Source organism: Hyperoodon ampullatus, assembly GCF_949752795.1.
Source record: "Hyperoodon ampullatus genome assembly, chromosome: 13".
NCBI lineage: Eukaryota > Metazoa > Chordata > Mammalia > Artiodactyla > Ziphiidae > Hyperoodon > Hyperoodon ampullatus.
This window is the reverse complement of record NC_136926.1, coordinates 19,735,443-19,879,621: the sequence shown is the minus strand read 5'-3', so window position 1 is coordinate 19,879,621 and position 144,179 is coordinate 19,735,443. Positions and strand designations below refer to the sequence as shown.

At 46.9% G+C, this 144,179-nt stretch overlaps 2 protein-coding genes across 3 annotated transcripts; one reads left to right on the top strand and one right to left on the bottom strand.

Annotated features, from left to right (window-relative positions):
* Positions 1–13,415: 13,415 nt before the first annotated feature.
* LHFPL7 (LHFPL tetraspan subfamily member 7) lies at positions 13,416–16,842 on the top strand (the record flags this gene model as incomplete). The annotated part of the gene is given in 6 exon segments (XM_079717991.1): positions 13,416–13,472; positions 13,474–13,620; positions 14,413–14,439; positions 14,443–14,551; positions 16,580–16,692; positions 16,696–16,842. Coding segments are annotated over 6 exon segments (600 nt in total).
* A 7,735-nt stretch (positions 16,843–24,577) lies between these two features.
* SGSM1 (small G protein signaling modulator 1) lies at positions 24,578–109,390 on the bottom strand (the record flags this gene model as incomplete). 2 transcript variants are annotated; one of them, XM_079717733.1, is made up of 26 exons in its annotated part: positions 109,336–109,390; positions 109,194–109,237; positions 80,652–80,727; positions 77,285–77,447; positions 74,667–74,819; positions 71,716–71,783; positions 71,294–71,439; positions 71,030–71,161; positions 67,828–67,952; positions 63,152–63,219; positions 61,873–62,036; positions 61,552–61,684; positions 56,763–56,927; positions 54,752–54,890; positions 52,192–52,256; positions 50,196–50,341; positions 46,621–46,749; positions 41,511–41,693; positions 40,192–40,260; positions 37,932–38,522; positions 36,246–36,370; positions 33,701–33,783; positions 30,282–30,391; positions 28,887–28,983; positions 27,624–27,791; positions 24,578–24,666 (listed from the first exon to the last, which is right to left on the bottom strand). In XM_079717733.1, the coding sequence occupies exons 1-26, from the start codon at positions 109,352–109,354 to the stop codon at positions 24,578–24,580; spliced, it is 3,450 nt and encodes a 1,149-aa protein (XP_079573859.1). In that variant the 5' UTR covers positions 109,355–109,390. The 2 variants fall into 2 exon arrangements, with proteins under 2 accessions (XP_079573859.1, XP_079573860.1); XM_079717734.1 differs by lacking the exon at positions 56,763–56,927.
* Positions 109,391–144,179: the final 34,789 nt, after the last annotated feature.

The window sequence follows — 144,179 nt, the reverse complement described above, 5'->3', positions numbered from 1 at the left end:
CTCCAAACATCCGCAATTTGCAAGCTGGAAGCAAGTTCAAATCCCTGTTCTGCCACTGGCAGCTGACAAAGACCTCACCACCACAACACTAAGTCCTGAATCTGTAAAATGGGAATGACGAGCCCCACCCCCTCACACAGGAAGGTGGTGAGGGTTCCAAGGTAAAGTCCCCTCAGATGTTTATGACCCTCTCAGGGCAGGTGACAACAGATGCTCAGGAAGGTTTGCTGACTTGAATGAAATACTGACACTTAAAATATTCAAGCCACCTCCACTGGGGGTTTCCTTCTCCAGATTGACTGCCATGCCTCCAGGAAGGGGTCTTCAACTGCGTGGCTGTTGAAACACAACACTGACCACTGTCGCTATGCAAGTTCAGTTCCGTCATCACCTCTCACCTGGATTTTTCGAGCAGTCTCCAGCCTCCTGGCACACCATCTCCCATCCAGCCTCCCCAAGAGATGGGCAAGCTTCCCAAAACACACATCTGACTCCATCCCTCTCCCCCAGAGAAACTCCCACAGTGCCCCAGTGCCCCGGTATAAAGTCCAAACCCCTGGGAATGGTTGCCCTGGCCCCTGCCAGGATCTCCAGCCAACACGCTATGCTCCCTCCTCCGTCCAGGCGCCAAGGCCTTTCTGTTCCCTCTTTCCAGCACATAACGCCATCCTCTACCCACGGGCACGCTCTCCAAGAAACAAACCCCCTGCCCACCATCCCCCACTCCAGGTCAGAAGCCATCAGCCCCTCTTCCCATTACCACAGCTCTCTCCTTCTGGACAACTGCCTCTTTTCACAAAGAATTTACCCCTTAAGGGTGTGCCTCCTCTTTGACATGGTGTCTTGAAATATTTGTTGAATGAATTAATTAATGAATGCACATTTAAACATTCCTCTGGGGCTCTTTTTCTGAGATGGTCAGAGATGTATTCTGGTGATGCTGAGAGGGGAGAAAGGCTCATGGCCAGATAGTGGGCTGTTCCATTCTCCTGCCAAGGTCAGCCCTGAATAAAAGCCAGGCCCCAGGATCTCCAGGGTGGGGGGGCACCTCCAGACTCAGAATCTGGGGTGAGGGTTATACCCCCAACATCAAGAATCAGTACAGCTGCCTCACTGGACTGCAGGGCAAGCTGATGGCTCACAGCTAGATCGCAAGCCAGGAGGACAGATCCTATATTGCCCTGGGTCCACCATTTCTAGTGTCTGCCCCATAGTAGGTGCTCAATGCACACACTGGTTGACCGAATGAGCTTCTCACATGTCCAGACACTGTACTGAATGAAACCCTGTACTTCTCTAGGATAATTGCACCCTTGTCAAGCATGCAAATCCTTTGGAAAGGATTCCCCATAAAACCACCAGGACCGTGGCTAGTGGATGCACAACTCCCTCTGGAACTGTCCCAAGGATGAGACACCGGTGTCTGGGGGTGAATGCATGTTTGTCCAGGAGCTTCGATGGATTAGCAAAGGGAAAGCTGGGCCAAGGGAGAAGTCTTGTCCAAATGCCCTGGTTACTGATTAGCCAAACCCTAGAGCTTCTCTCTGCAAGGGGGATCAGAGAGGCAATTAAGCCCCTTTGGAAGAAAGACTAAGTTAAATATCTGCCTAATCCTGCAATTAAAAAAGACAGCGAGTTGGGTTTCTGGAGCCTTCCTTCAGATACCCGAGGGGAAGTGGCGGGGGATGAGACAAGGGAGAGACCACAGAATGAGGGCCCACTAATATTTACAGAGCCTGTACCTGTTTCATACCTTTTATACCTATTAATCCTGCCAGTCACCCAGACGAGGGAGGACTGTGACCCCCACCCCCACTCCATTTTGCCCGAAAGGGAGACCTGGGCTCAGAGAGGTTAAGTGTTTTGTCCAAGGTCACAAAGAAGCTGCAAAGAAAAAGCACTTTCTTTGTGCAACAGGTATAGCCCTTTCCTTTCCAAAAGGTAATGGCAGCTCCTGTCTGGAGAAAGTTCAGTCCCGCGGGCAGGAAGCCTTGGCCACCTAGGCGGCGCGCGGAGGTCACACTGCAGCCCCACTACCGACCGGCTACCGACCAGCGGAGAAGCAGGGCTCCAGGGCGCGGCGCCGCGGCTCCGTGCCGAGTGTGTGCTAGGAGGGTGTGGAAAGGTCGGGCCCGGCTCGGGGGTCAACGGGCCGCTTCCCTTCCCCTGGGTCCCGCCTGTAGCCCTAGGCAGCGCCGCCAGCGGGGTGGGGGCCACCCGAGCCTACCGGGAGCAGGGGGATTGAGCCTTAATCCCATCAGGGCGCCTCTGCCCTGAGAAGGCGCGCGGAGGGGTGCGCAGGCCCTGCGGGGAGGGCGCGTCCGGAGCCCCGGAGCCCGTGGGGCCCCACGCGCTGTTCTCTCCACCGCCCCAGGTGCCCGCAGGATCCCTTAGCCCCGGGCTCCGCCTCGATCAGCACCCCTGCTTCCCAGTGTCCACCTCCTGGGCCTCCAACCTGCACGGATGTCCGGATCCTAGCAGTTCCAGGCTGGGTACGGATCTCCAGCGATACCCCAGCTCCCGGCCACCAGATCTCGTCTCGGAATCACTCCCAAGGCTCGGACCAGTGGGGGTCAGAGGAGAGGGATCAACTAGCTCCCAGTTTCCAATCGCCGTCCACAGTCACCCCCAGGCTGGGGATCGAATGGGACCCCAGGCCACCAGCGCCCGATCCACTCCTGGGATCGACTTCCAAGTCTTCAACCGGGTGGCGTGGGATCCATTGGCTGCCCAGTGAGGGATCTTCCCGCGGGATCCACTCCCAAGTCTCGAGAGACAGACCTCCCAGATCCCAAATCGAGATGCCCCCTCCCCGCAGACTCAAAGCCCCGGGAGATCCACCGGGTCCCCACCTCTTCCCCGGCCAACTTTGCCAACTTTTCTCCCGGGGCCTCAGCCGAGCAGAAACTTGGCGGCCATCGCCGGCCGCCGCCTCCCCGGCCCCCTCGCAGGCCGGGGACAGAGGGCGGATGGCCTGCCCCCATCTACCGCGGCCGCCACTCAACCTACCCTAGAGCCGCCGCCGCCGGCCCGCCGCGCCTCCACCTGCCCGCAGCCTGTGGCACCTGCCCGCGCCGCCCGCGGCCCGGCGCAGCCTAGCCTGCTGGGGGCGGGGCCTCGGGCGTGGAAGCGCCCCCGTCGCCGTGGGAACCGTGGCCGAGGGCGCCTGCGCGGAGGGCCCCGGGGCGGAGCGCTGCCGGCGGACCCGTGCTCTCGGCTGGCGCCGGGGCCGGGGGACGGTGAGACAGGTCAGAGGTCGCGAGTTTGCCCCGACACTGCTCCCGGAAGCGGTCCCGGCCCTCGAGCCCTCACCCCGCCGCGCCGGACTCAGAACGTTGTTCATGATCCCCGCCCGCATTCCCGGGGTCAGCCCGCGGCGCTGGCTGGGATCCCCCGCAATGGACACCGACCGGCCGCCGGGTCTGCGCCCCCAAGAGCCTAATGCAGCCCGGGAACTCAGGAGGCGCACGGTAGAGCCTCGCCCATTGCATCTCTTGGGCTGCGGGCGCCGGCTTGGGGGGCGGTCTGCGCGAGGCGCTCGCGTCGCCTCGCGGCAATCAGGGGAATTGCACCCGGGACCGCACGACCCGGGGCCTGGCAGGAGGTTGTTCACTCCCGCTGGGGCGCCTACTGTATGCCACGCCTGCTGCCATTGTGTTGAGGTGGGGGTCGAGGTGTGAGGCATATAGAGACTTTTTGGACAAGTTGAGAGAATCGAAGGAAGTTGCTCCTGAGTGGGAAAATGCCTGTTTTGCTATCCTTTACTCATTTCATTCCATAGGTCTTTATTAAGCACCTGCAGTATGCTGGATGTCAGGGACCCAGTGGTGAAGCATCTGGCAATATACAGGCTCTCGGGGAGCTTACAGACATTGTAAACAATATTTGCACTAATAAATTGAATTGTATTTGTGACTCGTGCTTCCTTCCTTAGGAAGGAAATGTACGGAGAGTTAACTGAAGGACCTAAAATCATACATGAATTTATTGTACGTCAGTTAGACCTCAATAAAGTCAAAGAGAGGAAAAAGAACATCACGCTGTGTGGCTTCAGAATTGGCAGGGATCTCTCTTACCTGTCTTTCTCTCAATTTGTGTGTGTGTGTAAGAAGGCACCCCTGTTACAGGAGATACACACATCATATCTCTTGTTTCTTTTAATCTGCACTTTTGGAGTAAGTATCAGCATTTTATCAAGCAGCAGCCTGAGACTTGCCCACAGTGATGGAACCCAGAAGTGGTGAGGCAGTGGCCCATGACGCCCATGGCTGCGTTGGCTCTTCGTTGCTGCGCGCGGGCTTCTCATTGTGGTGGCTTCTCTTGTTGCAGAGCACGGGCTCTAGTGGGCAGGCTTCAGTAGTTGTGGCACGTGGGCTCAGTAGTTGTGGCTTGCGGGCTCTAGAGCGCAGGCTCAGTAGTAGTGGCACACAGACTTAGTTGCTCTGCGGTATGTGGGATCTTCCCGGACCAGGGATCGAACCCGTGTCCCTTGCATTGGCAGGCGGACTCGTAACCACTGTGCCACCAGGGAAGTCCCAACGTCTTACATCTTAGAATAATCTCCTGTATCTGGATGTCTTGAGAACAGCCATCAGTAGGACCCAACTGAGTGGCTTTTAAATACGACTACCACTCCCAGGGCGGAGTCTTTGCGGTGGGGGACAGAGAATGGTTGGATTGAAAGTTAAAATGCCTCAAAATCAGGACTTTAAGCAGGACTTTTGCATTACATGTATATTGTATGAGCAAAGGCAAATCACTGTTTATCGTCTGCTGCCCTCTCTAGAACTTCTGGAGGCAGGGGCTTTTATCTCTTTAGTTCACTCCTTATTCTTAGTGCCTAGAGCAGAGCTTGGTAAGTAGTAAGTGCTCAATAAATACTGTGCTTAATAAATATTGGGTTAAATGCATGAATGACCAACAGCTGATAGGGTACCCTCTGCTATCTCTCCTCCCTAACCTTATCAGAACTTCCTGTCTCTCCCAGGCACATCTCAATGAACCAGAACGTGTGGGCTGAGGATTCTGTTGAACTGGATGTCTCTCAGCTCTCCATCCAGCTTAGTCCTCCATCTTGGCCTCTCCTCTCTATCCCAGAACTTAAGTGGGGGGAGGGAGAAGACAGTCCTTTTTCTGCCACCTGTCACAAACCCCAAACCCAGATGTGTCCCCAGCCCTAGCCAGACCACCCCTAACTCTACACCCCAAGAAATGCCCAGTGTCAGTTCTTCTACCCACATCAAGCTTTGAGGGGAAATCCCAGATGTGCCAAACTACAACTCCCAGAGCCCTCCTGGCCCCAGAAGGGGCGGGACTTCCGGGCTCAGCCCCACCTTAGCTGATTCTCTCTGCGTTCCTGTGTCTTCCCTCCCAGGTGAGAGGCTGCCAGCCAGCACACACCCAGAGATTACACCCTGACCAAAGAGGTGTCAGGTTGTACATTGTTTTCAGAGCCAATACCCCACCCACCACTCCCAGCCCTGGCTTTTCTCTTCCTGAGGAGAGAGGACAGTGCCACCCAGGGACTTTCCCAGAACCCCTTCTCTGCCATTGTTTGCCCCCTCCTCCAGAAAGTTTGTCCTGAACTGGCAGCTCTGTTCTCAGACTCTCTGGCAGCTCTGTCCAATAGAACTTTCTGCAATGACAGAGATGTTCTATATCTGCACTGTCCAACATCAGCCGCAGATGACTACTGAGCACTTGAAATTTGGCCATTGTGTCCGAGGAGCTGAATTTTTTATTTCATTTAAATTAACTTAAGTAACCACACGTGGCTACAGCTACTGTATTGAACAGGACAGCGCTAGAACTCACACACTCCTTGGCAAAGACCATATTCACACATTTTCATTGATGTATATTTATTCATTTTGTTTCTCCTGTAATTTACCTGCTCCTTGAAGGGGAGAGCCAGTACGTTCTTTGAAATGTTTTCTCTCAACACCAGGCCTTTGCCCATGCCATGGCCTCTGTCTGGAATACTTTGCCCTCCATCATCTGTAACAACTATGTGTCCTTCAGATCTTAGTTTTAAAGTCAATTCCTCCAAGAAGCCATCCCTGACGACCATCCCTGACCCCCATGCCGAAGCTTCTGAGTCTTCTAGCCCCAACTAGACACTGATGACACTGTAGTGTAATTGCCCAATTACTTCTCTGTCTCACTTTCTAGACTGTGAGCTCCTTGGGAGCAGAGACTAGCATAATACCTGAATCAGAGCTGACCCCCAATAAATATTCATGGAGTTCAACGCTGAATAAATGTTTTCACATGATACAATCCAATGCCTCATTCACAGTAGTGATACTAATGAAAGCTGTAATTTATTGAGCTGTCTCATTAAACGCCACAACAATCCTATAAGAGATGCTATATTATCTCCTTTTCACAGGTAAGTGATCTGAAGCTCAGAGAGGTTAAGTAAATCATTCAAGGTCACACAGCCTGGGTTCCCTATAAAACAGAGCCTGAGGCAAGATTTATAAGCTAATGCCTTATTAGGGATGAAATCCCAGCTTAACAAGAGTGAAGGAAAAGGGACTGTGAGACTGAGAAGGAGGGAGAGCAAATACAAGACGTGTCTTACTAAGTTGGCCACAGCTTTCCAAGAAAATACGGCCGGGAGTTCCACCGCTCAGGGCATCTCTGGAGAAGCCACGTGAAACATACAGGGATGAAGGGCAAGAATTTCGTCTGCTGGCCCGTCCCCTTTCCTGTCTGCCATTAGTGACCATTGGGCCCAACTGCTCCTCATGTCTGAGCTGTGTTACCTACACCTCCAGGCAGCCATGAGGGAAGCCAGTTCTACACCCAGAGCTTCACCTGAGTCTAGAAGAGGAGGCAGCAGAACCCTATTCCCAACCCCCAGCCAAGGATCCAGTCAGGTCGGACTGGACCACAGCTGGGGTCGTTGGGAGACCAAGCCACGACTCAGGCCTCATCACCGCAGGCTGAGCTGGCCAAGTGGCTGCAGCAACTGACCCAGGCCACCTGCAGGGGCAGGTGAGCGGAGGCTGATGGCATCCAGTGCCGCTGGGTGGCCAGGAAGGACACAGCTAAGCACACCTGAGAAGGTGCATCCATCAAGCCTGAGAGATATCACACTGGGATTCAGATCCAGTTCAGACTAACTCCAAAGCCCTTCCACAAATACTGATTGAAAGAAGAAAAAGAAAAAGAATAAATACATGACTGAATGAGTGGGAAAAAAAAACCCTGGCAATCATCTCTTCAAAACCCTGGTGTATTCCAGAGGCTCTCATTTTACAGTGGAAAGACTGAGGCCCAGTAAAGCAGAGATCCCCTGACCAAGGCCACACTGAGTGTGGGTGGCAGAGCTGGGACTTGAGCCTCGGTCTCAGGCATCACTGAACCTTCCTGCTTCTGACAGCACCAACTGATGTGTCTCATTTGTCATGTCAGCATTTATAGCAACAGAGTGACGCCTCTTGTTCTCACCTTCCCAGCATCCACGGCCCATCCTCTGCTGACAGCACCTTGGTTTTCCTCCTAGAAACCAACCCATCCCCCACCTTTAGTCCATGTAGTTCTAGTGCGGTGAGCCTCATGACATGCTTACTCTAATTCCCATTCTCCAACCCTCAATCCCTAATCCTTGAGCCCAGATCCTAGGTCTGGCCAATCAGAGCATCCCATTTCCCTGGCCACAATGATGGGACCCAAGCTTGTCCAGTGAGCATTAATCACAGCAATTGCGGCAATTATGTGCAAAGAGGAGCTTTCTTTTCTCTGGGGCTGCTAATCCTGGAGGCACCAGAAGCCAACACTGTTAGAATCTGCCTGAGAGCGAACCCAACTCAGCAGAAAATGGAGCTGAGAGATGGAGAGAGAAAGAGAGATCCATTGCTTGTTCACCTGGAGCCAGCTGTGCCTGAAGCTGTCCCACAGAATTTTCAGTTATGTAAGCCAATGCATTTCTCGTTTCTAGTTGAGCCAGTTGGAGCTGCACTTCCATCACTTACCGCAAAGACAAGACAAGCGCCTATGCTGTGCCAAGTTTTTTTGTTTTAAATTAATTAATTAATTAATTTTTTGCGGTACGCGGGCCTCTCACTGTTGTGGCCTCTCCCGTTGCGGAGCACAGGCTCCGGACGTGCAGGCTCAGCGGCTGTGGCTCACAGGCCCAGCCGCTCTGCGGCATGTGGGATCTTCCCGGACTGGGGCACGAACCCATGTCCCCTGCATCGGCAGGCGGACTCTCAACCACTGCGCCACCAGGGAAGCCCCTGTGCCAAGTTTTATGCTGAATGTGGGGGACAAAGATTTTTCAGATCCAGTGCTTACTCTCCGCAAGTTTACAGCCTGCAGGGTAGATATCCAGATCCCAGAGAAATATCCCTCAACTAGAATTACCAAGGCAGAAAGGTAGAGAGCACAGTGGCAAGAATTTCAACACCTGGTGTTTAATCGTAGATCGGTTAATCCCTATTCATGCCTTCTCCTACCCAGGAAACCCCATACCCTCACCCCATCCTGATTTGGGGCTGGCTTTTCCCTCTTTGCCCAACCCACCCAGCAGCCCAGTGAAAGCCTGTCGATTTAAGGAACTGGGAAGGAAAATACACACACACACACACACACGCGCGCACACACACACCCCTCAGGCCAGCTTATCACACACTTGGGCTTTGTTCAGCAGCCTGAATGTTTCCTTCAAACGGAAGGACACCTGTTATGAGGTCGCAGACGTATGTTCAAAGCTGGAGCCTGAGAAGAAGTGGCCACGTTGGAGGGTCTTGACCTGAAGTGTGGTGAGTCTGGAGGGAAGAGGGATGTGAGGTCAGGATGGGGAGAGAGGAAAGTATTGTCCAGGAGCCCTAATGGGCTTTAAGGGTCCATGAGCCCCTGAAATTACAATACTGTGTGTGTGTGTGTGTGTGTGTGTGTGTGTACAAGTAAGTCTGCATGAAGAATGCATCCATGCTTTTAAATCTTATTTTCAAAGGAATTCATCACTTCCAAAAGTTAAGTCCCACTGGTCTAGGATATGGCCATTCTTCTTCAGGTGGGTGTTTTAGTCCACTCAGGCTGCTATAACAAAGTGCCACAGACTAAGTGGCTTATAACCAACAGAAATTTATTTCTCTCAGTTCTGGAGGCTAGGAATTCCAAGATCAGGTAGATTTAGTGTCTAGTGAGAGCACGCTTCCTGGTATATAGATGGCTGTCTTCTTGCTACGTCTTCACATGGCAGAAGGGGCAAGGGTGCTCCCTGGGGTCTCTTTATAAGGGCACGAATGCCATTCATAAGTCCACCCTCATGACCTCATCACTTCCCAAATGCCCATCTCTCAATACCATCACCACTGGGGTTAGAATTTCAACATGTGATTTTGGGGGGCACACAAACACTTAGTCCACTGCAATGGGGAAACAGAGCCATTACATTACATCATAATTTGACCAGCTCACACAGCCAACTTGTAATGGAGCTGGAAAAGCACCAGAAGTCGGGCTGAGCTGGCTGTGCAGCTAGGAAAATGAGACAAGGGATGCGGGTCAAAGTCCTCCCCTAAACCCGACTTGCCCATCTTCAGATCTCAGCCTGGATGTCACCTGGCACCCAGGCTGGATCAGGTGCCCCTCCTCTGTGCCTGCCCCAAAATCGCCCTGGGCTTTCTCTTGGTGTGACGCTGTGTCTGTTTGCATCTGTTGATCAATGGGTTGGCGAAATACACATCTCAGACTTCATTTAGGCTACACCACACTCATATATCTCCACCTCTCCTAACAAACTGGACCCTCCTGCAGCTTCCCTATCTCAAGTAAGGGCAGCTCCTCCATTCCAGGTGCCAAGGTCAAAAGCCCTGGCAGCATCCTTGCCTCCTCTTGGTCCCTCACACTCCAAGTCCAATCCATAAGCAAAGCCGGTTGGCCGAACCTACCTTTTTCCTTCCACAAAGATCCAGAATCCGCCCCCACCCTCCCTCTCTCTTCTCTCTCGGGTCCACTGATGTCTCTCACCTGACCGACTGAAGTTGCCTCTGGTTGCTTCTTCCTCGCCCTTCCTTCTGCCTCTCCTCCATGCAGAAGCCAGAGTGATCTTTTTAAAACACTGGGACAGGTGACGTCACATCTCAGCTCGAGACCACCCACAGACTCCCCGTCTCACTCAGAAAGTAAAAGCCAAAGATCTGTCATTGCCTAGAAGGCCCACCACTCTCCCCCTTTCCTCATTCCTTCCAGTTACCGGGTCCTCTTTGCTTCCGCCAACATGCCAAGTACACGCTTACCACAGGGCCTTTGCACCTGCTCCTCCCTCTGCCTGGAATTTCCTCCCCCGTAAATCCACATGGCTTCCTCCCTCAGCTCTTACTCAAAGGCCACCTTCTGGGCTTCCCTGGTGGTGCAGTAGTTGAGAGTCCGCCTGCCGATGCAGGGGACACGGGTTCGTGCCCCGGTCCGGGAGGATTGCACATGTCACGGAGCAGCTGGGCCCGTGAGCCATGGCTGCTGAGCCTGCATGTCCGGAGTCTGTGCTCCGCAACGGGAGAGGCCACAACAGTGAGAGAGGCCCGCATGCCACAAACAAAAAAAAAAAAGGTCACCTTCTCATGGGGCTTTCCTGACCATCCCCCAGTCACTCACCATCACCCTTCCCAGCTTCATTTTCCTCTGTGGCACTTATTTACATCAGGCATCTTATATATTATTTCCTTATTGTCTCTCTCTCCCACTAGAGTGTAAGCTCCATGAGGACAGTGGTTTTGTCAGTTTTCCTCACTACTAAACCCCCACCACCTAGAACAGTTCTCAGAACATAGTAGATACTCAATAAATATTTGTTGACTGGATGGATGGATGGATGATGGACCATATTCTTCCACCCTGTTTGTCTGCCTTGCCCATGAAACCCTAAGCTTCTTGAGGGCAGGCACTATGTTCTGTTCACCACTGTATCTGTGAAGGTCACCTAGGGCTGGGCACATAAAAGTTGAATGAATGAATGATCAATTCCTTCCAGTTCACAGATGAGGACATGGACACCAGGAGGAGGAAGGGACTTGGCTGTGGGGACATACCACGGCTCTAGCAGCCACCTCTAAATACCCAAATCCCAGTTCCCCTCCTGCCATGGCTGACTATGGCTACCCTGGCCATCCATGCTCACTGGCTGGAGCAGGTGGGAGGGTTGACCAAATTCTAACCCCGGCTAGCTCCTAAAAAACGCTGGGGTATTTGACTTTTAAACTAATTCCTTAATATCACTTTGGGTTTAGGTCCCAGAGTCAGGAGCCTGATTCCCTGAGTCTGAGTCCCTGGTCCACCACTCGTTTCCTGAGTCTTCGTTTTGTCATCTGTAAAATGGGAACTCAGATAACAGTACTACCCATCCTATCATAGAGGGGCCACAGTCTTGAATTGAATGAGGCACTGAAAGAGTTTAGAATGGGGCTTGATGAGTGCTCAGGAATTGTCAACTGCCATTAACAGTTAAGCACTGAGCTGGAGGAGAAAATATTCAAACCCTTTCATGTTTCCCTTAGGTGGATTCCAGGTAATTGAAGCCTGGCCGGATGTGGTTTCGGGTTATAATGCCTCATTTAAGTTTCTGGGCACCTGGACGGTTGGTGTGATTTTCCCAGGTGACACTGAGCACATTATCTGGAGAACAAAACTTCTTTCAAGGTCAGAAACGCCCGGAGAGGCACTGGGGCAGCCAGAGAGAGGCAAAATCACGGGCCTCAGTCAGCTCTGGGCTCCCCAGCTTCCTGGCTGGAATTACACCCCTCGGGATCCTGCCAGCCCCAAAGTTGAGGCTGATTTTGGCGTAGGACAAAAATCCATCCTCCCCTCCTCAAGGGGCTGTGTCTCATTTGCTGGCTAGATGCCATGAGGTTTTTCTAATCCTGGGAATAAAATGTCTGTGTCACCTTACCCTGACCTACCTTCCCAGGCTTAGCTCAGCCCCTCTCCCTGCAACACACCTGCATCTGACCCCCTAGAACCTTCACAACACCCCTACCCCCATTTCCAGAGAGACGAGGTGACCTCCTCAAGGTCATGTGGGGGAAACATGGTTTGTGTGCTTCTTTCTACCACATCATCCTGCTCAGTGATTGAACCCAACACGACATGCCCCCTGGGATTTAGAATCTGCTTTTACAGATGGAGAAACTGAGGCCCAGAGCAATGGGGCAACTTGCTCCAGGTCACACAGCTGGGAAGTGGTAGAGGGACTGGCTGGCCTCCAAGCCCAGGATTCTGGCTACGTTTAAAGTGCTGGCTGGGCTTAGAGTCCCCAAAGTGAAACCCAAGGTTGAAGTCCTGGAAAGTCTGTGTAGGTGCCCTTGGCTGGCTCAGCTGCTTTTGACCCTGGGTGCCCTTAGCCTGCCTCAGCCCTTCTGGGCCTCACTTCTGACCATCAATGACAATGTTGGCTATCAGCAAACCATCCTGCCTCAGCCTCCTCATCCAACCTCTATTATTATTTTGGTAAGACTGGACTTGAAATCAACTCTCTTTCTCCTTAAAATAGATTTTAACTTAAAATGGATAACCAGTATCATGCCAAAAAATAGAACAAAAACACCACAACAAATACAAGGAAAATCCAACTACATCCCCCAAATCTCACTAGACCCCATTGCTTGCTCAAGGCTCCCTGTCTTTTAAAAAGAGGAGATTGACAGATGCTTGAGAGATGATTAAGACACTTTAGCTCCAACAGAAATTTTCTCCTTGGTGTATAGAGAAGGATTGAAGGAGAATTGAAAACTAAATAACTCTTGGCATTTAAGGCTGGGTTCAAGTGCCACCTGACTATCCCTCAAGGGACATATGTGGCACCATGTGAAACAGCAATATATAAAACAATGCCATTTACATACATGAAAAATACACATATACTGAACAATATTGATTTTGCAAAAATACCTCCATACAAAAAGATACACATTAAATAATGGTCAGGGATTGAGAGGAGATAGCTGATGGGCAGGGTGGTTGCTAGAAACACAGCATCTGTGTGTGATTTCGGAAAAGGTGCTCCCTCTGGGTAGAAGCAGACCTTCTGGAAAGCGCAAGCCTTGATGGGCAGAGCGAATGAATGAAGGAATAAATGAATGAATTAATGAAACATGAGAGGGGGCTTGCATGGACCAGCGATGATCATTTCCCGAGGACCGGTTGTGCTCCAAGGTCTGTTTAAGCACTAACATTCATTCTAAAATTTGGAGTTTTGACTTCCAGAACTTGTTAGGGAAAAGACCCACCCTCACCCCAGTTATTAACACCTCCAAGTGCATCCCAGGCCGAAGGGAGGCTAATGACCTGTGATCTGAAGACAGGACCAGATCCCTGGCTGGCCGGGGAGGGGGGACACCTTTGCCAGCCCCTGTTTCTCTCCTTCCACTAATCTTGTCCCTTGACCTCTAGATCACTGACATTCCCTGATGGTGGGCAGCGTGTGGGCAACTCTGGGGCTTTCCCTAACCTGCATCTCAGCCCTCAGTCAGCCTCATCTCTCCTGCCTGGTTCCAGACCACCACTTTCTCCTGTGGTGTCCTCACCTGCTGCTCCTGGCCTCAGGGTAACAGCTGGAACCAGAGCTGTGGGACCTTCAGGTCCCTGGATGATATTCCTGACTTTGCCTGGAAGGTGAGGCATGGTCTCATCGATTCACTGGGACCTGGCGGTGGGGCACTCTTAAACCCATCGGAGCAAAAAAAAAAAAAAGCCAATTTCTGCCCACCTTCCTTCTAACCTCTGACTCGTTAGGTGCAGAGTGGGGTCTGGCTATCCGCATTTTAGCAAACACCCAGGATGATCCTGAAGGCAGCTGCCAGCGTGCAGTGCCTTTGTACAAATTAGGAAAAGGGTGCCCCTTCTTCAGGACACTATACTGCCATCTGCTGGAAAAGTACTGTAGTCAATATGCATTTCTGTGATGACTCCCAAACGCATCTCCTGGAGTTGTGCAGTGCACAACCTGTACACACCTACCTGGTCATCCTCTGTCTAAGCGCTGCTAGGTTTGAAAACCACAGCTAAGGTGTTGAAAGTCACTGCAAATTGCCAAATTCAACAATGGGCACAATGGGTTGGGACTCCCAGTTCAGCACCTCTAAGGAAGATTACACAGCCTTCAAAACCGATGATTACAAAGGTGCCTCTCTTGGTGACTCTGCTGTATAGCAGGTACTCAATAAAGGGAGGGTATGGTGGTTGTAGATCTAGATCTTAATTCTGACTCTACCTCTTAAGTAGCTGTGTGCTCTGAGGGAAATGACTCCAATTCCTTATACCTCTGTTTGTTTATATGTAAAACAGGGATAATAACAGCACTGACCTTGTGGGATTTTGAGGACTCAGTAGCTGATCAGTTAAGCAGAGAGAGCTGAGACTGCCCCCACCCCAGACAACACCCTCCCTCCTTTCTCTTCCTAGCAGGTCTCAGCTGTGATGCTCCTTGGAGGCTGACTCCTATTGGCCTTCAATGCAATTCTCTTCCTGTTCTGGGCCTTAGCCCCCAAAGGGCTGTGCCCAAGGAGGGGCAGTGGCCCAATGCCAGGGGTGCAGGCAACAGCAGGTAAATCTTCTATCACATATGTGTTCCAGACATGTTTGTGGAATGAATGAATGAATGGATGGATGGATGAATGAGCCTGTAAGCAGAGTCTTGCCTCCTAGTTGAATCTCAGAGATAAACCCTAGGATTGTAGACTATTCCAGGTCCTTTAACAAGCCAGAAATTGGAGGTAGGGAATGGTATCCTTAACATCACCCTCTCTTGCCCTTATCCAAACCCAGTCTTAATAATCTGTCCTCCTTTGTTTCTCTCCCATCCATCCACTTAGCATCATTTTTACCAGGACCATCATATACAGTTGGGCAGGTTGTACACTGCACAAGGGCATCCAGCTGAGGGTTGAGAGCTGCTGAAATCTAACCGTGCTCCAATTCCTAAGCTGTGAAACTGCAGGGCTGCGTCTGCCCAGCTGCATCTGCTTTTCTCTAATTCACACACCGGCTTGGGATGATCTAGCTCAGGTCTTAACTGAACCTTCATCCAATTAATTCTCCACCATCTCTCACCTGGTTTAGAGGTGACCACCTCACACGTATCCCTGCTGCCACCCTTGCCCCCTAGAATCTGTTTGCCACACTCTGGCCAAGTGGGTCCTGTTAAAGCTGAAATCAGACCATGCCACTCGGACTGGCTTATCCGCGCCAATGACTTCCTGTTACCGATGAGCCTCCACTGATGAAGCCCTCATTCGCTCACTGACCTCATCTCTTACCTGCTCCGCCAGGCTCAGCATGCTCCAGCCAAACTGGCTTGCTTTCTGTTGCTCATGAAACCCAAGCTTGTTCCCTCTGCCTGGAATTCTCTCTTCTCAGATCTTCACATCTTGCTCCTCCCACTTCATTAAGGGCTTTGCTCAAATATCACTGCCTCAGTGGGGGTCTTCCATGTCCTCAAGGTAAGGGAGCTTCCCTCTCCTTAGAGTCTCCTTCCTTTTACCTTGCTTTCCATTTTTCATAGCACTTATCTGCCTGCTTTATAATATCTTATCTGCCTGCTTGATTACTGTGCATCTTTCTCCACTAAAACATCAGCTCCATGAGGGCAAGAACATGTCTGCCTTGATATCACCAGCATCTAACACGGTACTTTGCACATAATAGTTGCTCATTAAATATTTGTTGAATCAATGGATGGAGATACAGTCCTTGTCCTCCAGTGTCTACTAGGGGTGGGGTGTATTAGGCAGTTATAACTCAGTGGATATTTGGCACAAGAGGATGAGCACAGGATGCAAAGAAAAACTCCAAGAGGTACCTGACCCAGTGTGTGGAAGGTGTTAAGGAAGGCTTCCTTGAGGAGGCATCACTGAGATGAATCTGGAAGGATGAGTGGGAGTTAACCAAATGTAGAAGGGTGTTTCAGGTAATGGGAACATCATGGGCAAAGGCATAGAGACAAGAGCAAGGCATGTGCAGGGAACTTCAAGTGGACGAGAGTGGCTGAAGGGTGGCTGCAGGTCACGTGACTCTCCTGCACGGGGAGTGCTTTCTAGGTGCAGAGGTGTCCGGCTCATTTTCTTAGTATCATTAGTACCTTTGACAGAGTGCCTAACAGTTTTGATGAATGAGTGCATGGATGGATGGATGGGTTGGTGAATGGATGAAGTAGGGTGGGTAAGTAGGTGGATGAGCTGATGGATGTATCAATAGACATATTACTGGAAGAATGGATGAATAGATAAGATGGATGGAAGGATGGGGAAAATGGGTAGATTGGAATATGGATAGATGGATGGATGGATGAATTGGTGGAAGGCAGGTGGCTAAGTGGGTGGTTGGTTGGATGGATGGATGGATGAGTGAATGGAGAGGTAGGTGTAGGAATGGAGAGAATGAGCGGATGGGTGAGTAGATGGACAGATGGGTGGAAGGCTAAGCTGAGTGATAGGTGGATAAAAGGATAGATGAGCCAATAAATAAGTGAGTGGATGGGTGGGGGGATAGGAGGGTGGATGAGTAAGTCCTGGGATGGAAAGGCAGCCCAGAGCCCCTTGACCGACACACTGGTTTTCCTTGCTGCTGTTTCTAGCCATCACCACCATTGTGGGCCTGCTGGTTTTCCCGATCAGCTTGGCCTCCCCATTTGCCAAGGAAGCCTGCTTAGCCTCCTCTGTGTACCACAGTGGTCAGTGCCAGCTGGGCTGAGGCTATGTGACTGCCATCTTCCACACAGTCCTGGCCAGCCTCCTGCCCATGTTCAGGTGGCTCCACGTGACCGAGGTCCAGCGGAGGACCATCCTCTTCTCCAGTGACACTGAGAGCATCATCCTCGTGCCAGAAATGAGCAAATAAAAATATCTCAGGAGGAGCCAAAAGAGCCCATGCAACAGTTGTATGAAATCACCACGCACCCAGCTTCAAATCCCACCTCTGCTGCTTCCTTGCTGTGTGACCTCAGACAAGACACTTCACTTCTCTGGGCCTCGGTGTATACTTCTGTAAGATGGGTGTGTGTGTGAAATAATGCTTACCTCATAGGGTTGTTATGAGAATTAACTTAAGATGCTGTGTATAAATAAAGGCCTTAGCACAATGTTAGGCACTAGTATTCAATAAACTTTAGCTATAATTATTATAATCCCTATTTCACAGGACTGTGGTGAGGATAAATCTATTCATGAAAAGTGCCTGGGGCAATTCTGAATCCGTGGTCACCACTCAAATACTACATCTTTTAATAAGTATGTGCATATTCTCTATGAGAGAATAAAATAAAAATATCCTTCCCTTTTTATAACTCCTCCTCTTGGAGAATTTGAAAATTTTTCATTTTCCCATCAAACATCTAGTGAGTGCCCCTTATAGATGAGAGTTGGTCCAGTGCTGGGGTGGGGATTGAGGGGGGTGTCAGGTGGTAAGGACCTATCTCACCCCTCCATGGATAATCCCACTGATGTGGAAACTTCACTGTTTTTTGGGGCACATGAGGCCCCTCACGATCCAGTCCAAACCTCTCTCTTCAGCTTCTTTCTTGTCATTCACCCAACCCTGCGCCTCTCCCTCCAGCCACACTGAATTCTGAGCCCACAGTAGGTCTCTTCACAGCTCCACCCCTTTGTACACGTTGCTCTCTCTGCCAGGGATGGAGTCAGTCTGTTGCCTTTGCTTATCAAGACCCATTGCCCTTCTTTGGGAAGAGCGCCCTAATCTTCCCTTGGGGAATGACCCTCAGCAACTCTCTGACCACCCCAGGCTTTAGGATGGACAAATGAGTCCTTCTGGCCAGTCAAGCCTAGTCAGAATGATTGGTTCAGAGATGGGCATGGGACCTGTATAAGCCAACATGGACAAGAGTTGAACCACCAGACAGACAAAGATGGAGCTCTAAAGACTTCACTTGAGTAGCTGGATGCAGCCATGCCTGCTCCGCTACCTGCAAGAGACATAGTCACAGGCAGCTCCAGGCTGGTACCCCTCTAGTTAGACTGCCCAGAAGAAAAAGTGAACTGCTCTCTTCCCAGGGAAGGAATCTGATTGGCCAGAACTGAGTCATGTGCCCACCTTGCGGGGAGGGGCATGTCAGCAATCTCAATAGACTATAACTATAGTTATAACGTAAGAGATACATTTCCCCAGAAGATGGGAGAAGTTGCTGGTCCTAGAATGGGGCAAGGATGCCAGGCAAGCAAAAACATTTGATACCAAACTCTCTCTTTAAGGGAAGCTTTACTATCTGCATTTCACAAAAGTGAAAACGGAAGCTCAGAGAGACAAAGTCACTTGCCCAAAGTCACACAGCTGATCAGTGGCAGAGCTGGGATTTGAATCCAGGTCTGTCAGACTCTGTGATGGAGGCAAAATAACACCTGAATTTGTGATCTCTGCCCCGACCCAGCTCACCAAACTCTTTTGATTTTAAATGTTCAACTAAGAACATCTGTAAATAACAATATTATATTATTAGAGCGAATCTATTATTTTGAAAACACACAAACCACAGAGAATGCAGCTTGCATTCGTCTTTCAGAAAAAAAACAATAAGGACAATAATTACTTTAAAAAGTAATAGAATAATGGAATAAAGTAATAGAAAACCTAGGAAGCCACCACATGGTATCCAAATGGACTCGAAGACCAGTGGTATGTTTCAAGTGTCATCAGAAGCACTTTGATGTGAGTCAGGCTTCTGTGGGAAGATTCCAGGAGGCCCAGGCAGCATCCCAGTGCAAAAAGCAGCAAGTAGGTGCCACCAAGAAGAAGCCCAAACTCAGCTTCAGGTCACCCACCTGCGCTAGGGATGAGCCGCCTCCTCTATTTAATAACCTTACAGTAGCTCCCAAGTTCCTTAATTTTCTCCTTCAACAATTTCAGCAATGCCAAAGGGAGCAAATCTGAAGCCTAGGAAGCAGAAGCATTTACACAGACACTGTCTTTATTTGACAAGAGACAGAGGGATCTGTCTTATTTTCTGTTCATCACAATAAGAGGTATTCTTTGTTTGCAGGAGCCCTTTACCTGCCTAGGCTGGAAATCACTGTGCCCACAAGACTGAATAAAGCAAGCCAGGAAGATACTGGAGGATTCCTGCCCAGCACCCCAATGTAATGGAAAGTCCCTAGGGAACGGCATCATTCTGTAGGTCATTTGAATTCTACTAGGTTAACTTAGCAACGGATTGGCAAGCTGGCACTTCAACAAGGATCAAACTGTGCTCCTTCTAGAGTCTATAACTGTCCTGGGCTCAAGCTCTCAATGTGTCCAGCAGCTTAAAAGCCAGCAGCACAGAGACCCGAGAGCCCTTCCCTGACTCAGCGGAACCCGATGCAAAGTGCAGAGTCAGAGCAGGTTTTGCTCCTGCCAAGAACTGGTGGCCTCACCACACCTAACTCCAGTTGCTCTGTCATAGCCCCAGAGGGCTCAGAGCTCATTCCTTCCCCAGTTCTCCTCCAGGAGCTGTGTCAAAGATTCACCTGAGAACCTGAGCAAGACAGATGATGGGAACTCAGGGAAACTGAGGTCCCAACCAGGAAATCATCCCCAGTGATGCTAGGGGCAGAGGGTCACAGTGGACAGAGTGGGGCCAGGACTGAATCCAGACCCAAGGGAGGCATTATTACCCCCAGTTCACAGAAATGAAAACCAAGGCTCAGAGAGGCAAGGTCACTTGCCCAAAGCCACACAGCCAGGAAGTGGCAGAGTTGGGATCCTAAGTCATCCCTCCCCAAGCATGTGGACAAAGATATAGGACATGATTTTAGTTGGTGTGGTGAGAAAGTCACTCCCACTTCAATCCTCCTTGAAGTCCTCCAAGAAGAAAGGCTCGTCTGGTGCTAGCATGTCTTTAACCTCTCAAACCCTTAGTGCATCTCTTCTTAATGGCAAGACAGCAAGCTTCAGAAAGCCTTTGGTGGGAAATAGTATTTTGGCAAAATAATAATATTTATTTTTACAACCATCTTCTGTTTATGCAAATGATCCTGGCTTGCCATAGTTTGAAGTTTTACAAAATGAGTTGATTTAAAGAAAACTAGTAAAGGGACTTTCCCTGGTGGTCCAGTGGTTAAGATTCCGCGCTTCCACTGCAGGGAGTGCAGGTTTGCTCCCTGATTGGGGAACTAAGACCCCACATGCAACATGGTGTGGCCGAAAAGTAAAAAGAAAAAAGAAGACTAGTAAAGATATAATAGTACAGATGGTACACAGATATGGTCCAAATTATAAAGGTGGACTGCAGGTGACTTGAGTTTGATGCTGTCATAAAACTTGGGGAGAAGACTCATTGATTGATGTATCTAATGTCTCTCAAACTTGAGTATCTGTTGAAAAGGAAAGAAATCTAAACCACTTCCTCCCACTGCCTTTGACTGTACCCTCACCTCCTTACCCCGATGGGCTGCTGGGACCTCAGGCCTGGGAGAGAAGGAGGAAGGGATAAGAAGAAAGATGAAACAGGATGGCATAAATGGTTGCAGCTGTTCTGAAATGGGATGGTCGGGGCCTTCCACACTCTTCATAAGTGCTTCTCAGTTGCCCCATGGCCTCTGCCACAAGCCAAATGGAAAGCTTGAGGTGAAAAGAAACTGGAACGTGATTTAGAAGAGAGATGACAGAGCAGCCAGAGGGTCTAAACCCAGCAGTGTTGTTCTGAATGAGAACAGCAACATTCAGGCAGAAGACATGGTGACGGACAGTCTCCACATGCTCATGGCTACAAGGAAAGGAGGCAGAAGGAGAAGAGGAGAGGAATCGGAGGGATGGGGGAAGGAGAAGATAAAGAAATGGAGGAAAAGATGGAGGAGGAGGCGGAGGAAGAAGAAAAGGGGGGGAGGAGGAGTCCACAGTGACATCTGTGTGTGCCCTTCTCCATCCCTGCTTTGAGTCACGAAAACGTGCCTAGTGGCCCAAGACTCATTTTCTCACATCTATGCAAGGTGCAAATGCATGTCTTTAGGAAAACCTTTAAAAAAGCAAAAAACCATTCTCTTAGGACTTTTTCCCCACAAAATATATCGTCCTTTACCATAAGTCAATAGTGCATGTAACTGCACATTTGTACACACATAAAAGGTATGCTGGTGGTACCCAGGTCTGGTGGTGCCAGGCAGCTGCAAGAATAGTGGGGTCCTCCAGGAGGAGGGCCATGTGTACCAAGCTATGGCTGGAGTTGGGGAAATGAGACCAGTGGCTTCAAAGGATGGTCAGAACATCAGGACCAGTCTTTGCTCTCAGAAGCTTCTCCCAGGAAGAAGCAGACCTTCCCACTAAGAGAGCCACATGTGGGCCAGCAAAAGACAAGTCCCCACCTGCCCGCTGCTGTGTGGCTTCAGACTTACCTCTGCTGGCAATCTTCCAAGAAAGTGGTGACTTGGGCTCAGCCAGGCCACCAATGCCACCTGAAACTCCTTTACTTTGCTGGCTTATTTGGAAACTAACTTTTTCTATAGAAAACCTGAAGTTTTGATGGGTGCTCATTAGATTAAATCAAGCTTTGCTTCTGCAGAGGAAAGCCAGAAGTTTCCCTTGGTGCGTGGTTAGAGGCTGCTGGGGGTGGAGATCCATGCGAGGTCTCCATTGCCCAAAGACTGTGGTTCAGAATGGCAGCCGCGAGTGGGAATCATAGATATTGAGGAGATAAGTTGATGGTCTATGGGAACACTGGGGGTGAGAGAGGAGCTAGCTCAGCAGTGGGGATACAGTGAGGCATCAACTTAGAGGTATACTCTTGAGTCCAATGGCTGACCATCTTGGGACCCCTCCTGTTCATGGACCTTGGGATACATGGTAGACTGTTTGCAAAAATACTCAATTATTTCCCTGCCTGTATTTACAGCCCTTTTCATTGTCACTTTTCAAAACCTCCCATAAACTGGTGGAATCTATTTCTCCATCCTTTCAATCTGAGCTCAGCCACATAACTTCTTTGACCAAAAGAATATAGTAGAAATAACTTTATGCCAATTCCAATCCTAGGTCTCAAGAGGCATTGCACACTTCTGTTTGCTGTCTTAGAAACTGCCATCATGGCCATGTAAACAAGCCTGAGCTAGCCTAATGGAGGATGAGAGATACATGGCCCAGTTTTTCCAACTATCCTAGCCAACAGCCAGCCAATTGTCAAAAGCAGAGTTGCCTGGCTGGCCATCAGCTGACCAGAGACACACAAAGAAGTCGAGCTGAGACCAGAAGAACTGCCCAGCTGAACCCAGCTCATATTGTTGACCTACAGAATCATCACAAGCTAAATAAATGGCTGTTTGAAGCCACTAAGATTTAGGGTGGTTTGTTACACAGCATTACTTGTGGTAACAGCTAACTGATACAAAGGATGAGATGAGATTCACCAGCCTTGAACTTTCAGGGGAAAGACCAGGGAGCTATCATAAGACTATGTCCCTCTCTGTGTCCAGGTCACTGAGGTGGGGTGGAGGGTGGGGTATGAGGACACAGTCTTCAGAAGCAAGCATTTCTTTCTTTCAAATTAAAAAGAAAATCCCCAAACACAGAAACAAAAAATAACCCAGGTTCACGTTTCTGTTTATATATATTTTCTCTCTCTATAGACACAACTCTGTAGTAAACTGTAACAAGATATGTTGGCAACACTGAGAAAAGGAGGGCACTCCATAGATAAAACAACTCGCACGCATACCATTCAGGGACACAAGGACGCACACAAAGTACAAAGATCCGAATAAGCACAGTAAGCCGAATAAATAGGAGTTATTCCAAATCAGAACCACGACGCTCTCTGGAACACCACGAGAGAAGGCAGAGAAGAGATCTTGTGCTGTACTTTCAGACTAGTCTGTCAAAAAATAAATAAGAATTGGAAGGTCTAGGACCTGGGTCTTGCTAAAATAACATCCTCTGTAGTGAACAGTTGAATGGCAATATAAACTCTTATCTGGAGGGGACTTTCATACATTTTCTCCCATCTTGGGAAGGTGGGGGACTAGGGCGAGGAGATGCATTTCTCACGGAGCGTTCTTTGGAAGCAAGGGCCATCTAGTCTCATCCATCCTGCCCAGGAGACCCTACGCAGGCGGAAGTTCAGTGCAACCTAAAGTGCTGGGTCCAAGGGAAGCGCCTTCACAAGCACGCCAGGCAGGGATTGCTCCCCCTTCTGGTTTGCTCAGGACGGAAGGACTAATGCACTCTCTCTGCGAATGCTTCAAAGTCCTTGACGAGTCTCCTACCCTCTCCAAAATCCTACCTGCCATTCTTGGGAAGAGCATCCCTCCCCAGCTCTCACCGTTTCTCCCAACTCTGGTGCACTCTCGGAAGTGAAGGGCTGGCAGGACCACTCTCCTGGGAGGACAGGTAGGCAGGGTAAACTAGCTCGCTTAGGGTCTGTTTGGGGATTGGTGACCCTCTGTGTGAAGACATGGAGGGGACCATTTCCAGTCTGGTCTGTAACCCTGGCACCAGTTCATCAGCTGATGTTTCTTTCCCGAGGAAAACACCCGCCATACCCTACCTGGGCCAACCTCCTTTCCCTCCTTTGTCCTGAGTGAGCAAGGGCACTTAGAGAAAAGCCAGCCTCCCTAAACAAGTGGCTTGCACCAACACACATCTTCCAAGCTTCTGGAACATCAGACCCGATGTATGGAAGGGGAGGCGAGGTCGTCCCTAGGAAGAGAGGAAGGGGATGTGGACTCTGCCCTGCCCAGGGGCTCCTGAGCAGGACCCGGAAGAGGCCTATCTCATGCTTACAGATACTTCTCACAGGCAGACGTCTTTCTTTAAAAGAAGAAAAAAGTCTCTCCTGGGCCAGGTGGAGGAGAAAAAATGAGAAATATACAACGGTTGAAATCCCGGACCCCAAGAGAGATGTGCAAAGGACCCCATGTGCCTTTTCTAAATGGAAGAAAGTCTCAGGATATAGGCGGCTCAGGTACAAAGAAAGTGGAGAGGGAGGTACACTTGTAGGCCCTCCTCCAAGCCAGTGGTTCTCAAATGGGGCTATTTGGCAATGTCGGGAGGTGCTCCGGGATGTCACAAGGGGGTGGGGAGGAGGGTGCTACTGGCATGTAGTAGGCAGAGGCCAGGGATGCTGCTCAAACTCCAACAGTGCACAGGTCCGCATCCCTCAGAAAAGCACTAGATGTCAACAGTGCTCCGCTCCAGGCCAACCTTCCAGCCACGTTCTGGAGCATCTCCAAAGGCCCCTTTCAGAGTACAGAGGTAGCCCCACAGACCTCTCCTATACCAGTTTCCAAAAAGTTCCCTCCCCAAGTCTCATCTGACAAGACAGTTGGAGGGATGGGAGAGAAGAGGGAGGAGACCATTCTGGGGACCATGAACTAAGATGTGCCCCCTGCACACCAACAACTCCCAACTCCCACAAGGGAGAAATCCCAGACTTGGGCGATCTTTGGTCAAACAGGAAAACGTAAGGCTGAACTGAAGGGGCAACCCCTCGATACCACCTGCCTGGTGGCCAAAGTTGGGGTACTTTCTCTTTGCACAGAGGTCCATGCTCGGGAACAGATGCCAGGACCTTGCTCCCTAGGTGGCCAGGAGGAGAAGCAGGCAGGACAGGCAGGTGGGCGGAGGCTTGGCTGACACTGCCTGGGTGACGTGGTCCTCACTTGTTCTCAATCAGGGTCTGCACCTTGTACACGAGGTCCCGGGCCAGCTTCAGCACCTGTTTGGTGTTGTGTCGCTCGGCCATTTCTGAAAGAGTGGAAGTAAAATCTCATGAGCCTCCTTCTGTGTCCACCCTCGGGATGCACTTTCAGTGCCTGGAGAGGTCTCTGGGGCATCCCCATCATCATCATCATCTGGCATCACCCCCAGAGCAGTTCTGGAAGCAGAGACTTTGGGGAGGGTCTGCATCTCCAGACCTCGGTTTCCTCATCTGTAAAATGGGAACCATAACAGTACCTACTTCACAAGGTTACTGTGAGATCAAACGAGATGAAGCTGGCTCTCAGTGTGTGTGTTTAAAAAAATATTAGGTCCTCCCACCACCCTGCTACAAACATGACTGGACACCTTTTAAGAAAGCAACGCCAGGCACGTGGTAGATGCTTAAAAGTAGAGAAGGAAGGAAGCAACAGAAGGAGAGGGGGAGGGGAGGGGAGAAAGCACCAATAATCACTTTGTCGAGAGTGACACAAAATGATCAGCTCTTCAAAGCAGAATAATCCTAAACTTAGACATTTATCATAAAGAAATCATTTGGGGACTTCTCTGGTGGTCCAGTGGTAGACCCCGCCTTCCAGTGCAGGGGACGTGGTTTCGAATCCTGGTCAGGGAACTAAGATCCCACATGCCACGGGGCAACTAAGCCCGCATGCCACAACTACTGAGCCCATGTGTCGCAAACTACAGAGCCCACGCACTCTGGAGCCCGCACACCACAACTAGAGAGAGACAACCCGCATGCCACAGCTAGAGAGAAGCCCGCATGCTGCAATGAAAGATCCTGCATGCCGCAAGGAAGATCCTGCGTTCTGCAACTAAGACCCGACACAGGCGAGTAAATAAATAAAAATTGAAATAAAAAAAATAAAAATAGGGATAAGTAACATTAAAAAAAACCCTCAAAAAAAACCAAGAAAGAAAGAAATGATTTGGTAGAAGAAAAACAAACAAACAAACAAAAAACACTAACACAGTGGTTCCCAAACTGGGTGCTGAGGAACCCCAGGGTGCCACAGTGAACACATGGAAACGTTGAGGGAAATACAGCTATCTTCCACATCTGCTGAACACCACATAAACTGCTAATGCGAGTGAGTTTGCAAATTTCATGACATTCCTATCAACGGCTTTATAGCTTTGCAAAAACTAGGTTTTCAGCAAGCAGTTGCCATGATAAAAGCAAGTATCATGCGAAAATCACTGTGGAATAGGAAATGAAGGTGGTGGGGTTCAAAATAATTCCAAGGTTTGAGAAGTTGTGCAAAGCCCAACAGGTGAACACACCCATTAGTAACTGCACTTATTTATTTATTTATTTATTTATTTATTTATTTATTCATTTATTCATTTATTTATTCAGGCCACGCCGTGTGGCGTGTGGGATCTTAGTTCCCTGACCAGGGATTGAACCCATGTCCCTTGCATCGGGAGCACGGAGTCTTAACCACTGGACTGCCAGGAAAGTCCCAGTAACTGTACTTATTTAAATATAAAATAAAAATACTATTTTCTTTTGACTTACACGTATTATTTTTTCAAATGGCTACTAAGTTGTTAGGATAGATATAATTATTAGGTGGTTTGGACCTAACTAGTCAGTGAATGGAACTTTTGGTCCGGGTGCCACGAAAACTTTACAGAGACATCAGGGGTGCCATGAACTGAGAAAGTTTGAGTACCTCCACGCTAAGACAGGAATTGTTTTGCGTTCTCAATCACACCCTCAAACCGAAAACAACCTAGATGCCCAATCAGAATGGACGGTTCAGTAAGTTATGAACAGTCACTTGAGGTATATTCTGGTGTCTTAAAAAATGATTATATGGAAGATGGTTTTTAAAACATTAAGCGGAAAAAAACCTAGATACAACTGGATTCTGAAATGGTAACAACATAAAAATATACATTACTTTGGGAAAGACTAGATGGAAAAAACATTTAAAAAAAAATGAACCCACTAAGTACAGCGTGGTTTCCTGGATTGGATCCTGGAGCAGAAAAAGGACATTAGTTAAAAACCAAGTGGAATCAAGTCAGTCTGTAGTTTAGTTGATAACAATATATCAACGTTAATTGCTTTGTTCTACAAATGTACGAGGATCAGGTAACATATTAACATTAGGGGCAGCTGGGTGAAGGGTATTGGGAACTCTCTGTACTATCTTTGCAACTTTTCTCTAAATCTAAAATTATTCCAAAATAAGAAAGCTTCTTTAAAGAAAACTAATAATGTTTCCAGTGTAAGGTCATCACAGGTGGCTTTTTTCTTCTTTTGCTTTTTCCAAAACCTTCTTTAGTTTAAGAAAATGTTTTAATAGTGATAATATTGATAGTAGCAACAGCTTCTATTCATAGTAACAGCTATGAGCCAAGCACCACCTGACTGATGGGCTTTATATCCTTGTGGTCTCATTTAATCCTCCTGACATCTCCGCGAGGGAGGTGTTAGTACCATTTTATCCCCAAGGACTCTGAAGCCCAGAGACATAAAGTCACTTGCCCAAGTCACACAGCTCCCAGGTGGCAAGGCTGGGATCAGAATCCATCTCTGTTTGATTTCAAAGAGTGTGCCTTTTTCATGCCATTTCAACTGCTTTCCTGTATCTGCTTTCCCTACACATGTCAACCCTCTGAAGAAGACACTGTTACTCCATTTCCCAGATGAAGAAGCAGATGTTTAGAGAGAGGGGAAGCAACGTGTCCATGGCACAGTTGGTTAATGGCAGAGCCAGGGATGCTCCCTGAGCCTGATTTCAACACCTAGGCCCCTTCTGCCAGATCCCTGAGAAAAACACACAGGGATCACTCAGCATTACAAGTTGTTAACTCATCCATTTGGAAATAGCTGCAAGAAGTGGGGAGAACCCTCCTCCATCCCCTTCATGGTGCATCAGTCTCAGTGACCCTCCATACCTCTCCAGGCCCCAGGAAGGGGCCCTCCAGAAGCCTGCACCCCTCAGATAAGACCCTGGTCACGTGGATACCATTAAAAAATTTGATGATGTCTGTGAAATCCATGTTGTTCTCCAAGATGATGTCACGGTAGACCTCCACCAGCGCCAGCGCGATGAACAGGACATAGTGGGCGGACGACACGTGTTTGGCTGCCCAGATGGTCTCCCAAACAGAGAAGACGTCATCATAGATGAGTTCTGCCGGGACACCAACACACACGCGCAGGGGGAGGGTCAGTCACTGAGCTCACGGCGCTGCCCTCCCTCCGGAAAGATCCCATGTCAGCCATGGTCCGCTCTTCTGTCCTGGAGCAGTGGCCAGAGCTCAGGCCAGGAGACAGGAGACCTGGACACTGTCATTTGACAGAAGCCTCAGCTTTCCCCTCTGTAGAATAGGCTATGCAAACCAGGTGGGTTGTAAGTTTCCAACTCTGACATCCTGTAAGTGGAGGAACCGGGCACATGCAAATTTGATTTACATTGACCTGTCCTTGCCCTGTCCCTTGGTCAGTGTCCCCCTCTCTCCCTGCTCCCTCCATCTCTTTTAGATACCAATGGGGGTATCTCCTTTTCCCCCTGCACCCAGGCAGAGCTGGCTGCTGCCTCTGTGTCTGGTAAAGAGACAGAATAGAGCAATGATGAAAAGTAAGGCTTCCTATGTCCAATAAACTCAGTCTGAATCCTGGCCCCATCACTTACTAGTAAGGTGACCTTAGGCTAGTTATTCCCCTCTATGAGCCCTTCTCTTTCCTCATCTGTAAGTGGGGTGATACTAACAGTAATAAAGGACTGAAGAAATAATACATAGAAATGGCTCAGCACAGTGCCTGGACCTTAATAAACACCTCCATACAGGTTAGATATTATTAGCATCACCCCAAATTGGCAAGACAGCAATGCACTGTCAGACATCATTTCTAAGTCACATGTGAAAGATGCTCTATGGGCTTCAGAGTTCTTGGACTCTGATAAGCAGCTTAATAGAATGGAAGGGAACTGGGCTTAGGTAGACAGAGTGGGGCTCAGATCCTGGCTTTATTATTCCTAGCTCTGAATTTAGTTCTTCTCAGTCTTAGTTTCCTCATCTGTAAAATGGGGATTGTGACAACACCTACTGCATAGTGTCTCTGCAAGATAAGTTGGGTGAACTGATAGTCAGAACTCAACAAATCGGCATTACTCTCTTCCACTGGCTTTGTTACAACACCTCCCAGCCTCACCTCCCTGGTACCTTTTCCCCTGAGATTCTGCTACAAAGAGTCTGAGAACAAGTTTCCAGTTTGAAGTCTGTACCTCGCTTGAAATCCAGCAGGAACCAGCGGTAGCAGAAGTAGAAGTGAGTGTAGTCCCCATTCTGATGCATCAACTCGAAGAGCTCTGAGTCCAGGATCTGTCAGAGAAAGGAAAGATAGGCATCAGTCTCCTGGGCAAAGGCTAGACTAGAGGGGACAGCTGAATAAATGATGCTACATCCCCACACCAGATACCAGACAGTCCTTAACAACCAGGTGGAGTTTAAAAATGGGCAAAGGATTTGAGGTGGAAGTCAACCTAGCTCAACCTAACCCCGTCATTTCTCTAAAGAAGATGTGCAAATAGCCAATAAGCACGAGAGATGCAACAAATGGGCGTCTTTAGCAATTAGGAAAATGCAAATCAAAACCACAATGAGATACCACTTCACGTGCACTAGGATGGCTATAATAAAAATGACAGACCACAAAGTGTTGGTGAGGATGAAGAGATACTGGAACCCTTATATGTTGCTGGTGGGAATGCAAACTGGTGCAGCTGTAAGTCCACTCCTAGGTATATCCCCAAGAGAAATGAAAACCTATGTCCATATAAAAACTTGTACATAAATGTACACAACAGCATTATTCATAATAGCAAAAAAAGTGGAAACCACTCGTGTTTATCAGTGGATGAATGGATAAACAAAATGTGGTCTATCCATGCCATGGAATATTCAGCAATAAAAAGGAATGATGTACAGATATATGCTATAACATGGATGGACCTTGAAAGCATGATGCTAAGTGAAAGAAGTCAGACACAAGAGGCCACATATTGTGTGACTCCATTTATGTGAAGTGTCCAGAATAGGTAAATCTATAGAGACAGAAAGTAGATTAGTAGTTGCCAAGAGCTGGGGAGAGGGATTGATGTTAATGGGTATGGGGATTCTTTTTGGGGTGATGAAAGTGTTCTGAAATTAGATAGTGATGATGATTTCACACCTGTGAATATTCTAAAAATCACTGAATTGAACATTTTAAAAGGGTGAATTTTATGGTATATGAATTGATCTCAATAAAGGGGTGTGTGTGTGTGTGTGTGTGTATGAGAGAGAGAGAAAGCGAGCGAGAGAGAAATATACTCAAATATTTCTTTGCAGAAAAGGACCAATACAATCAAACATCCTGTTAAGGGCAAGGGACATGTCTTGTTCATCATTGTAGCCACAGTGCCTGAACCAAATAAATGCTCAGTGAGAATGAATGTAGTGGAGCTGAGCTGTTGAGTGAAGGTTGAGTTGAATTGAGTTTTTTAGTTTAACTCAACTGGGCTGAGTTAAGTAGAATGAGAGACTGAGTCAAGTTAAACAAGGCGTGGCTATTAAGTTGGCTTGTGGTCCATTGGGCTGAGCTGGAATAAGTTATATTATTGAAAAGCACAAGGTCCTACCTGGATTAGTGACCTCATGTTGGCAAAGTGCGTGTCCATGGCACCTCCGTGGGGGAAATTCTGGTTCATCCTCTTCATGAGCTCGGTGAAGCAGCTGAAGGCAAGGGCCTCTGCGGGAAGAGCACAGGAGGAACAGTCAACTGTGCCACTGCCCAAGGAACCTGAGGTCCCAAAGTGATGGTCCGAGGCCCTGAGGTGGTTCACAAAGTCCACAGCCAAATGACAAACATAAGGACAATGGAGTACAAATGTATACCATTTCAAGGAACGTTCTCCAATTAATTACATACTTCCCACCTTTAGAGGTACTGAAATGTTTTATTTTAGGAAACAATGGTGACAGCAAAGCGCTCTGTTTTAAAGATCCCTATTTGCTATAATGAAAAGTCGACAATGTTTGGTCCCAAACTTTTTGAAAAAAACATTCTACAGGGTTCATGAAATTCTCATGTCTGGGAACCACTGTATTAAACGAGCAATTGTCAATATTGGAAGGGTGTTTGCAGGCGTTATGCAAAGAAAGGGTCAAATAACATTGGGAAATGCTGCTTAGAGAGCCACTACCTATATTAAGAATGAAAAGGCTCTGAGAAGTCATGTAATTTAAAAAATCTTTTATATTGTTCAACCCAGTGTTTAAAAAATTTATTTGAAAATAGTACCTTTTTTCTCTCTTAACACCTAGTAACTTTGGGGAAAGTTATGAGAAGGTTTCCAGAGGCACAGTAAGATCTCATTTATTTTTTAAAAGACTTTATTTTTCAGAACAATTTACAGAAAAATTGGGAAGAGTGTACAGAGTTTCCATATACCCCACACCTCGTTCCCCCTATTATTAACATCTCCCATTAGTATGGTACGTTTGTTACAATTAATGACCCACTGATGATACATAATTGACTCAAGTCCATAGTTTTTTATCTTATGTCCTTTTTCTGTGCCAAGAACTCATCCAAGGACTACATTACATACAACTGTCATCTCTCCTTAGGCTCCTCTTGGCTATGGCAGTGCCTCAGGCCTTCCTTGTTTTTGATGACCTTGATAGTTATGAAGAATACTTGTCAGGTATTCTACGGGATGCCTCCCTATTGGAATTTATCTGATGTTTTCCTCATGATAAGACTGGAATTATGGGTTATTGGGAGAAAGACGTAGGTAAGGTGCCATTTTAATCACATCATATCAAGGGTATACTGTATCAATGTGATTTAGGATGGTTGATGACCTTGGCCACCTGACAGAGGCAGTGTTTTCAGGTTTCCCCACTGCATAGTTTCTCTCTCACCTCCCACCCCCTTCTACACTGAACTTTCTGGAAGCAAGTCACTATGCTCAGCTCTGAAGAGTTGGGAGTTATACTTCCCATTTTAAAACAGCCTTACTGAGGTTTACGTACCATAAAATCCACTCTTTTAAATGTATAATTCACTGGTTTTAGTATATTCACATCTGTGAACCAAAATCTCTAATTTCAGAACATTTTCATCACCCCCAAAAGACTCTCTCTATATCAGAGGTCATCACCTATATCCCTCTCCCTGCAGTCCCTGTCAACAACTAGTCTATTTTCTGTCTCTACAGATTTGTCCCTTCTGGCAGCAATCTTATTTTAATGTTGCTAAAATGCCCAGCTTCTCACATGCTCTTGGAGGCAGTTTTCATATCTTACTGGTTTCCTCATTAATAAGTTGGATGAAATCTTTGTCATGTGTTTATTCTATTTGTATGAGAGAGACACATTAACTTTTTGAAAATTATATTTTATCAGTTCTGAAGGTCATCCACTGAGATGTTTGAGGGGATTAATCCAATGGAGACAAATTAAATCAAATTTACCTGTACATCCTCGGTGACAACAGAACTTTTTCTGACCCTCTAGCTCTTTTTTTCTTTTTCTACGATATTATGTATTTGTTTTTATTTCTGGCTTGTATACCTTCAATAAGTTAATCTGAATTGGTGGCAGCAATGACTGGGGATTTGCTATTATGGTCTATTTGGTGATCTCTGTTGGGTGTATAATGAAAGCCTATTCTCTGTTGGGTGAGAGATGACAGAGAATCCAATTTTGTAGTCTTTTTTTCTTCGTTGTTCTTTTTTTTTTTTTTTTTTACCTGTTTGTCTATTTGCAAACTCAAATCAATTAACAATTACATGCTCACTGGAAGAAAAATAACCAAGTTTTTGTGTTTCTGGTTCAGTTTTCAGCAATATTTTATAGTTTTTGGTGTACAAATCTTGCACTTCTTCTGTTAAATTTATTCATAAGCATTTTATTCTTTTAGATGCTATTGAAAATGGAATTGCTTTCCTAATTTCATTTTTAGATTATTCATTGCAATTGTATAGAAATATAATTGACTTTTATATAGGTCCTATATCCTGCAACCCTGCTGAACTTGTTTATTAGTTTTAATGTGCTCTGGATTCCTTAGGATTTTCTATAGGCAAGATCATGTCATCTGCAAATATAGATGGTTTTACTTCCTTTCCAATCTGGATGCCTTTTATTTCTTTTTCTTCCCTAGTTGTAAAGGCTAGGGCCTTTTGTGGCAAAAGTGGACATCTTTGTCTTACTCTTGATCTTAGGTGAGAAGTGTTCAATATTTCACCATTGAGTATGACATTAGTTGTGGGTTTTTCATAGATGCCTTTTATCACATTGAGGAAGTTCTCTTTTATTCCAAGTTTGCTGAATTTTTTATCAAGAAAGGCTGCTGAATTTTGTCAGATGGCATCTCTTTGTCAACTGAGATGATCATGTGATTTTTGTCCTTTATTCTATGAATGTAGTGAATTACACTGATTGATTTTCATACATTGAACCAGCCTGGCATTCCTGTGATAAATCCCATTTGGTCTTGAAATATAATCCTTTTTATACCTTGATGGATTCAGTTTGCTCGTGTTTTGTTGAGGATTTTTGCTTTTGATTTCATAAAGGATATTGGCCTGCAGTTTTCTTTTCTTGTGATGTCTTTGTCTGGTATTGGTATTAGGGTACCAGTGGGCCCTCATGTAAGGACCTGCCTTATAGGATGAGTTGAGAAGTGTTCCCTCTTCTTCTCTGTTTTAGAAGAGTTTATGAAGTATTGGTATTCATTCTTTGTTAAGTGTTCGGTAGAATTCAGTAGTGAAGCTGTCTGGGTCTGAGTTTTCCTTTGTTCTCACTCATGTTTATACAGCCAGTGGCTAGCAAAAGCTTGGATGGGTGTTGGACACCTGGAAATAAGTGTTGGTCAACATGGAATAAGAGAACTTTTTATTTCACTAGGACCTTGATGTGTTCACTGGACAGGTCTTCTGAGCACCTGTACTGACCCATTCCATGGAGTCACAGAGTCAGGTTAACGTCTCTTCTATGTAGTGGGAAGGAAACTGCATCCCCAGTTCTGGGGCAGGGAGGATACACTCACCGTCATCCAGAATGACCAACAGTGGAGCCAGGAGGTCACACATACCCTGGACATAGCCGATATCAATGTGCTGCCAGATGTAGCTACGAGAGAGACACAAGATGCCCAGTGATGGCCCCCACAATATGCCTCGCCAACCCCCTCCTCCTTTACCTCCACCCTGGGTTGGTCCCCATCCCTCACCTGGACCACTCCCTCAACCTCCAGCCTGCATCCCCATCCCCAGTCTCACTCTCTTCAAACAGCCTATGCTCGGTCACCAGGATGTCCTTCTTAAAGCTCAGCTCAAGGAGACCACTGCATGCTCAAAAACCCCACTGCATGACAGGACAGTGTCCAAACTCCTTAACTGGGGGTGCAAGGAGTTCATAGTTTCCTCCCAATCCCTCTTTACAGTCTCACACATCACTTCCCAGTGCTTCTTCCCCTCCAGCTGCAGAGGTATTTACCTTTGTACAAATAAAGCATACATTCATGCCCCTGTGCTTTTGTCCCAGCAGTTTCCTCTGCCTGGAATTTCCATCTGTCCCTTAATAATAATAACTAATATTTACTAAGCATTTACTGTATGCTCTGTCCACTATACATGTACTGTATCATTTAATTCTCAAAATAATCATATGAAAAAGTTACTATTATTATCCTATTTCACACATAAGGGGAATGAGGCACAGAGAACCAAGTGACATGTACCAGGTCATACACCTAACAATAAATGGTAGAGACAGGACTTGAACCCAGGTGGCCTCACCCCAGAGTATGTGCTCTTAACTTCAGTGCTAAATGATTTATTTCTTCAGTGTCTTCTCTTTTTGCCAAAATTCATCTTGAAGGTCACACCACTGTGAGGCCTTCCGTGATTTCTCCTGGTGCCGTAACTAGGTAAAAGTCAGTCTATGCTTCCTTCTCCCCCAGCACTATTTAATTTTAAGGAAGCATGCTATATTAAAGTTAATTATGTTTGTATCTCATCAACTAAATTTTGAGTGGCAGTAATTGCTTGGGAGACCATAAGACAGAATAGTTAAGAGGTGGTGTTTATTAATAAGAAGGCTTTGAACAGGGTTTGGCAATCCTTTTCTGAGAGGTCCAGATAAGAAGTATTTTCAGCTGTGTAGGCCATATGTTCTCTTTCTCAACTACATAACTCTGCAGAGGCAATCACAGATAATATGCAACCAAATGGGCATAGGTAAATTCTAAAAAAAATTTTATTTACAAAAGCAAGTGGTAGGCAGGATTTGGCCCATGGGCTGTAGTGGTAGTTTGCAAACCCCTGAGTTACAGTAGCATGTAAAGAAGTCCAGGATGCACTGTTGAGTGTAAAAAGCAAGTTGTAGAAAAATAGTTTATAGTATAACCCAACACAGATAAACATTAAAAAAAAATTAGGGCCTCCCTGGTGGCGCAGTGGTTGAGAGTCCGCCTGCCGATGCAGGGGATACGGGTTTGTGCCCCGGTCTGGGAGGATCCCATATGCCGCGGAGCGGCTGGGCCCGTGAGCCATGGCTGCTGAGCCTGTGCGTCCGGAGCCTGTGCTCCGCAACGGGAGAGGCCACAACAGTGAGAGGCCCGCGTACCACAAAAAAAAAAAAAAAAAAAAAAAAAAAAAATTAAAACGTGTGCATTCATATTATATTATCCTATATATTACATAGTATAACTATATATTATATAGTATAATTACATTCTATATATTTATATAGTTATATAGCATTATATTACATTAAATATTAATTACTATCTAAATATCAATATATTAACATGTGTATATTCATATTATACTATATATTTATATAATTATATACACATATGAATCATAATTATGTATGTTATATAGTATAACATTGTATATTATATAATATACTATCTATTATATATGTGTATATATAGATATCTCATATATATGGCTTGGGAGGATATTCACTAAACCATTAGCAGTAGTTTCTTCTTCTTGGTGAGTGGCATTAATGACTGGATATAAAAGGAGAAGTTTCTCTTTATGCTTTATGAACTTCTGATTTCTTTGGTTGATTCAGGTTTTTAATAAGCATGGGTTACTTTCATATATCAAGAAATAAAATATTTACTATTTAATGAAAAGTAACAAGTAGCCCCAAATCCTGGCTTAAAGAAATAAAGCAGAGATTCTACAGTCTGAGAGAAATGGGTGAGTTCCTGTACAGCCACTGCCCACCTGGAGGGACCCTGAGCAATGCGGTACCCCTCTGAGCCTCCATTTCCTCACCTATAAAAGGGGATAAGACTTACCTCATAGGCTTGTTGTGAGGACCAAGCGAAATGATGTTAGTAAAGGGCTCAGGACAGTGCCTGGTATACAGTAGGTGCTTAATAAATGTTCCCTATTATTATTATTATTACTATAATTGTTATATAATTGTCAGGATGGGCTGGAATGAGATTCAAGGTGGGCATGGTGCCAGCTGCAGAGAGTGCGATTCTAAATGGGCTCCCCGTAGCACACACCTGTGCCATCCCCTCCCGATCCCCTACTGATCCATCCCCCCCACCCCGCCCCGGCCACCTGCACATGATGTTCCGTAGCTTCTCCAGGTTGGCGGGTGTGAAGTACCAGTAGTTGCGGTCACACCTCTGCACGTCCTTCTCGATGCGGTGCAGGTTCACCGTGTACAGATCCAGCAGCTCTGGCTGCGGGCCCCCAGGAGGGGAGGAAAAGAACAATTACACCCCAACTCCTCACAGAGGCTGTCTTCCAGAGATTCTCTTTCCTCCTCCTAGCCCTCTCCTGTCATCACTGAAAAAAACTTCCTCTACCTGGACCAGTCAGATGTTCGACTTTATTCTTGTTGCTATTGTTTCCTGAGAAAGCCTCTTTCACTTTGTATGATGAAAATTCTCTTTAGTTTTTTCCTTTATAAAACAACACAACCCTGGGACTTCCCTGGTGGGCCAGCAGTTAAGACTCCACACTCCCAATGCAGGGGGCCCGTGTTTGATCCCTGGTCAGGGAACTAGATCCCACATGCTGCAACTAAGAGAGCCCGCAGGCTGCAACTAAAGATTCTGCACACCACAACGAAGATCCCGCAAACAGCAATGAAAATCCCGCATGCCACAACTAAGACCCGGCGCAGCCAAATAAATAAATATATTTAAAAAAATAAACCAAAAAAAATAAAACAACACAATCCTATGAGATGTATAGAATTACTATCCCCATTTTATAGATGAAAAAAGTAAGATTGATATATATATGTTTATATAGGCTACAATATATATGTAGCAAACTAATAAAAAGCAAACAAATAAATGAAAATACTTCTAGGAAAAACAAAATTTTTTGCAGGAAAGAAAAAACATATACAGGTTACTACATGGATTATGCATTAAATTCTTATAATAATATAACCACCAAACAGTCATTTAACTAAAATTACTATAACCATAGTGAATGGATGGGGATTGGGACGGTTTCACTCGTGTGGTGAGGGGGCGGGGCGGGGGAAGGAAGAAGACTGAATCCTCTTCCTCCACAGTGGGGAGTCAATAGATGTCAAAAACTGAAGAAAAACAAGAAAAGATCAGTAAGTAGCAATACAAGTGTATTATTTACAGACATGAGGGTAAACATCGGATAATTTGGGCAGAATAAGTAACTACCACTGCCTCTGGGGAGGGCCTAATGGGCAGATGTGGGGCAGACAGCTTCCAGTTCTTGGATCCAGCCTTGTCTGACTGTTTGACTCTTTGTGATAGAGATAAAAAGTCCTTTAAAAGAAAATGGATACACAACACCTGGCCCAGAAAACCTCCCTTTCAGTTGATGTCCTTTGCTTTGGGCTTTTTGGCAAGAAAGTAAAATATTTAAAAGATATTGGACCTGAGTGTAAATCAGGATGCTCACCATCAAGGTTGCTATTGATCGCTATGGGCTGAGCACAGAGGACTTGACTCACTAATTCTGAAAACAACTCAGGGAGGAAGGTACGAGATAGATAGGGAAACTGAGGCTCAGAAAGATAAAGTGATGTACCTAAGCTGGGATCTGAACCCAGCACTGTTTGTCTGCAAAGCCTGTGTTCTTTAAGTATTATATTATCTTCTCTCCCAAATGGGTTTCTACAGTGAACCCTCCATGATGGGAAAAGGCAATGAACCAGAGGTCGTTCTGGATAACTGCGGTTTGTGGGACACTCCCACCCTCCTGAGGCTGCAGAAAATTGAGTGGAGGAGAATCCTGCTGACTTACAGAGTAGGTGACGCCACTAGAAGACACAGGGGATGCCTCGTTGTTGGCAGAAGTGGTCACGGCCAGAGAAGCAAGCACGGGGAAGAGACTTTCCATCTCGGGCTCCTCTGAGAGGTTGTCCTCACTGTCCACCTGGCTCTGCTTCCCCACCTCGATGCCCCTCCAGCCCTCCATCGCAGGGCCCTCCCTTTCGGGCAGAGCTACATCCATACTGCCAGTGATGGACACGAACTCGTCCATGCTCCCGTTGGCCAGGAGGTCACTCTCCAGGCTGTCCTGCACAGCCAGCTCCTCACGGGGGACCTCATCCCGGGAAGTGGTGGCCTCGCTGCTCTGCCCGTCATCCACACCGTTGTCCCTGGATCGAATCACCAGTGGGGCAGGGCGCTGGGCGTCCATGACGCTGTCCTCCGTGCTCAGGCTGGGTTCTGAGTGCTCCGAGAGGCCCGAGGAGAAGTTGTGGGAGGAAGGGTGGCCGGAGTCTGGGGAACAGGTGCCATTCACCAGGTTCCCGTTGGGGATCTTGGGCTGCTTCTCCTCCAACCTGCATTCTGCCTCCACCTGCTCCACCTCGTCCACAGACTCGAAGACCTGCAGACCAGGTGCACAAAGACAGAGGGACTAGGATGTCTATTGTGGTGCTACTTCCAGCAGCGACCTGAATATCCATCCACAGGGGACTGGTTCAAATACGGAACATGCCTGCAGGGGAACACTACACAGTCAGTAAAAAGACTGAGGCAGAACAAGGTGTAATATATGCTCCCATGTGTAGGAAATAAAAAATTGCTCCATATGCACGCATAAGCATAGAATAATCCAGAAAGAAACAAGGAAGCACGGCAGTTGACTCTGAGGAAGAGTATCTTTTATCATACAAAATTATGTGCACTTAATTTTTTTTTTTGTGGTACGCGGGCCTCTCACTGTTGTGGCCTCTCCCGCTGCGGAGCACAGGCTCCAGACGCGCAGGCTCAGTGGCCATGGCTCACAGGCCCAGCCGCTCCGCGGCATGTGGGATCTTCCCGGACCGGGGCACGAACCTGTGTCCCCTGCATCGGCAGGCGGACTCTCAACCACTGCGCCACCAGGGAAGCCCATGTGCACTTAATTTTTTAAAGTAAAAAAATTAGTTAACCACATATGGAACAGGCTAAAAAAACATCCATGTGGTGGACTATTATGGATCAATTTTCAAAATTAGTTAGATGTATATGAAATATTATGGAAAAGTCTCCAGGATACATATCTAAGATTTATTTGTGGTTCTTTGTGTCTTTAGGCCATATCCCATCAAGGCAGACTGTATAAGATCATATCCCAAGATCACCTGAAATATTTCTTCTGTGTGGTTATGTCACCAACTTGATTTACTGTTAATTTCATGTGCTTCTGGTTTTAGAAAGATTTCTTTTCGATTAAATTGCTTTTGGAGTTAACTTACCTAACTCCAAAATCAAAACTAGAAAACAAAGTACATTCAGGGAAATGTAGCTTCTTTCCTTGTACCCCTCACCCCACTTAAGTAACCATTTGATCAGTTTCTGGTTTATCCTTCCATCGTTTTAGAAATTAGATATATATAGATATATATAAATATAAATAGATATATATAATACATATATATAAATATACACTTATATACATATATATAAATATAAAGATATATATATTATATATATACATATATATAAATATAAAGATATATATAAATAGATATAAAATACATATATTAATATTTCCTCTGTTTATGCAAAAGGTGACATACTTGGCACATTTTTTCACTTTGTTTTTTTCTTTAATATTGAGTGAGAATGTGTTAACATTTCTTTGCAGTGAATGAAATGAAAAGCTGTTGAACAATACATCTGATGGTATTTATTTAGAAATTTTAAAAGATTACTAAACATCGCAATATATTACATACTGTCTATATATTTCTGTGTATGTAAAGGCATACAGAAGGGTCTGGAAGGATACACAGCAAACTGAAGATAGCAATGTTATTCCTAGGGAGGGCATGTGGGGATTAGGGGTGGTCAAAGCCAAATTTAGTTTTCTCTGTAATATTTTAATTTTTTTAACAGGCAAAAGAGCTTCATGTATTACTCATGTAGGTAAAACTTCAATTTTTAATGCTAGCATAAAAGCTAAAACAGATCAACCATGAGTGACCTGTATATGAGGGACCTCCAGTCCCATTATTCCAGGTTGGAGGGAGGGGGATGGGTGGGGAGGGGCGGGGCCTCCGGGAGGTCACCTGTGTGCTGCTGCTGGAGTCGCTCTGCAGGCGGATGTTCTGGCGGCCCGAACTGCAGCTCTGGGAGGACTGAGAGAAAAAGGGGTAGGACGGAGTGTGGGTGAGGCTGCAGCCGGGCTCAGGGTCCCCACATTGAGCTTAGGAGGGGCTGCTGGGCTGGAAGTGAGTAAGTGTGGTCTTATCTCTACGCCTGACTCGGGCAAGTCCCTTCTCAGGGCCTCAGCTTCCTACCTATCAAATAGAAGTGGGGCGGGGGCTCGCTCCCTGGAGCCTCCTCGGAGGCCACAGCAGCCACTGGACCTCCACCTCCCACCCACAACCAGAGAACCCCACCTTTAACTGCTCTGCACTTGAGACTTCCAACTAACATTTTAGTTCAACTCAAAGGACTGGTTGTATGCATGTCTATTGTCTACTCCTTCCCTGTATACGTGCTTTTTGCCCTATAACTTTTACTTTCTGTCAACCCTGATGCTAAGCTTGGCCAAGTGACCTGCTTTGGCCAGTGGGGTGTTAGCAAACTCGACAGGGCAAACACATAAAAAATGCTTGCGCATTTTCTGCTTTCTCTCTTTAAGATCTGCTTTCACTGCGAGAACATGGCCAGGCTAGCCTGCTGGAGGATGAGACGTGAGGAGCAGGGCCGAGTCACCCCAGATATGTGAGAGCCCAACGAAGATCAACAAACCTTTTAGCTGAGCAGAACTGCCCAGCTGACCCACAGACTCATGAGTAAAAAATATATGTTTACTGTTGGACATCATTGGCTTTTGGGGGTTGTTTGTTACACAGTATTAGTGTGGCAATTGATGACGGATTTATCACTGGTGAAGGGAATTGACTTTCTTTCCATCCCCTGCTTTGGGATGCTAAACTGGAGATTCTATCAGGACAGATATGTCTGACCTGGTCACTGGAGCATTCTTGACATTCCAGGACATTCCTGACAGTACCTGGCACATAGTAGGTACTCAGCAGCATTTGCTGAACAAATGAAAGTCTAACACTGTGCTGGGCACTTTATATATGCTAGCATGTTTGAGTTGTACACAAATCTCCCCTATACAAATGATCATTCCCATTTCATAGATGAGGAGACTGAGGCCCAGAAGTAAAGGTGCTTGTCTGAGCCCCAGAGCTAAGAAATGAAGGGGCTGGAGTTTGAAGTGAGGTCTGTCTGACTCCAAAGTCACCTTCCACCTAAAAGCCAGGGGTGAGACTCTGTCCCAAGGCCCCAAACACCCAGCCCTCACCCTTCCTACAACAGCCTGATGGAGCAGAGCCCCGCCCCCGGCTCCCTGAGGGGAGCCACCCATCACCTCATTGCTGATGGTAGAGTCCCGGTGCATCATCCGGTGCAGGTGGCTGTCCAGGCTGGCCCCCGAAGAGCATTTGGCCAGGGCGGCCGCGTGGGATTCCCGCTCCCTCTGCCGCACAATCGCCTCACAGCCCAGCCACTCGGACATGGTCTGTGCATAGCAGGCATGCATCTGCTCGTCCACCTGCCAGGGCAGATGCACGGTCACCTGGAATGCTGGGATCCCAGGGGACAACCAACCCAACCCAGAAGATGGTGGCTCTGACCTGGGACCCTGAGCCCTAGAAACACCCATCCAACATTCATGGAGTTAACATCCATCAGATGTTAACTGAACACCTGCTATGTGCCAGGCACTGGCTAGGCCCTGGGGATACACAAAAGTGAGCAAGGCAACTTCTTTCTTTCCATTTTTCCCTCCTTCCTTCCTATCTTCCTTCTTTTATTCATTCATTCATTCATTCATTCATACACTTATTCAAATATTTGTTGACAACCTACTCTGTGCCAGGCAGTATACTAAGCCTTGGGGATACTAAAGTGAGCAGACTGTTTATTTCTTTATTACCTTCTTTTCCTTTTTCCTACTTCATTCATTCATTCATTCACTTGTTCATTTAAGTTGATAAGTACCTACTATGTGCTAGGCATCAACCTAGGCATATGAAACATAAGATGAACAAGATGCCTCATTTATCCATTCCTCCAGTCACTCAACACACTTACCAGGGGCCTCCCAGGTGCCCAGCATGGGGGGTAGGTGCTGAGAACACAAAGATGAATAAAAGTGACCCTTTCCTTTACTTACAGCAATGGCTTTAGAGAAGGGCCACAGGTTTCTAGTGTTTCCCTGTGAGATTTCAGCAGAGAAGATCGGAGCTTACTTCATTTCTGTGTTGCACAGCCCAGGTAACTGAGGTTCTGAATCTGCCAGACCTCTGGGCACAAGTGGGGCAGACAAGCTGACGAAAGGGTGTGAGGGGGCAGGAAGGAGAAGAGGGAGGGCAGGGAGCCTGCCGCATGCCAGGGTTGGGAGGGGCGGGCTGCCTTTAGCTAGTCAGGGCTTCCAGAGAGAGGCTCCGGGTCCACCCTGCCCAAGCCTGTCATGGGCAGCTCCCTCCTGCTGACCTCCCGAAGACTCATCCAAGCCCACCTCCCTGTTCCCACTGCCATCCTAGGCTAGGCTTCCAGGACCCCTCACCCAGATGACCTTCCTTCCTGGTGCCTGCTTGTCCCAGCCTGGCCCCTCCTGTCCCTCTCCCACTCGGCAGTCTTCCTCTTGTTTCCTCTCCAGCCCTGCTTCTCACTGTTACCCCCACCCTCCTCGTCCTTTACATCCCAGCTACCCACGTCCCCAGCTACCCACGTCCACACGCCCTTCCGCCCCTTCCCACACAAATGCACACAGACACACACATCGCATCATGCAGGCGTCTCTCTTCCCAGAAGCCCTTCCTCAGTCTCCTCGCCTGGAAAGCAACCTCTTCAAAGAATGCAGGTAGGCTTCTGCCCGGTGGAGGTGCCTCCTCTGTGCTCTTAAAGCCCCTGAGTTTGCCTCCATCTGAGTTTGCATGAACCCCCCTAAACTGGCAAAGACCTTATCTAATGCACCTCTGGGTTCCCAGTCCCGAACACGGGGCCTGGCACACTGGAATCCTCATGCTGGTCCTGAGATCATTTTAGACAGTTCGTGGCACAGCCTCAGCATATGGAACCACAGTGTGAGAAAGTCTCCATATTCAACTTTTCTGATTATGAGGAAGGCCAGTCTGGCACTACTGTGTCTTTAATCCATCCTTAACACTTTATAATCTCCCTTCTAAACAAAGAGAGAGAGGCCTCAGGCAGCCTGTGACATCTAGGTAGAACTGAATTATATCATTTTGTCACATTCTATTTATTTTTGAAGTTTCCTTCTCTTTTGGCAAGTCATATTGGTTTTCCATTGATGGCAGGGGCATAAAATGCCTTTTTAAGTAAGTTATATAAATTTTTAAGTGAATCAATTCAAAGACAAATACTTAGTAAATCGTAGCACAGATGGTACACAGACATGGAGTGTAAAATATCAGTGGGTTTTGAAAACTCAGTATGAATAAAAGAATGTAAAATATCTCACTAATAATTTTTATATTGAGTACATGCTGAAATGGTAATATATTGGATATACTGGGTTAAATAAAATGTTATTAAAATTAATTTCACCCTGATAAAATGACATAGAACCACACACACACACACACACACACACACACACAGAGGAGCGGATGCAAAAACTAATGAAATCCTAGGTTGTACTGTACCAATGTTAATGTGCTGTTTTTTTGTTTTTTTGTTTTTTTGGGTTCTTTTGGCTGCGAGGCCTTTGGGATCTCGGTTCCCTGACCAGGGATCGAACCCAGGGCCCCAGCAGTGAGAGTGCCAAGTCCTTACCACTGGACCGCCAGGGAATTTCCTTAATATGCTGGTTTTGACAATACACTATATATAATAGTTCTATAAGATGTTTCCATTGGGGGAAGCAGGGTGATGGGTACCTAGGACCTCTGCATCACAACTTTTGCAACTTGGCATGAACTTAAAATTGTTAAAATTAAAACTTTAAAAATATTAATTGTGTCTGTTTCTTTTTACTTTTTAAAATGTAACTACTAAAACATTTAAAATTCCATATGTGCTACAGTAATGAAAATAGTATGGTATTACCTGAAGATTACTAATTATAGTGTGGCATTAGATCAAAGGCACAGAATAGAGAATCCAGAAATAGATGCCACTCTAAAAAGCCCCACTGATTTTTTTCTCCTTCATTTTTTTTTAAATTGAGGTATAGTTGATTCACAATATTATGTAAGTTTCAGGTGTACAACACAGTGATTCACAGTTTTTAAAGGTTATACTCCATTCATAGTTATTATAAAATATTGGCTATATTCCCTGTGCTGTACAATATATCCTTGTAGCTTATTTATTTTATACATAGTAGTTTGTACCTCTTAATCCCTACCTCTATCTTGCCCCTCCCCTCTTCCCACTGGTAACAACTAGTTTGTTCCCTATATCTGTGAGTCTCTTTCTTTTTTGTTACATTCACTAGTTTGTTTTATGTTTTAGATTCCAAGTATAAGTGATATCATACAGTATTGGTCTTTCTCTGCCTGACATTTCCCTAAGCATAATACCTTCCAAGTTCATCCATGTTGTTGCAAATGTAGGCCCAAGTGATTTTTCACAAAGGTGCAGAAGCAGGTCAATGGAGGAAGGATAACCTTTTCAACAAATGGTGCTGAAGCAACTGGACATCCAGAGGCAAAAACCAAAACAAACCAAACAAACAAACAAAAACTCCTGACTTAAATGACACACCATATCCAAAAATGAACTCAAAATGGATCATGGACTTTTTAGGAAAAAATAGGAGAAAAAGTCTTCAGGATTTGGGGCTAAGCAAAAAATTATTAGACTTGACACCAGAAGCACAATCCATCAGAGGGAAAATTGATACACTGAACCTCCTCAAAAATCTAAAAATTTGTTCTGCAAAAGACCCTGTTAAGAAGACAAAAAGACAAGGTACAGACTGGGAGAAAATATTTGCAAATGACATATATGACAAAGAATTAATATCTAGAGCATAAAAAGAACTCCCAAACTCAACCGTAAAAAAATGAAACAATTCAATAAGAAAATGAACAGAAGCCATGATCTGACATTTCACTGAAGATTCACAGATGGCAAGTGAGCATGTGAAAAGATGTTCAATATCACTAGTCAATTGGGAAACGCAAGTTAAAACCACAACGAAATACCACGTACACATTCCTGTAAGTGGCTAACATAAAAAATAGTGATAACACTAAGCCCTGGTGAGGATGCAGGTGTGGATCACTCCTACGGTGCTAGCAGGAAGATAAAATGGTACAGCCACTGCAGAAGTTTGGCGGTTTCTTATAAAACAAAAAGTGTGAACTACCATCGGGCCCAGCAACTGCATTCGAGCATTTATTCCACCTTATGCTCACATGGAAACCTGTATATGAAGGTTCACTGCAGCTTTATTTGTAATCACCGAAAAACTGGAAACAACCTGCCTATCCATCAACAGGTGGAGTTAAACTGTGGTGCATCCATACTGTGGAACACTACTCAGCCGTATAAAGGAATCAAGAACTGATACGCACAGCAACTTAGATGAATCACTACAGATTTACACTGAGTCGAAAAAGTCAATTCCCAAAGGTTATACACTGTATGATTCCATTTCTACAACATTCTTGAAATGACAAAGTTATAGAAATAGAGAATAGATCAGTGGTTGTCAGGGGTTAGGGATGGGAGTGAGTGGGAGGGAGGTAGGTTTGGCTATAAAAGGACATGAGGACCCTGGTAGCACTGGAAATGTTCAGTATGTTGACTGTGGTGGTGATACACAAACCCACACGTGTGATAAAATTGTAGAGAACTAAATAGACACACACACGAGTACAAGTAAAATGCGAAGCCTGATTAAGATTGAGATATATATATATACACACACACACATATATATAAGGATATATTATACAGCACAGGGAATATGGCCAATATTTTATAATAACTATAAATGGAGTATAATCTATAAAAATTTTGAATCACGTTGAACACCTGAAACTAATATAATATTGCAAATAAACTATATCTCAATTAAAAATATATACATATTTATTGTAAACAACAAAAAAGAAATGCAATAAAATATGGACTTTAATGTAAAAATAAAGATTGATACATTGCCAGTATATCTATGTCAATGTCAATACCCTGGCTGTGATATTATAGTTTTGCAAGAAGTTACCACTGGGGGAAGTTGGATAAAGGATGAGATATCTCTGCGTTATTTCTCACAAGTGCATGTGAATCTATCACTACCTCAAAATGAAAAAGTTATTCAAAAAAATGACATCTGTGGCGTGTGTTGTGTTTCTATTGGACTGTGCTGCCCCCAAGCTTCCTGACTCCCCAACATCTCCCTGCCCCACCTTGGTCTACCATGGGACCAGAGCTCCCCCAGCCCCACATTACCTGGCTCTTGTTGCTGCCAAAGACCCCACTGCCCATCAGGGGTAACCAACCTCCTTCCTTTCTGTTTCTGTCATCCCAAACTGGTAGTGGCCCAGGAGGAAGGGCCACACGGCTTTGCGGATCTCTGGCTGGATGCCCCCGTAGTAGATGAGACGCAGCAGCTCCCGCTCCTCGTAACTCTGTGGTAGGTGGGGGGAAACAAAGGATTTGCTCAACAGGAAACCAGCGGATGGACTCTGTGACCCAGCAGTCCCGCTTCTCAGACTTAGCCCTCAGTGATCATGCTGTGAACAATCAAAGCCACATGGGCCCAGATATCCATCGCAGCATCACACAATAAAGCAAAACCCCAGGAACCCCCATAACTGCCCACCAATGGGGGAATGCTGCATCCCTACGTGGGAATACCACACGGAGAGTAACAGGGCAGCAGGCGCATTTATGAGAACCTACATAAAAGGACGTTCAGTGTATACTGTTAAGTGTAAAAAATAAGATGCAGAATAGGTCGAGGGTGAACCCATTTTTGTAAAAAACAAAAACAAAACCCAAAGGTCAGAATATAATGAATTAACATTTCTACTTAATTTTTAGTCAACTTTGTGTACTGTGCTTATTGGGGAATATTATCTTGGAGTTATTAATCTTGACTCAGCACTAAGAAAATTGTTTTAAAGCGAATTAAACTGAAAAGGAACCATTTCCAGCTGATTCTTCGTACACTAATAGCTTTTGTGCACACAAGAATGACTTTAGCAACTGTTTGCTGTACTGTGGAATAGATTTGTCCTCTTTCTTTTTTAAAATTCATTTCCAGGCAAAGGCTTTGCAGATACAATTTGTCAAGCAGTCGCACTGGGGGACCAGAGGGTCCTATCTGTGTGTGTGTGTGTGTGTGTGTGTAAAGTGCCAATGACTGCCAGAAGGCTACCCTGAAGGGCACTAGGGTCCTGTTTCCTCCCACCTCTTTACTTCACATTCTAAAATTAAAAGCATGTTTCACTTCTTAACACTGGTCTTAAATGTACCCAACCACAATGGCAAAACCAGCCATTTTGTTCCTGTTAGGAATTTTTATTCATAGTGTACTGACAGCCTTGTCAATGCTGTATAAAAATTAGGGAGCTATTTGGGGCTGAGGCTGTGAACGCTTCATCAAACATCTGTGTTCTCTTCTCCCGGAGTCCATAGCTGGACTCCATTTCCCAGCCTCCCTTGTAGGTAGGTGTGGCCATGTGACTGGGCTCTGGCCAAAAGGATGTAAGAGGAAGTGATGTAATCCATTTTCAAGCCAGGGCTTTGAAGAAGCAGGTGTACTCCCTTCACACTTTCCATTTCCCCTCTGATGGCTGGAAGCAGATGACCACAAGGCCCCAGAGGATGGTGGGGCCACAAGACTGAAAGATCCCTGACCCTCTAGAGGGAGGAGAGATGCCCACTCACCAGGAATGCCCACCCAGGACTGTTAAGTGAGCAATAAATACACCTCTATGGTGTCAAGCAACTAAAATAGCGGGGACTATGTGTTACTGCAGCCCAGTCCACCCTGACACAACGATGCAACCAAGCAGATTGTGAAAGGGTTGCAGGAGTGTTAGATGGAAAATATTCATTTTTGACTATTTATTGTTTCAGCCAATTTGTCCTTAGGATACTGCCTCCCAAACTGGGGAGATTGCGAGGAGCATTTGGGGAACTTTCTTTTTTTTCTTTTTCTTTCTTTTTTTTTTTTTTTTTGGCTGCAACGCGCAGCCCATGGGATCTTAGTTCCCTGACCAGGCATCGAACCCGGGCCTTTGGCAGTGAAAGCACGGAGTCCTAACCACTGGACTGCCAGGGAATTCCCTGGGGAAGGGGAACTTTCAAAATATAAATTCTTGGGCTCCACTCTTAGAGGTGCTCAATCAGTAAAGCTGGAGCCGCTGGAGTGGAGCCCAGAAGTCTATAAATCTTTCGAATTCCTCAGGAAATGTGCAATCGCTCTCACAGACTGCCAGGGATTATGAACACCATAACCTTTCAAGAAAGGTAAGCTGGCATATCTATTTAAATTTAAAATGGACATCAAACAGTTACATTTCTAGGACTCTACCCTCAAAATAAGAGAACTAGTACAGAAAGGTATATGCTTATAAAGATGTTGACGGCAGCACTGTTTGAAATAATTAAAAAAAAGAAAAAGGAACAGCCCAGATGTCCATCATTAGAGGAAGATTTGACTAAATTATGGTCCACCCATATATAAGGTGCTAAGGTTCTAACGTGTAATATTTTACTTAGAGATTTGAAAGATGTCTTTGATATAAAAGTTAGTTGGTCACTTAAAATACAAATATAATGTTATCTCATTAAAAAATGAGTTTCAGCTTTATCTATATAGACATATCTGTGGATGTATAAGTATGGGAAATGTATAGCAGGGTCTACACCAAATGGATACTATTCATTAATTCAGGGGATCAGAACTAGGGGGGTGCAGCAGAGAGATGATATTTAAAAACTTTAAAAAAATTCTGTACACCTGTGTTCTTCATTCTTTGAATTGTTACAGTAAGAAGGCATTCCTCCTGTAATTTAGAAAAGCAACTATTTCCGGGAAAAAAGGAAAACCACCCTTCTGCTTGTCCAGGTTTGGGAATCAGTTTATTTTTCCCACTGAGTCCCCTGGCATCCCCAGATTAGTACACAGAATAGCACCTTCCCCCAACGTGGGGAAGCCAGGCTGAGCCAGGTGCTCACCAGCTTGGCCCTCCCCAGGGAGGAGGGATGCAGCTGACGGAGCCACTGCATTTACCCAGCATGGAGGAAATGGGTATCTCCTCTGAGAGCCTGAACTTGGCAGCAAACCAGTATTTCTTAGAGTGGATTCTGCCTTCCACCATAGGTGGTACTTTTCCAACAAAGGTCCCTGCGGCCACATACATTGGAAGGAACGTTCCATATGCTCTCCCACACTCCCCCAATTTCCTGAGCGTGACAAGCATATCAGCATAGCCAAGGCTCTGACAAGTCCTGCAGGACACAGAAAGCTGTTTAAGCTTGTTTCCCAAATTATTTCTCCATGAAACTTTTTTCACACATAAACATTTCCCTTCCAGGAATATTTGTATTCTAATAAGAAAATCTTAGAAATCTATCTCCAGGCGAAATAGCTAATGGTAGAATTCTCGAGCCCTAAGACAAAGATGAGAGAAAAGGGTGTCATGTAGTGGTGGGGTTTCCTTGGTCCAGCTGCCTCCCTCTAACTTAGCTACTCTCATCATTCTAAGTAGCCAACTGGACTGTAAATTCTTCTGGCCGGGAAGTCACAGCACATCATACAGGACCGAGCATACAGCTGATGCTTAATAAATGCTTACTGACTGACTCATTCTTTACTCCTTCCAGGCAAACATATGTATTTTCCACCCTCCCTGATCCTCACCCCAATGGGCAGAAGCAGACTATGGGTGTTGGAACTCTCGAGGAGGGGACCCTCAATTTGTGTATGGAGAACCCAAGGATGTCACAACACTTGAGTCCCCACGCAGGTGGGTCTATTCCTCAGATGATAAGAGGCCCCCCCATAGTCTCTATCTCCCCATAGTCTCTGCCCCACGGCAGGCCGAGCCAGGCCAACCCTTACCGTGCTGTCCTGCAGGTACTGCTCCCAGATCTCGGCCGTCAGCCCGTGTCCAGCATCGCAGGGCAAGTCCGGGGACACGATCATGTGATTGACCAGGGCTGACAGGTGGGTCCTCACAGTGGACAGGTGTCTGCAGTAGGCAAGCCCTGCCGGGGAGGAAGGAAAAGTGTCATTGTCCACCATCCAACACCCTCTGCCTTGTCTCACGGAGTCTCCAAAGTACTGTCCTACTCGCAATCTGACTGAACCCTCGTGACCAGCAAATTGTCATCATCCCCCTTTTCCAGATAAGGAAGGTGAGGCTTGGAGAGGCAAAGTCACTTGCTGGCTTAACTGCTTAACAGCCCTGTGACCCTGGGGAAGTCATGTCACCTTTCTCAGCCCCAGCACCTCCTCTGCTGGAAACCAAGGCATTTAGTTCACAGGCTGGAGGCAGGAAGAGGCCAGTGACTCCACGGGCTCACTGTGCCCTGGGGTGCCTCCAATCCATACCAAGAGAAAGAGAATGGGAGGGAGGGGGATGACTCGTTCAAACTGCAGCTGGATAAAGAAGGCCCTGGCCAGTCAGTAGCTGGGGAGATGCTGAGGGCCCTTCGAGCAATTGCCACCAACTTGCCCCCCTTCATCTGCTCCACCCTGGGTGCCGGGTCCACAGGAAGCACTCAGCCGGTGCTGGCCTGTGTGCGCTTTGACCATGCCCGTTCCTTCTGGCTACTGACCCCCAACTCATCCTTGAGTCCCAGAGAGGACCCTGGACCATCTGGAGCCTGAGGACTCACCCCTACCAACAACAGGGGTAATCATGATGATTACGATGAGGATGATATGATAGCTAACATTTATATAGCACACTTTGTTCCAGGGAGCTGTTCCCAGAGCTTACGTAACTTAGTTGATTCTCACTACAGCCCTATGAAGCAGGCATTCTTACTACGCCCATCTTATAGGTGGGGAAACTGAGGCACAGTCTGCGTGCATCACTTGCCCAGGTCACGTTGCCAGGTGTTGAGCTGGGATTTGAATGCAGACTGTCTGGCTCCAGAACCTGGGCTCTCAACCCCCATCAGGGAGGAACCACATCATGTGATGACATCAAGACCCATCTCGATCCCCAACCCTTCTACCAGGAAGCTCTTCCATTGTGGTTCCATAAATACTCACCCAATGCCTTCTTCACGCCAGGCCCTGCGTTAGGCACTAGGGATGGGTAGTAACAGAACAGGCAAAAACCTTCATCTTGGGGAGCTCATGCTTTCCCTGTTTCTCCAGGCCAATACGACCTGCACTGTTTTTTCGCAGGCCCAGGAAGGATGTACTAACACTTTCCTAGAATCCCACAAAATATACACATTTTATCTTCCCCATCTAGGCTGTGAGGCAGGGGAAATAAAACCTGCTAAGAATCAAAATAGCAGAGTGGAAAAAACAGAGGCTTTGCCACCAGGCAGGCCTGGGTTTGAGCCCCAGCTCTGTCTCTTATTAGCTGTGTAACCTTGGGCAAGTCACTTTGCCTCTCTGTGCCTCAGTTTCCTCATCTGTTAATTGGAAATAATCAGACCACCTGTATTATGAATTTAGTTTTTAAGTTTTGGGGAAGGGATCAGGCCATCTTACTCTTCTGCTTCGGCCTATAGGAGAAGGGGACTGACATTTACTGAGCACCGACTGCACGCGATGCCAGGTGCTAGGGACTTTATACATGCTTTCTATTCAATCCTGAAAACACACCCTCTAAGGTGGGCACTGGAGATGCAATGGTGATTAAACCAAACCCCTTCCAGCAAGTGTTCAATGCCTCCCCTTAGGACCAAGGGAGAGATTTTATGCCCAGTCTGTAAATGAAGAAATTGAGGCTAAGAAAGGTTAATGTAACTTCACCAAAACTAGACACCTAGGAAATAGGAGTCAGGCTCCTTCCCCTGATATTGCTGGCATGCAGTAGGCACTGAATAAATGCTCCCTGGAGACCACAATGGCAAATAAGGCCAATACGCACATCCATAGAAGGCTCTGGAAAGAATCTGGTACTTCATATTGTCACAGAGAAGCTTCAAGGGAGCCCTGTAGGAAGGAAGGAAGGAAAAGGAAGACACTTAGTACAGATCCACACATAGCCCAGGTTTGCTGGAGAGGAGCATAACTCGTTATCTCTAGGGAGCAGATTAAAACCAGCCAGTCAAGTAGATTGGGGGTATTATTGTTTGTACCTACATAGCATCACTGCCCCTTCTTCTGTTATCAGCTTGGGAGTTACCTCCTCCCCAACTCTGTCCCTATGGTTTGGGTAGAGCTGATTCTACCCAGTACATGACTCAGCTTGGAGTCACAGTTATTGGGTCGGGGGTGTGTGTATGTGTGTGTGTGTGTGTGTGTGTCACATGATCCAACCTGGGCCAATGAAAATCAGCGCTGGAACTTTTGTTGGAACTACTAGAAAACAGACACTCTTTTCTCTGCTTGAGTTCCTAAGCCAGTGGCATGTAGGGCAGCAGCTGCTGGGATCCATTTTTACTACTGCACAGGAAGGGCCAGGCTGAGAATGAAACCATCATAGACACAAACAGAGCCAAGAGCCAAAGAAACAGACATCCCTCTATGGAGCATCTCGATCCAGCCATGCCTGAAGCCACCATACCTCTGGATGTCTCAGTTCTATCAACAGATTTTCATTCGCACCAGTTTGAAGTGGGTTTCTTTCACCAGCAGAAGGTGTTTTGACATCTTTTTATTTTTTGATTGGAGTACGGTTGCTTTTCAATGTTGTGTTAGCCTCCACTGTACAACAAAATGAATCAGCCATACGTATACAGCCATATGTCTGACTTCTAAAGTGACCCAGCTGAACCAAAGTGGAGCCAGACTGCGATTCAGACTCTGGCTGACTGCCAAGGAGGTAATGCCTCAGAGCTTCTCCTTGCATGGGAATTTGGGTGGGTGGGGGGGACTGTTGTGGCTGAAAGAAGGCCTCAGAATTGATGGAGAAAACAGGACTGCTGAAGGTAGCATTGTGCATTCTTGGAGAAAACAGAGTGGAGGAATATTACACCCGTTAAAAACCCAGCGAGACTGGGAAGAAGGCATGGCTGAAGTCCTCCAGTTATGCATATGGAGGCATTAAACATTAAAGTCACCCTCTTTGTGCCCTCAGGCTGGTGAGGCTTGGCTTCCTCGGGTTACATAAGGACAGCATCACACTGACAGCTGCCCCACAGTGGCCTTGGCTGTCTGCAAGGTGGTGAGTTCCCTATCATTACAGATGTGGAAGCAGATACTATGAGAGGTACTAGGTTAGAACAGAATTTGTCAATTGTCCATGCACCATCAGCCGCAGAATCACTTGGGGTTTCTCCAGCATGTGGATTCCTAGGTCCTGCACAGACCTACTCAGTCAGGATCTCCAGTAAGTGGTCCAGGAAGCAGTACGTGATCCCCAAAGTGATTCTGATGCCTATGAAAATGTGAGAATCTCTGGTCATTTCAGTGCTTCTCAAGCTTAAAAAAGTACACACATGATCTTGGGACCTTGTTAAATGCAGATCCAGCTTCAGTAGGTCTGGGATGAAGGACAGAGAATCTGCTCGGGTGATGGTGCTGCTGGCCCAGAGACCACACCCTGAAAGCCAGGAAGTAAGTATATGGCTTTATCTGATGCTGGCCCCCATTTACACGCCCATGACCGAAGACTGGACCACCCACTGGGACAGAGGCCCAGCAAGGAAAAAAGAATTCCATTCTCCTAGGCCAGGCCAGGCGGGGTCAATGGGAAATATGACCAGTCTCAGGAATGGGCTGCGTAGTTCCAAGGAGACAAAGCCCTGTGGGCAAGGAGAGAGATGATCTGGGGATTTAACTTTATGCAATGAACTAAAAAGTGTCATTTATTGAACATCACCATATGCCAGGTACACATGCTGGCCACCGTAAACCATTATGTGATTTGTCCTTACAACAGCTACATAATGTAAGCATTAGTATCCCCACTTGTTGGAAGAGCAAACTGAGGCATGTTTGGTTGTCATTAAGTAATATTTCCAGCTTCTGTCTTCCAGGAGTGTGGTAGGACGCACTTCCTGGTCCCTTGTTGGTGGGGCCAATGAGGTGTGAGTGAAAATGTAAGTGCTGCACTCGGGCTGGAGCATTTAACCACTGGTTAAACCCCATCCAGAGCTCCATTTCCCTCAGTCACCGTGATTTGCAATATTCAAGATGGTGGTGGCTCCATCTGCCAGGCCCTTTAATGTGGAGAAACCAGAGCCCCCAGCTGACCCAGGATAGACACACAGCATGAATATGCACGATGGACAATCCTTTATTGTAATAAGCCACTGAGATTTTAGGATTGTTTGTTACAGCATCATAATCTTGTTTATCCTGATCGATATATGTAAGGAAGCTCCAACAGCTAGGGCTTCACACGGCTAGGATTTAACTCAGACATGGACGATTCTATAGCCTATGTTCACTCCTCTGAATTCAAGGCAAGGCAAGAAATGGGCATCTGCAAATTTTTGGTAAATCCTTCCATTCCCTCCATCCACAGTCCAAGCCCCTCATACCTCTCATGGTTGCAGCCATTGGTTGAGCCACCATCAGCCGAGCCACTCTGTGAACAGGATGAGCAGGAAGATTTCCGTGGGCTGGGTTGCCATAGGGATGGCAGGTTGCTCACGGAGACATCCATCAGGTCCTGGGGGACTGTGGTGGGTAGAAGGGGCAGAGGAAGAGCCACGGTTAAGCCTATGTGGGTCACAGAAACCTCACCCCAAAGCAAGCAGCTCACCCCCAGACCAGCACAGGGATAGGGAAAGACCCTGAACGTCATAGCAGGAAACAGCGACCCCAAACCAGGTCCCTGAGCCCATCCGAGCCAATGAAAGCCACCACCAAGATTTCGGGCCCCCAGCAGAGGGGCAGAGCCGATGAAAGCCAAAGAGACAGAAGGAGAACAGACAGAAAGAGATCAGAGCCAAGGAGACAGGCCCAACCCCCGAGCAGGAGGCCAAGCCTCACCATGTTGTCATTCAGTTGTCCTCATAGGAGGCTGCCAGGAAGGAAGGGGAGCCCGCTGGGGACGTCTGGGGAAGGCTGATGGCCTCGAGTCCCCAGAGGTAGGTCTCACGGGGAGCTCCTGGTGGTGAGATGTAAGGAAGCCTGACTCAACAGGTGAGGCAGGGCACCCAACAGCAAGGGAGGGTGCCTGCACTGTCCATGGTCCTGGGCCTGTAGCTGCTCTACCAAGAGAGCCTCAAATAGGTTGGCAACCCCCCAGAATCCGGTTGGGGGGCATGTTAAAAAGCCATATGCCTGTATGCCACCCCTGACCTACTGAATTAAAGTAGGTCCTACTATATGCAGGTTGTATCCTGGAGATACAGCCCTTGAGTCCATGTTTCAAAAATAGTTTTGAGGTAGCAGCCACATTTGAGAACCAAGAGGGCACAAATGATCTCCTAACTCTTGGACACTGGTGGTTCCTGATCAATTGCTCCCAAGGATATAGCACTTATAGTTTCCCTTACTGTTTTCTTTCCCAGCTCCGTAGAAACCGCAGCATCTGCAATGCTGCAGAACAAACACACCGGTGACCCAGGCATTAGAATTTCTACAGTTAATTTCCTGGCCTCTTGGTGCAAAAAAGTTGTTTTCTCTAGGACAGGGCTTGGTAAATATTTTCTGTACAGGGCCAGGTAGAAAATCTTTTAGGGTTTGCAAGCCACTATCATAACCACTTGACTCAGCTGCTGTAATGCAAAAGCAGCCAAAAACAAAAGGCAAACCAATGAGCATGGGTATGTTCTAATAAAACTTCATTTGTGGACACTATAATGTGAATTTCGTATCATTTTCACATGTCACAAAATATTATTCTTCTTTTGATTTTTTTTTCGATTATTTAAAAATGTGAACACCATTCTTAGTTCATGAGCTATACAGAATGAGACTGGATTTGGCTTGTGGGCCATAGTCTGCCAAACTCTGCTTTAGGAAATTAAGAGGGGTACTCATTTGCCCCATGAGCCATGCCTCCTCAAGGATGACTGGTAATACCTGGCCTCTTCCCTTGGGCTCTAAGGGGAGGGGGAGCTGTGGATCCGGCCCCCCGAGTCACCACAGATCCATAGCTGACAGTGTCTGCCCCCACCCACTGACAGAATAGAAAGCTGCCTACAGAAGGAGGTTCTTGAGGCACCAAGAGTGGCTTGTTGCCCTACTCCTCCCCACAGACTCACCAATGAGCTGGACAAGAAAGACCAGTAAGCCCCTGTAAAATGTTCTAGAAAAAGTCCCAGTTCTCAGCCAATCTCAGGGAAGCACTGATCAGTTTCACGCAGATGTGGCAAGCGTGCCTCCACCCCCAGCCTCTCACACCCTCCAGACATCATCAATGGATCCCTCTGCTACAGAACCCGCAACACTCCAAGCTGCATCCTGCAGCACGGAGGTAGGGCAGTGTGAGGGCATCAATATTTCTCCTGCCTCCACCTCCCCTGGGACCAAGACTCAAATGACAACATGGCAGAGGTGGCTGGCACCCAGCCCCAGGGGTGGGGGGAGCCCAGACGTTACTGGGGGGCTGCAGCTTCTGGCTTGATGTGGGGAGGGTGGTGTCCCATTTGGTCTGCGCCCACCGACTGCCCCTGGCCACCACTAACGTGGACTGTCCCGCAGGAACCACCATCCAGGCAGGGCCCACAGAGACAGGGGAAGTGCCGCCCATGGCACTGGAAGCAACTTAAGAGACAAAATAAAAAGCCCTGGTGAAATGGAAGGTCTGCGGTGCCCGGAACACTGAAAAGGCGAAAAGAACCAATTCCTTGGGGCTTGAAACCTTCCCCTGTCCTGTTCCACTTAGATCCCATGGATTGTGTTTGATCAGAGGAAGAAAGAATGCTGTTACCTATAAAGTGCCTCCTTTGTGCTGGGTGCACATCCCCTACTATATGCAGGGGATTGCCTTATCCCTAACGACCCTGTAAGGGATGCATTTTTTCCCCTATTTTGCAGAAGAGAAAACTGAGGCTCAGAATGGTGACACAGCTTACTCAAAGCCTCACCAGCTAGTCACTGGCACAGCTGGTCTTTTTGACTAAGTCCCCCCTTCTCTTCCCACTAAGAAGAGCTGTCACTTCCCGAGCTCAAGTCCTATCATTATCCCCTTTTACAGCTTAGAAGACTGAAGCACAGAGAGTTCAAGCAACATGCCCAAGGCTACTCAGCTAATAAGTGGTGGAGCCAGGATTCCAACCTAGAGGATCAGACCCCAAGATCCTATTCATACTCTCTCAGCTGTTTTCCTACTGGCTGTTGTCTCCCCAAACCATCCTTGCCCTAGACCAGCGGTTCTCAACCGGGGTGATGTTGGCCTCCCAAGGGACACTTGGTGATGTCTGGAGACATTTTGTCATGACTTGGGAGTTAGCTAGATGTTACTAGCATCTAGTGGGTAGGGATGCTGCTCAACATCCTATATAATATATAAGACTCTTCCCTCCTCCACCCACAAACAGTTATTCAGCCCAAAATGTCAACAGTGCCAAGGCTGAGAAACCCTGCACTGGGCAGGTGCTGTCCAGTACAAATCCAATGTGAGGTACAAGCATAATTTAAAATTTCCTAATAGCCACACTAAAAGCATAAGAAGAAACAGATGAAATCAATCAGCAATATGTGCTGTTTAACCCAATAAACTCCAAATGTTATCTTTTTTTTTTTTTTTTTTGGCTACACGCCGTGGCACGTGGGCTCTTAGTTCCCCGACCAGGGTTGACCAGGGATCGAACCCACGTCCCCTGCAGTGGAAGTGCAGAGTCTTAACCGCTGGACTGCCAGGGAGGTCCCACCAGATGTTATCATTTTCACACAGAATCAATACAAAATTATTAATGAGATATTTTACATTCATTTTCTTGGTACAAAATCTTCAAAATCCAGTGTGCACTGTACACTTACAATTTGGACTAGCCCCACTTCAAGTTCTCAGGACCATATACGGCTCACACCTCCCATACCAGACAGTACAGTCTTGGCGACAGAGGGGTCTGGAAATGCCCTTCTCTGACTGTGAACCCACCTAAACGCTTGAGAACTTGTCTTTGCCTCCTCTGTGCACAAGAAGCAGGCACAGAACCAGGTCGTGGAGACAGGGGTGAGAAGACACGGAAAGGGAGTTAGAACCACTTGTGGCCACATATTCCCTCCCACAGGGGGAAACTCCTCTCTCATTATTTAAGGCAGGCATTTGTATACTTTTTCTGCAAAAGGCCAGACAGTAAATATTTTCGGCTTTGTGGGCCATGTGGTCTCTGCCCCAACTATTCAACTCTGCGCTGTGGCTTTTCAAGCAGCCACAGATCATATGTAAATGGATGGGTGTGGCCGTGTTCCAATAAAACTTTATTTACAAAAACAAGCAGTGGGTTGAATTTGGCCCACAAGAAGGGGTTTGCTGATTTCAGAATTAGGCACTTCTTCAGAAACTACTTTACAGGTCTTACAGATGAAAATCATAACATGATTGTTTTGTAAACTCTGTGAGGCTCAGGGTCCTGAGAAAATCAACCAAGGATGGGGGTCACCATTTCCATGTGGGCTGAACCTGACCTTGAGGATGAAGGGAGTGAAACCACAATGCCCTCCCCCACCCTCCCATCAAAACAGTCTGCATGGAGTGGATGTAAGAAGCACAAGCTCTGGAGCCAGACCACGTGGGTTCAAATGCCAGCTATGCCAAGGATTAGCTGGGCAACCCTGGACCAGTTTTTTAACCTTTCTGTGCCTCAGTTTCCTCCTTTGAACAAGGCGGGATGGTGATGACAATGGTACCTGCCTGGGAGGGCTGTGGTGAGGATTAAGTGAATTAAGACATGGAGAGAACACAGAAGTGGGCTCAGCACACAGTGGCACTTAGGACATGAGACCCACCATTGCTCACAGGGCATCTGTCATATTAGGTGTGTGAGGTATCATTGAGCTGACTTCTAAGAATATGATCCCGGGTGGGGACTGCTGTTATCCCAATTCTACAGATGAGGAAATGAGGTCTGGAGAGGGCCAGTCACTTGGCCACATTGCAGTGGCAGACTTGAAAGTAGTAATGTGTTCTTTTCTCTAAACCAGCAGTTCTCATCCGGGGGCAATCTGGCCCCCAGAGGACACTTGGCAGTGTCTGGAGACATTTCTGGTTGTCACAACGTGGTGTTGGTGGTGGGGGCAGATTTACTACTTGGCACCTAGTGAGTGGAGACCAGGGATGCTGCTCAACACCCTACAGTGCATAGGACAGCCCCCAACCACAAAGAATTATTCCATCCGAAATGTCAGTGGTGCTAAGATTGAGAAGCCCTGTTCTAAATACACTGTCTTGGTTGGGGCTTCCTTGAAGGCAGACAAGGATTCAAGTGCAAGTTGGGAGATGTTCCCAAGAAGCACAGGTAGGGGAGAAGTGAAAGGACACAGGACGGGAAGGGCGAAGAGGGTAACGAGCTGGTCACTGCATCAGTTACCATCATGGGCACCTGGCACTTGATCTCATGGGGGACCTCTAGGACATGTGCAGAACACACATTTCAGTGTTCTCACCTGAGGGGTAAGGGAGCTGGGGCATTTATACACCAGCTCCTACCGGGCACTGGCTGAGGGCTGCTCCAGGGAGGCACTGATTGTAATCCACCCCACCCACCCACCAGGGCAGAAGGAACCCTGGTGGCTGGAGAAACCCTTAGGCAAGGAGACACTAAGGCTGGCAGCTGGCAGTGGAGCTGCCTGCACAGAGGGTGTGGGTGGGTGCAGCTAGCATCTGTTCCCCTGGCACGTGCAGGGCCACAACAGGCTAATGTGGATATTCCCCAAATAAGTAAGACATTCAGCACCCAGCCTGGCTCCCAGCAAGAGCCTACAAATTGTTTGTTGGATGAGGCCCTGTGGAGAGAGCTGCCTGGGAAGGCAGCCACAGGGCACTGGCCCCTCTGATAAATCAGCTCTCTGGGGGCAGCGGGGGTGGGTGTGCGCCACGTGAGCCGTGGTACCGCAGAGAGGCTAGGACGGCTTCAGACCCTGATCCTGGGCGGGAACGGATGTGGCAATACACTTCAGGACACTCCATAGCTCTTAAAGACACAGGAACATGAGGCTTTGCTCCTAACTGAATACATGTGAAAACACAGGCTAACCCAAGCAACATAAGACCTTACCACCAAGCCTGCCCACATCCCAGCTCCGACAGCAGTGAATGAGAACTGGAGCATTAAGCAGCCTGGCACGATTAGTCCAACCTCGCCAGGGAGGGTGTCTGCTTTCAAAAGAGCCTCTCACTGCCCAGCGTGGTCACTTAAGCAAAGGGAATCTCAGAGCCATTATCCATCAAATGGGAACAGGGCTGCAGAGGGTTAAATATTTAAAATAAGGTTTATAGAAAGAGCCTATAACTTATTACTGATTTGTTTAACAGACATCCACACAGTACTTAACAAATGCCAGGCCTCCTTCTGAGACCTTTTCAAATATTAATTCATTTCATCGTCACCACAGCACTCTGGTAATAAAGATCTTCATAGCAACAGTTTCCATTCACTAAGCATCTACTTCATGGCAGTCACCATGCAAACTGTAGGACATATGTTATAATCTTGTATGCCAATGCCCAGGGCTTCCCTTCCCCTCTGCTGGCTTTTATTTATTTGTTTGTTTGTTTGTTTATTTATTTATGGCCACGCTGTGCGGCTTGCTTGATCTTAGTTCCCCGACTAGGGATTGAACCCACGCCCTCAGCAGTGAAAATGCAGAGTCCTAACCACTGGACCACCAGGAAACTCCCCCCCTCTGCTGTCTTGACAACCATTTACTGAGGGCCTACTGTACGCGAGGCCTCATTCTATGGGCATTACATTGACCAGCTTATTATCTCACTGAATCCTTACAACAATATATTGAAGTAAAATAATAATAACAACATAATAGCACGTGAGTGTTCTTTCTGTGCCAAGTGCTTTATCTCATTTGTTCCTCACAAGAGTCCCATGAAATAGGTGCTATGAACATCCCCATTTTACAGATGAGGAAACCAAGGCACAGAGGGGTGAAGTGACTTGCCCAAGTTCAACCAGGATTCCAGAGCCCATATCACTGCTGCTGCCCCATGCCACCTTGTGCCCATGGACATCTTTATTAGTTAAGTAGAGAGTGCTTATTTGTTTTCATTTGGGGGAAATCAAGGCTGCCAAGATCCCAACTTCCTGATTCCAGGTACTCCTGCTGGCCCCAGAATCCACATCTCTTGTTCTCTAGTTCCACATGGCTGAAGTCAATTTCAGGACCAGCTAACAGGTGGATCCCTGGGCCCAGGGCCAGGGCAGCTTACCGAATTCGGACTGCATGCCAGGGTAGATGATCCTGAACACGTAATCTGTGGCCTCCTCATCTTCCTTGTCTGAAGACGTGGACTCGGACGAACCCTGAGGGCTTCGCTTGCGCAGTTTGGGAAATACTTTGCCCTGAAAGAACACATCCCAGTGCATGGTCCCTGGGACTCACCTGTCTCCACAACCTGCACAGCCCGAGGGTCTCTGCGGGGCATGCAAGAGACTATGCAGCCACATAAGGGCCCATGGGCAAGAACAGCCAGCCACTCCCCATGGCTGACCCCTACCCCAGCCTCCCTGGGGCTCCCACGATCACTCACCTTCCCCCGTTGAGACCAGAGTGGCGGGTCCAGCTGCCCGTGAGGGAGCAGCCCATTCTCCAGGCACGAGAGGAACTGCAGGAGGTGACCTCCCTTGGGGAAGCGGAAGGGCGGCCTCTGGATCCCGTCCTGGCTGACCAACACCACTGTCCCACCGCTGTCCACTGCCACCGTGACCCGGCCAGAGGAGACCCAGCAGGAAGTCACTATGAGACATGGTGATGGGCCCCCTCCCAGGCATGCCCAGCGAGACCCAGCGGTCCTGCTCTAAGGCTCTGGGAAAGGCCTGGGCAGAAGCTCAGGGGCAGCTGTCACGTCCTCCGAGTCCCCCTCATCCCACCCACCAAGGTCATCAACTGGGGAACTACGGGACAAGGTCAAGAAGAAGGTGCTTGGCCTCCCTGCATTCACCCACCAAAGGAAAAAGATACCCCCAAACACCCTGTGCCCCTCAAACACAGTCTACAAATTGACCTGATCTATTTTTTTATGGAGGCTTTCAGACAGACCCATTTTTAGAGCAGTAATTGACCCTTGTTAGCATGTATTAAGCATTTACTGTATACATGCATAGCACGTTAAAGGCATTGCCTTATTGTGATACTCAAAAGAGCACTATGAGGTATATCTATTACTGCCTATTTTGCATATGATAAAACTGAGGCTCAGAGAGGTTATGTAACTTGCCCAAGGTCACACAGCTGGTGAGTGGCAGGACCTGGATCTGAACCCACGTCTGTCTCATTAAATAATTTAAATCACTGTGTTTTGTGTCTTGGTGAGGTACAGATTCCTTTTTTAATAAAGCAGGATGGCCCTCTGCTTGTTCAGAATATACCTTCCTTGGGCTATAAAGGAGAACTCTAGCTATAAATCTTTGATTTTCAGAACACTGACTTTGGAGGGACAAAGGCCTGGGTTTGAGACCAGACTGGGGAGCTTAGGAAGTATATCAATGTGCCACGCTGCTTCCTCACCTCTAAAATGGGAATGATGGAGCCCTTACCACTGGGTTGTTGCAACGATTAGATAACAAGCATGTGAATAGTGAGAACTGTGCCTGATACATGGGTTTAATGCTGAGCCCTTAACAAATGCCATTTGATCCTCACAGCAACCCCATGAATAGACGCTGTTATTATTTCCATTTTACAGATGGGGAAACTGAGGCTCAGAGAGGTGAAGTCACTTGTCTGAGGTTGCACAGGTAATAAGTGGGTGGGGCAGGCAGGGGATCCAGGAGGAACACCCCAGCCCCATGCTCACCCTCAGTCCCTACCTTGCTGGTGGCAATGCAGGTAGACAATCTCCTCCAGGCGGATGGTCATGGCATAGTCCCAGTAGACGCTGGAAGGGGAGGGAGGGTCAGGCTTGCAGGATGTCTGCCCAACTCGCCATGGGGAAGCCCAATACATGGGCTCCTCCACCCTCCTCACCAGGACCACCTATCCTCAACATCCATGTCCCAGTCTTCTCAGACTCTATCTCCCCTTCTTCTGGTTCCAGTACCCCAGTTTTCTAAGGAATCCCCCCTACACACAGAGTTCTTTAACCCCAGTCCATGTGGCTAAGGCTGACCTCTCCTACCCTCCCCCATCTCGAAGACTCCAGGAATGGGCACCTGACCCTGGCTTGGCCACTTAGTATATGACACTGTTCCAGCCACTGTGATTGGTTCACGGATTGCCCCATGATGCAAGCAGAACCAATGAGACTCAATTATTGGATTTATGTTAGAAATCTCTGGGAAAGAGATGCTCCTTTCTGCTAGGAGAGGAGTGGTAAGGATGATAGCACTCTGGAGATGCAGAGGGCCATGGCAAGAAAAGGCGTGCCTGTGAATGGAGTCAACAGCTGGGGAAGTCGAGCCAAGAGATGGAAAGAGTTCAGGTCCTCATCTGAGTCCCTGGATCCAGCCATGCCTGAAGCCACCACCCCTGGATTTTTCAGTTCATGTGAGCCAATGATTAAGGCAGTTTGAGTTTGGTTTTCTGTCACCAGCATCTAAGATAAGAGTCTTGTTGACCAACTCCAGGCCACCATGTGTCCATGTGGTTAGAACAGCCACTCAACAGTCTTAACTGCACAGGTCTCAGCAGGGTGACTTGAAGGCTTCCATGAACCTCATTTTCCTCCTCTATAAAACGGGGCTGATAATAATACCGACTGCATCGTGTTGCTGTGAGGATTAAATGGAATCACATATTTGAAGGGCTTAACACAGTGGTGATGCATGAAAAGGTACTTGGTGAACGGTCCCTGTGATGATTTACTTAAGGTTTTCCATTTCCAGCTCCATGCCTACCGCTGTCTTGAAACAGATTGCCCTTCCCCTCAGAACACAATGGACAGTGGGGGCCACAGGAGTGCACTGTTCAAGTTTCCTTCAGATCTTGCTGTGGGGAGCAGAGGTGACCAACCAACAGCTTCAGAGGCCACCCCCGTGGATCCACCACCACATCTGTGCTAAGGTCATGCTTCGCTTGGGCTGCTTTTAGTCAGGACTGAGCACGTGGGGGTGACAGTGTAGGTCTATTCTTATGGGCTGGGAGACTCCTCCAGTGGTCAACTTTAGCCCAGGGATTCCCTACTGATCTGGCCAAATGTTCTTAGAACTGCACTGTGTCCGAGATTCTTCTTGGCCAGTCTTCCTTCCTTTCCCCATCCCTTCCCAGTGATAAGACCAGCTTCTCGGTCTGCCCGCCTCCTTCTGCTCCTCACTTTGATCCTTTGCAGGTTCTTCCCCCATTACATCTCTTCTGCACGTCTAATCCTGTCTTGGTGTCTGCTTCTTGGAGGACACTAACACAGGCATCAAGGTCAGGCAGGGTTCAAATCCCACTCCTGCCACCTACATTGAGCCAGTCTTTCCCCGTCTCTGGGCCTCAGTTTCCTGTGATGTAAAGCAAGGAAGTTGGAATATAAGCTCTCCGAGGGTCCTTCCTGCACTGGTCTATACCGGAATCAGTGTCGTCAGGATCCATGGAGTGAATGTCCTTGGACGATGGTCAAGTACACAAGCGTTTTTCCGAGTAGTAGCCTCTGCCAAGCCCCTCACGAGGCGAGTCTCACTCAGGAAGTCCTTCCCAGGGCTCCCACACCAGGTCCATCACACAGGGTTGCAATTGCCTGTTTTCTCCTCTGTCTCTCCAAGGGGTCCTGAACCCCTGGAGAGGGACTGGGCTTTTTGTTCACTTCTGCAAAATGCTTAGAGAATGTTCATAATGAATAGTAAATGCTGGATCCTGGAATGCCCAGGAAACAAGGCAACTCTCCAATTACCACCAGACACCAGCAAGGAGGATCTCTGTGGCCACAGGTCCTTTGGATCCATCTAAATTAACACCAACAAACCCCATGACTGGGATGCCTTTCCAGCTGCCAGGCTTCCTGCTAAGGGCTTTATATGCATTTTCTTAGTGACTCTTCCCTGTATGTCTCTTCAGAGGTTCCATTACCACATTCCCATTTTACAGGTGAACAAACTGAGGCTCAGGGAGGTGAAGTTGATTATCCAAGGTCACTCAACTGGGAAGGAACAAGAGTTGAGTTTCTGTTTTCAGCTTCTAGAGTGGAATTTGTATTTGTATTGTATTTGAATTTACTTGTTTGTAAAGTGGTTGGACCATCAGCAGTGTATGAGGGTTCCAGCTGCTCCACATGGCACGGCTGAGATTTGAGCCAAGTCTGGGCTGACTCCAGGGACCAAATATCCACCTTTCTGGTGGTATTTCCCCTTGAACATCAGGAAACGCAGCTGGGGAGTTACGATCCTGGTTGTGTAAGAGGGAAGTCTGGCTGGGGAAAGAGGAAAGAGGTCCTGAACCTCCTCCTCCTTATCGTCATTGTCCCTTGATCCCCAGAGGGATGCTGGAGCCCCTGGGTTCCCCCCTTTCCCATGCCAACACACACATTTCTGACCCCTGGCCGTTTTTATTCCAGTGAGCCTCAGTTCCAGGCAAGGATAACAAGGATAGATGGAGGTTCAGAGCCCAGGGCTGGGGAAGGTCCCAACCCCATTAGCAGTGACCTTTCAAGTGCAGATTCATCTGGAACTAAATATTGAAGCACTTATGATGTGCCTGTCCACAGAGGAAAAGATGATGCAGAAACAGGCAGAAACAGAGTCCTTGATGATTTGAGCTGGAGGGAAGGTGCTTGGCAACCATTTGGTCCAATGCCTTTCCCAAAACATTAACATCAAAAGTTTCCTGCCCACACAATCCTGGGCTTAGGTCCAACCAACAAACAGGGTCCTTGTGTTGTTGAAAGCTTTGATGTTTGGTGGAAGACACGTCAATGTTTAGGAACCCCTGCAGACCCTTGGGGAACCCTTCATGTTTTGGAGAGCTCATCCTGTCCAACCCCTCATTTGATAGGAGAGGGAAGCCGAGGCCCAGAAAGGGGGAGTGATGTACCCCAGGTCATCCAGTGAGGTGAGGACCGAGCAAGGACTTGGTCCTATCGCATCCATTTATTCATTGCTTATTCATTGTCTCCTCCAGTACAATGTAAATACAGTGTAAGCTCTGAAAAGATCGATTTTCCACTCCTTTTACACATCTGTTATCTCTCTTGGACCAAGCACAGTGTCTAGCACACGGTAGGTACTCAGTTAACATTTGATGAATGAATCCAGGTCCCCTGACTTCCCTGCTTTGCTTCAGAATTATTTGAAATCTAAAGGGCGAGACAGTCGGAACACAAGTAGTAACAGATTTATTATGATTTTGTAAATGCTAAGAAGGAGATTCAGGGCTCCGTGGGACCTGAACTCAGCTAGGAGGTCAGGGAAGGCCTGATATAGAGATTTCAGATGAATAAGCTGATATAAGGTTCAAGGGCAAGAGCATTCCCTCGGCTCCCACACTGCTCCTCCCAGAAGGTGTCGCCATCAGAAACTCAGGAGTCTGGCTGGAGCTGAATTACATGGCCCAGCTGAGGACTGGCTGCACCTCCCAATGACTGTCTCTAAGGGCAGACGGTAACCCTTGCCCAGGAAGTGATCAGCTTAGAGAATGATATTAATCACACCAAAGCCTGGCGTTAATTGCACCGAGGCTTAACACTACACAGAATACAATGTGCTCTGGTTATGGCCCTTGAAAAGAGTCCTTATTTTATATATATAAATATATATATTTATACTTACAACAAATATGTATATATATTTATAGATGAAATCCTATAATTTCAAGATGTCTGTTTGCTACTGCAGGACAATATGAAAGGCAGAGGGGATGATGGGATGGCTGTTAGGGCTGCATCATGGGTACTTGAGTTCTATTTTTATGTTAGAAATTCCTCATAATCAAAAGGTTTGAAGAAATCAAGAACATGTATAATAATAATAGAGCCCGATGTGGACTCAGAGCAGCAAAACCCGTCATTCCTCCTCCCCACCAGCAGCCAAGACTCCCCCAGCTGAAATCACCAGGCGGGCTGCACCTCTGCATGGCGGCTTCCCTGTGTTTTTCCTAAATTTTCCCTAATTGCGCTGGAACACAGGGGATCACAGGCAGGGAATCCCTGGTCCCCAGGTCTCTTTGAAGTGTGACTCTAAGGCCTTTGCTGGGTCTTATAACATGCAGGGTATTACAGGAGATACAGACCTGGACCAGATGCTCACAACCAACACCTCTGGCCTTCCTTTTGCATTGAGTGATGGGTAAGGTGGCAGGAGACTGGGGAGTATTTGCCATTTGCGGGCTTATGAGATCTTTGTTATGACTTCTTTCTCCGGGTGGTGTCTGCCCAGGGCACTGCCTAATACCTATATCCTAAGATTCTTCCAGTCAGTTCCCAGATCCTCCTGAGTTACCCACAAGGCCACAGCTGCAGGGAGGCTGGACCAAGTGGCCATAACAACCAGACAGAGCGGGGCAGAGGCGGGGCACAAGGGGCAGGGCACAAACATCCCTGCGTCGAGGGGAAGGGAGGCTCCCAGCACCCTACCTCTTCTCGTAGTCCAGGTCCCCCACAGACCCGTTCATCAGCTGGTTGGGCGTCCACTTCAAGGTCATGACGTCAGCTGTCTGGTGCAGGGACAGATACCCCGGCACAGCCTCCATGTCATCCCTCTGCAGAGACAGCAGGACTCAGGCCTGATCATAGTGCTGGCATCACAGTGGACACAGGCCCTGGCCCATGTGACCCAAGGACACACAACCAGAACCAAGAGGATGGCTCATTCCCTCCATGGCCATGTCCATTTGGAAGACCCTGAACCTCCCTCCAGATGGCTGTGCTAAGCCAACCACCACAATGGGTTTGGTTCTACAGAGTCCAGCTGTGAAAGCCGCCCACCCCACCCTTTCATGTGGCTCAGGAGCCCTGATGCAAGGGTGGGGTCGGGGGGATCTTTAGAACCAGGAAGGGGGCTATGTCCTTTCAATAACACCCTTTCTAAAACGGAAGGCATGTATCTGCCATCACTGTGTCCAGTCTTAAGGGAGAAAGAGATGGCAGCTGAGTTCTGTTCCACAGATTATTACCCAGAACGCCCTCTCCAAATACCCTCTCCATACTCCCCGCCCAGGAGCCCCATCCTCTGTCTTCCCAATATGCCTGCAGGGCTTCTCACCTGCTCTGTTCTATCCCAAGTGGGGTTTGGCGGAGGGGGCTGTCTCCAAGCCTCACACATAAGAGGCACCCCTCCTCCCCTCAAATTCACACCACAACATGTGGAGACAGATGACTAACATTTACTGAGCACCAAGGGTGTACCGAGCATGGCTCCACTCCATAAATATCTCAACCACACATGCCAGCAACCCCGGGAGGCAGCATCCTTGCCGTATTTCATCGATTCTAAGATACACAATTGTTTTTTACATTTTAGTGCACCTGAAATGGGGATGCCTCTTATAATCAGCGGCATCTTAAACTGTGACATAGTTGTCCTTGCCCGATCTTGTGCAAACTTGGTCTCGGCTGTTTATACTGTTGTCCCTTCAATGGCGTTTTGTTCTACCGTTGTTACTCCACATGTGGAGTACAGGTGTTTTTTTAAAATGTCTTCGAAAAGATTAGACTGTGATCTGATTGGAAAAGTGATTATGTATGTTGGAAGGCTGGGAAAGAGCAGTGGAGTAGCGTGTGATACTGGTGAAGCAGACACCTCATTCACCCTGCAGGGATGACCACACTTCCAGACGTTCTTGCACAACAACCAAGTGCACATGCTTGCAGGAAAGGCTGTACCTCCTGTGCTCTTGATCAGAGGTGGGCAAGCTTTTTATGTAAAGGGTTAGATAGGGAATAATTTTGGTTTTGTGAACAATACAGGTTCTGCTGCAACCACTCAACTCTGCCATTATAGCGTGAAAGCAGCCATATACAATATATAAACTAATGGGCATGGCTGTGTTCCAATAAAACTTTATTTACAAAAACAGGTGGATATATATATAATAATATATATGTATGTATGTATAGCTGAACCACTTTGCTGTACACCTGAAGCAAACACAACATTGTAAATCAACTAAAGTTCAATAAAAATTGTAAAAATAAAAAGAGTAATAAAGTATCAGGAAGAACATAAATGGTAAAAAAAACACAACAAAACAACAGGTGGAGGGCTGTATTTGGCCCACAAGCTGTAATTTGTTGACCCTTTCTCTTGATGGAACAAAAAATTATATTAGATAGAAAAATAAGGGCAGTGCTGACTGCGACTCAGAAAGTGATACAGAAGATTGGAATCCTGAAATGTGAAGGTGTTTTGGAACTATCTTAACTAATGTATTTCAATTATATCTCCCCTTGTGTATACTTATAAGAATAATGTATGATTAAAAAAAACTATGTATAAATAAGTCTCAAATACCTCCTTCAATAAGTATAAAATAAAATTTCCTAGTGAGAAAACATTGTGTATAATTTAATAGCATTTTAAATTTCCTGATGGTTGTGTTAATAAATCGGGCACCTTGGGACTTCCCTGGCTGTCCAGTGGTTAAGAAGCTGCACTTCCACTGCAGGGGGCACGGATTCGATCCCTGGTCAGGGAATCAATATCCTACATGCTGCGCAGAGCGGCCAAAAAAGAAAAAATCGTTCATCTTAAATTCATGGCTTCTTACAACTGAGGAAATAGGGTCTCGTGCCCACTGAGATGCAAATACTGAGGCTCAGAAGGAGAAGTGACCTGGGTCACCCAGTGGTGGCAACTGTGAGCGCAGAGCTGTAGTGGCCAACAGCTCTCTCTCTTCCTCCTCCCGGCTGAGCCCAAACACGACGCTGATCCTGATGGTCCAGGGAGGGGACAGCAAAGGCGGTATCACATGGGGGTAGGGCCTTCATGTCCCTTACTCACCACCCACCCGTGGGGCTGCACTCAGTGCTGGGGCGTAGAGGGCGACTGATAAGTGGTACAGACTCTGAATTCAGATCATAACTCTGCCCCTTACTCCCCTGTGTATGGGCCTCAGTGTTATCATCTATGATAATACAACTTGCTTCAGATGGTTGTTGTGAGGTTTAAATGAGTTAATACAGTTAAAAACACTTAGCACAGAGCCTGACACATAGGAAGTGCTCCATAACTATTAGCTGTGAAGACTTTCATCTTGATATCCTAAGCATCTAGCGCATAGCGGGTTCAGTACAAATGAGTGAACTAAATGAGTGAGTGATTACAACAGAGAATGAGAGATAGACAGCTGGGTGGACAGGTGGATGGACAGATGAACTGGAAAACAAATGGACAAGTGCAGAGATGGATTAATGATGGGTAGATGGATGGATGAATAGATGAATATAATTATGGGTGGATGGATGGAGGTAACGATGGGTAGATGAATGGATGGATGTTATGATGGGTGGATGGACTGATGGATGGAGTTGATGGGTAGATGGATGTAAAGATGGGTAGATGGATGGATGAATGAACGGGTGGTTGGGTGGATATAAATACAGGCAGATGGATAAAGAAATAGTGATGGATGCATGGATAGAGGGATGGGTGAATATAGAGACTGGAAGAGAGGAGACTGGCTGGGTGGGTGGAGATTTTGACAGATGGATGAATAGATGGGTGGATGGGTGGATGGATGGACAGATGGATGAGCAACCAGGAGCCAGAGGGAACTCCTCCTCTATAACCTGGAGCCAGACCCCCAGTGGAAGAACTGGGCCCAAGACGAACTCTCACCGGCTGAACCAGAACGTTGTTCTTGCCATAGAGCAGGGTGGCCCGGGAGTTCTGGTGAAGGGACTCTACATAGTCACGGGCGGAGAGGGATGGCCGGTCATCCACGCTGCTACTCGAATGCCTTTTCTGGATCTGGCAATGTGCGGGGAGGTGGCAGATGAGGTCTGGAGTGACCACCAAGGCCCTGGTCCACTCCCCACCTCCACACCAAGTCCAGAACTCAGCCAGACTCCCTCCCAGTGCCCCACCGTCCACCCCACTCACACAGAGGGCCGGACGCTTGGTGGGCGAGTCCTGTCGCAGGTGCAAGCTGTGGATGCGGTGCCTCTGGACAAGCTCGTCGGCTGAGGGGTCCGTCCAGAAGTGATCGGAAGTCTTCATCTTGGTGTACTCCAGGGCGCAGGGCCCCACTGTGAAGCAGACAGGGTCTGGGAACTCATCTCCCTGGAAAGTCCTCCCTCCCTTCTACCACCAGATGGACCACTTATTTCACCATCTCTCCCCTCCAGGCAGCTAGCATGACCCACGGTCCTGCTAAAGAGAAACCAGCACAAGACCCTGAAAGCAAGAGGCAGGGAGCAGTTTTGAAGGGAGAGGCTGGAGGGAGGCGAGAGAGGCCCTTAGGAGGTGCCCCCTGGAGCTGAGACCAGAGATCCAGAGGAAGCTCAGAGCACTGGACCACTTACCCAACAAAGATGCAAGGATGGGGCCATCCACGGGGTCCATCAGGAGAGCTTCCTTCTCGTAATACTTACTAGCAAGAGAGGAAAGGACATACAGGGTTGTATGGTGACCAGCGGAGGCCGCACAATCAACTACAACCTGATGGTTAAAAGCAGACTGGGTTCAACGCCTCTCTGGTCACCCAGTACCTCTGTGAGCCTCAGCTGTCCCATCTGTAAAATGGGGATAATAATAATATGTCTCATAGGGCCGCCAAAGGACGTTTGAGAGAGATAACAGATGTAAGGCACTTAACACAGTGCTTGGCTATAACTGCTTAATACACGGCTTATTAATAATACATTGTTATTAATAATGAGAGTAACAGAAAAAATCATTAGAAGGCTGCCGAGGCCTGGCTGTTCTGTCTGCTTCTCTTGCATCTACCATTTCAAACATCAAGTCACTTAGAGGCTCAGATGATGTCTGCCCTTCCAATATTATTGAGGCAAACATATGCTTTTTAGCTGTGGTGTGTCCTCAAAAGCTGTAATAATAGGCCTTCCTGTCTGGAAAAACTAAAGCAGATGACGCTGGCCTGACACGCTCAAAAATGCCCCCAGCCTCTGACTCTCCAAAATAACATGGAATGTTGTCAATACGTTCGTGCTGAGTGTTTTGTTTTTTGAGTTGCTGTGCACTGGTTTCTAATTCTTTGCAAAGTCATACAATCTAGAAACAGAACTTCAGAATTGGAAAGGACCTTGTTCTGACCTCCTGAGGGATCTCAGGCCCAGAGAAGGTAAGTGACTTGCTGGAGGCCACACAGCAGGTGGATGCAGGCTACACCCAGCAAGCTTAGCTCTTCTTCCCTTCCTACAACAGGGGGGTGAAGAACACAGGATCTGGAGCCGGACTGAGTGGGAGCCCAGCTCGGCCACTCCCTCCTTCGCTGTGTGTCCCTGGGCAGGTGACTACCTTCTCTAAGCTTCGTTCGGTGCCCTCAGCTGTAAAATGGGAAGAATGACAGAACTCACCCACTTGGGGTTGCTGGGAGGAGTAAATGTCCAACTGCATGCGTTAAGTCCCAACACCGTGAAGTTCTCACTAAATGTGGCAACATCATTGTAATTTTACCCCAAAGAAATCTTCAATGAACCACAAAATTGGCTGAGGCAGAATGACACATCCTGGACATGCTCAACATCAAGTTTATACATTTTGGTGTCAGATCTGAAGCTAATACTTTGAGACACTTTCCAGTCCACGACTCGTATTCTATTCCAAAAATCAGCACTGTTATGTGATCATAACCTGGAAATAATGCCTTAAAATAGTAGGTAGGTTGGGAGCAAGATGTGACTATATAGGGTAGCCCCAAGGAGTTTCTTCCGGGTGATGGGTTTCTTTGGAACAGTTCTATAGCCTGAGTGTGGTGTTGGTTTTATGAAACTATGCGTGTGTTAAAATTTCAAAGAATTATACAGCAAAAAAAAAAAAAAGAATGTACCAATACTGTTGGTTTAACAGTATTGCGTCAATGGCAATTTCTTGGTTTTAAGACTTGTACTACAGTTATGTAGGATGTTAACATTGAGGGTAGGTAAGAACCCTCTGTACTACTGTTTCAATTCTGTGTGAACCTAAAATTCAAAATACAGTGTTAATGAAGAAATAGTGGGTTGGTATTGCTGCTCAAATAAATTACTAAATAAATATGATCAACTTTTTCAGTGGGAAAACACAAGGTCATATGCCAAAGGCAATTAACTAAAGAGACCCTGGACCCATAACAAGACAGGGGGCAGAGATGTGTTATAATTTACTAGAAGGTGAAGAGGTGAACTGGAACTCCAGAGCCTGGATTTCTTTCAGTTCCTCTCCTGCCTCCGGGCCTTTGCACCTGCTGTTCCCTTTGCTGGGAACACTCTTCCCCATCCTGTTTCACAGTATCCCATCTTCTGGGATACTTTCCCTGACCACCCAGAGGAAATTAAACACCACCCACCTGTCCTGGTACACTCATCACAAATTATCACAATTACTATTTGCCTGTTTTCCCTGCTACAATGCAAGCTTCATGAGGGGAAGGACTTTGGTTTGTACTTTCATACATATTTTCCTAGCAAACAGGCAAAGAATAAAAGATGAGAACAATGATACCCACTCTGTGTGAGGATGTGGTTAAACAGGCATTTTCACATGCTGAAAGATGGAAAGATTCTCAGATATATTTATTTCTTTCTTCCATCCTCTCTGTCTCTCTTGCTGGAAAGGGGTGCTGGCCACGAGGAGTCTCAGATCATAGATCCTTCAGTAGCTCCCCACTGTTCTTTTCATAATATCCAAGTTCTTTAACATGACAGGCAAGACCAATGTATCCCCAACATCTAGGTTAGTGCCTGGCACATAGTAGATGCTCATTAAATATTTATTGGGTGAATGAATGGATGTATGGATGAATGTTTGCCAAGAGGACTTACATTGTAAAACCTTTATACCATGTCAAGCTGAGCTAGGAGAGAAAATGTAAAAAATATCACTATGCATTTCCAAAATGCTGTGTACTCACTAACTCCTTTTCTCACCTCTTCTCCAGAGTGGCAGCAATTCCCATCCCGTCCCATTCACCAGAAGAGACAACAGAGGCACAGAGAAGCTAAGTGAGTCCCCTAGGGCCACATAGTGAATAGACTGTGCACTTCATTCATGGGAAAAGGAACATCTCTAAGACTGCAAGATCCTTATACCCCACCCCAATTCCAAAGACCCTGCATTGCTATTAAGCACCCAAATCTTCCCAAGTTTCTAAGCTAGGCTAGTTCAGAGTCAAACATCCAGAAGGCCCGTATTTAATCACTTTCACATCAAGTGTATATCAAGGGGGCAAAGGGTAAGCAGTTGTGTGAGAGGGTGCAATTCCTAAGAAGGCCAGCAGGTGGTGGCAGAGCGCACCCAGGTGTCTTCCGCTCACCTGCTGTTTTCCACAAGGTAATGAACAATTTTGTCTAGGACCTTCTCAAACAAGGCTGTACGGATCCACAGGTGCTTGATGGCGAGTGGGGACAGGTTGGGCAGTTTTGGCAGCTTTCGTACATTCTCCTGGAGGCCCTGGATCTGGTTTCGCCTTCAAGACCAGTAAAGGAAGAGAATAGATATTCACAAAAGAGGAAATCCAACAGGATCAATATGCAAATGCGAAAGTGTCCAACTTCTCTAAGAAATCAAGGAAAGTCAATTAGAACAACAAGAGCCCATATTGCTCCTGGAGAACGGGAAAAGAGTTGAAAAAATAATACGGAGTGAGTGTGAAGATGTGGTAAGACTGACACTTTCATACACTGTTGATGGGTGAGCCAGATTCTCATACTGAAATTTCTTTTTTTTTTAACATCTTTATTGTAGTATAATTGCTTTACAATGGTGTGTTAGTTTCTGCTTTATAACAAAGTGAATCAGTTATACATATACATATGTTCCCATATCTCTTCCCTCTTGCGTCTCCCTCCCTCCCACCCTCCCTATCCCACCCCTCTAGGTGGTCACAAAGCACCGAGCTGATCTCCCTGTGCTATGTGGCTGCTTCCCACTAGCTATCTATTTTACATTTGGTAGTGAATATATGTCCATGCCACTCTCTCACTTTGTCACAGCTTACCCTTCCCCCTCCCCGCATCCTCAAGTACATTCTCTAGTAGGTCTGTGTCTTTATTCCTGTCTTGCCCCTATTGAAATTTCTGTCTCTCTCTTACTTCTCTCTCTCTCTCTCGGCTGGAAAGGAGTGCTGGCCAAGAAGAGTCTTGGATTATAGATCTTTTGGTGGCTCCCCATTGCCCTGGAGAAGGAAGCTTTTTAACATGACTAGCAGGGCACTCCATGACCTTGCCCGTTTGCCTCTCCAGCCACCTCCTTACCACTCTCTGCCTCTGACCCCATGATCCAGCCAGACAGAGATATCGGTGGATCCCTGAGGCTGCGAAGCTCTCATATGAGGACTTTTGTGAGCTGCTGCTTCTTCCCGGCTTCCCCCGCCCACCCTATTCCCTGGCTGACTCCTTCTCACTCTTGAGGTCTCAGTGAGGGCACCCCCTCCTACAGGAAGCCCTCTTGCACCAGCTGAAGCTGGGGAGGGGCGCTTCCTCTGTGTTCCCTCAACCTCTGCAGCTTAACTTCCCACTCACTTCTCTGTCTTCCCCTCCACACTGTGACCTCGAGGGTATGGACAATGCAACTGCTTTTAAAATAAAATATTGAGTCTACCAAGTGGCAAGCCTTGGCCCTTTTTCACGCCTGTATCTCCAGGGCCCAGCACAGTGCCTGGCATATACAAAGGGCTCAGTAAATATGTCCATGAATGAATGATTGCACAAATGAATGAATGGACACCTGGAATGGACATCTCTCATTCCTCCATTAGAAAGTTGCTCCCAATGTTTTGGAAGGTCCATGGAAATCCATCCCTTTTAAGAAGTTATCAGCAAATACCTGGGAATTTAGCAGATGGATTGGAAGGCACCTGAAGACCAGGTGGCCGAGGAGTCAGATTCCAAATGGGAGTTGGCAATGCCAAATCCATAGCCTTACCCATCATGCAGTTCTGGCCAGCAGCCCGGGGCTGGCAGGGCCTAAAGGGCAAGGAAAGGGCCATTTCTCATCCAGTGAAGTAGAGTAACCACTCATGGCAGAGAGGGCAAGCACATGACATGCATGCCTCTCTCTCCCTTCTGTTGCCCATAACAGGCATGGCTAATCAATCCATGCCCTCTTTCCCATAAAGCCCACTCACAGCTCCAGAATCTTTCACAATGCAACTCTCTGTGCAGGTACTAGGACTAAATGGGTTTGAAACCTATTTGCCATCCCTGACCAGGCTTCAGATAGGGGGTTTGGCTGTGCAGTTGGGACGCTGGGTGTGGCTCGGGTGGAAGTCCCTCATGTTCACACTCTCAGGCCATGAGCCTCCCCCCAGTACACACAATCAGCCACTAAGACAACACCCCCTTCAATGGCTGCTTCACTGTGAGCATCTGTCCACGCAGACAGAGACCATGTTGGTTATGTTAAACTTTGATCTTCCTGCATTTGGCACAGGCTTGGCTCAGAGTAGGCACTTATTCATTTTACAGTTGTTTCTTGGGCATTTCCCAGGTGCTGAACACTGTCTCAGACATTGGGGACCTAATGGGGGATAGCACAGGTGCAGCTGCCTGCCCTCAAGGAGTTCAGAGTCAAGTCAGGGAGACAGACAACAATCAAGTAAACAGTAAACGAATAAATGAATAAATTACAGATGGTGATAACAACTGGGAAGACAATAAACAGAGGGATATAAAAGAGAAATGGGGTGAGGGTTGGAATTTACCATTAGTTAGGGGAAGGCCTGAGGATGACAAGGAACCAGACATGGAAGGTGAGGGGTGTGAACTGGGTGGAGGGTACAGGGTGTGCAAAGGACCTGGGGTGTGAAAGAATCTGGCGGGTTTGAGGAGCAGAATGGAGAGTGGAGAGGGTGCAGGCTCTCACAGAGTCCGGGGAGGAGCAGGGGCTATCCTCTGGGGGTACCCTAACCTGTACCCCGTTCTCAGCACTTACGCATTCTCGATCAGCTGCTCCAGGTCCTGCACCTTGCGGCTCAGCTCCTCTGCTGGTGGGAAGCTCTTGCCCACTTTCATGAAGAGAGCTGCAATCTTGTTGCTGCGCAGGAAGCCAGCCGCCCGCCTCCGCAGGCCATGCAGGACGCAGGCCTCCACAGCCGCTGCAGGGACACAACGATCAGCAGGCCCTGCCCATGCTCCCCAGTGCCCAGTCTGGCTCTGAGCTTCAGACACACACAGGTACCTTGAAGATCCAGGGACCCCAGAATCACAAATTTCATGACAGCATCATAGCAAAAAGCACATATGCCTCTCCACCATCCAGCCCCTCAAAAGGGAGCAAGGGGGCTTAGTGGTGAACCCACGCTTGCTGCCCAAGGTCAGATCATCTCTGTTCACATTCTCTCCTGGCCAATAACCAGCTGTGTGACAGGGGGCAATTACTTCCCCTCTCTGTGCCTCAGTTTCCTCATCTGTAAAAAGGGGATGGTATGAACATTAACCTCGTGAGGTTGCTGTTAGGATGAGGTGGAAAAAATGCACGGAAAGCACTTTGCACAGAGCCTGGCACATAGTGTGTGCTTTACGAATGTTAGCTATTACTCCTGTCAATGAGGGAGGGGAGCCTGGACCATGTGACTGCTGAGCTTTATTCCGGTTAGGGAATCACATTGTTGTCATTACTACTGTGACTCCAGTAACAGCTAACATTATGGATCTCATTTGATTTCTGCCACAGCCAGGCAGAAAGGAAAACCATCCATTTTTCAGATGTGGAAACTGAGGCTCCCAGAGGTAAACAGAACTGCCCAGGGCCACCCAGCAAATAAGTGATGGAGCTGGGATTCAAACCCACATCTGAACCCAAGGCATGCTCACAACACTTGTGCCTCCACAAAGGGCCTCTGAAGAGAGGATTCAGTCATAATCTTCCCATTTCTGTGTTTCCCCTGGAGGCCTGCCCAGCCCTCCTCAAATAAGAGACCTAGGGTGTAGGCTGGGTTCTACCACTAACTTGCTGTGTGACCTCAGGCAAATAACTTTCCCCCTCTGGTCCTCAGTGTTCCCTTCTAAGAAACAGACCCTGTGCAGGCCATGCTGATGGCCCCTATCTTATATCTGATACTCTCAGCAGCCTTTATTTATCTTCTTACTTTCCGTCTTACACAGCAGACTGGGAGCTCTCTGGTATGCACTGGAGCATAATCAATGTTTATGGGAAAATGTGAATTTATAATAAGAGCTACCCCTTCTTGGGCACCTACTGGGTGTCAGACCAGTGTTAAGGTTTACCTTCCTTGATCCCCATGGCAAAACTCATGAAGCAAGTGTTCTAGTTACTGTCATTTCAGAAGAGGAGAGCAGCACTCAAGAGCCTGGCCAAGGTCATGCCATGTGCAAGGAGAAATACTGAGAGGTTTCGGTTTAATTGCTTGTGTTGTTTTTGTTGTTGTTAGCAATGACTTGGTTTTGAAGGATTGTTCACATGTTGCCTAATCTGCTCATGGATTTAAAATATTCTGGGTGATGATCTCTAAAATATCTTCAGTTTGGCTTACATACCCAGAACTTTCATTTCTTTATACTGATTAAGGTCCTGATCCATTCTGGCGTGGCAGACATTATTCCATTCCTTCCGACAACGGCTCATAAGGAACAATGGACAAAAGGAACCGCAGGGACATCCCTCAGGTCGCATTTAGAGCCAGCAGATTTCTCTCACCCCCAAACTCTGATCAGAGTTAGAGAATTATTATGATTTTTATCACTCTCTAGTCTTCTAAGTCTTTAATTGGTAGGAATGCCAGTGAGTCCCAAAATAGACATGCATATCATGTCTTTTGCAAATAAAAATGTCCAGGAGAAAAAAGAAAGCCAGAGATATATATCTATATTTATATACAGAGATATATATTCCCATATATATGTATGTGTATATATATGTGTATGCATAAATGTGTATTTTTATACATAACGTAACATCTTACAGAAAAACCCGAATGAACTTTTTGGCCAACCCAATATATACATAAAACGTATTTCTGGCACTTCCCTGGTAGTCCAGTGGTTAAGACTCGGCGCTTTCACTGCCATGGGCCCAGGTTTGATCTCTGCTTAGGGGACTAAGATCCCCCAAGACAGGAGACACAGCCAATATATATATATATATATATATGTGTATATATATATGTATTTATTGATGTAAATAAATGCATTATCACCTAAAAAATAAGATCTCGCCCAAGGTCACCCAACCAAGAAGTAGCAGAGGTGGGATGTGAACAGAGGTGGGCTGCAAGGGGCTGAGCTGACGTCAGTGGTCTCCCAGGTCATGGCATGTGCTTGGCCAGCTGCAGGCCCATGGGTGGTGTCCCTGGCCATCTGGATGGAAGCTGATGGGCCCCTCTATAGGGCCAAGACCGTGAGGGGGGCATTACAGCTTGTCCTTTGTTATGAGACTCCAATCACGAAATAAAAAGGTTTTATAAATAAAAAGGGAGAAAGAAACACTCCCACGTATACGTACACACGGCTTATGCACTGAATCCTGACTTCAGGGACACGGTAAGACACCTGTCTCTAGCCATTGTGAAAGTACAGTAAGAACCTGGCAGCGAGGTTATTTCTGGAACCATGTGGGCCTTGCAGGTTCAAGGAGAGAAGTCTCAGTCACGCTCTGTGCCTGCCTCCTTTGCTGAGCCAGCTGGAAGAGATCCCTCAGGATGTGTCTATGGCTCTTGATTCCTTATTATTATTTTTTAAGTCCTCATTCATCCTCTCTCTTTACCTGGGTGAGGAAAGGATGTAGAGCCCATCCCTTAGATGCAAGACCCTTGGTCGCTTGGGGTAGGGTCAGTGTGAACGGAACCCACGGGAGGGAAGGCATCCTTCTGTGTCAACCATGATTACCTTTTCCCGGGCTGCAGATGTCATTCTTTTTTTTTTTTTTTTTTTTTTTTGCGGTACGCGGGCCTCTCACCGTTGTGGCCTCTCCCGTTGCGGAGCACAGGCTCCGGACGTGCAGGCTCAGTGGCCATGGCTCACGGGCCCAGCCGCTCCACGACATGTGGGATCTTCCTGGACCGGGGCACGAACCCATGTCCCCCGCATCGGCAGGCGGACTCTCAACCACTGCGCCACCAGGGAAGCCCCCCAGATGTCATTCTTAATTTCTTCTCTACTTCCAAATCTTTTCTCTACTTCCAAATTCCCTAATGGAGTCCCTTTAGAATCCAAAAATAACTTCTCAGTTAAAAAGCAAAAGAATGACATGAGAACTTTGCTCAAAGAAAGACGCCATATCCCCAAGGCAGCCCACAGAGGGAAAAAAAGCTGCTTTTCAAGGCCACGGGCCACTAACTCACCACAGAAAGAGATGATGTGGCTGCTGTCTTCATGGACAAACTTGCGCGTGACAGCTTCCTCCATAATCTGCTTCACCTGGAAGGCAGAGGCACCAGAGGGGGAGACCCAAACCCACTCGGGGTGCAGACACCTCAAAGGGCTACATCACCCCCCATGGTGTTCTCAGGCTGCTTGGGATGTTTTGGTAACTGCTTTCCTTCCACATCCTGCCTGCTGTGTTTTCTGTAAGGCTAGGGTCTGTGGCCTCTGATAGCTCCACACTTCACACTGAACTAAATTATTTTTTCAGGCTCTCTGCATAGTGGGCTTCTCTTGAGGTGTCACGAAAAATGTCCTCTCCTTCCTGACTGTCCACATCATCTAAGGCATCCCACCTCTAACTCCTTCCATCCCCTGTTATGGTTTCTTCAGAGTACTTCCTGTCCTATTTGTTTACTGTCTGTCTCCATCTTCTACAATATAATTTCCCCAAGGGCAGGGCCTTGTCTGCCTTTTTTTCACGGCTGTATCCATGGAGCCTAGAACAGTGCCTGGTCCACAGTAGGTCTCCATAAATATTTTCTAAGTGAGTGGATGAATGAATGAATGAAATGGGTATATTAAAAAAAACAGGAAGGTGTAGTATGAAAAATCAGCCCTGGAATCCTGTAGACCACAGTTCAAACCCCTGCCCAGGTACCTACCAGCTGGATTTGTGATCTTATTTTGGGAAACAGAGGCTTAGCAATGTGTAGAAATTCACCCAGAAACGTAGAGCTGGCCCAGAGTGGAGACAGAACCCAAGCTGGGTCTGACTCCCCAGGCTGTGTGTTTTTCATACTACATTCACTCATTCAACCAATATTTATTGAATACCTGTGATGTGCCAGGAACAGGGGACACAGTGCTGAAAGAGCAGCCATGCCTCTGCTTATGGAGGTAGCCCTCTGGTGGCCTGAATGCCCTTCTGCTTTGCTGGATTCTGGGCCCCACTGTGTCTGGAGTCACTGTAGTACTTTAGCAAAGTGTTTCTCCCCTCTAAGGCCTCAGTTTGCCCACCTGGAGGTCGAGGAGGTCAGAAGAGATGACCTCAAAACCTGGCCCCAGCTCTACATCTCTGGGGCTGTGACGTGGGGATCCGGAATCCACCCCCATGGATGAGCCCCTACTCCCTTCTGGCTGGCCTGCAGCCCATCTACACTCGGCCTGGCCAGCCCATCCACGCACCTGTCTGAGAGCAGTCTCAGGCTCTCCGTGCCCCTCTCTCCTTTCCTTCTGATTGCCTTCTGGAGAGGAAGACAGAACCCAAAGCATCCTTGGCCATGTTCTCCAGAAAAACACATGGCAGTGACCACCTGAGAGCTGACACAGCACTTCCCCCAACACAACCAAGTCAGCACCCGCACCGTGAACAGCTCCCGGCCACTAAGCCCAGCAAGCTCTAAGCCTGGTTTTGCCAGCAGCATTTCAAAGTCTGAAAACTATCTAACTGAGCCCGTGGAACTGGTCCCACTTACAAATAGGGAAACTGAGGTTCAGGAAGAGGAACTAGCCCACCCAAGGCCACACGGCTGGGAAGCAGCAGAGCTGGAATTCCAACTTATAAAAATGTTTCTCATTTTGGCTCCAGTGGCCATATCCTGACCCCTCTAGCTATTAGCTGTATTTCCTCAGGCAAATCATGTCACCTCTCTGAACCTTAGTTTTCTCACTGGGTAAGGGGCTTGTAGGAACAGCACCTACAAGGGGCAATGGGAGGACTGCACGAGGTAATGCACTCCACGTGCTGAGTACAGAGCCTGGTGCACAGTGTACCTGCAATAAACGTTAGCTGCATGCAGGTCATTGCCCTACCGAGAACCTCACACCTGGCTTCCTTTACCGTTATTCTGGTCCTGCCTGAAACATAACCTGTTAAGATTAAATTTCCTTGCTTGGGGGCCCACAGTGGCTGCTTTTGTAACATCCATCAGATTTGTGATGATTTTGTCAGCACCTGTTCCCCCTGCCAAGCTGTGGACCCCATGAGGGCAAGCACTCGTGTCTCCCTGCTTAACAACTGTGGTTCCAGCACACAGTAGGTGCTCAATAAAGTTCTGTTTGAGGAATGAATGGCTTGAAAGATCATGATTGACTTCTGCTTTGGTGGAATATTCTAGTTGAAAAACATGCTTTCTTGTCACTATAACCATGGGTAAACGGAGCAGCAGCATAATGATCCCTGGAGCAAACAAAGGCACAGAGAGGCGGAGTAACCTGCCCAGAGTCACACAGCTGGTGAGGAGTGGATTCAGGGCTTGGACCCAGGTTTATCCGACTCCAGGGGTTGAGCCCCTTCTACAACATGCCATTAAGCCCACATGGTCTCAGAGCATTTGTCCCCCTCTCTGCCCTCCTCAACCTCAGGTACCTGCCTCCCTCTTTTCTCTGCTCCCAGCACCTAGACTTGGACATCCTTTGGGAATAGAGGCAGAGGGAGTGAGTTCAGGCCAAATAGTGGCGACAGTGGACTGTCAGGGAGGCATGGGGGTGGGTGTCCAGGCAGCTGGATCGGGAGTACTTTCAAAAGCACAGTGAGTAATCAAGAGCCAAGAATTGGGAGCCAAACAGACTTGGGTTCAAATCCTGGCTCAGCCACTTACTAGCTGTAGGAGCTTAGGCAAGTTCCTTTACCTAGCTCCAATTTCTACAGAATCGTTTTACTGACTCTTTTGGCTCCACCATCGAAATAGACTCAGAGTCCAACCATTTTTCCTCCCCTCCACCAGCACTGCCCAGATGCAAGTGATCCTGGTCCAAGTCATATCTCTCCTAGATTGACACTGTAACCTCTCACTGGTCTCCCTGCATCTACATCCTAGAGGCTGTCTTAACGTGTCCAGAAGGATCTTGTTAAAAGGTGAGTCAACAGAACAACTAGACAGAAGGTCAATAAGGAAACAGAGGACTTGGATGACATTATAGACCAACTGGACCTAACAGACACATGAACTATCCAACCAACAAGAGCAGAATACACACTTTTCTCAAGTGTACATGGAATAGTCTTCCGATTAGTGTGTTAGGACACAAAACAAGTCTTAACAAATTTAAAAAGACTGAAATCAAAGGAAGTATCTCTTCCGATCACAATGGAATGAAGCTAGAAATCAACAGCAGAAGGAAAACTGGGAAATCCAGAAATAAATGAAAATTTAAACACACGCTTAAACAATGAGTCAAAGAAATCACAAGGAAAATCAACAAACATCTTGAGACAAAAGAAAACGAAAACACAGCATGCAAAAATTTATGGGATGAAAGGGAAGCAGTGATAAGAGGGAAATTTACAGGTGGAAATACTTACATTAAAGAATAAAGATCCCAAATCAGCAATCTAACTTTACACCTTAACGAACTATAAAAGGAGAATAAACTAAACCCAAAGCTAGCAGAGGGAAATCAAGATTAGAAATAAACAAAATAGAGAACAGAAAAAATTAACAAAAGCAAGAGTTGGTTCAAACAATCAGAAAAATTGACAAACCGTTAAGCCGGACTAAGAAAAAAGGAGAGGGCTTCCTCGGTGGCGTAGTGGATAAGAATCTGCTTGCCAATGCAGGAGACACGGGTTTGATCCCTGGTCGGGGAAGATCCCACATGCCGTGGAGCAGCTAAGCCCGTGCGCCACAACTACTGAGCCTGTGCTCTAGAGCCTGCGAGCCACAACTACTGAAGCCCGTGCGCCTAGAGCCCGTGCTGTACAAGAGAAGCCATCGCAATGAGAAGCCCGCACACTGCAACGAAGAGTAGCCCCTGCTTTCCGCAACTAGAGAAAGCCCGCGCGCAGCAACGAAGACCCAACGCAGCCAAAAATAAATAAATATTTTTTTTTAAAAAAGAGAAAAGGAGAGAAGACTCAAATAATTGAAATCAGAATAGAAAGAGGGGACATGACAAGGGACGCCACAGAAATAAAAAGGATTATAAGAGAATACTATGAACAACTGGATACCAACAGATTGAATAACCTAATAGACACTTAATAGACTATAGTATAGTTTAAACATAACACTTACATGCACTGGGAAACAAAAAAATTCATGTGATTCATTTTACTGTGATATTTGCTTTATTGTGGTCGTCTGCAACCAAACCTGCATTATCTCCGAGTCAAGCCTGTATAAGAAAAGCCCACAGCTACCATCATACTCAGTGGTGAAAGCCTGAGAAAGCTTTTCCTAAAGTTCAGGAACAAAATAAAGACGCTTGCTTTTACCTCTTCTATTTAACATAGCACTGGAAGTCAGCCAGATATATTAGGCAAGAAAAGAAACAAAAGAGGGACGCACACTGGAAAGAAAGAAGGAACATTATCTCTTTTTCCAGATGACATGATCTTATATTTAGATATTATATACAGAGAGAGAGGTTTGTATGCCCATGTTCATAGCAGTGTAATTCACAATAGCCAAAAGGTGGAAACAACCGAAGGGTTCATTGATGGATGACAGATAAACAAAATGTAGTGTATACATACAATGGAGAATTATTTAGCCTTAAAAAGGAAGGAAATTCTGACACATGCTACAACATGGATGAACCTTTGAGCACATCATGTTAAGTGAAATAAGCCAGACATGAAGAGGCAGATACTGTAGGATTCCACTTATATGAGGCACCTAAAGTAGTCAAATGCATAGAGAAAGTAGAATGGGGCTGCCAGAAGTTGGGGTGGGGACGAGGGGAAAATGGGGAGTTAGTGCTTAATGGGTACAGAATTTCAGTTTTGCAAGATAAAAAGAGTTCTGGACATTGGCTACACAATAATGTAAACATACTTAACACGACTGAACTTAAAAATGGTGAAGGATGTGAATTTTCTGTTCTCTGTATTTTACCACAATTTTAAGAAGCATGTATGTGTTAATGTAGTATAAATAAATATTTTCTAGTTAGAAAAAACAGGGTAAGTCCGACCACCATCCCTCCGGTGCTCAGAGCTCTCCTGTGGCTCCCATCTCACCTGGAGTGACAACCCAAGTGCTCACGATGGCCCACAAGGCTCCACATAACCTGGGTCCATCACTGTCCTCCCAACCTCCTCCCCCACTGGTCCCATCACTCACTCCACATACCCCATATCTCCTGGCTGTTTGTCCAGCTCAGAGGGCACGGTCCCACCTCACGCCTTCACACTTGCTGTTCCCTTTACTGAATGCTTTTTCCCTAGAAACCTACACGGTTCAACTCTTCACTCAAATGTCACCATCCCTGATCATCCTATTTAAAATCTCAACCCCACCCCAGCCAGCACTCAACATACCCCTTTTCTGCTTATTTCTCTCCATAGTGTTTATTGCCCCTAGCATGCTATGTATTTTACTTCTTTCTTGGCAGCTCTTGACTTCCATGACCCATATGCATCACTTACCGCCCTATTCTTAAGACCTAGAAGAGCACATAGTAGGCACTTAATAAGTATCTGTTGGATGAATGCATACTTCCTACGGGGAGGTTTAAATGAGGAAGTATAGGTAAAGCACTCAGCATAATGCCTGATACATAGTAGGTGCTCAATGAATAGTAACATTTTAATAATGATGACCATGACCTCTTTGCTGCCCGTCAACAAGTCAAATCTGGTCCATGAACCCCACATCCCTGCCATCAAACACATGTATGCAGGTAAAACCAAGTTACAATAAACAAAATTAACCTTGCAGGGGAAACACGGCCACCAAGGGCAGCCTACATGGGGTGAGGTTGAGTTTGGGGTTATAAGCAGGTGGGATGGAATGAGCGAGTACTAGTAAGTCCTGAGTGTGTCACTGTTTGCAAAGCCCTCTCCTGCCTGCCTCACCTCACTGGATCATCACAAGAATTTCACAGTAATACCCTCTCCATTCAGAGAGGAGGAAACTGAGAGGGAGGGAGGATACTCCTTGCAATGGGCTGCTTAGGTTCCTCCAAAATTTATACGCTGAAATCCTAACTTGCACTGTGATGAGATTAGGAGGTGAGAACCCTGATTTACAGCAGGTCTGCAAGAAGTACAAGGAACAACCTGAGATGTGCAACTGGTACCTGAAATTGGGGGGTCAGTCTTGTGGGACTGAGCCCTTAACCTGTGGGATCAGATGCCATCTCTGATAGATGGTGTCAGAACTGAGTTAATTGTAGGACGCTCAGCTGGTGTCGGGGGATTGTTTTTTGTGCAGAAAACCCACAGTCTGGTGTCAGGAGTATTGTGTGGGGACAGGTGAGAGCAAAGGAGAAACACACAGGAGGGGCATGTTTTTGCAGCTCACCGACCCAGCACAGGAACATTTGGCTCTGCCAGGCTGGTGTTCCCTGCAGCAGCAGGACAGCTCTGGGGGGTGGGAGGAGTGCCGAAGCGTGACCACTCCATTTCAGGGCAGGCCTCCGCTCCTTCCAGAGGGCCAGCCCTCTCTTAAGCAGGTCGCAGCCCTCCTGCCAACGTCCTCCTGTTCCTTGAAGGCGGCCATCTGCCTGTCACCCTCTGGAGTGGCTCTGATGCAGAGGTCCTGCTGCCAGCCTGCCTCTTTCCCCACGGTTAGCACAGAGACCACCAGGCCCCATCGGCTCCCTCCACAAAAGGAGGCTGTGAGCTTCCTCAGGATGTGTGAAAAACCCTTCAGCTTTAACTTCCGGCTCTGCTAGCAACTAGTAGGGGCCCTTAGGCTGGCACCACCCCTCTGGCCTCAAAGACCTGCCCAGGATGCCTTAACCTCTTTCCATTCCTTTTCCTTGTCACCTCCCCTAATGTTATGGGCTCAGCTGTGTCCCTCCCCGGCCCCCCACCAAATTCATGTTGAAATCCTATCCCTTAGGACCTCAGAATGTGACAGTATTTGGAGATGAGATCTTTACAGAGCGATTAAGTTAAAATCAGGACATTCGAGTGAGCCTTCATCTGGTATCATCTGGGGTCTTTATAAGAAGAGGAAATTTGAACATGGACAGGTACAGAGGGAAGGCCATGTGAAGATACAGGGAGAAGACAGCCATCAACAGCTGAGGAGAGAGACCCAGAACAGACCCTTCCCGCCCGGCCCTCCAAAGGACCCAATCCTGCCGACACCTCGATCTTGGACCTCCAGCCTCTAGAACTGTGAGAAAATAAATTTCTGTTGTTTAAGCCACCAAGTGGTGCCTTGTTATGGCAGCCCGAGCAGACTAATACATCTGCCGTTGTCCTCCCTCCCTCTCTCTGGAAGGCCTGGAGCATCCCTAACCACCACATGTGGCAGATAACACTGATGTAGTACAAAGAGGATGGGGCCTGGGGGCTTTGACGTCTCTGTGTTGCAGGATGGCCTGGTCAAGCAAAATTAAGATTCAGAGGTCAGCTGGCGGCAAAACCATGGGCAGGTGTCTTTAATGGGGGCTCTGTGTTTGAGCGATAGCAAGTGGGGTTTCTGGTTTGGGGCTGGAAAGGAAGGAAGAGTGTGGGGTACAGGGGCCATGGGACTCAGGGGTGGGGAGAGGATGGCAGTGGGGGCCGTGAGAAGGTTCTGATGATGTGGCAGATGCTGCAATGCACCACTCAGATCCCATGAGGACCGGAGGCTGCCAGCTGCTGGGAGGGCTGCTGTCCCTTAGGAAACAGGGTCACTTCAGCTGCAGAGAGGGCCTCCCCCAAGGTCGCAGTCCTTCCCCGGGGTGGCCCATCCAGTGAATGATGCATGTGGGGTGTGAAGATCTGGCATCCTTGCCCTCACATGGGACAGCTCTGAAGGGCCGTCCCAGCTCTCCACAGGGCTGACTGAGGCTTCCATGGAGGCCACATCGTGGCCCAACTTCTCCCTCCACCCACTCCTGCTTCTCTGCCTCACCTCTCCTGGTGTTGACCCCAAGAGTGTGCCCTCATAGACCTCCTGCATCCTGATCTCTATCTCAGCACTGACCTCGGATCAACATGTCTGGACAGCAATCTACAGGGACAAGTTGCAAGTGATACAAATGCAGGTGAATTCATCTGGGCAGGCAGCAAGAGAACCAGCCCTCGGATACTGAGTTCAAGGTGGAGAGAGCTGCAGGGATGGAGTCAGACAGTCCTGCCCTGAAGGGGCCCTTAGTCCAAAGAGCCACAAGCTAAGAGAGGTGGGAGGTAAGTGCGATGGGGACCAGCAGAGCTCCTCGGGCCGGGGTCCAGAAGCACCAGCACTGGCACCAGCTGGGAACTGGTTAGAGATACAAATGCTCAGCCTCACCCTGGACCTACTGAATCAGAAACTCTGGGGTGGTGATCAAGCCCTTCAGGTGATCTCAAGCACGCTCAGACTGTACTCAAGAATCTAAGGGGATGGAAAAGGAGAGCGGGGGAGAGTGGGGAAGCGGGGGGGAGGATATAAAATAAGGAGCTGCCCCAAAATCCTCAAGAAAGAGGCGTAGCAGTCACAGCTCTCTCTGGGGACCCTCCCCACACAGCCTGCCCCTGCTGGGAACCTCTCCCTCCCACCCTGATCAGAGTGGGGGCAGTAGCGGTTCCCGGTTCCCCAATGTTAATATCACGGGGTGCTGCATGCTTCCCGGGGTCTCACAGCATCCTTCCCTTGCCTTAGTCAACAGCCCTTTATTAAATTCACCTTAATGTACTCAGTTTGGGGGAAGCACTTGCTTCCTATTGGCACCCTGACTGCACACACGCATTGTCTCAACTCCAAAATCTGCAGAGCAGAGAAGGCCATCTGCTTACAGCTGTGGATCCTGAAACTCAAAGGTAACCTTGCTGTTGAGGTCACACAGCTGGGAAGCTGGCTGCAGGGAGGAGCCCGTGGCTGCCTGGCTCTGGGCCTCTTGTCCTGGGGATGGATCTGGGGGTGGGTGGTGGAGGGGAGAATGCAGCACCCAGGGTGTTCTCAGCCTGAACAAGGGGTTCCGGGGAGTGAGGGCCCCTCCCCACCTCCGTTGGCTCCCAGCTGTGGGCTAGAATATCTCCCCAGAAGTTCATAACAGGCTGAGAGCCGGAGGCCAGGAGAGGAAATTAAAAGGCAATGCTGTGGAAGCCTCCTCCAGAAGGTCACTGAGAGTCTTGCAGAAGAGGGCATGGTCTCGCCGCAGGAAGAAAGAGGCTGCTGCCCACTCCTGCGAGGGGGGGACCCACCCCCGAGGACAGATCAGCACTGTGGGCAGGGGAAGAGGGTCTGGCAGCTGCAGAAGACTTCCAAAATTAGCTCCACCACCTTCCCCCTCTCAGACCCCCAGACATGGTCTTGAACTTGGTCCATGTTGGAGGCAGACAGATTGAGGGACCGTGGGGTGGTTTGGAGACAGTGGCAGTGGCAGGGTGCCATCCTGGCTCCTTGTGGCCTGTGTGATTTTCTAAGCTTTGGACCAGGAATCCCACCCCATTTGGGCGGCACAGAGGCAGTGACTATGGTTGGTGCTACTCTGGAGCCACACAGACCTGCATTCTCATCCTAGCCCGGCCACTCACGTCCAGTGTGAGCTCGGTCGAGTCGTGCCCCTGCTGACACCTCAGTTTCCTCACCTGTAAAGTGGAACTTATCACCCCCTGGGGCTGTGCTGAGAATTAAATGTGATGTGACTGGTGAAAGGGCAGGCCGGGCTAGCACACAGTAGGAGCTTTATGACGCTAAAGCTTACCCTCACTTTTTGGGCACTCGCTGTGTTCCGGGGATTATTTGTAAGCACAACCTTAATGAGGTCATTTCCCAAGTTATTCCCATTTTATAGATGGGGAAACGGACACACAAACATTAGCTAACCTGACCCAGGTCACGCAGAGGAAGCAGGATTCAGACCCAGGGCCTTTGTTCTAACAAACACTTTGTCTCTCACTGCAGAAGCGGAGGCCACTGTGAACCAAATGCTTCTGTTATTCTCCTTTTGTTTTGTCATTCTGCTTTTGTTATTAGAATAAAAGAGAATGTATACTAAGAGCATCTATGAAGTGCCAGGTGATCTGTATAGAATGTCTGATTTAATCCTCACGAGAGCATTATTATCCCCATTTTTTTTTTTTTGCGGTACGCGGGCCTCTCACTGTTGTGGCCTCTCCCGTTGCGGAGCACAGGCTCCGGACACGCAGGCTCAGCGGCCATGGCTCACGGGCCCAGCCGCTCCGCGGCATGTGGGATCTTCCCGGACCGGGGCACGAACCCGTGTCCCCTGCATCGGCAGGTGGACTCTCAACCACTGCGCCACCAGGGAAGCCCTATTATCCCCATTTTAAAGATGGTTAAAGTGAGGCACAGAGAGTTTATACAACTTGCCTGTAGGTCACACAACCAGGACTTGAAGCCAGGTCTGTCTGACGGCCTGACCTGGAGCCCTGCCTCCAGCCCTGCCCAAACCTGGGTCAGGCCCTCTGAAATCCCAAGATGCTGAGAAACCTGTGAGGAGGGATTCTCCAGCGTCTCCCAACTTGGGGATGGAAAGAGACACTGAACTGGGAGTCAGAGGACCTGGGTCACCTGGATGTGACTCTGCCAACTACATCCCACTGTGGGGACCCTTCAGAGGCAGGGGGACCTCAAAGGTCACAGTGGTCGGGAAACTGTGATCCCTCTCCAGCTCCATTCTAAGGAGTCCTCCAACAACTGCTTGCATTTCTCCAACGATGGGGAGCTCACTCTTTTTGGAACCAGCTTCTCAGCTCTAAGGACAGGATGTGAGGAGGCAGTTGAGAGAGGCTAAGAGCCCAGGAGGTGGAGTCACTGACCTGGGGTCCAATCCTTGGCCACTCACTGCCCACATGATGCTAGACAAGCTTCCCCATCTGTAAAATGGGGTGGATGGTCTTAGCACCCCTACCTCACAGGGGTAATGTGAGGCTTGAATGAGATTGTGGAGACTGTACCTGGCACGTAGTAGGGATGCTACAAACAGTAATGACTCTTGAGATGATAGTGACGGTCAGGTTCACTGCGTGGCCCACGGTGGATATTCATGAGGGTTAGTTAGTTAGGTGAATGGCCAATTGCTAAGGGGCCCTTTCAGCTCTATTCACCAACCCCAGCTTCCTCTGGCTGTGGCCCAGCCGTGCCTCCACATCAGGCCTCAGAGCACCTACCCCACCCCACCGCTGGCCCCACCCGGCAACCATTCATAAATATGCCCCGCCCTCCCCCATCCCTCCCTCCCTCTACCTGCAAATATTTAAACAGCATAAAAGGAGGATTAATCTCAGGAGGGAGACAGGGAAATCCGGGCCAATCTGCAAAGCCAGAAAGGGGGCTCCTGGTGGCTCCCTGGGCTGCCCTGTGTCTCTCCTCCTCACACCTGCCACCTGCCCACACCCAGGTACCCTCATGTTGCCCACCTGGAACCCTGCCAGGTTCCAAATCAACTTGCTCCTCCTCCCTGACTCTCCACACTGTGCGGTGTTCACTCCTCTAAGCCCCGGATGGGAATCACATGGCCCAGTATGCAGGGCTGTCATAAGGATTACGGAAAATACAGGCAGGGGACCTCAAACGAGACCCAGCACACAGCTGGCACCATATAAAGGGAGGCATTTTAGTGATGTGAGTAAGAACATGGGCTTGGGAGCCACCAGGCCCAGGTCAAACTCCAGCTCTGTTGCTAGCTGGGGAACCTCGGGCCTCAGTTTCCTCATCTGTGAAATGGGGATGATGTTTGCACCACCTCACAGGGCTGCTATGTGAGGATTCCAAGACAAAACAGGCACAGTGCTCAGATCGCCCTGTCTAAAACAGAGTCTCTTGCATGGCACCCTAGAAATGATCACAGCCTGATCGTCACTACACGTCTGTGGATTTATTTGTTCAGTGTCCGTCTCTCCCAGGTAAACCTTGAGCCCTCGGACAAGCAGTTCAATATATATTTGGTGATCACTCTGATTATACCAATAACACCAGTAGCTGATGCTTATGGAGCTGGGTTCCAGGCAGTGTCCTAAGCCCCTTTGATGCCTGATCTCGTTTGCTATGTGTGTAAGGCTGGGGTCAGCAAACTTCTTCTGTAATAAGTCAGACAGCAAATACTTCAGGCTTTAGGATAGTGGTGCCATATAAAATACAGGATGCCCAGTAAAATCTAAATTTCAGATAAATAAGAAATACATATATATATTTAGTATAAGTATGTTCCAAATAGCGAATGGTAAATACTTTTGCTAAAACATTACTGTTTCCCTGAAAGTCAAATTTAATTGGGCTTTCTGAATTTTCATTTGCTAAATCTGGCAAACCTCTTTTTTAGACCACCTACAGTCTACATCACAGAGCCTCTTTTGCTTTTACAACCCTTTGTAAGGTAAAAAGCACTCTTGGCTCAAGGGCAGCACACAAACAGGCTACATTTGGGCCACCGGGACCCCTGGTTTAAAGCAGCCAGCACAGTGCCTGTGGCATATAGGAGGCCTAAATAAACATCACCAGAGCTGCCACCTGCTTGGCGGAGGCCTTAGAGCATCCGCACGCCAGCTGGGGTCTCAGGTGGTAGGTGCCTGGTGGTGCAGGTGGGTGAGTAATGCTTAGGTAGCAACAGCTTCTGAGATGGAGGCCCCTAGGCAGCCTGACTCTTACGTCTATAAGAAACTCACGGTGGAGAGGACCGTTAGATTAGGATGACTGGAGGGCCTTCGAAGTGGTTTTAAAAATAACTCTCAGGGACTTCCCTGGTGGCGCAGTGGTTGAGAATCCGCCTGCCAATGTTCGAGTCCTGGTCTGGGAAGATCCCACAGGCCGCGGAGCAACTAAGCCAGTGCACCACAACTACTGAGGCTGTGCTCTAGAGCCCGTGAGCCACAACTACTGAGCCATCGAACCTCAACTACTGAAGCCCGCGCGCCTAGAGCCCGTGCTCCGCAACAAGAGAAGCCACCACAATGAGAAGCACATGCACCACAACAAAGAGTAGCCCCCGCTCACTGCAACTAGAGAAAGCCCGCGTGCAGCAACGAAGACCCAACGCAGCCAAAAATAAATAAAAAACAAAACAAAACTCTCAGCATGTGGGAAAGTGGGGAGAAAAGCGGGGTGGCTCAAAGGCCCCCTCGACAATGACCGGGGTGAGGGGGGTGAGAGGTGGATAGGCTGGGCCACTCTGCAGGCACCCCGGATGCTGAGAACAAGATGCAGATACCTTAAGAGGCCAGTACTTCCAGCCCTGCCTCAGGACGCAGGTCGCCAAAGGCAACGCAATGGGCTCACCTCCACGCCTTTGCCTATGTGGTGCCTTCTGCCAGATGCCCTTCCATGCATGCTCCAGCTGGCTAACTGCAACTCAGGCTTTAGCGCAGGGGTCCCCTCCTCCTGGGAGCCTTCCTGGACTTTCCATACCCCAAGTGGGGATAAGCGTGCTTCTTCCACGTTCCGCTAACACCTGCCTTCCCATAACGTATCACATGAACCAAAACTGTCAAAACTGACTGCTCAGTCAGTCAACATTCACAGAGCGCCTCCTATGTGTGCGGCATTAGGTGGCAAGCAGATAGAGTCCCTATCCTCATGGAGGTCACAGTCCAGCAAGGTGGAAAGACATTAACTAAACCACACCAACGTGTAGATAATGACGAAGCGAGACCAGTTTTCTGCAGTGAAAGAACTTGGTTCTATGAGAACAAATAACAAGGAAACTGGGTGGGTGGGGAGGTCAGGGAGGGCTTCCTGCAGGAGGTGATGCTCAAGATCTGAAGTACAAGTAGAAATGAACTTTCTGGGCTTCGGATTCACCAACTCTAAAGCATAGGGAAAAAACTTCCTCCTGCTACTGCCCCCACAGAGGTGCCCTGGAGCTCAAAGGAAGGAACAGATGTACGGACAGTGTGGCAGGGAAAAGCACTACATGGAAATAGCTGGCGGCTCTGTATTTTTTAATTTGATATGGGCGAGGCACGCAGGAGGTGAGAGTTGGGAGGGGCTGGAACAGGGCTGAGGCCAGTGGGTGGGGTGGCGGGGGGAAAGGAATATTTTGGGAAGCTCCAAAGCACAGACACAGATGTGGGGGCTGGATGGGACCGCCTGGCAAGCTGTAACTATTCCCATGGTGTGGCTCCACCTGCCTTTCCTGCCAAATCCTGTCCCTTCCCAGTCACACGTGCATTCCTTCTGTGTGACCCACATGACTCCCACCACCTGACATTCGCTTCTGCAGTCCCCTCCACCTGACATCCCCACCCACTCTTACCTCCACCTCCAGCTCTGGAAAAACCACCCAGTGCTCCAGAACCAGATAACGTGACCTTCTTACTTCCTCCTGAGACCCCCCTGAGTTGATGTGATGCCCCCTCCCTTTCCCAGCTCCTAGAGTAACACCCACTGCACAGCCATGAGCACTGGACTCTGGAATCAAACTTCCAGAATTCATATCCCAGCTCATGCACGCATGATCTCGGGCAAATCATGTCCCTTCTCTAAGCCTCAGCATTTTCATCCATAAAATGGGTGCTATTCATCTTAGTGTTATATTAGTATTTGTATTAGATATTAGTATTGCCTCAAAGGCATAAGATAATACATTTTGTAGCAATATCTCTTGGATCTGTCTCTGAAGGCAAAAGAAATAAAAGCAAAAATAAACAAATGAGACCTAATTAAACTTAAAAGCTTTTGCACAGCAAGAGAAACCATCAACAAAACAAAAAGACAACCTACGGAATGGGAGAAAATATATGCAAATGATATGACCAATAAGGGGTTGATATCCAAAATATATATAAACACCTCAGACAACTCAATATAAAGCATTAAACATAATAGCAGCCACATAGTAGGTGCTTTATGCATTTGTTTTATGTAAGAACCGGCATTTATTTATAAAGTGCTCACTGTGTGCCTGGCACTGTGTTTAGGGGGTTTATCTCATCCAATCCTGTGGTAATTTGGAGAAATGGATACAATTAGCCTCCTCATTTTACAAACAAGGAAACTGAGGCTCAGTGAGATTAAATGACTTTCCAAGAGCACAATGTTTTCAAATGGCAGGGCAGGGATTCAAACCCATGGCTACCTGCTCTGCACCGACCCTGGCACACAGTAGGTTCATTCATTCATTCAACAGACACCTATGGATGCTTCCCACAAGCTCGGTAGGAGCATTACATATGTGAGCCCAAAGATTCACAATAATATAGGTGTCATTGCTACTATTCTCATTTTTCCAATGAAGCAGCAGACCTGCGAGGGACAAAGATCATCTGGCCTGTGAAGAGGCTGGGATCTGAATCAAGGTCTCCTGCTCCGGAGTCCCAAGTCACGGTGGGGATGCCAGCAGCCAGGTGGCCAACGCACCGGCTTCCTCAGCCCAGTGAAGCCCAATGTCACAGTCACAGCCAGGGTCCAGCAGCGCCTGCCAGCTCCACCTCTGCCCCAGCCATCATCTTTCATCACCCACCTCTCCCAGCTCGCCAGGCACCAACTAGCTCCCTCTCTCTGCCACACGTCGGTTCCCGAAGGAAAATCATAGTCACGAAAAGAATGTCCAAGCTGAAATGCTTATTACTAAATGAAAGAAGCCACTCTGAAAAGGCAACATACTGTATGACTCCAACTGTACGACATTCTGGAAAAAGCAAAACTATGGAGACAGTAAAAAGATCGGTGGTTGCCAGGGGTTGGGGGGAGAGAAGGATGAATTGGTAGAGCACAGAGGATTTTAGGGCAGTGGAACTGTTCTGTGTGGTGCTGTAATGGTGGATACACGTCCTTATGCATTTGTCCAGACCCATAGCATGCACATCACCAAGACTGAATCCTAGTGTAGCTATGAACTTGGGTTGATGATGTGTCAATGTAGGTTCCTCCATTGTAACAAATGTCCCATTCTGGTGGGGGGTCCATAGTGGGGAAGGCTGTGCATGTGTGGGGTGGGGAGTTTAAGGGAAATCTCTGTACTTTTCATTTAATTTTTACTGTGAACCTAAACTGCTCTTAAAAAATAAAGTCTGTTTTTTAAAAAAAATGTCTTTACCTTACTCTGCCACTCATGGAGGATGTCGGCAGGGGTCCCAGCTTTTGGGCAAACAGGCTAAGAGTCTCCTTCCAAAGAGACTCCTCCACGCCTTCAGCCTGTGTGGTCTGCAGGGGGCTCTGGGGCCTCGCAGAGCAGGGGTCTGAAGGTATCTGGCACTAGGACCTCAGCAACCACCGGGAATGGATCGAAGCTTCCTTTTCGGGACTCTCTCTCGCCTGCAGTTCAGGACTGATCTGCCCCACCCTCATGCCCACATCCTTCCACCCTGCCCACCACATCCACGCAGGTAAGGAAGGCAAAGCCACAGGGGTGTCCTTCTGCAGTCCCATCCGTGTGACGGGAATGAGCGGATAAATAAATAAATGATGAAGTGGTGGCATGTGGATTTTCAGAGGGTTAGAAAAGCCCTCCCTCCGGTTCCTCACTCTTAAACGCCCTAAAGGTGGCTATGGGGCTTGCAGGAGAAGCAAATGCCTCTCCCGGGCTGCTGCCAGTCCGGCCCCAGTTAATAGTTTACTGACAGTGCTTGATTACTGTAGCTTTGTAGTATAGTCTGAAGTCAGGGAGCCTGATTCCTCCAGCTCTGTTTTTCGTTCTCAAGATTGCTTTGGCTATTCAGGGTCTTTTGTGTTTCCATACAAATTGTGAAATTTTTTGTTCTAGTTCTGTGAAAAATGCCAGTGGTAGTTTGATAGGGATTGCATTGAATCTGTAGATTGCTTTGGGTAGTAGAGTCATTTTCACAATGTTGATTCTTCCAATCCAGGAACATGGTATATCTCTCCATCTATTTGTATCATCTTTAATTTCTTTCATCAGTGTCTTATAATTTTCTGCATACAGGGCTTTTGTCTCCTTAGGTAGGTTTATTCCTAGATATTTTATTCTTTTTGTTGCAATGGTAAATGGGAGTGTTTTCTTGATTTCACTTTCAGATTTTTCATCATTAGTGTACAGGAATGCCAGAGATTTCTGTGCCCAGAGATAAACCCACGCACATATGGTCACCTTATCTTTTTTTTTTTTTTTTTCTTTGCGGTACGCAGGGCTCTCACTGCTGTGGCCTCTCCCGTTGCGGAGCACAGGCTCCGGACGCGCAGGCTCAGCGGCCATGGCTCACGGGCCCAGCTGCTCCGCGGCACGTGGGATCTTCCCGGACCGGGGCACGAACCTGTGTCCCCTGCACCGGCAGATGGACTCTCAACCACTGCGCCACCAGGGAAGCCCTGGTCACCTTATCTTTGATAAAGGAGGCAGGAATGTACAGTGGAGAAAGGACAGCCTCTTCAATAAGTGGTGCTGGGAAAACTGGACAGGGACATGTAAAAGTATGAGATTAGATCACTCCCTAACACCATACACAAAAATAAGCTCAAAATGGATTAAAGACCTGAATGTAAGGCCAGAAACTATCAAACTCTTAGAAGAAAACATAGGCAGAACACTCTATGACATAAATCACAGCAAGATCCTTTTTGACCCCCCTCCTAGAGAAATGGAAATAAAACCAAAAATAAACAAATGGGACCTAATGAAACCTCAAAGCTTTTGCACAGCAAAGGAAACCATAAACAAGACCAAAAGACAACCCTCAGAATGGGAGAAAATATTTGCATATGAAGCAATGTGACAAAGGATTAATCTCCAAAATTTATAAGCAGCTCATGCAGCTCAATAGCAAAAAAACAAACAACCCAATCCAAAAATGGGCAGAAGACCTAAACAGACATTTCTCCAAAGAAGATATACAGACTGCCAACAAACACATGAAAGAATGCTCAACATCATTAGAGGAATGCAAATCAAAACTACAATGAGATATCATCTCACACCAGTCAGAATGGCCATCATCAAAAAATCTAGAAACAATAAATGCTGGAGAGGGTGTGGAGAAAAGGGAACCCTCTTGCACTGCTGGTGGGAATGTGAATTGGTACAGCCACTATGGAGAACAGTATGGAGGTTCCTTAAAAAACTACAAATAGAACTACCATATGACCCAGCAATCCCACTACTGGGCATATACCCTGAGAAAACCACAATTCAAAAAGAGTCATGTACCAAAATGTTCATTGCAGCTCTATTTACAATAGCTTGGAGATGGAAACAACCTAAGTGTCCATCATCCGATGAATGGATAAAGAAGATGTGGCACATATATACAATGGAATATTACTCAGCCATAAAAAGAAACGAAACTGAGCTATTTGTAATGAGGTGGATAGACCTAGAGTCTGTCATACAGAGTGAAGTAAGTCAGAAAGAGAAAGACAAATACTGTATGCTGACACATATATATGGAATTTAAGAAAAAAAATGTCATGAAGAACCTAGGGGTAAAACAGGAATAATGACACAGACCTACTTGAGAATGGACTTGAGGATATGGGGAGGGGGAAGGGTAAGCTGTGACAAAGGGAGAGAGAGGCATGGACATATATACACTACCAAATGTAAGGTAGATAGATAGTGGGAAGCAGCCGCATAGCACAGGGAGATCAGATCGGTGCTTTGTGACCGCCTGGAGGGGTGGGATAGGGAGGGTGGGAGGGAGGGAGACGCAAGAGGGAAGGGATATGGGAACAGATGTATATGTATAACTGATTCACTTTGTTATAAAGCAGAAACTAATAAAAAAAATAAAAATTAAAAAAAAAAAGTTTACTGACAGTGCTATAAATAGGCACCAGGCATTGTTTCCGAAGACTAGAAAGACCGGCCAGCCAGCCGGGCCTGGAAGGAGAGGTGTTCTGGGGCTGAGAATGGGGTTCTCACCCACAGGTCTGTCATCGCCACCCTGCACAGGTGCCTCAGACCCCTCGACAAGGAGACTTCCCCAGTGCCTGATTCTAAGAGCATTCACCTGGGGACATCTTGGCCAAAAGGTCCCTCCGGCCAACACTCCTACAACCCAGCCACTGATGGACATGGAGAAGCCCTGAAGACCATCCCCCGGCCGCCCCCCATCCCCAGGAAAAAGGGCCCGCGTGTTTCACATCCTCAGCCCACGCCATGGACACCCGCCAGCTTTCTCCCGGGTGCTCTGCCTACTGCGTGTGGCGGCTCCCCTGGCAACATGCCCCGTTTCCGCAGACCCACGGGCCTCAAGGATAAGGAAGGCGCATACGGACTCCAGAGGGTGCCGAGATTCTCTGGAAGGCTGCCCAAAATTTGGGGGTCTGGGCGGCTGCAGCAAAGAAAGAAATGGAATTCCCAGATGGTTCACACTCAGGATGGACCAGAAGATGGACTAACCACCTCCAGCCAACCTTAAGAGGAAAAGTAGTGAGATAGTGTGTTTAAGGGCTGGGTTAGAATCCTGGTTCTTATGGGCTTTCCGACCTTGGGCAAGTCACTTCACTTGCTCTGTGCTTCAGTTTACTCATCTGTAAAATGGGATAATAAATAGGACCTACCCCTATCTCTGAGGTAGGGGTAGGTCCTATTTATTAAGGAATTTTTTAAGATCAAATATGTTAATGGATATAAAGCACTTAGCACAACGTCTAGAACATGATAGAACTTTCTGGACATGCTCTATCCCTGTATTGTCCAATATGGTATCACTAGCCACATGGGGCTATTGAGCACTTGAAACGTGCCTAATGCCATTGAGGAACAGTATTTTAAATGTAATTTTACTTGATTTAAATGTAAATAGGTACACGTGACTAGTAGCCCACGTTGGACAGTGCAGGTCTGGAATATAGTAGGTGCCCAATAAATGCTCATTATGATTATTATTAGAGATTGATATTGTTATTAGAGGACTCACTGGGTTAGAAATTAGGAGACACCATTTCATTTCTGAGCACATGGAGGTCGGGAAACTGTACTGTATTCATCTTTGTATCCCAGCATCTTTCAGGATGTTTTGTTTTTTTTTTTAACTCTGTGAAAGGTTTATTTAAAACCACATTAAAGGACACCAACTGTATTAGGGTATTTGGGTTGTGGATCCTTTACAGGTCCTGAGGATAATGGAGGATACCCTCTCCATACAGCAAGTACAAAGTGTTTGTACAATTTCAGGGTTTTGCACACCCCAGAGTAAAAATCTCTGATCTAGCAGACACCTGCACACAGCAGGTCCCCAGGCAGCACTTGGGATCACAGCCAGGCACGGCGCATCAGAGTGGCCACCTCTACTGTTAGGGGCTGAGCTCCAAATGCAGGACCCTCAGGCTGTGAAGGTGGATGTCTGTGGTTTGTTGGCCTAGTTACCATCTCCCTGTCTGGTCATTTTACCTTGACTCTCCTCTGGGTCCCCTCCTTTACTCTCACAGGGCTGACTCCACACTTCACCCCTTCAGGCTTGACCAATCAGAGCAATCCATCCCACAGCCATTGGCGCAAAAGGAGCACATGACCCAGGCTGGTTGGATGAGATCTAATTCTAAGACTTCTGCTAGAACCATGGGGAAGGAGAAGCTCTGTTTGTCTTGATGTCAAGCTGGCATATTGTTTCCTGAGAGCGGGCAACACTCTACCTCCCCATAGAGAGAAAGCATAAAGCTTACACAGACAAAAGCAGCACAGAGAGATGGAGAGAGATGGTCCTGATAACATCACTGGAACCCCTGGATACAGCTGTACATAAAGCTGGATCACTACAAACTTCCCAAACCCTTGAACCAACAGATCCATTTCTTAGCCTCTCTTTCCCTTTCTGCTTTATACTTACATATTTATTTATTGTTTTAACTAGTTTTTTTTAGCAAGTTATTATCCAACTTGAATTGGATGGGGCTGGCTAAAATACCCTCCTTTGCAGCTGTGTGACCTTACTTAGTCTGGCTTCTTAACCTCTATGAGCTTCAATTTCCTCTTCAGTGAAGAGGAGTTGCTATCTGTACCTACTCTACAGGAAGATTGCTTTGTGGATTAAATGAGACAGAGTAGAGCACTTAGAGTAGCGTTTAATAAATGGTAGTAGTAAAAATGTCTTTATTTCTTAAAAAAAAAGAAATGATAGCTGCTCTTTCTATTTCAACATAATTCACTAAATAACAATAATTAGAGGAGAATTCATTCAATGCCCCAAGTATTGCCAAGTCCCTTGATCTCTTGAGGCTTCAGTTATCCGATTTTTGTATGGGGTCTACGGCAATAGGACCTGTTAGTGTCCTTTACAAATGCCCAGAATCTGAGTTCCTTCAAGATTTTGTAAAGAAAAAGCACAGAAAAACCTATTCATCTCCTATCTTCTTGTACTACTAAAAGAAAGAAAAATACGCTACCCCCATTGGAGTTCAGCCCTCCTAGCTGCCTCACCCGGGGGCTCACAGCAGCTAAGCAGCAGGGCCAGCAGGCTCACGAGGGTTTCTGACCTCCTGAGGCTGAGGGATCACCTCCACGGGGGCCGATGAGCAGTCAGACACAGAGGGAACCTCCAGCTGCCCACCCGAGGATGGCAATGCCATCAGTCTGGACTCAGCCTTGCAGACTCCTACTCAAGGGCTCAGTCCCGCTGGATCCCCTTCCTAGGCTACAGCACTGCTCCTGTGGCCCTGGCAACCCCCAGCCCGAGGCTTACCCAAGGAGAGCAAGACCCCATGCTGAGGGCATCTGCAAGTTCAACGTGACCAGAAAGGGCAGCAAAATGTCCTTCTGCAAACAAGTTCCATCTCACTCTTAACTGGGTGAGCCAAGCACTGTGTCTGGTCCCTCCACAAATACTGTCAAACCCCCGTGTGATAGCATAAACGAGTGGTAGATGATGCCCTGGCCATCTGATACACAAGGAAACTCAAGCCAGAGAGATTCCCACAGCTCCTAAATGGCAGGGCTGCAACCTGAACTCAAGGCTGTCTGGTTCCAAAGCTTGGCCTTATCCCTAACTCCACACTCTCGTCATAGCTTATAACCACATTGGTTTTGGCTCCAGACTGCAGAGCAGGGTCCTGGAGCCAGACCCCCGAGCTGTACCACTTACAGTCTCCACGACCTCAGGGGTGTTACTTGCCATCTCTGTGCCTCAATATCCTTCTCTATTAGGGAGAATGTTTTATCCACTCCACGGGGCACTGAGATACTTAAATGAAGTCATTCATATAAAATGCTCAGTAAATGCTGTTTAAAAGAACTTGATCCCATTAGAATGGCTTGAGTCGAGCCCTTGTTTTCCTTGAGTGAAGGCTCCCCAAAAGTCTTATCAGCTACTGAGTATAATAAGTCTTAAATACAGACCTGGCAAATTCAGAGTAGAGAAAACACAGGAGAGACTTGGCTCTTGTAAAGAGATGCCAGTCAAATTAGATGGCTCGATGTTCTTAGAATACCTGAGCCGTCCGACCTTGTCCACTTAGAAAGCAGGAGAATGAGACAGGGAGAAGGGACCCACTAGGAGGCCACAGGTCATTAGGGGCAGAGTTGGGACAAGGACTCAGGTGTCCTCATCTCCCATCCTGGGGTCTGCAGCCAACAACTGTGGGCCCAACTGGGTGACAGAAATGCACTTTCCCACCTGCCAACCAGCAGCAAAGGCTACCACCCTCTCGCAGAGCCCCTCAGGAGGTTACTGCAGGGGGCACCCAGCCAGACTTCACGGGAGACAAAGCTAAGCAGGAAAGCCAGAGTCCCTCCTGCCACCCCCGTCACATCGATCCCAAGCCCACCACTATCCAAAGCGCCCGGAAGCCGCATTGCCGGAGATACAAAAAAAGCATCAAACCAGACTATGTGCGGATATAGCTGCATTATTCATGAGAACTTCTGCCGTTTTAAGCTCGAAAACACGACACACACCAACTGATTTGAGTCAATCCTACAAGCATCAGAGAGCCCCAAAATATCCCACCCAGTATTCCTGCTTTTGTTCATTCGATCAGCAAGTGTTTTCGGGAACCTCCACTTGGCCCAGCAGAGGAGTGTGGGGCTGTGATTTCCAGCCCAAGAATGGAAAGCCCGGAAAGAACTAGATAGAAGTTTCCTCTCTTGCCTAATGACTTTGTATCCTCATTTGTCCCCTCCATGTATTGCCTGCCTGCAGCCACACATAGGTGAACTCACATTCCCCCCATGCTCAACATCCCCCCACGGCTCCCATCTCACTCAGAGTAAAAGCCAAAGCTTCCGAGGGCCACAGGCCCTGCACGATGGGCCTCCTGCTCCTTCTCTGACTTCATCTCCTCCTCCTTCATTCTTTATCCCTTTGCTCCAGCCTCGCTGGCCTCCTCGCTATTCACTGCTCCCCACTCAAGGGCTTTGTATATGCTGTTTCCTCTGTCAGGAACACCCTTCCCACAGATGTCTGCCAAGGAGACAATGTCACTCTGTCAGAAAGGCCATCCCAGAGTGCCCCCTCTGGAGCGCGCTTCTCACCACTCTCCACCACCTTTCCTGCTTTATTTTCCTCATAGCTCCTGTCACTATATTTATTGTGTTATCTATCTGTCCCCCAACTAGACTGTAAGCTTCACGAGAGCATGTGAGCAGGGATGTTGCTTTGTTCACTTCTCAATCTGCAGTTCCTACAACGGCGCCTGGCACCTAGTAGATGCTCAATAAATATTTGTGGAAAGAAAGAAAGAAGAGAGGAAGTTTTCTTCTAAGAGCTGGCAGAATGGGTCTGTCCTGGCCCCTGCTGCCAAATGAAACTTCCTGAAGTATAACTCCAAGCAAGACCTCCCCTGTTCATAAATCTTCTAGAGCTCCCCACTATCTGATGGAGCAAAGGCTGCCACCTGGCATCCACAGCCCTGCACAAGCTGGGGCTAATGGACCTTTCCTGACTCATCTCCTTCCCCTACACACATCTGACCCCCAAGCCTGCTTCCGGGGACTCTGCCGTAGCTTGTAGCTCCCTACCTCTGCCCTCTGTGAATCAGGGGCCACGAGGCCACCCTTCAGATCCTGACAATGTGGGATTTGAATTCTGGCTTCTCCACAGGCTGGCTGTGCAACCTTAAAGCGAGCTGCTTACCGTCTCTGTGCCTCCAGGTCCTCTTCTATAAAGTGAAGGAGATGGTTATTCTCCCTCTTAGGGTTGTCTTTCAGAGTAAAGGAGGTGGCATGTAGGGACCAATCAGCAAAGTAGTGCTGTTCTGAGCTGGACACTTCCCTGTGATGGGGGCTGTCCTGTGCTTTGTAGGATGCTGAGCAGTATCCCTGGTCTCTTCCCACTAGATGCCAGTAGCACCCCCAGCTATGACAGCCAAAAATGTCTCCAGATGTTGCCAAATGTCCCCTGGGGTAGGGCTGCCAGATTTAGCAATACCTACTCATTCTAAAAAACTGTTTGTTGTTTGTCTGAAATTCGAATTTAACTGTGTGACCTGTATGTTATCTGGCAATCCGACCTGGGTGGCAAAATTGTGCCCCCTTCTTCACTAAGAGCCACCGGGTTAGACTGACACCACCACAGGGTCCTAGTACTAACATCAGTTGTTTCCCTCTTGATTTCCTCCAACCTTCTCAACACGCCCCACCCACCTCCCCTCTCATGATCCCCCACTCAGGAGCTGGGAGGCTGAGTCCCCAGACAAGCCCAGCTCAGCCACCGCAATGACGGCTCCCCAGGACAGCCCTCACACCAGCTCCAGTGTGCAGAGCTAAATGTAGCTTCCTCTCTAGCACCCACCTCATCCCCCTGCCTCTTTCCCAGGGTCTCTCCTCCGGCCCACAAGCCCTTGCCTTCTCCCCTCCAATTAAGAGGCCTCCCAGGCCCAGCCCCAAGGCAGGAAAACAAGGCACTCTGCTTCCGTTATCAACACGTGTCACGTGGCTGGCTCCTTTAGTGGCAGTCGTCATGGCAACAGGAAGCCAGTCCCTGAGGCTCTGGGAACCAAAACAAAATTAAGGGGTGGAGGCGGGGAGGGAAAAGGAGGGGAGGGCTAATCGAGCCAGGAAGGAGCCAGGATAGAGTCGGTTGGATTTAACTGGAGGAAATTATGCTGAGGCCACGCTGTCCCCAGCTTTCCCTGGGTGGCGCTGGGGAGACAGAAAAAAAAAAGAATCCTGTCCTGGAGAAGCTCAGACTAACATGGTGGGTGTTTTCACATGGTTTACCCTGATGGGTGAGTAATTTTCACCCCCATTGTGAATAAACTGAAACCCAGATACGTGTGAAGGTAAAGACAGATGCTTGTCCAAGTTGTACAATTGATAAGCAATGAGTTTCGGCTCCACCCTCTTCTTCCATATTCCTCATGTCCTCCCCACTCCTTTCCTCTTGCTTTTAGGACAGGACCACACGCTCTGCCCCCCTCTGCATGTGGCACCATTCTCCTTTCTCTCTGCACTCCAGCCACTTCCTAGTCCTTCCATTCCTTGTCTGTAGTGCTCCCTCCAGCCACAAAGTCTTTGCATGTGCAGTTCCCTCTGCCAGGAATGGTTTTCCTCTGTCTCTTGCTACCTCATACCTTCACCTAAAAAGCCTACTTATCCTTCACACATCTTCTTAAACATCACTTCCTCCGGGAAGCCCTCCTGAGCCACCTGAATGCAGTTATATGTTCTTGTGATGCCAAGTGCTTCTACTTCAGACCTCAGTGCACAGCCTGCAATCATCCTTTTAATTACATTCTGATGTCTGTCAGGGTCTGTCCACCGTACTGGAATGTCAGCCCCCAGAGGGCAGGGCCTATCTTGTTCACTGTGGGAGCCACAGAGCCCAGCTGAGTCAGCACTAGATGGAACTTCCAGCCCCACAGGCTCTACTAGCCTTTGTAGCTTCAGTGGCTCAGACAAAGTTTGCAGACCTGCCTGGCTTATCTACAGAAACTGACTGTTAAGCTGCCCCTTCCAGAAAGGAGGATGGGAGGGGCCTCTGGGCGAGGCTGTGACAGGCAGGGATGTGGTTCTGAACCCAGAGGGTGGAGAGAAGGAAGACCTCAATCAATTCCCAGTTTTCTAAGCAAAGAGCTCCCCTTCCCCATCCCATTGGAGATGCTCTCCAAAGGGGTAGGCAGAGGAAGGAAAGGAGAGAGGAGATCTGCTTTGGGGGGCATGGATTTGTCACTACGTCCTTGGGGGCACCCATGCTGAACAGGGGGCTCACAGACAGAAGACTGTTCCCCGTCACTGGTTCTGTGCCCTTGAAACATCGCTTACTCTCTCTGGGCCAGGTTTCTCATCTGTACAATGGAAATTATACCACCCACACATGCTGAGATTGTGGCACTGTGTAGATGTGGATGGGCATGTTTGTGATTTAGGGGGTAAGAGAGCCTGGCTCTGACACCAGACAGGCCTGGGGGATAAGTCCCTTCTGGGTTGTGTGCTCTTGAGGAATTCACTCCTCCTCTCTGAGCTTCAGTTTCCTTGTCTGAAAATGGGAACCACCTCACTCACTTCATAAAATTACTGTGCACACAGGATATGGCACAGAGTAGCCCCCAGTAAGTGGAAGCACTAATTACTAAAACGATGTGCCCCATGGAATGCAAAATTTAGAAACAGCCATCAACTTGCAACTATAAGTCTTGCCTTCTGATTGCAGATCGGGGTCAATGGGCACTCGAGGTCCTTTGCCGAAACTTGCAAGGTTCTGCCTCTGCACCCCGCCCCCTCCGGCTCCCACCCAGGCATCAAGCAGGATGCCAAGAGGTCCCTCTGACCAGGAGATGGCCTCAGCCTCGAGCCAGGCAGAAAGCTCATCCCAAGCCCCAAACTCAGTTGCTCCCAGGAGAGAGAATGCAGCCCCAGACCGCTGGCCGCCAGGGGGAAAGTCCCCCACAGCCTGGCCAATAACCCAAACTAGACTGACATGGATGGGACCTCCAGGGACACTGAACCAATGCTTCCTCCTCCAGATATGGAAACTGTGTCCCTGAGAGGGGAAGGAACTCGTCCAGGGCATCGAGGGAGCTGGTAGCAGAGCTGGGTTCAGGGCCCCAGCTGGAGGCCTGCCCAGAGCCGGGAAGCACTCCCTCCAAGATGTTCACAAGCTCTTCTGCCTGTAGGTCCCCTCCCCCAACCTCTCGTTGAACCAGTCAAGCATTTCCTTAAAAACACAGCCACTCCAGGTGAAAACATGTGGGGAGCACACATTACACCTAGGTTTAATTAAACAATGAACAAAAAAATTGTAGGTTTTTAACCTGAAGGGTTTTGGGCGGGAGGTCTATACACACTTCTCCCCGAAACAATCATAATATGTAGGTTTTGATGGAAAGAGGGTCTAGACAGAGCTTTCTTCAGGTCCCCACAGGGGTCTCTAAGAGGCCTGAGCTGAAAAGTTCTGGGCCTTTCTGAGGGATTCCATGTAGCCTGTATGTCTCCTTATTCAGAAACGCTAGAATGTGCAGTCAGCCTGGAGCTGATTCTTTTAGCAACGATGGGACATGCCACACACAGAGACATACGCACAGACACACGCCCACGCCCCCCAAGCGGGGAGGGGCAGCAACAGGTTCCAGCCTCCAGGCTGCCCTTGGTGGTATCTGCCACCGTGCGGGGAGGGGCTTCTTGGTGGACAGCACTGTTACCAGATACTGACACCCTCAACATACACAGAGGCACAGGATCAGGTCAGCCCCCAAGGTCTGCGGCCATTCCTGGTCTAGGGCTGAGCACTCAGGATGCAGATGTGAGGCAGGCTCAGCAGCAATGGGGTCCCACGTGGAGGGATGCAGAGTGACATGAGGAGGGCGATGCACACACAGACACACACACACGGTCACAGCTCACTCATGCACACACAGACTCATGCATCCCATGTCACATGCACACACACAGTCACAACCTCACTCATTCACAGAGATTCCCACATCACACAGATACACATCATAATCACAAAAACAGATAAACACACAGACACACGGATGCATGTACACACAGAGATACACTTAGATATCTCCAGGCAGATGCACACATGTTCTCAGATACACATACTCACAGCTACATGTCCTCACCCACACAGACATGTGCATGCACGTACACACACAAAAAAACACACGCAGTCCAGGTATCTAAATGCTTCCCCAGGCACCCATCACTATAGATTCTCCCACTCTCCGAGAAGTCATGAACTATTAACTCTAAGGCTAGACTGGGCTCCCGTCTAACCCCAGGGAGAGTGAAGGGGCAGGGGGGCAGCTGAACCCTGACGAATTCTCACCCTCGTTCGAGGGTGGGGTGGGGTGGGGGTCAGGGGGCCCTGCCTGCCAGGGGAGCATGCGCACATGCCTCAAATGGAGGAACCCACTGACCTGGGACTCTCAGGGAGGGAGTCCCCTGGCTCCTGGGGGTGGCTCCAAGGAATGAGAATTTCGGGGAGGGGGTAGGTGGGGGGCTTTATTTCCCCGTAGTGAATTTCTCCCCTTTCCCGAAGTCTGGTGCTCCTGCTGCAGCCCCATTCGGCCCGCCCCCGACAACATGCCCTGTCAGCACCCCCAGATGCTTTTCTCACCTTGGCGAGACCCACCAACCTGCTCTTCCACAAGAGGGGGTCCTACTCAGACACATCCAGGTGTGCCGCCACCTGGAGGGCCCTCACTCAGCAGTCGTCCCTGCACACAGCGCAAAAACACCCAGGGCCCCCCACCAATAATCCCACCCCCAAGCTCACCCGCTTCTAGCCCCGTGGGGTCAGCACCCACGCAGGGTAGCTCCACACCCCAGGAGGCCACCGCTCCTTTGCAGACGCTTTCCGGGCTGGCTGCGGTGGCTCCCTGCCCTGGGGGTCGCGCCCCCCGCCCCCGCCCGGCACTTACCTCCTTCTTGACGGTGCGCAGCAACCTCTGCCGGGTCTCCGCCTCTGTGGGGTGACACGGGGGAACTGCCGCTTAGCCGAGGGCTGGGGGCCGCGGCTCGGGGCTGCCCTCCCGCCGCCCCCCGCGTCCCGCGTCCCCTTACCCGCCAGCCCCGAAGCCATGGCTGCGCGCACTGCAATCCGAGTGCGGCCGGCGGCGGTGGCTCCTAGGGGCTTCTCCCGGCTGCTGCGGCCGCGGCGGGGCGGGGCGAGCGCCGAGTGACGGTCAAGGCGCCAGACGTCAGGCATGGCCGCGGCTGCCCCACCCTCCGGAGAGCCACGCTGGGCCGCCCAGGCCCTAGCTGAGGCTCCGCGCGGCCCGACACACACGCTCACCCCCGCGCATCCCGCGCACCCCGCGCCTGGACCTCCCTCCCGAGGGACCGCCTCCCCCCATGCCCACCCGCCTTCTATGGGGCCGGGAAGGACAGCATCATTTATTCAATGTCTGCTGTGTGCCAGGCTCGGAAGTGGCGGGAGACAGTGGGGCTACTATCGACACTCTACTAGCTTCGGTTTTCTCATCTTTAAAGTGGGTATATGATTACCTCATGGGAATAATATGCGACTTAAATGAAGTACTGAATGTAAAGCGCTTAAAACACACCTAGGAAAAAAAGGCCAGCAACCATAAAAGATAGCTGTGCTGCTACTATTACTGTTGTTGTTGTTGTTATTATTATTATTATTACAGGCATACCTCGTTTTATTCTGCTTTGCTTTTTTTTCATTTTAAAAACTTTACCATGGATATTTTCAAACATATATAAAAGTAGAGAGAATAGCATAATAAACCGGATTTACACATCCCCAGTTATTAATATACAACCAATCTTTTCTTTTTTATACCTCATTTGTGTCCTACCCCCTGACACCATTATCATTTCATCTATAAATATTTCAGTGTGTATCTCTGAAATATAAGAACTTTTTGTTTACAACAAAACCCCAATCTCATTATCAGACCTAAAAAATTAACACTAAATTCTTAATAACAACAAATATCCAGTCAGTGTTCACATTTTCCCAATCAACTTATAGATTTCAGTCTATTTTCAACTAAAGTATTGCTTATGTCTTATACCCTTTATTGCACTTTGCAGATATTGTGGGTTTTGTTTTGTTTTGTTTTTTACAAATGGAAAGTTTGTGGCAACCCTGAATTTAGCACGTGTATTGGTGCTATTTTCCCGATAGCATTCGTTTGCTTTGTGTCTCTGTCACATTTTGGTAATTCTCACAATATTTCAAACCCTCCACCTGCAAAAAGATTGACTCCTCAGTGAAGGCTCGGATGGCAGCATTTTTTAGCAATAAAGTATTTTGAAATTAAGGTATGTCCATTTTTTTAGACATAATGCTATTGCACATTTAATGGACTGCAGTATAGTGTAAACATAACTTTTATAAGCACTGGGAAACTGAAACATTTGTGTGACTTGCTTTATTTCGCTATTCACGCTTTTTTTGTGATGATCTGGAGCTGAACCCGCCATATCTTTGAGGTATGCGGTATTATTAAGAATCTTCCAAGGCACACTGGTTCTCCATCCAGGAGATGCCAGGCCTTGAGGGGCTCCCTCCCCCACATGCAGGTCACTGGGAGAGTGGGGTCCTGGCAGGACCCCAATAGGGGCACCTGTCAGCCAGGATCGCCAGGGCTGGGCAGGCAATGGGCTCTTTGGGACCAAGGTTTGTTCCACCAAGTTCCTGACTTCATCCACCCAGGATGCATCTCAGATCTGTATTTATTGAGCACCTACTATGTGCCAGGTTACTGTGCTGGGGATACTGAAGTGAGCAAGACAGACAAAATGCCTCACTTTGTGGGGCTTAGGGAATAGACAACAAAATAAATAAGCAGATGATATAGTATGATGGAAGCTTCTGGAGAAAAATAAAGTAGGCAAAGCAGAGAGGGAGGGCCCAGATGGGTGGGCTTTGTATTTTGAAGTGGGGTAGCTGAGAGAGGCCCCACTGAAGAGGTGTCATTTGAGCAAAGACAAAGGAGTAGGCTGTGGGGATTTCTGGAGGAAGAGCATTCCAGGCAAAGGGAAAGTGCAAGTGCAAAGACCCGGAGGTGGGAGTGCGCCCACTGAGTGTGATGACAAGCTGAGAGGCCAGTGGGGCTGGAGTGGCACAAACAAGGAGCACAATGGTGGGCCAAGGTCCTGTAAGGCCTTGAAGTCCACTTTAGGATTTGCATCCTGCCCCAGAGGGCCCCCCACTATTCAGTTTTCCTTTCGGAAGGACTGAGGACAGCTCAGAGTGTGCCCTCTCCCTGCAGCCGTGGATCCAGAGTCCCCTCTTTTCCATTTGTCAGTGTCAGGGGCCTTTGACCATAAGCCACAGGTGCTGACTTTGGCTAACTTAGCAAAAGGGAATAGACTGGAAGGATAATGGGCATTCCCAGAGTCCAAGGGAGGCTGGAAGACTCAGAAATGGGATGAAACCAAGGCAGCTCTGGAAGGCCAGAAAGAGACTCTTGGGAATAGTCGTCTGACAAAGACTGTATGTTTTAGAGCAGCACCACTCAGGTGAGAGGAGCTCCATCTATTTAAGGCCCTGTTCCAGAGAGGGAGCATCTGATTGGTCTGGCCTGGGTCACACAGCCTGCTCCTTCTGTGGGAGGGGAGTCTCAATCAAGATCAGCTTGGAAAGATCCCAAAGCCCTCCTCAGGGTCTGAGAATTCCACCATCTGACTCACGACGACCCAGGCTTTGCCTCATACCTGTGCTGCTGACCACTGGTGCAGCTGCGGGAACCAGCGAGAAAGGCCTGTTTATCCTGCAGTGTCTCTTTAGCGCCCTCTACTGAGAAAACTCAGCATCGTGCTCAGTATAAAAGACGATCTTACTGCAGTCTTGATTATTATGGAGGAGCGTCCCCTGGACTCCGGGAATGCCCGTTTTTCTTCCAATTTATTGCCTTCTGCTTAAGTTAGCCAAAGTCAGCTTCTGTGGCTTATGGCCAAAGACCCCTGAACACTTCCATTCACTATGGAAGAAAGAATTTGGAGTTGAAAAGCAATACACTGATTACTAGCACAACGGCATGACCCTATTGTGAAGTAATTGACCTAGAGTTTTCTCTTACTTGCAGTTGAAAACACCTTGCTGATAAAATTATTCTATGTAATGTGTTCATCTGTTTACATGAACATTTGTAAATAAAAGTGACCTGCGTTTTCACCTAAAAATGAACATCTATGTCAATAAATATAGATCTAGATCATTCCAGGCACATGGAAGAGCAGGTGCAAAGCCCCTGGGGTGGGAATGAGCATGCCTAGACAAAGAAGAGAATGGATGTGGTGGAGAGTGTAACACAGTGAGTACTTAAGGCTCCTCCAGTCCATAACTCCCTAAAAACACCCAGGAGAGTCCTGATTTCCTTCTTACCTTCTCATTCCACATTCTATCCATCAGCAAGCATTTTTAATTTACTGTGGTAACAGTCACATAACATTCACCATTCTAACCATTTTAAAGTGGACAATTCAGTGGCATTTAGTACATTCACAATGTGATGAAGCCATCACCACTCTCTAGTTCCAGAACACTTCTTCATCTCAAAAGGAAGCCCTGTACCCATTAAGCAGTCACTCCACATTTCCCCCTTCCCCCAACTTTTGGCAACCACTAATCTGCTTTTTGTACCTATCAGTTTGCCTGTTCTGGAGATTTCCTGTAAGTTAAATGATCCAGTAGGTAGCCTTGTGTCCAGTTTCTTTGACATACCATATTTTTGAGATTCATCTATGTTGTTGCATGTATCAGTACTTCATTCCTTTTTATGGCTTAAGAATTTCCATTTTATGGACATACCACATTTTGTTTCTCCATTCATTAGTGGATGGACATTTGGATTGTTTCCACCTTTTGGCTGTTGTGAATAATGCTGCTATGGATAGTGCTGTATACTTCGGTGTACAAGATTTTATGCGGACAAATATTTTTATTTGACTTGGAGTGTAATTGCTGGGTGCTATAGACTGAGTGTTGATGTTCCCCTCAAATTTATATGTTGACACCTAATCCCCAGTGTGACAGTATTTGGACGTAGGACCTTTTGGAGGTGATTAGGTCAGGGGGATGGAACCCTCATGAATGAGATTAGTGCCTTTATAAGAGACCCCAGAGAGCTCTTTGGCCCCTTCCACCACGTGAAGACACAGCAAGAAGATAGCCATCTATGAATCAGAAAGTGGGCTCTCACCAGACACTGAATTTGTCAGTGCCTCGATCTTGGACTTTCTGGTCTTCAGAACTGTGAGAAATAAATTTCTGTTGTTTATAAGCCACCTAGTCTATGGTATTTTGTTATAACAGTCCAAACTGACTAAGACATGGGTCACATGGTCATTCTATGCTTAACGTTTTGAGGAACCTCCATATTCTTTTCCATAGTGACTGTACCATTTTGTATTCCTACCAGCAATGTACAAGGATTTCAATTTTTTCACACCCTTGCCAAAACTTATTTTCCTTTTTAAAAATTACAGTCATCCTAGTGGGTGTGAAGTGGTATCTGATTGTGATTTTGATTTGCATTTCCCTAATGACTAATGATGTTGAATATCTTTTCATATGCTTGTGAGCCATTTGTATAACTTCTTTGGGCAAGTTTTATTCTAGTCTTTTGCTCATTTTAAATTCAATTGTCTTTTTGTTGGTGAGTTGTATGAATTCTTTATGTATTCTGGATACTAGACTCTTATTACATATATGGCTTGCAAATATTTTCTTCCATTCTGTGGGCTATCTTTTCTCCTTCTTGATAGCAGCCTATTGAGATAGTACAAAAAAAGTTTTAAATTTTTATAAAGTCCAATTTATGTATTTTTTCTTTTGTCACTTGTGATTTAAAAAAAAATTTTTTTTGTCCACTCCACAGGGCATGTGGGATCTTAGTTCCCCAACCAGGGATCAAACCTGTGCCCCCTGCATTGGAGGCATGGAGTCTTAACCACTGGACCACCAGGGAAGTCCCTGTTGCTTGTGATTTTGATGCCATATCTAAGAAACCATATCCAAAACCAAGGTTATGCCTATTTGCCCCTATGTTTTCTTCTAAGAGTTTTATAGGTACAGCTCTTACATTTAAGTCTCCAATCCATTTTGAGTTAAGTTTTATATATGGTGTGAGGTAAGGGTCCAACTTCATTTGCATGTGGATATCCAGTTGTCCCAGTACCCTTTTTTCAAGAAACTATTGTTTCTAAAAATAAAGCTACCGGGCTTCCCTGGTGGCGCAGTGGTTGAGAGTCCGCCTGCCGATGCAGGGGACACGGGTTCGTGCCCCGGTCTGGGAAGATCCCACATGCCGCGGAGCGGCTAGGCCCGTGAGCCATGGCTGCTGGGCCTGCGCGTCCAGAGCCTGTGCTCCGCAACGGGAGAGGCCACAGCAGTGAGAAGCCCACGTAATGCAAAAAAAAAAAAAAAAAAAAAAAAATAAAGCTACCATATGATCCAGCAATCCCACTCCTGGACATATATACAGAGAAAACCATAGTTCAAAAAGATACATGCACCCCAGTGTTCACTGCAGCACTATTTACAATAGCCAGGACATGGAAGCAACCTAAATGTCCATCATCAGAGGAATGGATAAAGAAGATGTGGTACATATATACAATGGAATATTACTCAGGCATAAAAACAAATGAAATAATGCCATTTGCAGCAACATGGATGGACCTAGAGATTGTCATACTGAGTGAAGTAAGTCAGACAAAGAAGACAAATATCATATGATATCACTTATATGTGGAATTTTAAAAAATGGTACAAATGAACTTATTTACAAAACAGAAATAGAGTTACAAATGTAGAAAACAATCTTATGGTTAGCAGGGGGGAGTGCAGGGGGAGGGATAAATTGGGAGATTGGGCTTGACATATACACCCTACCATATATAAAATAGATAAGTAATAAGGACCTACTGTATAGCACAGGGAACTTGTACTCAATACTATGTAATGACCTATATGGGAAAAGAATCTAAAAAAGAGTGGATATATGTGTATGTATAACTGATTCGCTGTGCTGTATAGCAGAAAGTAACACAACATTGTAAATCAACTATACTCCAATTAAAAAAAAAAGAAACTATTGTTTCTCCATTGAATGGTCTTGGCAGCGTCTTGAAAACCAATCGATCATAGATGTATGGTCTCCTTTCTGGGCCCCCAATTTTATTCAGTTGATCTATATAACTATCCTTATTCCAGCACCTCAGTTTTGATAACTGTAAGGAAGTGTGAATCTACCAATTTTGCTCTTTTTAAAGATTGTTTTGACTATTTGGGGACTCTTGATATTCCATATGAATTTTTGGATCAGTTTTTTCATTTCTGCAAAAATGGTGTTGGGATTTTCCCTAAAGATTGTACTAATCTGTAGACAGTTTGGGGGAGTATTGCCAAAGTTTATAAAGCGGTTTCACAGTCATCACTTGATCCTCATATTGTCCTTATGAGGTAAAGGTTACAATCAGTGTTTCCCATTCTACACACAAGGAAACTGAGGTCAATGAGATGGAGCAACAAAGTCCAAGGTCTGGCTGTTAGGAGGTGACAGATCCAGGGCATGGAAAGCAGAAGGAATAATACATGCAGGGTTCAGAGGTGACAGCCAGTATGATACATTTGGGGAATTACATGTTGCTCAGTAAATTGAATACCGGGGTATCGAAAGTGGGGTGGCTGAGAAAGCTCTGGGGTCCACTCAGGGAGGTAGCACCACATACTGGTTAAGACCACAGTCTCTGGTCAGACATACACAAGACTGAATTTCAACTCAGCTACTTGCTAGCTGTGTGATCTTGATCATGTCCCTTAACCTTCCTGAACTTCAGTTTCCTCATTTATAAGATGGGGGCAATAATGATCAATATAAGCTTGTTGTGAGAATGAAATGGATGCCAAGTGCTATATTCCTGGCATACAGAAAATGCTCAAGAAATGATAGTCTCTAGGGACTTCCCTGGTGGCGCAGTGGTTAAGAATCCACATGCCTTAAGAATCCACATGCCAAGGCAGGGGACATGGGTTCGAGCCCTGGTCTAGGAAGATCCCACATACCGCGGAGCAACTAAGCCTGTGCGCCACAACTACTGAGCCCTCGTGCCACAACTACTGAGCCTGTGCTCTAGAGCCCATGAGCCACAACTACTGAGCCCTCGTGCTACAACTACTGAGGCTGCGCTCTAGAGCCCACGAGCCACAACTACTGAGCCTGCATGCCACAACTACTGAAGCTCGCATGCCTAGAGCCTGTGCTCCGCAACAAGAGAAGCCACTGCAATAAGAAGCTCACACACCGCAATGAAGAGTAGCCCCAGCTCGCCGCAACTAGAGAAAGCCCACACTCAGCAACAAAGACTCAACACAGACAAAAATAAATAAATAAATTTATTTAAAAAACCCGTCTCCAGTCTCCAAACTTCAAAATCTGATTGGCTTAGCCTAGCCAATGAACTGACTCTATCCTGGGTCAGGTGGCCCTATCTGCTCCAGTCAGCTGTAGCCAGAGGGCTGAAGTTATCTGGTGTGAACGTTGTTACTGAAGCAGAACGAAGAGTATGTGGCTCAGGAGTGTGCCTATGAGTGAGGCCTAGAGAAGGTGGGAGAGAAAAGTGTTCCAGATGTTCTCTGAGGGCTCCAGGATGTCCTGGTTCCTGTGCCACAGGCATTGCCTTCTGAACATCATTCCTTATCCTCTAAGCCTCATTTTTCTCACCTATAAAATGGGAGAGGTGTTAATTCTACTTGTCTATCTATTTCCCAGTGCACCTGTGAAGATAAGAATCAAATGACATCGTGTTTATGGAGACTCTTGGTGTACATGCCATGTAAGTACATACGATCGTTAATTTACCAAAGTGATAAAATTATGTTATTGAGCTGCTAAAGCAGATCTTAGTCAAGGCTCTTGAGACAGGAAAGACACTCACTCTGAGTCACTTAAATTGATGGAAAGATATACGGGGCGGACTGGACAGAAGAAAAGGACAAGCCGAATAGCATCTCTGGCTGTGTGAAGGTTAATGATTTCCTCTTGCTGTGTGTGGCTCCGTTCTCTTTGCCGATGGGTCTTTCTCCCTTTACTAATGTATGGGAAGGAGACTTATTTTGAATTGTGGGCTCTTTCCAGCAGTATGTTTGGGGGTTTTTTTGGCCGCACCACATGGCATGTGGGATCTTAGTTCCCCAACCAGGGATTGAACCCGTGCCTGTGCCCCCTGCATTGAGAGCACAGAGTCTTAATCACTGGACCACCAGGGAAGTACCTCCAGCAGTGTGTTTTTTAAAAAATTGTTATGAACATATGTTACCTTTTCACAAAATAGAAAATAATAATGATAATAATAAAGATGATGGGGTAGGGTCTCAGCAGGAATTGCAAGTACCAGTCTGTTTTTTGAATGTTGCCTCCTTGTGAATCAGCTACTTCTCCAGGACGCCTTAGTTTCTTCTTTTGGAGTGTGGCATTAGAAACCAAGATCTGGGCACGAGGTATCTTCTGCTTGGCCTCATTCTGCCTCCTTCTCTTCACACTCCCTTCGAGGTCTTGGGTTTCCAGTTTCCTGGAGGAATGCACAAATGAGAGATAAATTTGTGTTAGAAACAAAGACAGAGGGCTTCCCTGGTGGTGCAGTGGTTAAGAATCTGCCTGCCAATGCAGGAGACATGGATTCGAGCCCTCGTCCGGGAAGATCCCACATGCTGCGGAGCAACTAAGCCCGAGTGCCACAACTACAGAGCCTGCGCTCTAGAGCCCACGAGTCACAACTACTGAAGCCTGCATGACACAGCTACTGAAGCCCGAGCACCTAGAGCCCGTGCTCCACAACAGGAGGAGCCACCGCAATGAGAAGTCCCCACGCTGCAACAAAGAGTAGCCCCTGCACTCCGCAACTAGAGAAAGCCTGTGCACAGCAACAAAGACCCAACACAGCCAAAAATAAATAAATAAATTTTTAAAAATTATAAAAGAAATGAAGACAGAGCAGAAGCAAGGTCCAGGATACAGGAACCCGAGCTCTGGCTGCTTCTCAAGCAAACTGTTCTTTCAGGTCGGCTTTTGCTTCCTAGACTCCAGAAGTGTGGCTCTTGAACCAGAGGAAACTGAGCTGGGTGATGGCCCGACACTGCTGTGTCCAAAAGAGCCTGGGCAGGTGATAAGGGGACCTTTAATGACAAGGCTGCTCCTCACTGTGCCCTCGGCAGAAGCAGGGCCACCGGTAGCAAAGGCCAGAGCCTACATCTCAGCACCGCCTTGCCTTTGGTGTCACCAGGCTCCCAACTTGCAACAAGGGGGCTCTGCCTTGGAGCACCTCCAGGTTCTGACTTAAGGCAGGGGCAATCGTGCCTGCAAACACAGGGTTATTCTTAGTGCCGCGTCCTGTGGTCACTATGGAGGTGTTTTGGTGAGGGGGGCCCCAGGTGTTCAGGCCACGCTTCCCCCATAGCAGCTTGTAGTTCTCAGGGACCCACTCACTTCTGCTGTAATGCTGAGTGCTGCAAAGGGGCAGCTCATATCTGGGGCAGATCTGCAAAAAAACCCAACAAACAAACAAACAAAAAACAAAAGAAGAACCATCACATAAACAATAATCTGCTCACCAGGGAACCACATCACTGACACTTGGATGCACCTCCTTCATGGCTTATTTTTAGGTGAGCCCCCCACCCATTATCCCATAGGAAACAGGGAGTCCTTAAGAATTCCTGGGCTGGAAGAGTTCTCTCAACTTAATTTTGAAGCTCAAAAGACAATTTGGGGAACCTACATGGGCCTTAAAAGATCCAGTTACAACACAGGAGCACCTCAATACATAAGGCAAATGCTAACAGCTATAAAAGGGGAAATCGACAGTAACACAATCATAGTAGGGGACTTTTAACATCCCACTTTCACCAATGGACAGATCATCCAAAATGAAAATACATAAGGAAACACAAGCTTTAAATGATACATTAAACAAGATGGACTTACTTGACATTTACAGGACATTTCATCCAAAAACAACAGAATACACTTTCTTCTCAAGTGCCCATGGAATATTCTCCAGGATAGATCATATCTTGGGTCACAAATCAAATTTAAGAAAATTGAAATTGTATCAAGTATCTTTTCCAAACACAACGCTATGAGACTAGATATCAATTACAGGAAAAAATCTGTAAAAAATACAAACACATGGAGGCTAAATAATACACTACTTAATAACCAAGAGATTACTGAAGAAATCAAAGAGGATATCAAAAAATACCTAGAAACAAATGACAATGAACACACGATGACCCAAAACCTAAGGGATGCAGCAAAAGCAGTTCTAAGAGGGAAGTTTGTAGCAATACAATCCTACCTCAAGAAACAAAAAACACCTCAAATAAACAACCTAACCTTACACCTAAAGCAATTAGAGAAAGAAGAAAAAACCCCCAAAGTTAGCAGACGGAAAGAAATCATAAAGATCAGATCAGAAATAAATGAAAAAGAAATGAAGGAAACAATAGCAAAGATCAATAAAACTAAAAGCTGGTTCTTTGAGAAGATAAACAAAATTGATAAACCATTAGCCAGACTCACCAAGAAAAAAAGGGAGAAGACTCAAATCAATAGAATCAGAAATGAAAACGGAGAAGTAACAAATGATACTGCAGAAATGCAAAGGATCATGAGAGATTACTACAAGCAACTGTATGCCAATAAAATGGACAACTTGGAAGAAATGGACAAATTCTTAGAAAAGCACAACCTTCAGAGACTGAACCAGGATGAAATAGAAAATATAAACAGACCAATCACAAGCACTGAAATTGAGACTGTGATTAAAAATCTTCCAACAAACAAAAAGCCCAGGACCTGATGGCTTCACAGGTGAATTCTATCAAACATTTAGAGAAGAGCTAACATCTATCCTTCTCAAAGCCCTGTTAGGACTAGCAGGGCCTGAGTTAGGAGTAGTGTCAGGGCTTTAGTTAGGGACAGTGTCAGGGCCTTAGTTAGGACTAGCATCAGAGCCTTCATTAGGTATCGTGTCAGGGCCTGAGTTAGGAGTAGTGTCAAGGCCTCAGTTAGGGACAGTGTCAGGGCCTGAGTTAGGAGCAGTGTCAAGGCCTTAGTTAGGGTCAGTGTCATGGCCAGAGTTAGGTGTACTGTCAGGGCCTTAGATAGGGACAGTATCAGGTCCTGAGTTAGTAGTAGTGTCAAGGCCTTACTTACGGACAGTGTCAGGGCCTTAGTTAGGAGTAGCATCAGAGCCTTTGTTAGTTATCATGTCAGGGGCTGTTAGGAGTAGTGTCAGGACCTTAGTTAGGGACAGTGTCAGGGCCTTAGTTAGGACTAGCATCAGAGCCTTTGTTAGGTACCGTGTCGGGGCCTATGTTAGGAGTAGTTTCAGGTCCTTAGTTAGGGACAGTGTCAGGGCCTGAGATAGGATTAGTGCCATGGCCTGGGTTAGGAGTAGTGTCAGGCCTTAGTTAGGATTAGCATCAGAGCCTTTGTTAGGAACAATCTTGTCCTGATCTTAGAGGAATTGGTTTCAGTTTTTCACCATTGAGAACAATGTTGGCTGTGGGTTTGTCATATATGGCCTTTATTATGTTGAGGTAAGTTCATTCTGTGACTACTTTCTGGAGGGTTTTTTTTTTTATCATAAATGGGTGTTGAATTTTGTCGAAAGCTTTTTCTTCATCTCAATAGATAATCAATATTATCTCAATAGAGATAATCTTATGGTTTTTCTCCTTCAATTTGTTAATATGGTTTATGACATTGATTTGTGTATATTGAAGAATCCTTGCATTCCTAGGATAAACCCCACTTGATCATGGTGTATGATCCTTTTAATGTGCTGTTGGATTCTGTTTGCTAGTATTTTGTTGAGGATTTTTGCATCTATGTTCATCAGTGATATTGGCCTTTAGTTTTCTTTCTTTGTGACATCTTTGTCTGGTTTTGATATCAGGGTGATGGTGGCCTCGTAGAATGAGTTTGGGAGTGTTCCTCCCTCTACTATATTTTGGAACATAGAGAATAGACTTGAGGACATGGGGCAGGGGAAGGGTAAGCTGGGATGAAGTGAGAGAGTGGCATGGACATATATACACTACCAAATGTAAAACAGATAGCTAGTGGGAAGCAGCCGCATAGCACAGAGAGATCAGCTCGGTGCTTTGTGACCACCTAGAGGGGTGGGATAGGGACGGTGGGAGGGAGGGAGACGCAAGAGGGAGGAGATATGGGGATATATGTATATGTATAGCTGACTCACTTTGTTATAAAGCAGAAACTAACACACCATTGTAAAGCAATTATACTCCAATAAAAGTGCTGTGATTAAAGGGCCTCTTTTGCATGGACACGCCTTGTAATCTAACTGCTGCTAAGTCAAACAGCACCCCAAAATGATTTATGAGATTTTTCTGTCTCAGTTTCCCCTTATGGGTCTTATAGATGCTAATTAAAAAATAGACTAATTAACTTTAAACAATGGCAAAAGGCAGAAGGGAGAGTCAAGGGACTCATCCCAGCAGAATGGAAATCTTTGCATGGTTTTTGAGGAATGGGATGAATAAAGCTGACCTTAATGGCATTGAAACAAAAGTCTTAATGGAGCACCATCAAAGGATGAGTGGACCAATGGGACATGGGTCCTCAAACATGTCTTTCCACTCTATTTAACCCAGTTTGGAGCAATTTTAAAAGTCAGGAGGCAAAGACTACAGTGAGAAACCCAACTGGGAGTCACCTGGGATGACAGTCAAGCAGACTCACCTAGATAAAGACTGACAAAGGGGCCAGTGTATCTTGGCTCAAGGCTCTGCTGGGGGACCCAAAGCCTTATGCACATGAGTGGGTGGAATGATTGGGGAGGGAGGAAGGGAAGTTTCCTGGGCTCCTGGACAAAAGAACTTCATGAACTGTGTAGCACCCAAATCTGTGCGTGAGACAGGACCTCAAAGAGCCTACAATTAAACTGAGAAAATAACAGAAATGCATGAGTTAATCGGATTTAGGTGGAAAGTTTGGATGAAAACTGGAATGTTTATGCAGGCTCTGTGTGAAGTGGCTGTGTCTGTTTTACCTGAACATATTATGGGGATGGATATTGGGTCTGACTGAGGAATGTTTCCCTTGCCTGGCATAAAACAGAAGGCATAGAAGTCCATTCTTCAAGCAATACTAATTGCTAAATGAGAAGCAGTAAAAATGTCAGAACCTACAGAGTATAAAATAGAAGCTTAAGTGTTGGTACAGACAAATTCTCGCTACAGGAGACCCGTGGAGAGTGTAGACTGGGGTTTATGGCAAAACCCTGTGTTCCCCTCCCAGTGACCACTGCTGGGATAACGGACTAGAGAATTTCCATAAGAGGAGCAATTATTATCTTGCTATCGGACGTTAACTGGCTCTGCCCTACAACTGAAGGACATAAAATAATCTTGAAACCTGAAATACCCATAATATCTTGGGTGATAGCAGAGGGACACTCTAATAGGGAGGGCAATGCCCAGATGAGCTCCATAATAAAATGGAAATGGTTTGCACAGGAGCATGCTGTGAGGGGACTGCAAAGACTTGTTCAGTGTATTCGTGGGCAAGTACACTCATTTTCTCCAGGACTGACTTTGGAACCACATGCGGAGCTACTGATTCCATTGCCACTTGGGCCAGTGCCCTATAAACAGCTCTTGACTGACCAAAAAAGAGCGGCTTAGCTTTTAGATGACATTCCAAGATGAAGAGATAGTTTCCTGTTTGGAAGACCATCACTCTGATCAAAGAAGGTAAAAATAAACTAGCTCTATGCCCCTATATTGCATGCTGTTTGGGTTTTTACTGATGCATGGATGGTGACCAATAGCTTGGCCATATGGTCAGGCCAAAAGGCAATGGAAAACTGGCCTATCAGAAGGATGCCCAGATGGCGCATGGCCCTATGGAAATCACTAAGGAAACTTGAAGACTGAATTAAAGTAGGATATGTCAATGCCCATCAGAAAAACCACTATTCAGATTTGTAAGATGACTGGAATCGATGAGTTTGGATATACTAATGTGCTTGCCTGAGGTGGCCTCCTCGGTCCAAGGACTGTAAAAATGGACTGAGTCTGCACGCATTCCTCTTGTACCCTCTGAGACACAAAATGCCAAGAACTGTTCTGTCTGTCAACAAGAGAGACACAGACTGCTGATGGCCGTGGAGTGGATTCCCCAGGGGGAAAGCTGGCAAGTGGATTACACTGGACTAATGCTGGGGCCCCAGGGGGCTAGACCTAAGTCCTGACAGTAATAGATACTGACTATGGACTGGAGTGTATGTTATCAGGTGGTACATGCCAATGCTCACACTACAACAAAAGAGTCAGAACAGAAGGTCCTGCACCGAGCAACACAGTGCTCATCCTCAGAGTAATGGTTTGGTAGAGAATTGGAAAAGGCAATTAAAGCATTGATTTGTCTATAACAGGGGGAGATTGAGGCATAACAGACTTGCTTATGTGCCCTCACAAGCGTTTGCTCACTCTTACCGTGACAGGCGCCAAAGGCATTTCCCCACTAGATAGATCCTTCTGCTTTTTTGGTGGGTCTGAGGGAGAGGGCGTAGGAGAGGATGCTGCTTTGACTATGCAGTTCTTCCCACTGGGGGAAGATGATGGTATGATTATATGTTTTTCTTTTCCTCACCCATCACCTCAACTTTCTTCCCCTACCTGATGTAAATAGCAGTCACAGGACTGGGCTGTAACTACAATCAGAAGCAGGCATGGGTCCTAGGCAAGAAATTGTAACTCTATTTTTACACGTTTATGTCAATTTTCCCAATTGAGTGAGTCCTGCTTTCACTCCCCCAAGCCAAAATGGGGTTAATGGTGAATGCGCTTATATTGCCCAGTGGTAGAAATAGCCCATTCATTCTGTACAAATGGAGAGAAGCAGAAATAATAGCCAAAGGTAAAGGAATGAATACATGGGTTATGCAGAGAGGGAAATCCAATATTCTTCTATAAAGGCTCTTAGCTCAATTATGCCAGATGCCTGAAAGGCTGAAGTCACGTAGAGCTGAGACCACTCCTTCTTTTGGAACCTAACGATGTCAAACGGAAGCCTGCAAACCTGTGTGGCCCTGACCCGGGAGGCATTTGGTCAAGCAATATGATGATGGGCTAGACTATTTATTCATAACTAAAAGGAACTCATTTTCCAGGTTGCATCTATAATATTGGGATGCGGTCTAACACTGGCATTGTTGCAAGATTATAATACTGATACTGATAGTTAAATGTATTGGGGAATACATTTGAGTTAAAAACCTACTATCTGTACCCTACATTTGCTCCTCCAAATATTAGCTATATTCACATCAGTACTATTGCTGTATCTATTATGTAAATGCTACTCCAAATGTAGATGCTCAGACAGGTATGATCATTTTGCTATAAGTTAACCATGGTCAAAGACTAGGAGAGGGGAGGGCAGACAGAGATTGGCTCCAATCAATGGGCCAGTGTTTAAATCACTTATGCCTGCAGAGTGAAACCCCAATAAAAATTATGGACACCGAAGCTCAGTGGTGCTTTTCTTGTTTGGGGAACAGACAGATGTGCTGGGATGGTGACGTACCTGACTCCACAGGGAGAGGGGATGGGAGCTCTGCTTCCAGGACCCCCTCAGGCCTTGCCCTATGTGTATCCTTTACAATAAAACTGTAATAACAAGTATAGCACTTTCTTGAGTTTTTTGAGTCATTTATAGCAAATTATCAAACCTGAGGGGGTCATGGGAACCCCTGAATTTATAGCCAGTCTTTTGGAAGTTTGGGTAGCCTGGGAACCCGCAAAATGTGGCTGGTATCTGAAGAAACGGCAGTCATATGGAGGACTTTGTCCTTAACTTGTGGGATCTGATAGTAACTCTTGGTGATTAGTGTCAGAATGACATTGCAGTACACCTAACACATATACCCATGAGGCAATGGCAATGGGATATTTTACTGAGAAAGGTGACACTTGCAATTTTGCTGTGTAAAAGGAATATAGGGGAAAGACACACACACACACACACACACAAAACTGCACCACACGAACTCACATACAGACACACCCCAACCCCTAGGACACAAACCTATACCATCTAAAGGGATTACAATGGCTTTCAGAAACACAGCCAAAGTTCTTTGCCTAGAAAATTCACCTATAACCTCCTGTTTGACTATATATCTAAGGGCTTGAGATTCTATAATTATCAGAATCATAAAGACCTTTTAAATATTTTAAAAATTAAATGTAGAACTAAAAACATGGAAAGAAATCACAGATGATCAGAAATGTCCAGACAGATAATTAAAGGAAACAACTGAACTACTAGAAGTGAAAAATTACAGAAATTAAAATTAAAAACTCATTTAATGAGCTATAGCAGAAGATTAGAGATAGGTGAAGAAAGAAACATAGAAATGGACATTGGGTCTGACATATTTTTCCAATTTAGTATACAAAGAAATGGAATGTTCAAATAAAGAGGTAGAACAATATGAAACACAGAATGAGAAGCTTTGATCATCTTCCAACTTTATTCCAAGGAAAAAATGAAGAGAATGGGAGAAAGAAAACACTGGAAGTAATCACAGCCGACCATTTCCTAGATTTGATAAAAATATGTGAATTCTCATCTTCAGAAAGCAGGATGAAAACCCTAGCATGTGAATAAATTAAAAATCCACGTAGAGCTATATTGCGGTGCATCTCAAGAAAAACAAATGGAGCGACGAGAAAGGGCTATTCTTATCCCATAAGAACAACCAGCAAAAGTACAAACAAAAGGAACTGAAATAACACTTTCATATGCTAAGATTCAAAAGAAGATCAGTGTAGAATTATAGACTTTTACTTGTATTCAAATAACAGTGAAAAGAAACAGTAAAGATGATTTTTCAGAGACAAACTGAGGTAATGAAAGGGACAATGATCTCAGAATGAAAGTCTGAGATGTTGGGATGTTCAGTGAACACTGGTGAGCAGAAATGAAGTACTCTCCAAATGAAATAATAGTATTTTCCAAATTGGGAGTTAAAAAAAAAAAGAAGCAAACTGCTAGACAAAAGTAACATGTAGGGTGAGAAGGATGGCAATCAGATTTGAAGAGTTCTCATTTTGTTCAGAGTGAGGTAGGCACAAAGATTACTTTGCATTGTAAGCTAATTTTGCATGTTAAAGTTTTAAGAGTAACTTTAAAATTACATAATAGTACTATGGTAAAAATTACAGTTAGTCAATCCAAAAGAAAAAAGAAAAGGAGAAAGGAAGCATCAAACCATCAGGACAAACAGCAAAACACATAGTAGAAATAAATACAAATATATCAAAATTATAATAGAAATAAGTATGAATATAAAAATATTCACTCATACTAAATTTAAATGGGCTTAACATGAGAGTTAAAAAGCTTTTATCCAGATTAGATAAACCATATAAAACATGACTACATGTAAGTACACATACATACTTTTGATTAAAATGTTGGGAAGTTATACTAGGCAAACATTAGCGAAAGAGAAAGATTATTGAAGGTACATGAATAAATAGCAAACTAAATATGTTTGGAGACCAAAAGCACTGTTTTGTCTTTAGAAAGTCAATATATAATAATAAATTGTGTGATTCAAAAAAAAGAATCATAATTCTCAACTGCAACACCAACTAGCTTGGACAACTCACCTTCCTTCTCTGGGCTTCAATTTCCAGATACCCTTGGGGATAACAGCACCCATAGCTTGGTGGTGGTGAATGAAGGGACATAGTGAGTCCCCTATAGTAAGTGAACTAACGGACGGCTTGTGTGATGGAGAATGAGCTCTTTGGGGACAGGGATGGCTCCTGCTCTCCCACCTGCCCCTCGGGCCCCACTCACTGCCAGGCGCACAGTAGGTGCTCAGATGCCCGAAGGAACTGAATCTTGTTTCAGTTCTTTGTGCTGCAGCCCCAGAGAGCCAGCGCCAGCTCCTCAGCGCCCTCCCCTCCAGGCCGCCTCTCCTGTGTTTTTCCATCCCATTTCCGATGAGGTGGAGACAGCACCAGCCCTGCCCCTGCCTCTGTGCTGAGGCTGGTGGAGGTGGGGTGGCAGCTGCTCCTCCAGGGCACACCTCCCAGTGGAGGCTGGGAAGGAGGGAGGAGGGAGGGGGAGAGGAAGTCCCTCCAGAGTTAGCCTTGCGTTCCCAGGGGCCCAAGGTCCTCAGACAGGAGAGTGAGGTTTCAATCCCAGCACCCCTACTCCTAGCTGTGTGACTGTGGACATGTCACCCCACCTCTCTGAGCCTCCCTTCCTGTACAGTGGGGCTGTTGATGACACTGGCAGCCCCTTAGGATTGTGGGGAAGGTGGTGAAGTGTGGAGCATACCGTTGGCACTCCATAAATGCACCAGGCACTGCTGTCTCTCATTTTTTACAGTACAACTCTTGTCTTCCACAGATGGAGAAACTGAGATCCAGAGAGGGCCAGTGTCTTGTCCAATGTCACTGAGCCTACATCTTGCTGGTTCCAGCTCTGGCCTTAGCCATTCTCCCTTGGGCAACCCCAAATAACCAGCAGGGCTGGGCCTCTGGGTAGACCAGGCAGGGGTCTCCTGGGCTGAGGGAGTGGGGAGGGTGTGGCGTGGAGGAGAGCATCAACAGTAATACCGCCTTGCTGAGGGCCTTACTTGTATTCTCATTAAATCCTCAAAAAGCTATGAAAGCAGTGTCACTGTCATCTTCATTTTACAGATGAGGAAATTGAGGCTCAGAGGTGAAGTCACTTGCTCAAATCACACAGTGGTGGGAAGAAGGGTCTTAACCCCAGCCCCAGACCTACTTGTTGAATGAAGGAAGAGACAGTGGATGATTCGGGGACAGACAGTGAATTCTTGGTTTGGGGGAGTTCAGCCTGCCTCCCGCAACAGTGAAATGGTGAAGGGCTACAATGCCAGCATCTTCTGGGCTTCTGGCTCTTTTGAAGCTCTCAGAGCTCCAGAAGAGGACAGCCCTAACCTCACCCCACTCCCCATGCCCACCTCTAGTTGGCAGAAGCCTCCCCTGCACAAGTTCAGCCCCAAGGAGCAGCAGCAGGGCAGCATTTAGAACTGCAGGGGGCCACACCCACACGGCACCCGCCCAACCAACCTCTGCTCTGTGCAACCAGGCAACATTCAGAGGCCCATCAGTCTTTCTCCCCAGGACTGCTCCAGCTCCAGCCATGGACCTGGAGCCTTAGCACCTGGTCCCATTGTATATGTTGTCTCCTCCAAGCCTGGCACCTCCCCCCACCCTCCAGTCTCCTACAGCCCTCCAGGCTCCAGGAGGAGGGTCCTGGCTGTGGGCCCCATGTGCCTGCAGGCCTCCAGGTGCACTGTGTCCAGTGCACCCTCAAGGAGACACAGGGAGGTGTCTCAGCCTCTGATTCCCCAAGTGGGAAGTCCAGTCCCAAAGTCTCATAGGAAGAAGGCAGAATCCCCCACCTGAAAAGATATTCACAGTAAGCCTCCCAGGAGGTGCTGTGACCCCATTTTATGTGAAAACTGAGAGTCAAGAGTGAGTGGGTGAGAGTTTCGGAAATGGAAACTGGAGTCTCCCACCCCCTGTCTTATCAGTAACTGGCCCTGCTTCATGGGGCTGGGGATGTCAGAAGGGGCCTTACCCTGATGATGTAGTGGAAAGAGACTGAACTGTGGCTCCACGGTTTCAAGCAAACCTCACTTTCTTCAGTCTGTAAAATGGGAGGATAAGGTTTCTGTATCAGTTTTCTAGTGCTGTGTAACAAACCATCCCAAAGTGTAGTGATGGGGTCCTAAGTAGCAATTAAAATAATAGCAATTATTTGTTCATAGTAGGAACTCAAAACGTGTTACGTTAACAATTCTCATTTTATAGATGAGGATCAGAGAAGTTGAATAACTTACCCAGGGTCACACAGCTAATTAGTGGAAGAGCTGGAATTTGCACCCAGGGCTATCTGATTCCTGAGCTCATGTTCACGACTACTATCCTCTGCAGCTGTGCCAGAGTGTGTTATTCAGTTCCAACATTAATAGGGATTAATAATTTACAGTACTTATTCTGGGGTGCAAGCCCTGTTTCTCCCTTCTGACCCTTCCCCTCATTGTTCTCAGACAATGAGAATGTCTGGCCACATTTCAAAGAAGCCAGTTGACTGGTCTGCTTCTCATCTATATCCCAGGGTCAAGGGCAGTTGATCCAGGCACAAAGTAGAAACCAGGGGTAATTAGTCTGAATAAGTCACCCACCCATACCTGCAAAGACTGAGTAAATAAACTCGACTTCCACTCTCTCCAGGCTGTAATGAGGCACTCCAACCCCCTTCTGGCAGGACAGGGGTATGGTGGTGCCAGAGAAGGCTGAGTATGGAGTCAGGACTTTCATCCCTGCCAGATGATGAGGAAGTTCTCCACTCTTCAGTGTCAGTGGATTTGGGAGAGAGCCTGGACTTCCAACAACACCCAGCCGTAAAGAGGTGGCCTCCCTCTCCCGGCTGGAGTGATGTCAGAGGAGGCTTTTACCACCACTCAGTGTTACTGAGGCCACTCTCCCTACCCTTGATGTCAGTGAGGTCACATGGGGAGCACCAATGAGGCACTCAGACCCCTCCCTCCCACCGATGTATCACTGGAGCCCTAGTGGGGAGCTGGAACTCCACTCTCCTGTCCCATCCTGACCAGCAGTAAGGAGAACCTCAGCCCTCGAGGGTTAATGGAGGCCAATTGGGAGACCTGGATTCCACACTCAACTGGCAGTAATGAGGCAAGACCCTCTTCCCCTTGAGCAGGGTCAGAAAATCCAGCTAAAACAGAACATTTAAATAAGATCCAGAGTCTCATCATACTCATAATGTCCAGGTTTCAATAGATAATTACTCATCACATCAAGAACTAGGAAGATTTCAAACGGACTGAACATAGACAGTCAGTAGATGCCCACACTGATGTGACAGAGGTGGTGAAGTATCTGGCAAGGATTTTAAAGCAGCCATCATAAAAATCCTCAAATAAGCAATTAAGAATATACTTGAAATCAATGAAAAAATAGAAAATCTCGGCAAAGAAAGAGAAGATATAATGAAGAACCAAACGAAAAGTTTAGAACTGAAAAATACAATAATGAAAAATTAAAAGAAATTAATGGGTGGGTTTAAGATTAGGATAATGGAGACACAGGGAAATATCAATGACCTTGAAGACACAGAAGTAGAAATTACCCCATCTGCAGTCAAATGCTCTACCACTGAGCTATACCCCCAGAAATTACCCCAACTGAACAACAGAAAGACAACAGACTGATCAACAATGAACATTAGTCTCAGGGACATGTTATATTCACATCATCAGAGTCCCGGAAGAAGAAAAAGAAGGCGGGGTGAATAAGTACTTGAAAAAATAATGGCTGAAAAGTTCTCAAATTTGACAAAAGACACAAACCTATAGATTCAAGAAGCTGAGTGAACTTCAAGCTGAACAAACCCAAAGAAATGCACACCAAGACACATCGTAGTCAGATTTCTGAGAACCAATGACAGAGAAAATAGTCTGGAAAGCAGTGAAAGAGAAATGACACACTATTTATCAGTGAAAAATGAAGTGATGGTGAATTTCTCATCAAAAATCATGCGAGCCAGAAGAAAGTGGCACACCATTTCTTGAGTACTGAAAAATAAGAACTGTCAACCTAGAATTCTAGATCTAGTGAAAATGTCCCTTAGGAATGTATGGGAAATGAAAACATTCTCAGATGAAGGATAGGAAGAATAAAAGTGCTTTATTTGCAGACGACTTGATCGTCTATAGAGAAAAATCCCAAGGAATCTACCAAAAAAGAAAAACTAACACAAAACAAACAAAAAACCCACAACAACCCAGAGAACAACAAAACTCTAGAATAAATAAGTGACTTCAGCAGTTTGCAAGATAGACATACACTTACATAAAAATTAATTAAAATCAATTACATTTCAATAAACTACTATCAAAAATCCAGGGCTTCCCTGGTGGCGCAGTGGTTGAGAGTCTGCCTGCTGATGCAGGGGACACAGGTTCGTGTCCCGGTCTGGGAAGATCCCACATGCCACGGAGCGGCTGGGCCCGTGAGCCATGGCCGCTGAGCCTGCGCATCCGGAGCCTGTGCTCCGCAACGGGAGAGGCCACGACCGTGAGAGGCCCACATACCACAAAAAAAAAAGAAAAAAAAAACCAGAAATAACAAAAATAAAATCACTGTATCAATAAAATAGTAATTAGGAGGAGGTAATCAGTTTATCCTGCACATAAGAACAGTCTGTGAGCTGGAAGCATTCAGACCCACAGTGGTATGAAGCTCAGAGTTACATTGCTATAGAGCTGCTTATACAGTGAAAATGCAGAAGCTGTTCTTTACAAAGGTTGTTTATAGCATTGGGGTTTTTCCTAATGACAGGGGATTAGTTAAAAGCGGTTATCTTATTCCAATTTTGGAAAACAGTTTGTTTCATTTATGATTTTCAGAGGCATTTACAAGAAACAACCCAAGTTGAGTTTTGGTTACACAGCAGGATAAGCTAAATTAAGTATCAGTTATGTGGCTTAACAGGTTTTGTCTACTCAAGAGAATAGAGTCCAGTCTCCATTTTGTATTTAATTTTAACACCAGGAATGAACACACGGACAAAATTAAAAATATTGATACAATTAACATTTACAACAGCTGAAAAAAATTCTTAGGTGTATTTCTAATAAAACATACACAGAACTTGCATGCTGAAAACCACATAACACTGTGAAAGAAATCAAAGGTGATGTAGACAAAGGAAGCTGCATACCATGGTCATGAATCAAAAGAGTCAACCTAGTAAACATATCAATTGCCTATGGACAATTTACAGGTTTAATGTAATTCCTATTGAAATTACCAGCAAGATTTTTATCATTATAGATGAGATTATTACAATATTTATATGGAAAAGCAAAGGAACTAGAAGAGCTAAAACAAAATTTTTTTAAAGAAGAAAATGGGAGGAATCAGTCACCTGATTTCACAACTTATTTTATAGGTACAGTAATCAAGACTTTGTGGTATCAACAGAAGAATAGGTGCATAGATCAATGCAAAATGATAGATAACTCAGAAATAGACCCATAGCAATATTCCCAATTGATTTTTGACAAAGGGCCAAAAGCAATTAATGGATGAAAGATGTTCCTTTTTCAGAAATGATGCTGGAGCAATTGGACATCCAAAAACAAAAAAAACCTACAACCTCAGTGTCACATGATATACAAAAAGTTATCAAAATGGATCACATATATAAATGTAAAACTATAAAACTTTTTGGAAAAAATTCTGGAAGAAAATCTTTAAGATGTGAGGCTAGGCAGAGGCTTAGAATTGACACACCCAAAGCATAATCCTTAAAAGGAAAAACTGATAAACTGGACTTCATCAAAATTAAAATATTTTGCTCTGTGACCCTGTTAAGAGGAGGAAATAACAAACTGTAGATTGAGAGAAAATATTAGCAACAAACATCCAACAAAACACTATTGTCTAAATATGTAAAGAACTCTAGACATATCAGACATTACACTGAAGAACTGACAAGTACAGATTCTTTTAAAGCATAGATGTTTCTAATTAAAAAATCTTATGTTTTAGGTCATAAGGAAAGTTTCAGTAGATTCCAAAGACTCAGCATCATACAAACACATTATCTGTGTATAAAATAACTCTCAAAAATCAACAATAAAAAACAAAAATCCCAATTTTTTTTGTGTGTGTGGTACGCGGGCCTCTCACTATTGTGGCCTCTCCTGTTGCAGAGCACAGGCTCCGGACGCGCAGGCTCAGCGGCCATGGCTCACGGGCCCAGCCGCTCCGCGGCATATGGGATCCTCCCAGACCGGGGCACGAACCCGTGTCCCCTGCATCGGCAGGCGGACTCCCAACCACTGCGCCACCAGGGAAACCCAAACACCCCAATTTTAAAATTGGTAAAAGACACGAAGAGTCATTTCACCAAAGAGGAATTTACAGAGAAAAAATCATTTTTGACATTCATTAGCCATCAGGTATGAAAACCACAATGAGATACCACTATATATCTATCAGAATGGCTAAAATAAAAAATAGTGAGAACACCAAATTTTACTGAGGTTGGAGAGGATCTGGATCACTCATAGATTGCTGGTAGAATGTAAAATGGTACAGCCACTCCAGGAAACATTTGAGCAGTTTTTACCGGTAAATTGAACATGCCCCAGCAATTGCGCATCTCTTTTTTTCCCAGAGGCATGAAGACTTATGTTTACACAGAAACCTTGTACATGGATGTTTATAGCAGCTATATTCATAATAGCTAAAAACTAGAAAGAACCCAGATGTCCTTCAGTGGGTGAAAGGCTAAACTGACTGTAGAACGTCCATACTGCCAAATAGTAGTTAGCCATAAAGAGGAACAGACTATTTATTTACCTAACATCTTGGATGAACCTTCAGAGAATTATGTGAGTGAAAAAAGCCAATCTCAAAAGGACTATATGGTGTATTTACACAACATTCTTGCAACTACAGAGAAAAAAAAGTAGTGGAATCCAGGGGTTAAGGAGAGGCTGCATGAGAAGGGAAGAGGATGTGGGAATTAAAGGGATATGAGGGACCCTTGTAGTGATGGATCAATTCTGTACCCTGACTGGACCAATGTCAATATCCAGGTTGTGACATTGTACTATTGTTTTGCAAGATGCTACCATTAGGGGAAACTGGGTCAAAGATCCATGGGATCTCTTTGTATTATGTCTCACAACTGCGTGTGAATCGACAGTGATCTCAAAATAAAAACTTTGATTACAAAAAAATGAGGCATCTCATTCGCAGCGGGATCATTCGGTACTTTTCCAGCCCCCTATTTTCCAGAAAGAAGCACCCCCATTGCAGTGAGGCTCCAAGATTATTAAGGTAGGATTAATTTTAATATTCTCCAAGCTTCGTCCACGTCTATCACTCAGTGAGGCGTCCTGCCTACTCAAATTACTCTACGGGCTTCTAGTCTCTCATTTATTTCATATTATTATTCGTTAATGCATCCAAAGGACTAATTGACTCACCTTCCAGGGTCCAGGACTGTTGAGGAGATTTCAGGTGATTACGCAAATAAAGCACTCAGCATAGCACCTGGCACATATAAGTAGAGCTTAATGTTAGTCATAAAGGGCAAAGTCTGGCTGGGGAAAGCCTGCTGGGACTCCATTTGGGCCCAATCTTCCCCCTTGGCACATCTGCCTCCCTCAGAGTGACAAGAGGCGGCGCAAAATGGCGCGGGTCTTGGCGTAGGAATTGGCTTTCTCTCCGCGACGCGGGCGGGGCGGGGCGGGGAGGGGCGGAAGCGGGGCCCGCCCCAGTCCAGCCCCAGTCAGGAGGCCCTGGTTGGACACGGTGTTGAGGGGGCGGGGCCTCAAGCAGGGCGTGGTCTTCACTGCCCGCGCTTTTTCGTCCAGGCCCTCAGCGGGGAGGAGGCAGAGTTACCGCTTTAAAGTAGCCGGCCTAGAGTCTGTCATACAGAGTGAAGTAAGTCAGAAAGAGAAAAACAAATACGGTATGCTAACACATATATATGGCATCTAAAAAAGAAAAAAAAAAAAGGTTCTGAAGAGCCTAGGGGCAGGACAGGAATAAAGAAGCAGACGTAGAGAATGGACTTGAGGACACGGGGAGGGGGAAGGGTAAACTGGGACGAAGTGAGAGAGTGGCATGGCCATATATACACTACCAAATGTAAAATAGCTAGCTAGTGGGAAGCAGCCGCATAGCACAGGGAGATCAGCTCGGTGCTTTGTGACCACCTAGAGGGGTGGGATAGGGAGGGTGGGAGGGAGACGCAAGAGGGAGGGGATATGGGGATGTATGTATACGTATAGCTGATTCACTTTGTTATACAGCAGAAACTAACACACCATTGTAAAGCAATTATACTCCAATACAGATGTTTAAAAAAAAATCTGACAAAAAAAATAAATAAAATAAAGTAGCTGAGGCTTCACAGACGACGCCTCAGGCATCTTGGCCCTGGTGAACGGAAAGCGCTGAGGGGAGTGTATTGTGGTGAATGATAGTCCTGCGAACTGAGGGTTGAACAAAAACCGGTATAAAGGACAGGTACACACCTTTTCACAAATGCGAAATGTCTTTGTTTTTGAATGCCCGTGGAACGTTCTACATTAAAGCCTGATAATTTTACTTTTCTAAATTTTTAAAAAACTTTTTTATTGAAGTACAGTTGATGTATAATAAATATTATATAAGTTACAGGTGTACAATAGAGTGATTCACAACTTTTAAAGGTTATACTCCATTTATAGTTATTCTAGAATAGTGCCTGTATTTCCTGTATTGTGCAATGTATCCTTGTAGCTCATTTTATCCATAATAGTTTGTACCTCTTACTCCCCTACTTCTATCTTGCCTCTCCCCCTTTCCCACTGGTAACCATCAATTTGTTCTCTATATCTGTGATTCTGTTTCTTTTTTTGTTATATTCACTAGTTTGTTGTATTTTTTAGATTCCATACTTAAGCGATAGCATATATTTGTCTTTCTCTGCCTGACTTATTTCATCCCGCGCAATGCCCTCCAAGTCCATCCATGTTGTTGCAAATGGTTCCTTCTTTTTTTATGGCTGAGTAGTATTCCAGTATTCCTGCACGTACATACCACGTCATCTTTATCTGTTCATCTGTAGACAGACACTTAGGCTGTCCCCATGTCCTGGCAGCTGTAAACAGTGCTGCTGTGAACACCCAGGTGCATGCACCTTTCCAAGCCTGATGAATTTTAATAGATACATGGCCATGAAATATCACTGCATGCAGTGTTGAATTTTTCATGATTATTGGTTAGTTTGCCTGCTGGTTGCACTGATCCGCATTTATGTCTGTTATTTTATACATGGTTTAGAATTAGATTCAGGGTCAACAAATACAGTAGCCTTTTTAACACACTTTTGATTCTTCTGAGTTTTATCCTTAAGCATCTGTCACTTCCTGGAATCTATTCCAACCAGGAGAAAGAGAGGCATTCCAATGCCTATAAAATGTAATCTGAGTTTTTAAAACTACAAATTTGGATGATTCAGTTCTTCATGATTGCAAAACATTTATTTCTTGATATTTTGGTTTTTCAAAAACTGGTGCTTTCGAAAGAGATGTTAATTGAGCTGTTTTAATTTAACATCATTTTGATGTCAGTAATAATTTGGATGGCAGTAGTGAATTTGGGTCCAATTTCATATTCAGGGTGTAGGTTCATGTAATCGAAACTTTTCCACTTATTTTCAATTTGATAACTTCCCTGTGTTACCCTCTCCCTGAGTTATGATGATTATTTTCTGACACTTTTGAATATGTTTTATTAAACTTTAGGTGACTTTTTTTTTTGGTAAATTAAAACATGGAAATCCTCATGAGTATTTCAGTATGTCATAGTGCATTGAACGTTAACTAAAAGAATGCCTCTTGGGTTTCATTGCCCTCGTTTTGGTCCTTTAAACTGAGTGAACAAGATTCTGTACTCTCTTCTGGGGGCTTACTTTATATGTTGGCAATACGTAATGCAGTCTTTTAATCATTGTAACAGCTTTGTTGAGATACAGTTCACTTACAGTACAAGTCACACTTTAAGGTGTGAAATACGTCATTTTTTAGAATATTTACAAAATGCTGCAATATCACCACAATCAATCTTAGAAGCTTTGCATAATTCCCCCCGAAGAAATACCTTACTCATTAGCAGACAATCCCTATTTCCCATAACCCCTAAGGCGTAGGCAAACACTAATTTACTCTCTATTTCTGTGGATTTACTTATTTTGAACATTTCATATAAATGGAATAATGCAATGTATGACCTCTTGTGTCAGGCTTCTTGGCTTAGTGTAATGTTTTCAAGGTCCATTCATATTGTAGTGTGTATCAGTACTTGATTTATTCTTTATTGCTGAATAATATTCCATTGTATAGATAGAGCACAGTTTACTTATCCATTCCTCAGTTGATGGACGTTTGGGTTCTTTATACTTTTTGGCTATTATGAGGAATGCTGCTGTGAACATTCATGTACAGGGTGTTCTGTGAATATACGCTTTTATTGCTTTTGAGTGTATACACAGGAGTGAAATTACTGGGCCATATGGTAACTCTCCGTTTCACTGTTTGAACACCTGCAAGACTTTTTTTCCAAAGTGACTGCACCATTTTACATTCCTGCCAGCACTATGTGAGGATTCCAATTTCTCCACATCCTCAACAATACTTATCATCTGTCTTTTTGATTAAAGCAATCCTATGGGTGTGGAATGATATCTAATTGTGGTATTGATTTGTATTTCTCTGATAGCTAATGTTGTATTACATCCTTTCATGTGCTTAAGGGCCATTTATCTATCTTCTTAGGAGAAACGTCTGTTCAACTCATTTTCCCATTTAAAAAATCAGGTTATATGTCTTTTATAACTGAGTTGTAATAGTTCTTAAATATTCTCGAATAATTTTATCAGGCATACGAGTTGCAATTTTTTCCTTATATTGGGAGTTATCTTTTCACTTTCTGAATGGTGTCCTTTGAATCACAACAGTTTTACATTTTAGTGATGTGTCATTTATGCATAAGGGAGTCTTACTGGCTGGGAATTATTTAGACATTAAATCACATCCTCCTCAGTATTTTGGTTCTATAAATTAAAAGCTAAATGTGAAAGGGTTAGGGAAAGATTTGAATTCGTTCATTGCAAACTTTGCTATAGATGCTAAAGAACTCGTCAGGGACGTGTCATTCCCCTGTTCAAATATATCTATATTTTTTCTTATTTACAACGTTGTGTTTAATTTCTGCTGTACAGCAAAGTGACTCAGTTATACACATGTATAGTCTTTTTCATATTATGTTCCATTATGGTTTATCACAGGATATTGAATATAGTTCCCTGTGCTATACAGTAGGACCTTGATTTTTATCCATCCTATGTACAATAGTTTCCACCTTCTAATCCCAAACCCCCAATCCTTCCCTCCCTCCCCCTCCCCCTGTCAACCGTAAGTCCTTTCTCTGTATCTGTGAGTCTGTTTTTGTCTCCTAGATATGTTCATTTGCACTTGTGCCTCCCTCAGAGGGACAAGAGGCGCCGCAAACTGAAAGTCTTTTAATCTTTTATAATTAAAATTAATGTTTGCTTCTTTCCTCTGCAAATAGTTCCCTTTCATCTTTATTTGTTGGAAAAGGGAAGAGATGTATTCATGGAGTCCTTCTGCTTTTTTTAAAGCAGAACGTCACAGATTGCTCCAGGAGATGTCACATCCTAGAAGTAAAGCTTTCCTTGTTTGACCCATTCCAGAAAGTTTGATGCCAAGCCCATACTCTTTAGGGGAGATAGGTATGTAGGTGATTTGCCTAGGACTCTAAAAGTAAAAAAGTAGAAAATAAAAAAGAGATTTGCTGCATTAGAAAAGACTAGTGTGTAGAGTGCGGGCTCCTGTTGTACACTCGGGATGACCTAGCCCCCTCCAAGTCAGAGGTGGGTGAGAAGTAGCAATTCCAACAGACAAGGATGATCCTCCCTATTTATCCCTACCTTGGGCTCATTTTATCCTGGGCTGCATCACTTAAACTCAAAACACACTTTTGCTATTCAGGGGTCAGTCCTTGTAGCCATCACATTGTGCTATTCTCCACACCCTATGCGTGGGTCCACAGGAAACTGTAAACAGGTCTGGCTTTCCATGTCACCACTCACACAAGCCAGTGCTTTTCCACACTTGATCTACAGATCACAGACACGTGAGGATTATGCAAAAGAACAAGAACAAAGCTTTATTATAAGTTATGAAGACAACACAAGGGTATCCCCTTGTTCCAGGACTGAAGGGGACGAGGCTAGGGCCTCTTGTTTACTGTCCTGAGGACTCTGACCGCTGGGACCATCCACCTTTGGGGGGAAGACTGCAGGCCGGGGGTGGGAACGGAATGCTGTATCTCTGGGTTCCCAGTTTGCTCCAGGATTACAGAGGTTAGGGCTAAGACATCCGTTTCACATCGAAACAGGGTCCACACGAGGCCCAGCCTGGGAGGACCCTCCCCGAACTTCTTGGCTCAGGCCAACTTTCTCCTCTTACACCCCAAGGTAATAATGAATCTCGGCCTGGAGGAGAATGACTTGGTCGATGGCCCAGTGGTTTTATGTCCAGCCAAGGGCCTTGCCCTAACAGCAAGGCGGCACCTTGCTGTGCCCACTGCGGAGGTGAGGCTGCTAGGAGTAGAGGCGGGAACCGACACGCCCCTAAAGGCAGCCTTGGCTGGGCATGGGCTGGGCCCTCCGCTGGAAGTAGGGGGGCCCTGCCTGGGTGTGCCCCCAGGGATGTGACTTAAGATGGGGGCAGTAGTGTCTTCCAACCGAAGCTTCTTCTTATTGCTGGGTCCCGTGGTCACCATGGGGGTAGCTCTGGTGAGGAGAGGGCCCCGGGGTTCAGGCCCACGCTTCCCCCATCGCTGTGTGTGGTGCTAGGGGAGGGGGGCCCTGGTTCCTGCCGTAATTCTGAGAGCTGCAAAGAGGCAGCTCAGATCTTGGGCAGCCGCTGGGCTCCCAAAACCCAGCTGGGTGCTGGCATGGGTGGCCACGGTGCAATTTGTGGATGAAGCACCCCCAGAAGATGCTTCTGCGCGGCTGCGCTTAGCTGGGGGTGCTGGAGCACAGGCGAAGGCTGGAGCTTGCCGTTTCAAATGGGTGCCCCCGGTGGAATTTGTGGATGAAGCACCCCCAGAAGATGCTTCTGCGCGGCTGCGCTTAGCTGGGGGTGCTGGAGCACAGGCGAAGGCTGGAGCTTGCCGTTTCAAATGCAGGGTTCCTCGCTGCTGCCCATCAGGCCCCCCAGAGATGGAGCAGGGAAGGGAAGCCGCAGCAGCGGCAGGAGCGGGCCAGTCAGGAGCCAGGCTTCCGAGGATGCGCCGGAGCGCTGCTTCCTTCTCCGAGTCTAGGTCTGCGGCGGTGACCCGGAAACCCAGCTGAGGGGGTGAGGGCAGCCTCAGAGGCTCCCCTCGCCTGTGCGGCAGCAGAGGAAACCTGCGTTTTTGGGGCCTGGGACTGTCAGATGTGGGGGAGCAGTTCCTCCAGGCCGGTTTCTGCCCTCTTGTTGCCTCTGCATCCTTGTCAGGCTGGCTTTTCCTCTGGGAAACCACCGGAGCTGCAGAGGGCGACGGAGGGCCCTCCTCGCTCCCTTTCTTTGAGGACTTCTGGGGCAGCCCTTGCGGTATGGCGGGACCCCTCCTACTGTTCACGGGCGGGAAACCTCGGGTGGAGCTATACGAGCTCGTGATGGCGTTTCTTTTAGGGCAGGAGCTCATACAGGAGGTGTGGCGTGTCCTGTTGGAACTGTCTTCTGCCCTCTTGGCGTGGAGGTTTCTCTGCAGAGGTCCAGGCCTGGGCACGAATAAAGTGACCCCCAGGGGCCTAAATGCAGATCGTGTGCCCCCGGTGCCATCGGGGCCGCTTCTCTGGTCGTTGTTCCCCCCTATGACTGTGGGGACGTCCTCCTGCTTGGCCATCCCTTTCCCGCTCTCTCCCAGGGCCCTCAACGCCGTCTGCTCTGTGCTGCACTTTGGGACACAGCTGGGTGTCGTGGGCGGCACTGGCTGCCCCCGCGCCACACTGACAGCGTCTGTGTCCACTGCGGACACTGAGCTACGGGACATCATGGAGGCGAGAGCACCCATCACCGCCTTCTTCCGACGGCCTCGGCTGCAGATGGTCCTTATGGACCCCCAGAAAGGAGCGCAGGGCCTGCGGGATGGTAGAATGGGGTCTCAGAGACTCTGTGGCAAAGCCCAGATGCAGAGTCACTGGACACCTGTGGGCTGGCCTGCGAGTGGATAGCTGGCCATAGACAGCTGGGTGACCCGGGCCGGCCACGGGAAGCCTGTGGGCGCGGGGAGCGGGCTGGGGGCAGCCGAGCCCTCCTGGCAGGTGCTGGTCCCCCAGTGCCCGGGGCGGGGGTGAGGGGCAGGGCCTACCTAAGTAACTGCCCGTAGAGGACTTGGGTGAGATCGGTCCTTGGATAGAGGCTGGGCGCCGAGCACTCTCCTTCAGCTGCCAAGTCGGCCAAAAGCAGAGTGCGCACTGTTTGGCCTGTTGCTGGTATTTATAGCCCTGCAACCTGTGAGCGAACAATGGGCTTGCGTTTGCGGGACGCAATAAAGAGGTTAGCGAGGGGTGGCGCATGCGCAGAGCACACGTCAGGCCCTGGGGCGCACAGGTGAGGATACGCGCCTGGACCGTCTAGCGCTTCTGAATCTCCCGGGGTCTGAGGGTTGGAGGTGTTTGCCTTGAGGGTGATGAGCTTCCTGGCAGGACAGCTGGCCCTTCTCCCCTGGCCTGGCCCCAGTGCTGTCGGGGGAACTAACTGTACTGGACGGGGTCCCTGCCCAGCAAAGTGGAGCAAGGTTGCTGGCTGTGCAGCTCCCACAAGAGGCGGCAGCTTTGGCAGCAGCGCCTCTGCGTCCTCCTGCCCTTTCCCCTGGCGGCACTGGAGGGGAGAGCCGCTAAGAACGGAAGTGCCCACACCACCCAGATCCTGCTGGGGTGACACCTGAAGTGGTGGCCAGGGCTGGCTGAGAGGGCCATACTTACCATATGACCCAAAAGCCCACTCCTAGGCAATTAACCAAGAGAAAATCTTTTCACAAAACAGGTATGTGAATGTTTTAGCTATCTTGTCCACAATTCCTAAATATAGGACTATTGAGGTGATCCAATTTTCTTGAGTTTGTCATTTTTAAATTGTTCTTGGAATAACACTATGTATACGTATTGTTTCACAGTCTAGAGTTAATATTTTACCAATTCAATAAAATCCAGAAGCCTTACATCCATATAGATTCTTTTACCTTCCACTCTTTGTTAGAGCTGTCATATGGGTCACCATTCTATGACTTGAACGCCACCCTCTGAGACTGTGGTATCCTTCTTTCATACATATACAGGGAATTCCCTGGCGGTCCAGTGGTTAGGACTCAGCACTTTCACTGCTGGGGCCCCGGGTTCGGTCCCTGGTAGGGGAACTAAGATCCCGCAAGCCACGCAGGCACGGCCAAAAAAAAAAAAAAAAAAAAAAAAAAAGTCATACATATATAACATAATGTAAGAGGATCATTTTTCCAGATACGTGCCATTGTTGTTGCCCTTCCTTTGTTCCTGAAGTTGCAAGCTTACTTCTTTCTTGTGTCATTTCACTTCAGCCTGAAGAAGTTCCTTTCATGTAATATTTTTAGAGCAAATTGTCTGGTGATGAATTCTCTTAGTTTTCTCTCATCTCCATCAGCCTTCGTTTTGGCTTTTGTTTGGCTTTCAGTCTTTAAGGATATCCCTGCTTTAAGGATATAATATCCTGGTTTGGTCTTTTCCTTTAATACTTTAAAGATGTTATTCCATTCTTTTCTGGTCTCAATGTTTTCTGATGAGAAATCACAGTCCTTCAAGTTGACATTCTGTGATGTATAACAGGTCGTTTTCTTTTGTCTTTTCACTTTCTGAATGGTGTCCTTTGAATCACAACAGTTTTACATTTTAGTGATGTGTCATTTATGCATAAGGGAGTCTTACTGGCTGGGAATTATTTAGACATTAAATCACATCCTCCTCAGTATTTTGGTTCTATAAATTAAAAGCTAAATGTGAAAGGGTTAGGGAAAGATTTGAATTCGTTCATTGCAAACTTTGCTATAGATGCTAAAGAACTCGTCAGGGACATGTCATTCCCCTGTTCAAATATATCTATATTTTTTCTTATTTACAACGTTGTGTTTAATTTCTGCTGTACAGCAAAGTGACTCAGTTATACACATGTATAGTCTTTTTCATATTATGTTCCATTATGGTTTATCACAGGATATTGAATATAGTTCCCTGTGCTATACAGTAGGACCTTGATTTTTATCCATCCTATGTACAATAGTTTCCACCTTCTAATCCCAAACCCCCAATCCTTCCCTCCCTCCCCCTCCCCCTGTCAACCGTAAGTCCTTTCTCTGTATCTGTGAGTCTGTTTTTGTCTCCTAGATATGTTCATTTGCACTTGTGCCTCCCTCAGAGGGACAAGAGGCGCCGCAAACTGAAAGTCTTTTAATCTTTTATAATTAAAATTAATGTTTGCTTCTTTCCTCTGCAAATAGTTCCCTTTCATCTTTATTTGTTGGAAAAGGGAAGAGATGTATTCATGGAGTCCTTCTGCTTTTTTTAAAGCAGAACGTCACAGATTGCTCCAGGAGATGTCACATCCTAGAAGTAAAGCTTTCCTTGTTTGACCCATTCCAGAAAGTTTGATGCCAAGCCCATACTCTTTAGGGGAGATAGGTATGTAGGTGATTTGCCTAGGACTCTAAAAGTAAAAAAGTAGAAAATAAAAAAGAGATTTGCTGCATTAGAAAAGACTAGTGTGTAGAGTGCGGGCTCCTGTTGTACACTCGGGATGACCTAGCCCCCTCCAAGTCAGAGGTGGGTGAGAAGTAGCAATTCCAACAGACAAGGATGATCCTCCCTATTTATCCCTACCTTGGGCTCATTTTATCCTGGGCTGCATCACTTAAACTCAAAACACACTTTTGCTATTCAGGGGTCAGTCCTTGTAGCCATCACATTGTGCTATTCTCCACACCCTATGCGTGGGTCCACAGGAAACTGTAAACAGGTCTGGCTTTCCATGTCACCACTCACACAAGCCAGTGCTTTTCCACACTTGATCTACAGATCACAGACACGTGAGGATTATGCAAAAGAACAAGAACAAAGCTTTATTATAAGTTATGAAGACAACACAAGGGTATCCCCTTGTTCCAGGACTGAAGGGGACGAGGCTAGGGCCTCTTGTTTACTGTCCTGAGG